The 144,179-nt window shown below is 40.9% G+C and overlaps 4 protein-coding genes and 1 long non-coding RNA gene across 6 annotated transcripts; 3 read left to right on the top strand and 2 right to left on the bottom strand.

The window, feature by feature from the left end:
* The first annotated feature begins 39,575 nt into the window (after positions 1-39,575).
* Positions 39,576-67,900, top strand: Prp4k (pre-mRNA processing factor kinase PRP4K). The gene is given in 16 exon segments (XM_034511151.2): positions 39,576-39,761; positions 47,242-47,743; positions 47,745-48,439; positions 50,240-50,413; positions 52,533-52,688; positions 53,918-53,999; positions 54,918-55,128; positions 56,581-56,654; positions 58,292-58,382; positions 58,908-59,055; positions 59,851-59,988; positions 60,524-60,677; positions 64,037-64,151; positions 64,778-64,929; positions 65,337-65,423; positions 66,409-67,900. Coding segments are annotated over 16 exon segments (3,024 nt in total). The 5' UTR covers positions 39,576-39,720; the 3' UTR covers positions 66,613-67,900.
* Positions 67,901-68,161: 261 nt separating this feature from the next.
* Positions 68,162-71,138, top strand: LOC143443316 (uncharacterized). Its single transcript, XR_013112171.1, has 4 exons — positions 68,162-68,297; positions 68,548-68,620; positions 69,066-69,111; positions 70,963-71,138. It is a non-coding gene; the product is annotated as an uncharacterized LOC143443316 (long non-coding RNA).
* A 4,266-nt stretch (positions 71,139-75,404) lies between these two features.
* Fam217a (family with sequence similarity 217 member A) lies at positions 75,405-90,932 on the bottom strand. Of its 2 annotated transcripts, none has more exons than XM_076939191.1 (9): positions 90,805-90,932; positions 86,443-86,678; positions 83,190-83,345; positions 82,120-82,216; positions 80,960-81,044; positions 80,828-80,841; positions 79,995-80,069; positions 79,843-79,913; positions 75,405-76,940 (listed from the first exon to the last, which is right to left on the bottom strand). In XM_076939191.1, the coding sequence occupies exons 1-9, from the start codon at positions 90,820-90,822 to the stop codon at positions 75,722-75,724; spliced, it is 1,971 nt and encodes a 656-aa protein (XP_076795306.1). In that variant the 5' UTR covers positions 90,823-90,932; the 3' UTR covers positions 75,405-75,721. The 2 variants fall into 2 exon arrangements, with proteins under 2 accessions (XP_076795306.1, XP_034365930.2); XM_034510039.2 differs by having other exon boundaries at positions 79,843-79,910; positions 90,805-90,931.
* A 234-nt stretch (positions 90,933-91,166) lies between these two features.
* On the top strand, positions 91,167-128,951 carry LOC143443315 (testis expressed protein 56). The gene is made up of 5 exons (XM_076939193.1): positions 91,167-91,487; positions 98,030-98,228; positions 115,181-115,403; positions 123,769-123,846; positions 127,336-128,951. The coding sequence occupies exons 1-4, from the start codon at positions 91,313-91,315 to the stop codon at positions 123,826-123,828; spliced, it is 657 nt and encodes a 218-aa protein (XP_076795308.1). The 5' UTR covers positions 91,167-91,312; the 3' UTR covers positions 123,829-123,846; positions 127,336-128,951.
* Positions 116,984-134,419, bottom strand: LOC117713653 (enoyl-CoA delta isomerase 3, peroxisomal-like). Its single transcript, XM_034510038.2, has 9 exons — positions 134,239-134,419; positions 130,719-130,796; positions 130,213-130,401; positions 128,307-128,376; positions 126,277-126,373; positions 125,192-125,312; positions 120,772-120,861; positions 119,834-119,977; positions 116,984-118,821 (listed from the first exon to the last, which is right to left on the bottom strand). Exons 2-9 carry the CDS (start codon positions 130,773-130,775, stop codon positions 118,666-118,668), a joined length of 924 nt encoding a protein of 307 aa, XP_034365929.1. The 5' UTR covers positions 130,776-130,796; positions 134,239-134,419; the 3' UTR covers positions 116,984-118,665.
* Positions 134,420-144,179: the final 9,760 nt, after the last annotated feature.

Here is a 144,179-nt window from a genome sequence, read left to right as displayed (position 1 = left end):
GACCTTTGCCAATGTCCATTTTCCTAGAGTATCCTCTATGTTCCAGAAAGACTAAAAGCTCCTGAAACTAATGGAACATCCCCAGCCTATACCATCGCAGGGCTAAGGAGTTGCAGGGACTGCGAAAAGTTCTTGATGCTTTCATCTGATCGAGTGGTAAGACATTGGCCAATCCAGACTTCTCAGCCAAATTTCTTTGCAGCCCCCTGGGAAGTCTTCCATGGAGCAGGCCTTAAGAAAGCACCAATGAGCTAAGCTCCATGAGGCCTGAAGTGTGATGGAGTGTCAAAGAGTTAGGTCTGACAGATTACCTGCTGTGTTGCATGCTGGCTCTGGTTGAATGTTGCTCGCGTGCCCACCTAGGTGTATTTTTATTTTATTTGTGTAAATGTTTGCGCCCATGTATGTGCTATGTCACATGTATGCCTAGTGTCTAAAGCATCCAGAAGAATTCATTGGATCCCCTGGAACTGGAGTTCCAGATGTTGTAAGCTGCCATATGGATATTCAGAACCAAACTTGGGTCTATCCCAAGAGCAGAAACTGCTGCTCTTAACCACAGAGCCGTCTCTCCAGCCCACATTTGGAATGTATCATCCTGAAAAGTTGTTAAGTTTTGCTAAGTGACTTTTCTACATCTATTGATATGATTGTGCGGGACTTTCTCCTTCCCTTGATTGATGTGGCACAACTACATTTATTTATTGATTTGTGTACTTGAGCCCCCCTTGCCCTGTGGAATAAAGCATTTGATCATGGCCATAACCCTTTTTACTGTGCTGTCGAATTCAGTGTTCTGGCATTTCACTGAAGACTTTTACATCTATATCCACCAGAAATACCCATCCATAATGATCCCCCCCCCTTTTTTTTTGTAAAGTCCTTGTATATATTTGGTACCAGAGTAGAGTAGTGCTGGCCTTATTGTATGACTTTGGAACTATCCCTTCCTCTTTGATATTTTAGAACAGTGTGAGAAGGATTGCCTCAGCTGTGAGATCATCAGGTCTCTTTACTCATTTTTAGTGTATTTAGATTTTGTATTTCTTCATATGTCAGTCTTGGTAATTGCATATTTCCAAACATTTATCCATTTCTTCTGGATTACGTTGTTTGTTGGAGCCTCACTATTCAGAGTTTTTCAAGTTCCCTTGCTTTTGTTTTACTTATTTATCTTCTCATTTTTATTCTTGGGCTCAGAGTTTGTTAATGTTTTCATCTTTTAAAACCACTCAAGCTTTAAAAAAACAAAATCGGTTCTATTATTTTCTAGTCTCTATTTCATTTACTTCTAAGATGGTATTTTTCATTCCCTTCACATTTGGACTTTACCCATTCTTCTCTTTCTTACTCTTTGGAGTTTTTGACTTGCTTGTTTGTCTTGACCTTGGCAATACTGGGGATCAGACCCACAGACTCAAATGTTCCTGCACTGAGCTAAACCCATGGCCCCTTGGAGTCTAACACCATTGTTTGCGATCTTTCTGCTTCCTGACTTTAATTACTTGTTAGGACAAACATCCTTCTTAGGACTGCTTCCCCTCAGCCTGGAGTGTTCCATGCATGTCCTTCTTCTTTACCCCATGATACTAATGTCCCATTTGATTTTAAATCCATGTGTCATTCATTTGGTGTTGCTTAATTTTCATCTGTGTGTGTGTGTGTGTGTTTGTGTGTGTGAATTTTCTAAGTTTCCTGCTGATGTAAACAGTTATGGTCTCATGCCATCATGGTAAGAAAAACAAAAGCAAGAGCTGGAGAGATAGCTCAGCAGTTAAGAGCACCAACTGCTCTTCCAAAGGTCCTAAGTTTAATTCCCAGAAACCACATGGAAGCTCACAACCATCTGTAATGCGGTCTGATGTCCTCTCCTGGTGTGTCTGAAGAGAGCAATGGTGTAAATAAAAATAAATAAATAAATCTTAAAAAAAAAAAAAAAAAAAAACAAAAAACAAACAAACAAAAAACCAAAAACCACTTGAGTTTTCTGATTGGCCCAGTCTCTAACCTGCAAAGGTTAGGGTGTTCTTTGAAGCCCAGCCAACAGACTTCTGTGGCTTTGTGAGCTTGGGGAAGTTCTGTCTCCTCTGGCACAAGAGTCCTTTGTAGGATTCTGGTGACCCTCTCACTATCTCCAGTTAGTTAAGCTCCTCCCCAGCCCCAACACACACACAAACACACACACACACACACACACACACACACTAAAATTTTCACTAGTTTCAAAATCATGTCACCAGCTGGGGATCAAGTGTTCAAGGAAGGAACCTCATAATAAGTTAAAGAACACAAACAAACAAACAAACAAACAATCGTAGCCCTGTGAGGGTCACTTCATACCCAAACAACCGCAGTTTTGCTCTGATTCCTTTCTCTTGACCTCTTATGTATCTTGATATGTGTTTGCTCTGTGGCTACTACAAGGCTATGTAGAACACATTATTTTACAGATTTTTTTTTAAAGTGACAGCAACTTTAATTGCATACCAAAACTCTGCACTGTACATCAGCTCCCTCCACGATAGGTTCTTGATGTTACAACTTAGTCATTGTTAGTTAATTGTTTCGCCTACAGTTATTTTATGATAATAATACTAATAAAATGAGAAATGAAATATAATAATTTAAAGATTGAAATGCATTATTAAGGAAAAGTAAGATAAAAGAAAAATAGGAAAAGTCAAAGTAAAAGTTTAAAAAAAAACAATAAAAATCAGAAAATGAGTAAGCAATAGGTTGTTTTCCTTTTTTGTTTTTGTTTACAAAATACGAAGAAGGAAGAATAGAGGAGAGAAAAGCAAAATAGATGAGAGAGGGGAACTAAAGAAAAATGGGTGAAAGATCTCAGGACTTTGGTCACCAAAAATCAGCTTTCTAGGTTCAAGGAACCAAAACTCTAGCCCAGCTAGGGACTTCTATAACTGTCTGGAGTTCCCTAACAATAGATCTGTAAGAGGCCAAAGCCAGAAGAGAGGCCCGAGCCTGGCAGATGATTTAGGGAGTAAAGGCACTAGCTGCCAAGTCTGTTGACCTCAAATTGAGTCCCTACATGATCTGAGTTGTTCCCTGACCTCCACACATATGCTGTAACTTGTACACGTGTACACACACACACACACACACACACACACACACCACAGACAAACACACACAAATAAATGTCATGTTTAAAAGGAAAAAAAGAAGTATCAGTCATGGCTAGAGATAATTCAGAGTGGTTTTCTCACTTCTTAGTCTCAAGAATCCTCTACTTCATTACAGAGAAGGAAAATGGGAAACCGAAGGGCATTTATCTATGAAAACTGTAGCATGTAGTAAACAACTCATTGTGTTGGAATTAGAGTTGACACAATGCCTCAGTTCTTTTTCATTTCTATCGTGAATTTTTCTCTCTTACCTTTAAGTAACTCAGCTTACATACAAACCCAAAGAAATTCAGTTCCTTTCCCTATTCCGCAATTGGTCCCAAAATGATGCTGGAATGTAACTGGCATGCTGTTATTACAGTGAGCTGCACATCCTGCCCTGACATGCTGTTGAAAGGTCCAGGACTCCCCAGAAGGGGGGTCCACTCAAGTCACAGGATAGTACGTACCTAAAGGACACACGAGAGACCATCTTGATGTAAGCACATGAGGTGGTTTATTAAATCAGAGCTCTGGGCCAGTCCATATCTCCATATCTCTCACATAGGGGATAGAGGGACTGACCTCCTCCCCCTCCCCTCGGCTCAGGGGTCTAGCGCTTATATATGGGCAGGGTGGGAAAAAGCGAGCTTTCGAATGGGTGCACACGATTGGTTGTTTTACTTTTTGGAACACTAGCAGGCTGTACCATGGGGGCAGGGTGTAGTTCCTCCCTTGGCCAGTCAGTTTGGGATGTTCTTAACAGGCCTTTGTCTTGTAACTCCACCTCCTCTGTAACTAATTAACTGGGCCCAAACCTGCTGGCAGGCACTTTTAACTATTTAGGTTAGGGAAAAGGAATGGAATCAAGGCCCTGTTATTTTTATTAGTTTGGGCCTATTTCAAAATTCTCTTTCATTTCCCCCTTTTGTCTAGTGAATAATTTTAATCTTAAAATATCTGTTTCAGGTTCTAGAGTCTTCTTATTGTAGGCCAAAAGAGTCGTTTAACTTTGTATATATCTTAGTCTCACACCCTAAGGCTGTGAGCTAGTCTAGAAAGGCTGTGGGCAGTTTAGACAGAATATTAACAGTTTCCCATAAAATTAGAAAGAGGTGACGTCGAAGTAGGAATAGGGTCGTCATGATAACTGGCTACTTCCTGCTGATATTGGGGGCGACATGTCTCTAGGGGGAACCTAGAAGAATGGGTATGGGGGATGTTTGTCCAGCCTTAGGAGAGTTGGCTGTTTCCTGTTGTCCAGGGTCTGTGGAGCCACCTGAGGATAGGTCAGAAGGAACAGGTCCAGTAGAAGCAGCTGTGTATGTGACAGGAGATGGAACATCTGGAGGTTGCTTCTCTGGAGCTGTTCTGGATGTGCCTGGACTTGACAAGATGTAGAGAATAAGATTAAGTACATTTGGGGGAAAGAAAATTTTTCTAAGATGTACATTTGAAACCCAGAGGGATCCCACCCACTAGAATAGGTATTAAGTGAGAACTTTAAGCAGATGTACTTATCTGGATGGCATCTAATTTGTCCGTGAAAGGTAGATCTGAGTGGGTTTCCTGTAGCTTATAAGTTTATAAAAGAGATAACAGCATAAGTTAATAACACAAGCAGTCTTTAAAATGAACCTTTGTTATACAGAAAAACCCTGTCTGTCTTGGAACTCACTCTGTAGACCAGGCTGGCCTCGAACTCAGAAATCCGCCTGCCTCTGCCTCCCAAGTGCTGGGATTAAAGGCGTGCGTCACCACTGTCCTTTGCTGGATCGTATAGTGAAATTTTATTAGAGGTAGGCAAGTTTATAGGAACTCAGATAATATTAGGACAGTGGCATAGCAAGAAGAGAAAATATGAAGCATTTAATTGATGGCAACTGAGTTTAGGTAATGAAGTAACAGATAATATCTGTAAAAGCTTAGCTGTCACTGTAGTCAGAAGTCTAAGAGTAAACAATAATCTCACCACAGACTGGAGAGCAATAGGTCCAGTGAGCCACAGATGGGACCTCCACAGCTGAGCCAAAGTTTACCTCTTCTCTGTTGTTGTTGTTTTGTTGGTTGATGTTTGCTTGTTTGTTTGTTTGTTGTGACAGGGTTTCTCTGTGTAGCACTGGCTGTCCTGGAACTCACTCTGTAGACCAGGCTGGTCTTGAACTGATAAAGATCCACTTGCCTTTGCCTCCCAAGTGCTAGAATTAAAGGCATGTGCCACTACTGCCCAGCAGCATCCTCTTCTTTTTGCAAATTCACAACCATCGGCATTTATTTTAGTAATTGAAAGACAGCTAACACAATAGGGTTTCTCTTTCCTTGCATGTTTCTGAAGAGAATTCTGATGTAGCGTTCATCCTTGGCCCCTATAGATAACATGTCTTATTTTCTCTGGCTCCTTGGGGTTTTCCTTCTCTCTGCTTTTCTTCAGCTTCTCCAGGACAAGCCTAAATATATTTGCTTTTTATCTTTTACTGCTCTCTGTTTTCTAGGCTTTGTGGTCTGATGCTCATTGTTCACTTTAAGAAGTCCTCAGCTGTTATAATTTCAAAACATATTCATCTTCTCGCAGGTCATCACTTCTATAGCTCTCTTGGTCTTTGCTAGTTCCGTGATGTGAATGTTACATGTTCTTCTCATTGCCCTCTTGCTTTAAAATATTAGCACTTTGCTCTCTATTCCTTTCCCACTTGTTCTCCTATTTGAGATGTTGGCACATGTCTTTGCGTTTACCACCCTTTCGTCAGCCATCTCCAAGCTATTGATGAGCTCATTGTTAAAGATAAATTTGAGATGGGTTAAATTTAACAAAATTTATTTGAGCAAGAAAGTTTCTGGGGCAGCGTTCTGGAGCATAACTTGTTCAGAATTCCTCCCATATGTGGTGGTTTTATTTATACCCTGAGAAAAGGGAGTGGCTCCATTCAGCCCTTGCCCTATATGGGTATGGTGTGATCAGGTGGCAGCTTGTGATTGGCTGAAGCTATTCTATTGTGATTGGCGAGAATGAGCTATCTGTTACAAGAACACACTTCTAAGTTAGCTTACAGGTTTTTTACACACCAAGTTTACAGTTTGTTACACACAGAGGCAGCTTTCGGCCAAGTTTTAATCTAGATACAGACCCACATCAAACTCACCACTTTAACACTGTCAGAAAACAAACAAGTAGTTGAGAGAAAGAACTTAGATTAGTAAATACTTTTTTGGCTCACTATCTCAGAAGTCCAAGTCCATGTTCACTTGACTCTGATGCTTCTTGACCCATCATGGTGGTAAGAACATGAAGAGAAGGATCGGGGCAAGGAGGAGGAGGAGGCTGATCATCTCACAGAGGCAGGAATCAGAAAAAGAAAAGGGAGGCAGCCAAGGACAATTGTATAGTCTTTCCAGGTCATGCTTCCAGTAACTTCCACCAGTCAGACTCTGCTTTCTACAGTTCCACCAACTTCCCACAGTCTGTTCACAATTTTCAACCCATTAATGATTAACCCGTCACTAACGGTGGAGCTGTCATGATCTAGTCAGTTCCTGAAAGCTCCACTCTGTTAGGAGAGTAGAGACTAGAGAAATCCACAAGATCAATGTAAGAAAGAAGATAATTGGCAGAGAAAGACTAGAAGCCCTTCCCTATGTAGAACAGACCGAGCTGATTAAAAGCACCTCCCAGCATCATCCCCACCCAACCCCAATATACAAATGTGGGAGAGGCCTGTGTTGTATAAATGTCCTATAAAGGGTCCTGTAGTTCATGGCCCCATACCTTTGAATGTGGGTTTTTTCCCCAGCTCATTAGCCTACTCCATTCTCAGGAGTACTTTTCCTTTCTTAATAAACATTCTCTATTTATATTTCTCTATTTGGTTAGACTTAACCATGTGCCCCTGGTACAATTCTTTACCCAAGGACATTAGAGCTTGTAGTACATTAGTGGGTACTTCTGGACCTGTACCTCTGGACCTCTGCACACTGTTGAATTAGGGACCAGGACATGGAATTTCAGAGAGACACTTCACCTCTAAAAACTAATACCAACAACCATGTTAGTATTATGAGTATGTTGGATTGGGGCTGTTTTTTTCAGATCTTCTGCAGTGTCTTCATCTCTTTAACCTTCCCCTTCCCCCACCAGATTTTGCGTGTTGTGAACTTTTCCCAATACTATCCCCAGGATACTATTCTGGGCTATTTCTAAATCATAGATCTGATAATACCAAACTTTTTGTCCTATTTGAACCTGGTTCTGGCACTTGCTGTCTTTCCCAGCTGTGTTTTTGCCTTGCCATATGCCCTGTGATTTACTTTGTTAAGGCTAAATGTGATGAACTGGGTAATAGAAACAGGTAAACACCTAAGTGATGTTGTATTCATCTGTCTAGAAGTTAAACCAGTTTTACTCCTTGTGTCACATGTCAGTGTCAGAGGCTGAAATGTCTTGTTCTCTCTTGCTCACTTTGGGGTTTCAGAGATTTTTATTAAGCATGTTTTTATAATTTTATTTTCCAGATGTGCTCTGCAAAGTCCTGACACAGAGGTAAGGTGAGGAGTGAAGAATAGTGTTCTACAGCTCTGTGATCACATCTCAGTCTTTTGAGAGAGCTTGTGCCCCTGCACCATGACTTTCAGGAGCTCCTCAATTACCCCTACTCCACTACCACCTAAACAGACAGATTAGGTTGAAACAGGACTGCAGCTATCTGGCTCTTAAAGCAATAGACCCTAAGAAACCAATATTCCCCAAGCATCTCATGCTGGGAGAAGAAAAGACTAAAGTCTGATATCAGCTGGGGTGGGAGGTGGGGAGCAGAAAGCAGGCACAACTTGTCTTCCAAAGAGCGATTTCACATTTCTGACAACTTGTCAGGGCACCGCACCAGGAGAGACTGCATCTGAGACTATGACAATGATGGATGAGACCCTGCCTTGGCTGAGGTTGCTTAACTATGCATACCTCTTGCTCTGTAATACTAAATCTCCTGTGTCAAGAGAATGGTCTTGATAGGGAGGAATGGTTCTAGACCACTTTGTTCCTCTGTGTTCCGATGTGGCCACAGTGACAAAATCTCCTATGTTTATTCTTCACTATTACTTACCTGTTGAGGATAAAGATAGATGACCAAGTCTGGCTAACTAGGATCTTCCAGGTTTTTACTCTAACCAGCATGTATCACTACCTTTCTGTGTTCTTATCACTGACCTACAGCAGTTTCTTTGTCATAGATTAGGTTGAAATTCATATATTCATATATTCATGAACTGGAAGCTTGTGGGATTGTGACTTATTGTCTCTTCTTGTTTCATGATACTATAAATCCTGTGGCTTTATATTAAGTGTATATATCTATAACATAGGCTCAGCTCTTTGATCCAGCTCTTCATTGCTAAGAATTATTTGGCCCTTTGCATCTCACATAAAGCCTGGAACTGGATTGTCAGTTTGATGAGAGTAATAATACAAACAAGTGCCCCATTTGTGAACCTGGACTTTCAGAGTTTTAATGGGTCACAAGGGACTCCGTGAGTAGTGAACCCACCACAGCAAATGTAAATCAGAGCTAGAAAGACTGTTTTTCCTGCTAGCCTGAGGCTGGGGAAAGAGGAGAAACTGTCTGAGGCAACAAACAAACTTTAGTGGTGGAAACGGATAACCTCGAGTTATAGGATCTGAGGTTCCTCATACAGTACTGGCTTATGAAAGCATAAACATACTCTATAATTAACATGTCAGAAACTAGTTATTTGATGAGAGTTTTTTATTTCTTTTAAGGTAAGAGTCAGGAAAGAAGATAACAACTCTAGTAGGCAATAGGGTCACTAATGATTGAAAATGTCACTGGAGCTGCCATGCCAGAAACATAGAGAATAAATTCATGTCTTTCCACAGTGTCAGAATGTGCTGAATAATGGTAAATTCACACACGATGTCAGCTCAGTTTCCTTGGTGGCAATTTGACAAGTACTCCCAACTTCCCTAGACAGCTGAAGGCCATTGGCAAATGTAGCCTCTTTTATCCCTATCTTAATTACTATATGAACTCTCAGATCATACATTAGACACCACATAGTAATTACAGTTTTGTGTATGCAGGCTATAGAATGGCTTCAAAGAGGTGAAAGATGCACAGTAGAGTTCAAGAAGCTCAAAGAGGCCTTACTGGAGGCAGAGGCTGACAGCTGATAGAGCTGTGGAGTTGTTAGATAGTTAGATATTAAAGAACACAGGTGAAGAGCTACTGGAAGCCCATGAAGCTAAGTTGAGGGATATGTGTGGTTCCAGGGTTGAGCTGGGTACACTGGAGTTGAGCTGCAGTAGTGCAGGGCCATGGAGGCTGTAGAGGCAAAGCAGGGGGTTTCCACCCAACTAGATCAAAGGAATTAAATCCAGAAGATAAGCCTCTCAATCCTGGGGGTGAAGGGTGGGGATGTATTGCTTCAGAGGCCATCGTAGGAAGGACCTATCTGACCCTCAGCAACTGCCTTCTAGAAGATTGCTCAATGTGTAACATGAATACATCTCATAGCCATAGGGCTTACAAGAAGGGGACACTTTCTTCTTACCATGGTTCTCAAGGATGAGGCTTTGGTCACAAGAGAATTCATGTATGACATGAGCCTCATCCATGAAGAGGATTAATGTGAGGTCCCTGCCTAGCAGGAAGAAGAGTAGCTGTTTGAACAACGGGATTCTTTCTAATGGGGATTTGAATTTGAGTTAACAGGATAAAAGTATAGCACCAAAAATATTTTTGCTTTGACACAAGGGTAGTTTTATTGAAGAGAACTGAGGAACAGCAGCCATCATGAAACTTTCTACCCTGCTACTTTCTGCCTAAACTTGGAGTATTCATTTCCCTCTGAGGAAGACACTTGGCTGGGAAAATAGCTCAGTCATCAAAGAGCTTGCAATGTCAAGTACTCAAGTATGAGTACTTGAGTTCAAATCCCCCAAAACTTTCATAAATGCTTGATGGGAATCTTGACCTGCCCCAGAAGAAGGAGACAGAGATCCTCAAAGCAAGGTGGTTAACAAGAATAGTTGTGTTGTAGTCATATTGCTGAGCTTTGGTTTGACTGAGAGCCTGCCTCAATGAATCATGTGGAAAAGCCATTAGGAATTGTTCCTGACACTGATCTCTGGTTTCCACATGTGCATGGACACACATACATGTGCATCCATACACACACACACACACACACACACACATGCTCATGTACATGGAAAAATAAACAAATGAACATATAAGTAAGTAAACAAACAAACAACGGATCAATTTTTCCTTGTTCATGACCCAAAGAGGCGATAACTCTTATCAGTGGGACAAATCTGAACTCCTGTGACTGAGCCTTAGCAAGTTGCCTTTGACTATAGTTGGTTTTCACCACATATTTACCACTCGCAGGCCTCCACAGTGTTGTCCGTTTCCCACACACATATCACCCTTTGTTAGTGTGGTATAAAAATCCCAGTATCTAACCACATCTTATGGTCTCTGCTTCCTTCGCTGGGAACCTTATGTGTATGTAAAAATTTAAATATTAATATCATGCAAAATACAAATGCTTTTTCTCCTGTTCATCTGTCTTTAGTCAGTCATGTTTGCAGGATCATGGACACTGAACCTAAGAAGTTAGAAGGAAAAGTTGTTCTCCCTTACAAAGATCTGTCACAGTCTCTGTATACTGTCCCTGGTATAAACAGGCAGTGTATGTCACAGGAAAGAATGAGCCAGGACAGATCACCTGCAAGATAGGCTGAAGTAGCCATGCCTTCTTAACAGCAACCTTGAATCTGGGAGTTGAAATTATCAGTTTGAGGCAGGTGGATTGGGGGAGCAGGGTGGGGGTTAGGTCGGGGGGTGGATGTGGTTATTAAGCCAAGTCTCCTGTCAGAAAGTTGAACTTAAATTAGGGTCTGTAATCCCAGTACTCTAGAAGGTGAGACAGGAAGATTGTGAGTTTGAATCCTGGCTGACCCTAACAATCTAATTAATAAATGTGATAGTTTAAGTCTCTCTGGCTCTAATATTCTAAAGTTAGACTGTGTAGGTAACAACTCACTTATTCCAAATTCGTCATTGTTTCTGTTGGACTTACTCCAACTTTATTTTGTTCAGCAAAATTTCATTACAAACAGCTTAAATTTGGAAAGGGGAACAGAGTAGGATTATTTAAAATAGTTAATGGAAGAGTATATGCATGCCAATATTGAACTTTTTATCTATTAAACACTTATGACTCAAAACTTCAATTATGTAGATACAATAACTATTGTTAATCTTCACATACCCCACAAACAAGTATTTACTGGTCCTTTCTGTAGGCCAGGCTCTGTGCCAAGGTAAAGAACATGGAAACACAAGTCATCACATTGGTGTGATATACCATGTTGACTTGAAAATGAACATAGGAAATACCTTGTGTGACATAGTAAGTTTCTTGACATGTTGATTTTTGTCACCTGCTAAAAATATACATACAGGTGTATATATATATATATATATATATATATATATATATATATGATCGTCAATTTACATTTGTTTAGCTTAGAAATTACTTTATGGTAATAGGAAAGATGTATGTCTGTAATCAACAGAAACAGTGCCACAAATATTAAGATGGATGTTCTCCCATGCTACAGATATGTGGTCCAAACTTCTCAGATGATGCTTGGCAGTTCATCGAGCTTCCAGTCATCCCATAAACATCAGAAGAAACAATAACTCTACTGTTCTGTATTGCTAAGCCATGATGCTCACTACAATAGGGTATGACTTAAATTTCCCATTTAAGATCAGTTGCCTTAGGCCTCGGGCCAAGAGATGACAGAGTACAACTGTCTGAGGTTTAAGGGATAAATCTAGGTGAGTAGACAGAGAAGGGGGCAGGGGCAGCCCAGGAAAAGCATCCAAGGACTGGTACAGAGAAATTGTGACAGTGGAGCCCAGAAGAGAGCAGTTTGAAGTACTCTTCATTCTCTTTAGTTACAGAAGAGAGGTTTTCACTTTCTTTGAGTGCTAACTGGTGAATACAAAACTATTCCTTCTAGGGAAAATATAAGATTAGGTTCCTTTAAGCCTCTGATCATGATATCTAAGCCACCCAAATACCACTATGCAATGCCACTTAGGGTCATTTGTCTATGTCCTAGTACAACAAGGTGGTCTCCTCAGCATTGAAAACCTGCTCTTCCACACGAACATCCTTTATAGCACTCAGTAAATGTGACTTCCCTGGCTCCTATTACGAGACCGTGCCTTGCCTGAAATTTAAATATCTTCCCACCACCTTTTGAAATGTGGGAGTCAGCCAGGACTATCTAGGCCATAAACTTCTTTTTTTGTTGTTGTTTTGTTTTGTTTTGTTTTGTTTTGTTTTGTTTTGTTTTGTTTTTCAAGACAGGGTTTCTCTGTGTAGTCCTGGCTGTCCTGGAACTCACTCTGTAGACCAGGCTGGCCTCAAACTCAGAAATCCACCTGTCTCTGCCTCCCAAGTGCTGGGATTAAAGGCGTGCGCCACCACCACCTGGCCATAAACTTCTTTTGCTTTCTGTTGTCCCCTTCCCCAACCACAACACACACACACACACACACATACACACACACACCAGTGCACAGTTGAAACATGGAATCGTTATGCCTGGGAAGTCATGATCACAGAGCATGAGGCAGCTGGCCACATGTGTGCATCATCAGGAAGCAGAGAAAGTGATCAACTTTTCCCTTTTTATTCAGTCCAGGATCCCACCCCATCCCATCCCACCCCATCCCATCCCACCCCATCCCATCCCACCCCATCCCATCCCATTTCCCAGTACTATTCACCATTAAGCTGGATCTTCCATAGTCAACTAATCTAATCTACACAACCCCTCACAGGCATGCCATGAGCTTTGTCTCCTAAATGATTCTAGATCCTGCCAAGATGACAACAATATTAACCGTCATGCACATACATACATACACAGACACACACATACACACATACACATACATACACACACACATACACACATACACATACATACACACACATACATATACATACACACATTAATATATGTACCTGCAGACATGTATATGTTATACATTTAAAGCAAGCATTTAAAGCAAGCCCACTGAGCTACATCCCCAGCCTCCTTTTGAAAAGAATCAGAAATCATTTAATGTACGTACAAAGTTAGCTGCTTTTTTGTCCTTTCCTTAGTGTGAGAAAATTCTGTTAATTAAGGTAGAAGTCCACCATGACCAGGTAATCTCTGTGCTCGGTGCAATATGGGAGATTCCCCTCATTAGCAGAGGTTCTCCTTCTCTGACCCTGTCTGGGGAATTAAAAAACCCATGCACATGCCTCTTCCTGAGGATGCCACACAGCCTCAACTAGATTACAGGATCAATTTCCTTTCCCTTGATTCCCTTGACCTGGTCAGCAAGCACCTGAGATTCCTGAAGCGCCTTCCCATGCCAATGAAACATTTAAGTGCCATGAACCCTCATCCAAAGACCTTTGCCCATCCTGGATGCTCCTACCCTCAGTCCCTCAAAACGTTAGAAGCCTTGAATCACCCTAAATAAAGCTAATGTGCCTCCTGATAGCTGGTGCCAATGTGGTCATTCACCACAAGTACTCACAGCACTTCAGAACTACCCCCTCCCATTGTCTCTGTTTCCATGGCCCTCATGGACCAAATCAGCTGAGATCAGGGAGAACCACACCCTAGTTTTATCATACTATAGTGATGTCATGTTAGCACCTGCTGAAGAGCTTCAGACAAAGCTCCTCTTCCTGTCTCATGGGTTTCCATGCTGTTGATTCATTGACATTGAACTTGCTGCCATAGCTCTTAACTTTTGCCTAAAGAGGCTTATCAAGAGTATCTGTCAGGCCTTCCTGTATGGGGCAGGGGGTGAAGACACTAGCCAGCACCTCAGCGAGAGGATGGAGGCCCATTAAAAAAAACAGTGAAATCACCACAAAGCAATAAAAAATGAAAAACATGCAGATTAGAATGCAGCATGGACAGATGTTCACGGTGAGAGCTGGAAGGAGTGGCCATGTCACCTTAATTCAGCTCTGCTAGAACTTTCCACTGAGCAGCTCAAAGATTCAATCCCAGCTAAGAAGATTCCCCCTTGATCACTTTTCCCCTTTGGTCTGATTCTCATTAACAGTCTGGCACTCCAGCAGTTTGTCCTGGTAGTATATATACACTGAGGATGGCAGCTGCACCAGGCAAGATCCAGAACAAGCAGGCACAGATGCCTACCTGACAAGAGTTTCTCTGAACTTAGAGAATCCTTCCTCCTTTTTCATATCAGTATGTGGGGAAAGGGGACCATGCCACCAGACAGAATGGGTAAGGTCAAAGCAGGTTTTAAAACCCTGGGAATCTCATAACTGAAAATGGCAGATGTCGAACCAGCTCCCTGCCAGGGTCTACCTGTCTTGGAACACATAACCGTGACACTCCACTAAGAAGACCATGACAACCTGTCAAGTAGCAGTAAAACAAAACAAAACAAACAAACAAACAAACAACAACAAAAAAGCCAGAATTCTCCATGCTAAGGAGGTATCTAGACAGGCCCGAGTGCTCAGCTTCCCTGCCTGGGCATCCCTTCCTGCAAAAGGTATTTAATCCCTGGTTCACCCCGAGTAAGATGCATGCATTCACATCCTCCATAAAAAATAAAGCAGTTTGGTCAAGCAAGGACTGTCTCCTTTGTCAAGGATTACTGGGGGTGGGGAGAATTTATTGTCTTCACAAAGAGCCACACTCACTCAGAACCAAATCAGATTCTGTCCTGTCCCAGGCTCAACCATCCTCTTCCTATATGGCGAATAGGGAAGGGTGGACTGTGAACCACCTGTATCACTCCTCAGCAGCATCTGGGTACACAAGAGATTGAGAACCACAGCATTCATCCCAGACCTCACTGTTTCTCATCCAAAAACATGTGGGCTGGGACCCATATCATGGGCTGTGTTCTGCTGACTCTGAGCAGGTTGTCAGCGGTGCTCTGGCACCCCAGTGGTGCTCTTCCAGCCTGGGAGACAGCACAATTCTGCTGTTCCTAGAAACGGAGGTGCAGAGGGCGAGAGAGACTGAATTCTGGAAGCGAAGATAATATGTTCAATCTTAGACATTGTGAGTTAATTGAGGGGAAAACGAGGCCTGGTGGTGAACAAGGTGCTCTTCAAACAGTTTGTACGCAAAATTGCCTCATGAAGTAGTCTCACAGGATGGCTGATTACCTCTAAGAGGACAGTCTTGAACTATTTCCTAATGTATAAAAATTACCGCAGAGTAAATGCAAAGCATTATTACCAGACCTATCAAAGAGATAAAAGAGAGACAGTTAACATATGAGGTACCAGACCTGGTAGCACACGTTTGTGATCTGTGTAACTGAGAAGCCAGAGCAAGAAGATCAAGGCCAACTTGGACTGTACAGTAAGACCAGTCAGCTGATCAGTCAGACAAACAGAAAGGACAAAACTAGATCTGGAGCCTTGTGTGCATAAGAAGGGGAGGCTAACCTGCAGATGGCTTTTGAGCCTAGGTTGTCTACTAAGAAAGTTTTGTGGCTGCAGGGTTCCGGAAGGAAGTGTGACTATTCCAAAGTCAGGAAAGTAGTGCAACCTAGCAGCCTGGGTGTCAGTCAATGAACCCAGAAAGTGAGGTTTATTTCTCTGCATCAGTTTAGATGATCCTACTCAGGGATAAAAGGAACCAGAATTTTGAACATGAAACTTTGGATTTTAGTTTCAGTGTGGCCCTGCAGTTTTCAGAGGTATCTTCTTGTTTGTGTATGTTCCCTCCCCCTCGTCCCCCCCCACTAATCCTTACCCCATAGGTAATTGTGTTAACAGGACAAGCAAATGCTTTGGAGACACTATTAGATCATGATGGTTATATAAGTTATATTAGTTACTTCTCTCATCTATACACTGAGATACTTGACTTAAAATAAAACATAAGGAAAAGGAGTTATTTTAGCTTATGGTTTCAGAGAGATCAATCAGTCTAGCTGGGTGGGGAGGGTGTGGTAGAGCAGAGCAGTCAGTGCTCATCATAGTAAAACAGAGAAAGGGGACAATAGAAGGTATCAAGGTGGTGTACAGTCTCTAGGGTATGGCTCAGTGACTTACTTCCTCCAGTGAGGTCCCACCTTCTCATCACCTCTCACACCACCATCCTACTGTGAATCTATCAACAGACTGATTGTGTCAGAGCCCTCTGGAAATAACCTTCACAGACACTTAGAAATGTGTCTTACTAATTTCTAGGTGTGTATTACTCCAAGCAAACTGACAATCAAGATTAGCTGTTGTCTTAGTTAGGGTTTTACTGCTGTGAACAGACACCATGACCAAGGCAAGTCTTTTAAGTACAACATTTAATTGGGGCTGACTTACAGGTTCAGAGGGTCAGTCCATTATGATCAAGGCAGGAGCATGACAACAGCCAAGCAGGCTTGGAACAGGAGGAGCTTAGAGTTCTATATCTTCATCTCAAGGCTGCTAGCAGAATGCTCACTTAGAGGCGGCTAGGACTAGAATATCTAAACCCACACCCACTGTGACACACCTACTCCAACAAGGCTACACTTCCTAATAGTGACAGTCCCTGGTCCAAGCATATAACAACCGTCATGGCTGTCAAAATGGCAAAAGCTTTGCTAATGAAATTAGCACCCAAATATACTTGTTCATACTTCCAGCACTTGAGGACACAGCAAGAAGGTGTCGTCTAAAAGCTGAAAAGAGACCTAGCACCAAGTCTGCTAACACCTTTCTTCAAAATCTTAGCCTCCAGAATCATATGAATCATATGAATGTCTTGTCATTCACACACTATATGTGCTCTTTTGTTATTGCAGCCTTCGAGTACTAGGGCAATCTTAATCCCGTTTTCATTTGGTTCTGTAACCTTCCAAGAACAGATGGAGAGAAAGCAAATGGCTCAATTCACAAACAAAGCTTTAACAGGTGGTAAAGTGCTTGGAGCTAAGGCTCTAAGTGAGCAGAGCAGAAGGGCTGTGGTAATGTATGCCATACACTGTTGGCAAATACGTATGCTAATTACAAGAACATGCTGACTAAGCACGGCTTAGAGCGGTCACCAGAAATTTAAATGCCTTACATTTTTTTTTTAAAATCACAAAACAAATAAATCTGAACACAGCACAGCAAACAGGAGAATGGGCAATTTCGAGATTATTCCAGGAACTGCTTCAAAATAAGCACCTACAATTGATTGGTGCCATTTGAACAACAGGTGTGGGCAAGTAAGTTGTTTGTGAGCATCATGCAGCTGTCGCTACAATAATCATGAATAGTTGAGTGTAGTATGATATTTCAATACACATATGTATTACGTAGTGATCATATTTAGATAAGTGGTCTATCACCTGACTGTTTGGTTTTGGACCAGGAGACAAAGGACTGGAGGACATATTTTACATACTAAAGCCAACCTGGCCTCTAGGTTCTCCCAGCATCCCTCAGTCCCTACCTGGCCTATCCTGTCCCCATCCTTAAACTTCCCAGGGGTTGAGCTACCCTTCCCCCAGCGGCTAGCCTAGACTACAACAATGTTGAAAATAATTATTTTTGTTGTGGTTGCACACTTTCAATGCCAGCATTCAGGAGTCAGAGGCAGGAGGATCTCTTGTGAGTTTAAGGCCAACCTGGTCTACACTCTGAGTTCCAGACCAGCTGGAGTAACAGAGTGAGACCCTATCTCAAAACAAACAAAAAAGTAATTGTTTAGGAGTCCCATCTTATACACACATGTACAGAAATTTTCCTTTGGAAAAACCGGAATTATTTTGCTAGTGAGGTCCCATATTTAGTGACGGTACATGCGAACACGCTCAGCACAAGAAGGCTTGGCCTGAATCCAACTGAGCTCCTTAGACTGCAGGAAGAGGATGAGCACCTTTGTCAAATTTGCCCAACAGCTCTGCTGGGCCAGTTGCACCTGTTGGATTCAGAACAGAAAAAAAAATTATTTAGTCATTTAATTTCTAATTTTTAAATTCCGAGTATGTGGGTATGTGCACACAAATTGGGTGTCTGTGGAGGCACAGCTACTGATAAGAAAAGCCCACTCCAATGAGTACTGGCCCGTACAAGACTTAAGGGAGGTGAACAAGAGAGTAGAATATATTCACCCTGCAGTCCTCAACCCTTACACCCTGCTGAGTAGCCTGCCTCCTGAAGGGGATGTCTACACTGTGTTGGATCTTAAGGATTCTTTCTTTAGTCTGCTACTAGCACTAGCTAGCTCCCCTTTGTTTGCTTTTCAATGAAGCAATCCAGAACATGGATTTAACAGACAGCTAACATGGACTAGGCTGCAACAAGGATTCAAGAACTTAGCCATCATCTTCGACAAGGTACGGCATGAAGACCTGGGTGAGTACAGGCAGGCCGACCCCCAAATATCTCTTTTGCAGTTGCTATTGGCCTCCTTATAGCTGCTCCAGATGAAGACATTTGTAGTTCGACAACTGAGGCCTTGCTCAGAGAACTAGACCAGATGGGATATTGGGTGTTTGCAAAGAAGGCGCAGCTCTGCCAAAAGGAGGTAACATTCCTTAAGTACATACTCAAGGGAGGCCAACACCTGCTATCACAGGCCAGAAAAGAGACAATTCTCAACATCCCTGTCCCCAAGACCCCGCATCAAACTTGTGAGTTCATAGGCTTAGCAGGATTTTATAGACTCTGGGTACCAGGATTCAGGGAAATTTCAAACCCCCTCTATGAGGCCACCAGAGAGCAGGAGAATACTTTGAACTGGACTTCTGAGATGGACAAAGTCTTTCACAAACTTGCTGTGCCAGACATTCATAAACCCCTCCACCTCTGTGTAAATGAGAACAAAGGCATAGCCAAAGGGGTATTGACTCAGACCCTGGGCCCTTGGAAAAGACAAGTGGATGTGGGGAGAGGAAGGCATGGAGGCAAGCATTTCCACAGCTGTGAGAGGGTGTGGCAAAATTCTCCACCCCTTCATGTCTTTGTAGACTAGGAAGTAGAGACCAGATAGAAAGCAAGACCAAGCTGCAAACCTCCAGGGCCATCACCAGTGGCCTATTTTCTGCAGCAAGGCTCCATTTTCTACATGTCCCAAACCTCCCAAAATGTCTCCACCAACTGGGGACCAAGTATTCAACCATAGGAACCTTTGGGGGACATTTCACACCCACACTGTGAAGACTGAAGTGTAAAGACTGTCAACAATTTTAATGCTGTATCTTTAAGGTCCCCAGTGAAATCTAAAATTGTGTCTCTGTGATAGAATGATCTCTTGTCTTTGCATGGCAGTTAAAGCTTGATCATTATCACAGTGGTCATAAGAAAAAAATCCATGTGGATTTTTCTCATCTGTATATGCTCTACTATGAAAATGTGATATTGTGTTTTTAGACTAGTAAAAAGGACAGGTATTTAGAAGGAAAGTTAGGTGTAGATATTTGGACTTCAAAAATATTTGTCCTAGCATTCCACTGGCTGCATTTATGATTCTACAATGTTGACAGCAGCAGCTTGCTAGTCATTTGTCACATTGATCCTTTTGGGAGCATAAAATCCTTAATTAAGATCTTTTGAAAGGTATAATAGTATCATTTTAATTAGGGATGAATTTCACTTCAACAAACTCAGTAAGGAAAAACAGTTTTGTTTTGTTTTTTTTAATGAAAAGACAAGTGAGAATTTTATGGGTTAATAAATAGGATCTTTCCGTTTCATAGATGCAGACAGGTCCAGTCTTAAACTCTTGATACATTAGGAAAAACTAGTGCTATGCAACATGACCTAATTCTTTTTTTTTGTTTTTTTTTAGTTAATTTATTTACTTTATACCAACCAACAGTTTGCCTTCCCTCCTCTCCTCCCACTCCATTGGGGGATGAACCATATTCCCTCCAAACATAAGCCAAGGCTGGGCATAAAACTGCACGCCTTTAATCCCAGTTACTCAGGAGGCTGAGGCAGGTAGGTCTGTGCATTCCAGGCAGCCAGGGGTACACGGATGCCATTCTCCCCCCCCCTTATTATTGCTTTAGAGAATGTATATCTAGATAGAGAGACAGGCAGAGAGATACAGAGATGGATGGATAAATATCTCTAAAGCTATTTTTAAAAATTATTTCTTTGGCCACTTCTTTCTATGCAAATATTTATTATTTCTTACTTGTAATATACCTTGACATTAATTATGAGTATAACTCAAGAATACATATGCAAATGCTCTGCAGTGCTCATGAAAGAAATGTATGGATTTTATTGTGCACATAATTCAACCAGACTTGGAGGAGCAGCAATAAGTAACATGGGGATATAAGAAACAACGAGTTTTACTGGTCCATCCAAGTAAAAGTATGCATGCTTACTCTAACAGTCTAACATGAAACTGTACATTTAAAGCACTGAACACTGTTTTTAAATACAATATAGTTCTTCTGAATACACAATTAATTCTCCACACGTTTGTGTTTGCTGCCTGGAGCTATAATTTATTTCTGCTCCCCAAACAATCTCTCCCTTCATATACCATACCTCTAAATCCATCCTACATGAGTTCAGGCTATTTATATAACAGACCATTCCCTGTTTAATTTGCCAATCTAAGCCTTGCTTCATTTCAAAGAAGCATTGGAGGGAATAAACTCGTGGAAATAGAACTTGGCCCAAAATTTCATGTGTGGGCAGATAGAAAGACATCTGTGTAGTGGTGATCTGGGAACTGGGGCATTCCACTAGCTCTTGCTTTTTCAAGGGTGAAAGAAGGGAAAAGTGTAACCATGGAAATATTCCCTCCAAAAACACAGATCTTAAACAAATCTCCAAAGCCTAGAAAACACAGGAAACCAGAGCTCCCACCTTCTGACAGAGAACGCAAAGTCTCCATGACAGAGAGTTGCTGGCAGGGATTCCTTTCCATAACAGAAACATTCCACTAAGACACAGCTTTTTTCTCTAGCGCAGGCAAGATGCTTTAATTCTATTAAATTAAATGTTTGTTAACAACTGTGGAAACAAATCAAATGTCTGAAGTTTTCTTTTAAAATTGTCACTATTACCATTATTATCGGGGGTGGAGGAACATTCATGCTATGGCACATGCGTAGAAGTCAGAGTTAACTTTCAGGAGTTGATTATCCACCTCTACTGTGAGATCTGGCAATAAAACTCAAGCCATCAGGCTTATGAGGCAAGCCTCTTTACCTGCTGAGACATCTTGTTGGCCCTAAAATTTTCATAAGGTGACTGATTCAGTGTGTAGATTCAATCCCTGTCTGTTGGATACATTTAAATACTAAATTAAGGATTTAATGTAGATATGTCTTAAGGTTCAAACAAGGTTAGTACTACAGTGGACATAGATATTTTTTGGTCTAAATATAACTGATAACAATTAAGATTTGGATAAATCCACTTTAAAAAACTAAAGCTTCTTTTGACAAAGAAGCTAAATTATGGCCTCACAATGCTGAAATTAATAAAACAAACATGTATTATATTCCTATCATGCTAAGAACTGTCAGATGTTAGGGAAACAGCTGCCAACAAAACCCCCTGATGTTTTTACCACTCATATCTAATTTGGTGGCCAATGATTAGAATAAAAGAGAAAATTTCACAGGTGTTAGAATTTCTTCTAGGCCCTGCCCCACAGTTACCTGGCAACAGCCAAGTAGCCCTGGCTGGCTTACTATAGAAGGGGCTTGTTTAACCCCTCCTTGCTTTCTTACATTCTCTCTTCTCTCCCCCTCCCCCTCTCTCCATGTGGTCCTGATCAGCCTCCACCTCCCTTCCCTCCCCCTCCCCCCACCTCCCATGCCCTAAATAAACTCTATTCCATACTATATCCATCCTATGGCTGGTACCTCAGGGGGAAGGGATGGTAAAACACAACAACAGGGTAGGTGGAGTCATGATGGAAGGATAGAAGTATGAAAATGGAATCATAAAACTCATTTAAACTTAACTAAAAAGGAAGATGTTATATACTATAGAGGCTTTCATTGAAAGGGAAATGAAACAGAGCAAGGGATGCTTGTAACTCAGGAATCAGTCAGAGGCCACTTCAGACTAGATGATTGCTAAAAATGGGTTCTCGAGCTAAAGCTGAGTGCCAGAGGGGTGAACCACGGTGAAAAAGAGGGCTCTGGGCAGAGGATCAGAAAACACATTGAATTCTGGAATAGGAAGAAGCCCAGTGAATTTCTGGGATAGGTGGTCCACAAAACCGTCACAAATGAAGTAAACAGCTCTACAAGCTATAAGGATCACAAAAGGAAAAAAAATAAACATCTTCATTAGCATTTTATGATTTCCATATAAGACAGAGATGGTTGAACCAACTAATATTCTTACACTATAACTTACACTAATAAAACAGATGTGTTAGGATAGAAAGGAATAGGGCTGTAGAGATTGCTCAGGGGTTAAGCCTGCTTACTCTTTGCAGAGGACCTGAGTTCAGATCTCAGCACCCACACCAGGCAGGTCACAAAAGCCTGTAATTCTAGTTCCAGGGGACCTGGTGCCTCATCAGACCTGCATGGGCTCCTGCACACACAAGGTGCACATAAACTCAGGCAGGCACACACATACACATAAAAATAATATTTAAAAAAATATGAAGAAATAACCATCATAGCTGGGCGTGATGATACACACCTATATTCCCAGTACTCTAAAAGCTAAGGCAAAGGGATCATAAGTTTCAGACTGACTTGAACTATATGCTGATATCCTTTCTCCAAAACAGAAAAAAAATCACCGCAACTGAAGTGTTAGTGTAATACCTAATGAATTTTCCACACATTAAAAAAAAAACAAGAACAAAGTCCCCTTCTTCCCCCTTCCCCTTCTCATGGATCGCTGTATTGAAAGTAATCTAATGAAAAATTATCTCTGTATCATACATTGACAACAGGTTAAAATGGGTTTTTAAAATGACCATTTTTGGTATGCTCAGTTATGCTCCCTGCACTATGGAATACTCTGTTAGAGACGTTTGAGTCACATGTGAGCACCAGTCTACATAAAGATTTGAAGCATTTTTACACAGGTAAACAAAAATCTGGAAATTAAAAAATATTTACTTGTCAAATATTCTTAAACAAATGTTAGAACAGTGTCTTAGTCAGGGTTTTACTGCTGTGAACAGACACCATGACCAAGGCAACCCTTATAAAAACACATTTAACTGGGGCTGGCTTACAGGTTCAGAGGTTCAGTCTAGTATCATCAAGGTGAAAACATAGCAGCATCCAGGCAGGCATGGTGCAGGAAGAGCTGAGAGTTCTACATCTTCATCCTAAGGCTGCTAGCAGAATACTGACTTCTAAGCAGCTAGGATGAGGGTCTTAAGCCCACGCCCACACTGACACACCTACTCCAACAAGCCCACACCTCCTCACAGTGCCACTTCCTGGGCCAAGCAAATACAAACCATCACATTCCATTCCCTGGCCCCCATAGGCTTGTTCAAACACACGAGTCTATGGGGGCCATATCTACCCATAACATAATATAACATAATATACCCCATATAACATAATAAAAAATACATTTAGTCCAACTTCCAAAGTTCCCATAGTCTATAGTAGCCTCAATTATGTTAAAAGTCTAAAGTTCAAAGTCTCTTCTGAGATTCATCCAATCACTTAGCTGTAATCCCCAAAGCAAGACAGGAAACCAGCTGGGCAAACTCCAAATTCTGCATCTCCATGTCTGACCTCATAGCAGTCTTCAGATCTTTAACTCTTTTTTCATCTTTGTTGACTGCGACACACTTCTTTCTCCCGGGCTGGTTCTATTCCCTATTAGCAGCTTTCCTCAGCAGATAGCCCATGGCTCTGGCATCTTGAAAATCTTGGGGTTTCCAAGGCAACTTCAATGTTACAGCTTTTTGTTTCAATGGCTGTGATCCACACATGATCTTCTGGGCTCCTCCAAAGGGCTGGCATTATTTCTCCAGCTCTGCCCTCTGTATCACTCTAAGCTCAGGTTGATCCACTCCACTGCCGCTGCTGTTCTTGGTAATCTACTGGCATCCATCCATGCTACTGGCATCTCCAATACACTGGGGTTTTCAGCTGCAACTATGCTTCACCAACTGCATCTCATAGGTTCTCTTCATGGTACCAAGCCTCAAATCCTTTGCATGACCCCTTCAGTCCTGGGAAGAAAGAACAAAAGGAAGGAAGGAAGGGAGGGAGGGAGGAAGGAAGGAAGGAAGGAAGGAAGAGAAAGGGGGAGGGAAAGAGGGAGGGAGAGATGGAGGAAGAAAAGGAGGAAGAGAGGGAGGGAAGAGGCAAGGAAGGAACAAATGAAGGAAGGAAGGGAAGGAGGAAGAAGGAAAAGAGTTATGGTGGTTTTTAGAACTACTTTGGTAATTGTAGACACGACTCAGAGGCTAAAGACAAAAAATAAATAAAACGAGAAGTCTTAAAACACAAAGTGAATCACAGCAGAAACAGAAGCTGCTGTGATGGTTTGAATGTGCCCTTCCCCAAAGCATTTGATGAAAACTCAGTCCCTAAGAAACCATGTTGGGAATTGGGACTAGAAAGGAAATACTTCTGTCATCATGTCGCCACCCTTGTGAGTGGATAAATGGTGGTTGAAACAGTGCTTCTGGTTCCCAGTTCAGTCTCCTGTTTCCTTCCACCTTTATGTTTTCTTTTTGTATTCATGGGTGAAACACAGCAAGAAGGCTGCCATAGGATGCAGTCCCTCATCCTTGGACTCCCCAGTCTAAAAGTACAAAAACTACTCTGGTGCTCATCAGAAATTATCCACTCTTTGATATTCAGTCATCACAGCACAAAATAGACATGCCAGAAACACTGGTCTCAACCTAACTTGCTCAGGCCAGTCCACATCTGTAACTCTGCAAGGGGTGGACACAAAGATAGGACCATTTGAGCATGATGTAGAATAACAGTACCAAACAGTATGAACCCTAGAGAGACACTATTGGGCCATCATTAAAGCTCCTCTTCTTGCAACTTACTTCTTCACCCTTTCTTTTGAAAGTGTTGATCCTAAAGTCAATATTATACACCAAACTTAGTCTCTGCTTTGGAAGCCTTAACCTGTATCAGTGATTAATCTCATATAGTGCTAAGTGAGAAATACTCATCCTAGCTGGTAGTGGGTGTGTGTGTGCACCTTTAATCCCACAACTTGGGGCAGAACCGGATGAGTTTCTATGAGTTGGATTGAGGCTGGTCTGGTAGACATAGTAAGTTCTAGGACAGCCAGAGCTGTATAATGAGATAAAGAAATATAAGTTGTGATGGGTTATCTTCATAAAACCAAAGAACAGCAGCAAGAAAATGGCAAAAAGTGCTGGGTACTCTTCACTAAATCTTAACTGTAGTTATCACTGCAATAGTGGAGTCAGGAAGGGGCTTCTGTTTTCACTTTAAGCCTTTTGAGCAGGTTGCCTCATATAGCATGTGAGATGCAGGCACAGCCAACCCAAGTCTTGATTTCCAAGGTACACCTGCTAGCTAGCTCTATGAACTTACAGCACTAACCAGCAAAACAATGGCATAAAACGTTGGTCCTTGTGTTAGTCAAACTTTGTTTACTGGAACAAAAATCTGATGGGAAGAATGTAAAAGAGAAAGAATTTATTGTGGTTCCCAGGTTTCAGAGTGTTTGGTCTGTGGCTATTTGGCTTCCTTGCAGAATATCATGGGAATGCCACTGTGTGGGACAGGATAGATATATACACACACACACACATATACACACACACATATGTGTGTAAGTTCATAGAGCTAGCTAGCAGGTGTACCTTGGAAATCACACATATGTGTGTGTGTATGTGTGTGTATGTGTGTGTGTGTGTGTGTGTGTGTATGCAGCTGGAAACAGTAGACTACCCTGACTTTGAACCTATTAGACAGCTTAGATCAGAGCCCTCATGATCTAGTGACCTTTAGAGATACTCTCTCAGACACAACCAGAAGATGTACTTCAATACTCTCTTGGGTATGTCTCAATCCAGTCAAGTTGACAATCACAATCAAGATTAACCATTTTTATTGTTATTATTACTGCTTTCTTTTTCTTTTGAGAGAGTGTCTCACACTGTAGCCCACTTGGCCTGGAATTCACAGTGTAGCTCAAACTGGCTTTGAGTTCAGGGAAATATTCCTGTTTAGGTCTTCAAAGTGCTGGGATTACAAGTTTGAGCTACAACACTCAGTTATAACCATCATGATTATTAAAATTGAAAATTTTGCTTTTCATTAAAGTATATTTGTATAATATTTTTTAACAAATGAAAACACATTTAGAATTCATATAACTGATCATCAATATCAATATTCAAAGGATTCCAAACTAATAAAGAACAGACAAAAAAGAACAATAAATAGGCAAAACCCATGAATGGTCATTGCAAGATGAGAAAGAGCATATGGAGAAAATCTAAGCCTTGCTAGTGTCAAAAAAGTGTCAGTGAAGACAAAATTAGGATACTTTTTTTGACCCTCTTTGAAATGAAAATATCTCTCCTGATCATTGGTAATTTGTGTTTGCTCCTTTGTCTGTATAGTTTTATTGACCATATTGACTAGATAGTACAGAGACGTTGATCCCAGAATCTCTTATCCTTTCCAAGAGTGTTTAAATTGGTACCAATGCTTCTGGAAAATATTTAGAACTATTTATGCATACTTAGGGAACTTAACAAACATGGAAATTCTCTCCCTAATTCAAGCCCAAAAGAAATTATCACTGAAGCACAACAGAAAGCCAGAAAAACCTAGAGATGATTTAAATGTTTATTAGAGGAAGAATGAAAACAAATTTCTGGCATATTCACAGAATGGCATGGTATCCAAAGATTCACACAGTCTTGAAAGATTGTATTTAGAATGATTCTTCTAAAAAAAAAAAAAAAAACCTAAACCAAAAAAAAGATTGAAAGTAAAAATATTTTTGGGAAACAGAGATGAAAATAAGTTCTTTCAAAGAAATAATGGCAGGAAAGAAAAGAAAATGAAAGAAAAAGGGCATGAAGGGTGTGTTAGATCCCAAAGACATAAGAGAGGTTGGCACTGTTGAATGGGACAGAAGTTTTACAGATCCTCAACCAGCATCATTAAATATGTGAAAGATAAGCACAGGCCTGCATGGATTGCTAATATGAGTGTGCCAACAATGGCCCACGTGGATTGTCAATAAGAATCTGGCCCAGCCCTGAGGTTATAGATATCTACCTCTGTGTATATAACTTTAAAGTATGTCTTTAAAAGGCTCAAATCACAACTAATAACAATCTCAGATTAAATTTTTTTAAAATACAGGTTAATTATAAGGAAAAGATTAAAAAAAAGAAATCTGGCTATATTAAGCATCTTCTGTTCAAGTTGGGGAAGATGAGATACTGATGAATTACCACTATTTATAAGAAGATGCACAGCTAATAAAAATATAAGCATAACAGATTCGAAAAGAGAATCTGGTCAATAGAGCTATACAGGCAAAGGTAACCATAAGAAAACTCAACAAAGGCAAATTAGCAACCATCAGGAAAGATGCCAATTACCACAATCAATTTGTGAGAATAAAAGAAAGGTAAAACAAATTCAGACATAGTGGTGGATGTTTTTTGTTGTTGTTTTCTAGACAGGGTTTCTCTATGTAGCCCTGGCTGTCCTGGAACTCACTCTGTAGATCTGCCTGCCTCTGCCTCCCAAGTGCTGGGATTAAAGGCCTGAGCCACCACTGCCTGGCCTGTGGATGCTTTTAATCCCAGCAGTTGGGAGATAAAGGCAGGATGATATCTGTGAATTCGAGGCCAGCTGAAGCTACATAGTGAGACTCTGTTTTGAAAAAAAAAAAAATCAAAACAAAAACAACTAACCAAACAAAAAACAACAAAAAAGAGGTGAAGCAAACCTTCAATATTATTATTTTAATTATTCATTTAAAAAGTTTTAAAACTTGCCCAAATTAAGAGATGCCATTTGAGAAAGTAACATTAATAAAGCATTCACATGTATTTATCAAATTAGCTTTAGGATGTACATAAACAAATTGGTAAGTATATAAATGTACATGACTTAGTTAAATAATATTAGTTGCCACAGAATAATGACTTATGTTTTTCTTTATCAGCTTCCAAGTAGAGACTTCCTAAAGTAAAAAAGTCTCTATCCAAGATTGACAAGCTCAGAAAACTCACGTCATTCTTCCATACTGCAAAGCCTTTAAAGTAAGCTTCCAGAATTCAAACACTTATTACTGACTCAAGACCAAACATTTAATCAACAGGTACTCTCTGATATTTCAGTCCTCGGGGGATAATAAAATCCACATTACACCATACAAGACAACCTAGGAATGAAGGAAACTGTAATTGTGTACCATCTTTCCCCCTTCTTTTTGAATATCCATTTCCAATGGGTGCTGAAATTACTCAATAAGAACATTGCACTGATCCTTTACTGCCCTCTGATGGAAGATGTACATAGATACACCAAAGCTTCCACCAGTAATTGCAGGCTCAGTTGCCATAGACACAGTGTAGCTGTTCTTAGCTTTACATGTAGATGATGTTTTATAACAATGCACTTAAGACATATGAGGGTTACAATGAGCGTTTGTAAAACTGAGCTGCAAACTTTACTGATATTTGGCATTTGCTTAAATGAGTAATCGCTCTACAAAATAATCTTTTCAGAGGCTGGTGAAATGGGTTAGCAGTTAAGAATATTTGCTGCTTCTGTGTAGGACCCAGGTTGGGTTCCTAGTATACACATAGCAGTTCACAGCCAACTATAGCTCCATTTCTGGGGAATCCAACACCTCCTTTCGGTCTCCATCAGTATTCCATGAACATAACACACAGACATACATGCAAGTAAACACTCATATGCATAAAGTAGAAAGAAAGAAATATTTTAAAAAATCTGCCGGGCAGTGGTGGCGCACACCTTCAATCCCAGCACTTGGGAGGCAGAGGCAGGTGGATTTCTGAGTTCGAGACAAGCCTGGTCTACAGAGTGAGTTCCAGGACAGCCAGGACTATACAGAGAAACCCTGTCTCGAAAAACAAAAAACCAAAAAAACAAAACAAAACAAAAAAACTTTGTAGCATATAGATTCATTCCTAGATTCATACCTACCACATTTACATGATATTATATTCAATTACATCATCTAGCCAATTTATACACAGAAAGGTAAAAATTGATAATATTGTCTAAAACTTCAGTTTAATCATTTGTTTTGAGCACTGTTACTTTTTTAAAGCTGAAATGAAACAGATAGTAAAAGTGAGTGTTAGAAGGTTTTTATATGCCTTTTCTTTAGTTGGTCTGTGGGCTATGCTCATAATCTCTCTTAGGGAAGACCAAGTAACCTGACCTTTGGAATGAGCAGGTGTAGTCAGTTCTCAACAAAATCTGTGAAGAATGTACATTGCAGGTACTTACTACAAATTAAAAAACAAAACCTTGTTGGGATAAACATAAAAAATATTTCTTGGATGCTGAGTCTGTTGCCTCAACCGATGCTGGCGTATCTGTGCCAGCTTCCTCAAGGGCTTTGCTTGCTACCCATCTCCTTCCTACTTCCTTCTCTTTTAATTGATTTTTTTTTTCATTCTCTTGAGATTTCGGTATGTGTTTAGTGAATTTTGGTCCTCCATGTTTTTAATGACACTACAATAATCAAGTCTCTTATCTTCTCACATGATTTCACCAAATGTATTTTATGATTATCTAGTGCTGTATTTGGTATTGGCAGAACCTAGGCACAGAATGATAAAAGAAGTGTGATCTAATCACAACATCTTTTGTAGTGTAGTAAAACAGAAACAAACATACAAATGAATATACTGGCTACTAAAATGCCTCCCCCATAAGCCATGTGAAAAAGACATGATTGCTACCTGGGAATTTTGGGGTATTGATGGGATCCTGAGGGCCCTCACTTCATCAAATGATTAATCTACTGATGGGTTCACAGTTAGACGGGCTCCTTAGAGGCAATAGAAATTAAAAGACATGGCTTAAACAACAGAAGTTGATCCTTGGAGATGACATCTTGTTCTTGCTTGACCCTTGTTGTTGGGAGCTGACTTTAAGCAGAAAGCGGCTAGAAAGCAGCTATCAACTTTGCAGCCACCTGGAACCATATACCCTGATAGAGAATTGTTTTTCAACAGCCTACAACAGCTGAGCACACTCTGACAAGCATCTTGTTTATCCCACATAGCTTGTTTTGCTGTTTAGTGACCCCAGTTGCATGGTGCACGTGGTAAAATGTCTTCACCTGTGTTCTCCTGCTTGTGCTTATAAATACCCAGGATTTCCTTGCAATAGAGTCAATAGGAGAAGTCAATGAGTTGTCAATAGGAGGCGAATATAGTCTATGGGAGATAGTAAGCGAGACTTGACCACACACTCTGTCTTGTCTCCATTCTTCGTGTCTCTTGCCCCTCCATCCCCACTCTCTCTCTTGACCAGAGCACTTAGCCCCAAAGCATGGGGCAATGTGGACAGCAACATAGTAGCCCCAAAGAGTGGGGCAGTGCGATCCTCAACACCTTGTCTGTCTCTCCCGATCCCCTCTCTCCTCTACTTCTGGCTATAGTGGGATAAACTTTAATTCTAGTATACTCTCTCTACCCTAAAATTCTGCCTCACCACATACCCACATACCCAGAAACAAGGAGCCAAGATGGCATTCAAAATCCATGAGACTGACCCAAAATAAATCTTTCCTACCATGGTGGTTTGAATAGGTATGGTACCTCATGGGTTTGAATGCTTGGCTACAGGGAGTGGCACTATTAGGAGATGTGGCCTTGTTGGAGTAGGTGTGGCCTTGTTAGAAGAAGTGTGTCACTGTGAAGGTGGGCTTTGAGGTTATATATCTGCCCAAGATCTGCTTCCTTCAGATCAAGATGAAGAAATTTTGACTCTTCTAGCACCATGCCTGCCTACAAATTGTTATGCTTCCTGCCATGATGATAATAGACTAAACTTTTGAAACAGTAAGCCAGCCCCAACTAAATGTCTTCCTTTATAAGAGCTGCTGTGGTCAAGGTGTCTCTTCACAGCAATAAAGCATACTAAGACACAGAATCAATTTCTTCTGTGACAAAATAGTTTACAAAAGCAACTTAAGGAAGGAAGGGAATTGTGGGAGGTCAAGGGAGCCAGAGTCTAGGCAGCTGGTCACATTGCATTATGCAGACAGGGATTAGAGGGAGAGAAATGTTTGTCCTCAGCTTATTTTCTCCTTTTTATCCAGCCCAGGGCCCCAGCTTATGGAATGGTAATACCCATATTTAGGCAGTCTTTTCCCCCATCAATTAACCTAATATGTACAGTTTCTTATAAACACATCTTAAGACATGTTTCCATAGTGACTCTGAATATTGTCTAGTTGCCAAAGGTAACTATCACATACACACTACTTTTAACTGATCATCCTGGCTACAGACCAGTGTCTTATTAGGAAAATAGCAGATTCCTTTAAGGAAAATATAGGAAAGACAGTCCCATTTGTGTATCGGGACCAGAAGGAAGGCTATCATTTGGATAAGAGTTCTCATGGAACTGATGTTTAAGACAATGTCTGAAGAATAAGTTGTAGTAGTTATGATGAAGGAAAATTTGTGTAAGAGAAATAAGAAAAACCATGGGTCTTCAAGGAAGAAAACATATAGCTTATTTTAGAATTACCGCAGGCACACACTTGATTTTGCGTCACTGAACTCTATGGCTGAAAGCTGTGACTGGAACATCAGTCTGGCTTAAACCATCAAGGCCCTGACAAGACATGTTAAAATGTTAGACTTTACTTGAAGTGTTGCTGTTGTTGTCACATGGTTTGAAGCTGGAGGATGACATGATCTCACTGTGCTTTGAAAGTGTAGTCCGGTTTCTGGGTGGAGAATAGGAGCAAAGCAAAGACATTAGAAGGGTCACAGACAAGAGAGATCTGTAGGAATGTGTTTGAATACTGTATTAGTCTGGGTTTCCTAGAGGAACAGAACAGATTATATGAAAAAAATATATACATGTGATTTAGTAGAGTGGCTGACAGGCTATGATCCAGCTAGTCCAATAATGGCTGTCTATCAAAAGGAAAGGCCATCCAGAGACCGATGCACCTTGGGATCCATCCCATCTGCAGACACCAAACCCCAACACTATTGCTGATGCCAAGAATTGCTTGCACACAGGAACCTAGTATGGTTGTCCTCTAAGAGATTCCTCCAGCATCTAAGACAGATACAGATACTCACAGCCAACCATCGGACTGACCCAGGACCCTAATGGAAGAGTTAAGGGAAGAACTGAAGGAGTGGAAGGGGATTGCAACCCCATAGGAAGAACAACAGTATCAACTAACCAGACTCCCCAGAGCTCTCAGGGACTAAACCACCAACTAAAGAGTACACATGGAGGGACCCATGGCTCCAACTGCATATGTAGCAGAGAATAGCCTTATCTGGCATCAATGGGAGGAGAAGCTCTTGGTCCTGTGGGGGATTGATGACCCAGTGCAGGGGAATGCTAGAGAGGTGAAGTGAGAGTGGGTGGGTGGGTGGGGAGCACCCTCTTAGAGGCAAAGGGGGAATGGGATGGGAGGTTTGTGGAGAGGAGACTGGAAAGGGGACAACATTTGAAATGTAAATAAATAAAATAACAAATTAGTAAAAAAGAAAGAATGGAAGGAAGGAAGGAAGGAAGGAGAAAGTAAGCAAGTAAGAAAGAAAGTGGGGGCTGGAGAGATGGCTCAGTGATTAAGAGCACTGACTGCTCTTCCAGGGGTCCTGAGTTCAATTCCCAGCAACCACATGGTAGCTCACAACCATCTGTAAAGGGATCTGATTCCCTCTTCTAGTGTGTCTGAAAATAGCTATAGTGTACTCATATACATAAGGTAAATAAATAAGTCTTTTTAAAAAAGGAAGGAAGGAAGGAAGGAAGGAAGGAAGGAAGGAAGGAAGGAAGGAAGGAAGGATGAGTCTTAGTCAGGGTTTCTATTCCTGCACAAACATCATGACTAAGAAGCAAGTTGGGGAGGAAAGGGTTTATTCAGCTTACATTTCCATATTACTGTTCATCACCAAAGGAAGTCAGGACAGGAAGTCAAGCAGGTCAGGAAGCAGGAGCTGATGCAAAGGCCATGGAGGGATGTTACTTGCTGGCTTTCTTCCCCCTGGCTTGCTCAGCTTGCTTTCTTATAGAACCCAAGATTATCAGTCCAGGGATGGCTCCACCCACAATGGGCCCTCCCCCCTTGATCACTAATTGAGAAAATGCCTTACAGCTGGATCTCATGGAGGTATTTCCTCAAGGGAGGCTCCTTTCTATATGATAACTCCAGCTTGTGTTAGGTTGACACACAAAACCAGCCAGTAGAGAATAAGAGAGAGAGAGAGAGAGAGAGAGAGAGAGAGAGAGAGAGAGAGAGAGAGAGATCCCAAGAATCTAGTAGTTGTTCAGTCCATGAGGCTGGATATCTCAGCTAGTCTTCTGTCCTCAGTCTATGCCAGAATACTAAAGTAGGGTCTAATGCCAGTGAAGGAATGATCTTGCCACCTAGAGCAAGCAGACAAAGCGCAAGTGCCTCCTTCCTTCTTTTATATCTATTATATAGGCTGTCACCAGAAGGGGTAGTCCAGATTTAAGGTGGATCTTCCCATCTCAAAAGATCTGGGATCTAGGATGAGTCTTTCTACTTCAAATTATTTAATTAAAAAAAATTCTTCACAGGTGTAACCAGCCACTTGGGATTTAGTTAATTCCAATTGTGGTCAAGTTGATAACCACTAATAGCCTAACAAATTGTGTCCACCAGGTACAGCATTGTCGGGGTGGAAGGGTATCCTGGTTCTTGGGGTTGTGGGTTTGGCCACGCCCCCAGAACCCAGGCTCCTGACATGAGATCTAATCTCCATTCAACCTGCACCCTTCAGTCAGGTAGGACTCAGGTGGAGGGCTGATAAACAGGCCTCAGGCCCTAGAGAGATTTACATACTAATGAGGTACCTGAAGGCCAGAGGGTAGAGTCAATTAAGTATTCGTCCCTAGCCCCTCCCCCCTTTTTCCCTCCCTATTTAACTCAGGACTGCCCTGGGATTTTGGGGAGGGAGTGTATCCAGATCCATCCACCATCCATCATGCCAATAAACCTGTTTTGGAAACCCATGGACTTTCTTGTGTTTGGGACCGCTCTGTGAGGAACTGTGGAGCCACAGCAGCTGGGCCTAACTTCCAACTGGAGGAACCCTGAGTGTTCCCAGCCAACTACCCAGAGCCTGGCGTGAGGAACCCTGCGTTCCCCAGCCATTTTACCTACATAGCATAATCAGTCATATCTTAGAAGAGTTGTGACTACCTGTATGAGGTTCTCAACAAACTTGGGCCTGTTGACCTTCTCTGGGGGTGGGGATCATTGGACCTTGAATTGATATCCCAGTCCTTTTCTAATTTCCCTCAGTCCTGCACAAAATTCTCCCCCAGAATTCCATGTCCGTGGAGGTGTTAGAGGAAGTAGAGGTGTAAAGGAAAAGACTCCAACTCTGCAGCTTTCAGGAGGTTTTCACCCATGCCAGGTAGAATTTTTCGGTGGGGCAGCATTTTCGCAGTCATTCACACACCCCTTTACATGCTCCAGTAAGGAAACCCAATACACTCATCGGCTTTACCAGCTAGCCTTCAGTGGAATCATTTCTTTGGTTAGTTGTTGGTGCCCTATGTGGGAGTAAACAGACATTTACATCACCTTGGGAAAACTAACACAGCAAAGAGTTATAAGACCAAGGCTGAGACCGAGACTGTGGTGCTGGAATTTGGAGAGCAGGATGAATTCATTATGTCTTAGTGGTGAAACTAATGGTGCTTACTGATGAACTTGATGACGAGGTATTTAAACAGCTTCCTTACTGAAAGAATAAGGTAGACAGCCGACAGTTCAGTGGGGAGAAGGGATATGAATGTAGCTTCAGCCAGGTTTAAGTTCTGCTGTTTTGTAATTACCTGCTCACTTGCTACAAAGAGGCTCCCATGCCTTTGGTCTTTGCTGATTCTCTCTCCTACTCCATAGGGGACTGCAAGTTTGGCTTGGCTGTAAAGTAAATTTTTACCTCAAAACACTTTGGTGTTAGCTCCTGGTTTTTGACACCATAACAATCTATTTGGGGTTTGAGGGTTTTTTTTTTTTGTTGTTGTTGTTGTTTTTGTTTTTTTTGAGATGTGGTATATGTAGCCCAGCTAGACTCCTAATTTACTTTGTAACCAGAGGTTATCTTGAACTTCTGGTTTTCCTGCTTTCTTCTACCAAGTGCTGGGAATAGTGGTATGCACCACCATGCCAAGTTTCGGTATAAGATCTCTATACAATAGTCAATAAATATATCAAGAACTCAGAATGTAACTGACAAGATCATGGGAAGGGGTGAAACTGTTTTTAAAAAAATGTGCAGAATGAGACACATGTGACTTAAGTGGGGTACACAGGAGGAAGAGTTATTGAGACCCAGGCCAGAGGAAAGCCAAGAGCACATTAGGGTATGTGTGTATCCCTTCCCTTTGTAATCATCCCTTAAACATTCAAGTTATCTCTGGGTAGTGATTTCAGCATCAATTTCATATTGCACACAACAGCCGCAATTTAGCCAATATGGCTTACTGGCAACTTATATACCTCTCTCAGAGACTACAATGCATTCTTCTATCCTTTATTCATTTCCAAGGTATTTTCATATTCACATGGTTGATCCCATTCATCAAGCAGGTGCATCATTCAATGCAATTAACTGAGTCTCTTCAGTTTAGTCTCAAGCAGACTGCGCAGACCAAGCAAAAGGTTGTCACATTTTTCCAAACAAAGGCATGGTCAGGCCTATCTCGGCAATACCTCACCCCTGGGTACCAATTTCTGTCTTAGGGTTTTCATTTCATATAAGCGTTCTTAGTAGCGATAAAGTAAAAGCTAGTGTGAGGTCAAGAAAGGCAGATGTCATGTTGGTAATTATGAGTCTGATCATAATGAGTTGAAATCATTAATTTTAGTTAAACTAATTACCAATTATTCTGTTCATTCTAACCCTTTTTGTACTTATTCATAAGCTAGTCCAAGAGATGGAATTGTGACTAAAATAAAGGCTGTAGATATTATTGTAATGGTGCTGGTTGTTTGGATTGCTCATGGTAGGGGTAGTAATAGAGTAATCTCTACATCAAACAATAAAAATGTAATGGTTACTAGGAAGAATTTTATTGAGAATGGTAATCATGCAAAACTTGTGGGATCAAAGCCACATTCATATGGGTTTACTTTTTCTCAGTATAGGTTTACTTGGGGTAATCAAGATGCTACTAAAATTAAGATTAAGGATAGTAAGGCATTTGTTAAGATGATAATAAATAAGTTTATTACTGTCTTCTGAAGCTTTATCAGAGTCTACTAACTGAAAGTCAGTTATATTTATTATACTAAGAGAGCAGGCTCTTCATCAACAGAAACATATAGGAAAAGTCAGACCACATCTCCAAAGTGTCAGCATCATGCTGCTGCTTCAAATCCAAAATGATGTTTAGATGTAAAGTGAAATTTTAGTTGTAGAAGACACACAATCAGGAATGTAGACCCGATGGTTACATGGAGACCATGGAATCCTGTTGCTATAAAAAATGTGGATCTGCAGATACCATCTGAGATGGAGACTGAGGTCTTAAAGTATTGTGAGGCTTGTAGAGCAGTAGAGACCTAATATGATAGTGATGAATAAAGCTTGATCTGTTATTTCGTTTTCCTTCTATTAAGCTATGATGAGCTCATGTAATCGAAACACCCGATGCTAGAAGAACTGATGTATTGAGAAGTGGAACTTCTAGTGGGTTTAGTGGTGCAATTCCTGTTGGTGGAAAGAATGCTCAGAAGAATCCAGTGAAGAAGAACACTTCAGAGACAATAAATAAGGTTATTTCATATCAAAGTCCTTTTTGTACGACAGGGGTAAGACACCATGACCAAGAACTCTTCTCATAAAGACAACATTTAATTGGGGCTAGCTTACAGGTTCAGAGGTTTAGTCCATTATCAAGGTGGAAACATGGCAGCATCCAGGCAGGTATGGTGCAGGAGAAGCTGAGAGTGCTACATCTTCATCTGAAGGCTGCTAGCACAACACTGGCTTCCAGGTAGCTAGGATCGGAGTCTTAGAGCCCACACCCACGATGACACACCTACTCCTACACCTTCTAATCACGACACTCCTTTGGCAGAGGATATACAAACCATCACAAGTAACTACCATTTATTAATATAGGCTTTTTTGCTCATTGTTTAACTTATTGTGTTTATACAATGAGAACTATTATGCCCAACTTAATGGTTGGTAAAATTAGGGGAAAAATGGGTTGTTCTTGGTTGCACAGCAAACAGTGAAACCCCTTGCTGACATAAATCCTATATTCAGAGCACTTTTATTACATCTATTTTGTGTGTTCATGAATAGAGGTCAGAAGACAATCCGTGACAGGGTCTGGGTATTGAACCTAACTCCTCAGGCCTCTTGACAGGCATCTTTTCCCATTTGAGCCACCTCTCCAGCCAGCCCTTACTTTGTCTTAAACATTGTTCTAGTTGTTTCTCTTCATAGTTAATACTGCTGCAAAGCTGATACAGTCTAGACATTTAGTAACAAGGACAACAATCTAGTTAGATGTTTGCCAAACCAGAATGAAGCAAAAATGGAGAACTGTTATGTGAAAGAAGCAAACGATAACAAGTGTGAAAATTTAATATTTCATATAGGAAAAGGCTAAAAATAAACCAACATGTTCGGGTTGGTTCAATGTGATAATGGAGGGTGATTTTTCTTTACTTTGACTTTGCCCAATTTCACAATTGCACAGAACTGTTTTTAAAACAATAAAAAAATTACAGTAGACAGGCACGATGCCTGAAGCGTGTTAACACCAGTTTGGCGTCTTCCCATAAAGCTCCAAATCCCAACTTTAAACCTAAGTGCTGCCCAACTGGCTTCTACATTCTTCAAAGAAACCTGAAAATTACAAGAGTCAAAAGGTTTTACAATGCTCGTAACTTGTTTGTAGTCTGTTACAACTAGCCTATTAAGAGCTCACTGGGATCCATGGTAACCGTGTACGGAGATTAATAGCTTTCCACAGAAATACACATATTTCAAAGAATGCTTATGTCTTTTGGAATAATACTTGAAGCAACCACAGATGGTAGGAAAAGATGAAGCGTTGACAAAGACACGCTTGCCTCCAAAGCCTCAACTTTTTAAGCATTGTCCGCCGGCGGCGTGGCAAGCGCTGTGGTCTCCACAGTGTCACCGAACAGGGCGGACATCTACTAGAGGGATCCTGGGGTACGCACGGACGCAATCTCCGCAAGCCGCTCCGCTGACGTTGCAGCAGAGGAGAGGTCGAGGCTGAGTGGAGGCGGAGACAAGCAGAGCAGGAGCAGGGAACTGGCAAGGCCTCTCTATATAGCTGCCGGTCGCAGTACTAAAGCAACAACCACCGCGGGTCGCTTTGAACACGCCCACGCTTTCTTCTGGACGTCAGTACGCAAGCGTCTCTCTAGCCGGCCAAAGACTTCCGGGAAGCTGGTTCCGCCGTGGAGCGCTCACTTCCGCCCTAATCCGCGGAAACTGCGGCTTTGGGTACGAGCGTTCCGATACCAGGGCTCAGTAGCGGAGGGGAAAAAAAAAAAAAAAAAAAAAAAAGGAATTGTTTGCCCTGTCACTTTGTAAACGTTTCCTGCATGATTAAGCTAATGTTTCAACCTTTACTAACAGTAACACTAACAGCTTGGGATGCATTTAAAAGTCTGTTTCGCTCTCAAGTTGATAATAGCGTGGAAATAAACTTGGTGAAAAATAAAATCTTTAATGGAAAAGTTTTCCTGCATCAGCTCCTTCGGAAGTGCTTTATTTTGCTCTTTTAAGAATGGTGTATGTAAATCTGAAATTGGTCTCAGTTCGGTATCAGATGAGGTCCATGATCTCCAACTTATTCCTCCCAGAGACAGAAAACGTAATTCCCATATAAAGCATACCATAAAGAACAGAAGGTCAAAAGGGGACCTGGGAGATAGTCTGGCTGTTTAAATTAGGCCAGGTCTACGAGCTCTCCGCTAATCAATCAGCGACAATAAGAGCAACAACAATTTTCACTCACTACTGGACCACATAGAGACTCAGCTCTCAGCAATGGCCCCGGCCCCTTTCTTCGCTCCTTTCTCCAGGAGGTTCCTACACTCAACAGTCAAACTTGCACACAGCCTAACCCTCTAAGTGAATAAGGCCTCATCGCCCATGGTCCGCCCCCTAGCTCCGGAAATTACATCACGGCACTCCGCGCCCCGCCCCCGGACGCAGAGGTTTTTCTATCCGGATTCTTAGCGCGGACTCCGAGTGCTGCTTTTCTCTACGTGCTTTGCACATGCGCGACTGCTTTTCCCTTCTTCCTCCGCTTCCACTGGCGTCCACGGTTCGCGGAGCCGCCGCCAGCGACGCGGAGAAGTCGGGAAGTTCAAGATGGCCGCCACGGAGCCCCCGTCGCTGCGGGAGCAATCGGAGTAAGTGCACCGTGCGGGTGGTCGGAACTGGGCCGCCAGGCCGCCGTGCGGGGGACCGCAGCGACCTGCGCGACGGGCGGGAAAGTTCAGGCCTAACGGCGACAGCCAAACTTTGCCTTTCCGCGCGCCGTGGGTGGTGCGGCGGGAGGCGTGGGAGCGGCCCCGGCTGTGCTGCCGGTGGGGCCGCGGCTGTTGGGGTGCCGGCAGCGCGGCCTGCTGCGCGTCGTTGCCCCGGGAGGCGGCGGCACGAGCGGCCTCTACAGGTCCAGTTAGCGTGGTGGCTGCTGCTGCTGCCCTGAGGTCGCGCCTTTCTGCTCCTCCCGGGGGACCGTGCAGCTCTCTGGTCTCAACCCTCGGTGATCTCCCCATGAGGGACCCGAGGGGCAGTGGCGGCCGGCAGGCTAAGCCTCACTTTCCTAACGTATATACTATCCCTGCGATCCTGCTGATGGTAAAAGCGGAGACGGGGATCCTAGGGTCACACTTTTGACTCTCCCGGAAATTGTGCTAGCGAAGTCCTTCGCCCATTACTCTTCATTCCAACCACAACCCGGTAGTTCTCTATTCATTGGTAGCTTATTTCTAACTTTCAAACTTAAGGCAAAGTAAGGTAGACTACCTGGGTTTGGAGGCCTGGCAGTATTTTGCCCTAGTTTATAACCCTTCAGGGAGGGACATGGGAAAAGTATTAGGAATCATTGCTACTTCTAAACCATTCTAGTCTATGTTTATAATTAAGCGAATATAGAAGTTTTTGAAGCCAAGAGAGCAGATTCTTGAATAGGCAAAAGGACTTAGCTGTTGCCTAAATACGAGCAGTGTTTTGTTTCCCACATTTATGGTAGGAAAGCTTAACTTTAAAAGCTCTGAAGACTGCGTGGCTACAGCAACCCCCCTCCAGCCCCCACCCCTTACATCTGCATTATCTATGTTTCCAACCTGTTTAGGAAAGCCTTTGATACGCTTTGTCTCCAGCAACTTCTGACAGAGGACAACTTTGCCTGCCACAAGATAGCTTGGCTTTGCTCAGAGTCTAGTTTGGGGTTCCCCTGTCATTCGCTTTACTCAGCTCGATAGAGAATTCCTTTTTTATTAAGTATGTTTGAAAGTTGCATTGTTGTCGTGGGTGGCAGTTGGGCTTAGCAGACAACAGGGTTTTAACTAGACATAGCTTGTTGTTTTTCCAAGTTCGTGGTGTGGCAGTTACAGGATGTTAGTTTAGCTTGATGGGTATCTTTGGCTGTACAGCTGAGTGTGTGTTCTGGTAATCTGAAAAGTTATTGGTTTTATGTCCATTTACTTAATTTGAGGGGAGAGTTCATTCACATTTATTTTGAGTATGAGTCGGCCCTATTATTTGCGTATTTAAATAATCTATCTTTATAAACATGGATTTGTTTAGGTTCTGGCAACTGTACATAACACTGACAGTAGTTTTTAATTTAACCTTCCTTCCCCCACAGAAGTTGTGTAAATGGATTTTTCTGTGTCCTATTTTTGCTAATTTGAAAGTAATTAATGAAGTAAATAACAATTTGATATGAAAGCAAGCATTATGTGTGTTGCTGACCATAGTGCTCAGGCAATATCTAAATGCCTTGGAGTTACACTGAACAGCTAGTAGTTATAAGGAAGCTATTCAAAATAGAAAATTAAGGACACACATATTACATAGTCTAAATTTCCTCAAAGGCCCAAAGGGCTTTTGTTTTAATGGCCTGTACATTTGTCAGCCTCTTTACTTCAGCTTTAAAAAAAAATCTATTGGAAATCACTAGGGACCAGATACTGTTCAAATCATTCACATAGTAGCTCATTAATTCTTGTAACAATACTGTGGAGCTAGATACTGGTTTTGATGGTATTTTATGGATGATGAAACTAACACAGAGAAATTAAGTAGTTTACTCAAGGTCACACTGATAGACACATTTAACTTTGCTCAATATGGTTTTAAAGGCCAGCTTCTGACTGTTGTACTGTGACTCCTTTTTCAGTTGCTCCTAAGATTTTAAAATAATGTTTTTTACTAGTATCCCAGAAAGATCTTTGTAGGGGTTGAAGAAGAATTAAGGATCGAATTAAGAACCCTTTTGCATATGTTAATAAGCAAGTACTTTACCCCTGAGCCACATTCTCAGCCTGAGATCCTTGAACAGGGCCTGGCACTAGGAGTAAACCCAGAACCTCACAACCACTAGCCTAAGTGTGTTCTACCACGGAGATGCACCTCACTCCCCTGAGCTGGCTCTGTCTTTCAGGCTGACCTCCCTCCCAAACTTTCCATTTACAAGCATGCCCTACCATGCCCAACCAAAGATGTGTTTTTGATGTGATGTTTCTAATACATTAAAATGTAATTCCTGAAACATGATTTGGAAAAGGAAAAACAGAAAATAGATTTAAGACCAGTTGGTCTTTGGGATCCATTCTAACTCCTGTCTCTATCAATTCTGTTTTAAAAGCAGTTCAGTTTGGAAGAGAAAGTCATTTAGTTACTTCCTTTACATTGGACTTTGCTCAATATTAACGTATTTTTAAAGAATTGCCTTTTTTAAATTGTCTAGCTTGCTTATCTAGAAAGCATAAATTGAATGCTTCCCAAATAAATTTATAAAGACTATCCTAGCTGGACAATGGTGGTGCAAACCTTTAATCCCAGCATTCCAGAGGCCCAGGTAGAGGCAGGCTAGTTTGAGGGCAGCCAGGGCTACACAGAAATCCTGTCTTGAAAGGCAGGGAAAAAAAGGGAGGGGGGGAAGACTTATCTGTTGATAACCAGGCATGATGTTGTATACTTTTAATTCCAGCTCTTAGGAGGTAGACTTCTCTGAGTTTCAAGCCAGCTAGAGCTATATAGTGAGGCCAAACACATCTTTGAGCTGCTTAACGATGGTGAAAGTTGTAAGCCACATAGGGTTTCCTCACTTTACCCTGCCCCTCCCTGTTCTGTAGTCGACATTTGTGGAAAAGAAAGTTAAAATAGCACTAGTGCATGGTAATTGATGACTTTATTTTGATGATATGTTTTGAAAGTGTTCTGTGTCGTGTATTGTGCCAGATCCTCCCAAGACCTCAGTAGCTTACAGGGTAAAACTTAACAGATGAGCCAGCTGCTGAAGCCTGAAGCCTCCTGTGTTTTATGTACTTTAGATTCATCATTAATCCTGGATGTGAATGAATGTTAACTAATATAGGCTAGTAGGTTGCTAATAAATACTACCTTTGTGACATTTGTTGCATGCGCATCTCTTTGTTGCATTGTAAAATGCAAACATAAAGAATAGATTTATATGTATAGGATTTATATAGTTTTTGTTGTCCATGTAAACTATCAAAAAAGCCATTATTTGTCTTGACCAGCAGCTTTTTATTATGCTTTAAGAAAATGATGTTGATAATGAACTTTTTTTGTCACTTAATTTATATACCTATTTTCTTGTCGTACTGGTAGTAAAACCAAGGCTTGACACATGCTAGATCCTATGCCACTGAGGTGCCTTTGGAACCATAATATAATTCAAGATCAACTGAAGAAGCTAGAAGTTTGCTGCAGGAGTAAATAGGATTATTTTGGAAACCCTATATTGGTTGTCCTAAAGTCACATTTTTCATCAAAAAAAATATTTGTAAAATTGTAGATTTTTTTTAAAAGCTAGGTTATATCACAGTTCTTAATGAAACTTATTTCATGCCTAAAGTTAATTCCTTTACTGAGCTATACTTAGCATTCTATATCCACCATCTTTAAAACAGCAGGAATTTTAGGGGGGAGGGTGAGTGAACAGATTTTAATTAGTTAGGGTATTGCATATTAAGTACCAAGAAGTACAGTGTGTGCACATAGAAATCCGGGAGGCACTAGGTGCTAAAGAAGCAAAAAACATATTTTATGTGAATTTAGCCTAATTGTCATAACAAACCTATGATTTGTCTGTGTTACTGATTATCCAGTTTTTATGGCTGAAGAAAATGCCATTAGAGGAGCACCTTGCCCAAGGTTATAATAGCTGTGTTGTGTTGGGGCAGCATTTTGAGTCAAGTAGTTTGATTCTAGAATCATCTGCTGCTTTTGATAGTATTCCTTACAATAACTTAATAACTGCTTTGCATTTCCACAGGGTATGTGAACAACTATATTTGTCTAATATGTATATAATAATAACATCTTACTTGGGGGACAGTTAGTTCATGCTAACCACTGTTTAAAGAGAAGCATTTAATATTTTATCTTTTTAGGTAGGTACAATTGTTCTTTCCATCTGAGAGAAGAGATACCTTAGGTTACAGACTCCTTAAACTTGCCAAACCCTAATCCCAGCACTCAGGAGGCATATCTCTGGGTTTAAGGTCAGACTGGTCTACAAAGCAAGTTCCAGAGGGACAGGACTTGACACCTTGCCAAATTCTCACAACTTGTACAGTAGTGGAACCAAGTTTTTAACTCCAGTGTCTGGTCTGGGGACTGTGTACTTTCATTTTAAGGACAGTTTTATGTAGTGTGACTTATAGTTACTTTTGTGACTAAAATTCTATACTGTGGATACTTAGATTTTATATACCATTTTAAATGAATGTTTTATCTTTAAGATTAGTATAATATTTCTTGAACTTTCCCTATAATCAGTCAAGATTCAAAGGGGGAAAAACCCTATCTTCTGGATGAGAGATTTCTGAAAGGGAAAGAAATTAACCTGTAATTTGCTCTATCAAGAGCAAAGTTGAAATACCGTTGGCAGTCTGTTTAAGTACATATGCATCTTCCTGCTCTGTAGTATAAAACTGTGTTTGTTAATGTACAAAGATGATGTTCTTTTTCTTTGAAGTCTTTGATTTAAAAAAAGATGTGATCCAGGAAAGCATACTACAGTTGTCCTGTATCGTCTCATACTCTATTAGCAAGAAATTGCCCCACACTAAAACCTGAGTCATCATAGGACAGTTACTCTGCACATCTCTTCAATGCATTTCCTTTCCTATACTTGATTGTAGCTGAAATTGAAGGTGCTAAATTTGAGGGTTCTGTTTGTTTGATGCCATTTAATGGCTATGTGTGTTTCTCTCCTTCATTGATGTCCTGATAACTTTTCACTCAGAAATACTCTGTATCCTTCTCCCCTACGAAGTTATTGAAAACTGAGACCTAGAGAACAAGACTGTAGACCCATCCCCTGCTACAGTCCCAGAAATGGCAGTGTTTTTGTAGATAATCCAGCCACCACTCTAACCTTACAGTTCCTGTGCCCTTGGGTTCCCAGTGGCCTTTTAGTTCTGTCTCACTCACTCCTGGAACCACATATATTTTGTCATCTCTCATTGTTTCACTTGAGAGATTAACCTCCTTAGACCAGAGTCTTTACAGGTTTCATGCCCTGACCATCGTGATTGGAGTGTGGTTTTCTCTACATGCCTGACGTTTGCTGTCTGCTTTCTCTATTTGAAGTGCTATTTCTCTTCAAATTTTTTGCTCATTCTTACATACTGTTAATCCACCTTACTTTTTAGCACACGTTCCTTCTCAGTTAACATCTTTTCTTCAATGTATCCAGTTAACAAATGGGTCGGACACCCCCGCCCCCCACACCTCTACCCCTGGGATCTACAAAACACCCTTATTGACTGTTTTCAAATACGAGTTTAGAGGACCCTTCTGTGTTCCAGTACCTCCTTCTTTGGGTCTTTTGTCATTGGTACTTCTCCATGTTATATGTTTGTTCTGTGTGATGTTCTTTCCCACTGTACTATACTTGCTCTTAGGGAAGCGAATATACCCTTGGGCAGTTTTATTTCTGGTCACATTGATGAATACCTTAATGTAGTAATAAGTCATTTAAAAATGTTCAGAGACTGATGAATAGATTCATGATTCCTTCTTTTGCAAGAAACAAAACAACTTCACAAACATGCCAGGACTATATCCTTTGAGGTCAAATGAACTGTATCCTCTTCTAGAATAGTGTGCTGGTATAAACTGAAGACTATCTTGATTTTGCTTTTGGTCTTATCTTGTAGAAAGTCGTGAAGTGCCTTCAGGGGGAGAAGTTAATTCCTACAGATTGTCAGCTATGATGTTTGGTAGGATTGGTACATTAAGTATGTTATTTTACTTAAAATATTTTGAATCTATTTACAGTGGTTCTGCTGGACATCGTGTAAGTCAAGGAGCATCTGCAATGCTGTTGAGCTTGTATTGAATCTGGAATTATTGAACACTTCACCTTGACAAGTTGGGAGTCATAAATTCATAGCGAAAGCATTTAAAACACAGACCCTACCTTAGTTCATTGTTTTTTACATAGCATCTGTGCATATGAACATAATTTGGGATAACAATTTTTATTTGAAATTCAGAGAGAATAAATAATTTGCTGAACAATTGCTGGCTTAAATCCTGCAAAGTTTCCATTATTAGATACTTTTGGCCTCCAGAAAGCTTTTTCTGGTGGTTGTTGTAGCTTGGTAGCTGAAGACCAAGAGTCCTTGTCTTAGTTTGGGTTTTATTGCTGTGAAGAGACACCATGACCAAGGCAATTCTTATAAAGGCAAACATTTAATTGGAGCTGGCTTTCAGTTTCAGAGGTTCAGTCAGTTAGTATGGCAGCATGCAGGCAGATACGGTGCTGGAGAAGGAGCTGAGAATTCGGCATCTTGATTCAAAGACAAGCAAAAGGAGACTCTGCTGTCAGCCAGGAGGAGGTTCTCTTCTGCCCTAGGCAGAGCTTGAGCAACTAGTAGACCTCAGAGTTCTCCTGCACAGCAGAATACTTCCTCCAACAAGGCCACACCTATTCCAACAAGGCCACACCTCCTAATAGTGGGCCTCTTACTATGGGCCAGGCATGTTCAAACCACCACAGTCCTCATTCCAGCTAGTTCTCTGAAGTCTTAGACCATGGAATTTTTTTGTTTGTATTGTTACTACTGTGCTCTTCTGAAGCTTCTGGGGGCACACTAACCATTTTGGATTTAGCCAATATTAGCTTTTGAGTTTTTTCAAGAAGGGGTGTTTAGGTGAGATATGTTCATAGCAAGTAAACAGGTAGATTATTGTTCGCAACCAAGTTTTCTGAGCATCAAGTAGAAAAGATTAGCTTCTCAGTATACTAGTCTCTCTGCCTTATGAAAAGAGAAAGTGGGCCTTTCGTATTTGTGAGAAATGCTGGTTTAAAATCGAATTACTGGAGTTTCTGTTTAACTAAAATTAATTGGATTTTATTGTTACTGGTTTGGATTTCTTTCAGTTAAATGATTGTCAAAGCCATACTCCATAATATATTTCATCTAATACTTTTAGATTTTAATTCAGTTATTAAAACAGGTCGTTGTGTCTCCACCACCTCAGCTCTGGTCATTTGCACCCTTTAAATAATACACAACATTTTAGTGACTATCACGATACATTGAGATTCATTTTATTATTACTGTTATAACTGAATACTGGGTTTATTGTGATTGTAAAATGTGCTTTGTGCACTTACAGGATGGATGATGCTGATAATTCTGAAAAGAGTGTAAATGAAGAAAATGGAGAAGTATCTGAAGACCAATCTCAAAATAAACACAGTCGTCACAAAAAAAAGAAGCATAAACACAGAAGTAAACATAAGAAACATAAACATTCCTCAGAAGAAGATAGGGATAAAAAACACAAACATAAGCATAAGCATAAGAAACACAAACGGAAAGAAGTTATCGATGCTTCTGACAAAGAAGGCCTGTCCCCTGCAAAAAGAACTAAGCTTGATGATTTAGCTTTGCTGGAAGACTTGGAAAAACAGAGAGCCTTGATTAAAGCTGAGCTTGATAATGAGTTGATGGAGGGCAAGGTCCAGTCTGGAATGGGGCTCATTTTGCAAGGCTATGAGTCTGGCTCTGAAGAAGAAGGAGAGATTCATGAAAAGGCAAGGAATGGAAATAGGTCCAGTACCAGGTCTTCCAGTACTCGGGGAAAACTTGAAATTACGGACAACAAAAATAGTGCAAAAAAAACGAAGTAAGAGCAGATCCAAAGAACGGACTCGGCATAGGTCAGACAAGAGGAAAGGCAAGGGAGCTGTGGAAATGGTGAGAGAGAAGGCAAACAGGAGCAAGTCCAAGGAGAGGAGAAAATCCAAAAGTCCATCCAAAAGAAGCAAGTCTCAAGACCAAGCAAGAAAATCGAAGTCCCCTACCCTTAGACGGCGGTCCCAAGAGAAAGTGGGGAAGGCCAGATCTCCTGCTGATGAGAAGATTAAGAGTGAAGAGAAAGGTAAAATAAAGGATAGGAAAAAATCACCAATTGTAAATGAAAGAAGTCGAGATAGATCTAAAAAATCCAAGTCCCCAGTCGACTTAAGAGATAAATCCAAAGACAGAAGGTCAAGGTCCAAAGAGCGGAAGTCAAAACGATCTGAAATTGACAAAGAGAAGAAGCCAGTTAAGTCACCTTCAAAAGATGCTTCTTCTGGGAAGGAAAATAGGTCACCCAGTAGAAGACCTGGCCGTAGTCCTAAAAGAAGAAGTTTGTCTCCAAAACAACGAGACAAGTCAAGAAGAAGTAGGTCTCCGCTTCTCAATGACAGAAGATCTAAGCAGAGCAAATCACCTTCTCGAACTCTGTCTCCAGGCAGAAGGGCCAAGAGCCGGTCCTTAGAAAGGAAGCGGAGAGAACCAGAGAGGAGACGACTTTCTTCTCCGAGGTAACCTGTTCATGAGACAGTCTAAAATCTACGCTTTTACTAGCAATTTCTATTTTAAAGGAAAAAAATGACTACAAAGATAAGTTTTAAGTGAGATAGTGATGGGTTTCATAACTCTTAATAGAATTTAGTGCATTAATTATATTAACACTAAAGGTTTTTTTTATCATAATTAATGTATGCTTTAAGAATAGTTGAATGACTGTCTTTTTTTTTTTTTCAAGTTCCCGACTTAATTTAGCCTCTAACTTACTCAGTCCCCCTTTTAAATCTAAGCAGTTTTTAAAAATCGATATGGGATATTTTAGCCCAGTGAGAGGGAGTCCTTCATAACTTGTTTTTTTCCTTTTTGGTGGGGAAGGTTTTAAGACATGGTCTAATGATAGGGCTGTGACTGGCCTCAAACTTACTACTCTCATGTCAGCCTCCTAACTGCCGGGATTGCAGGTGTGTCCCACCATGCTGGCCCTAAGTTTTATATAGTGTACAATCAAATGATTGACCAGGATCATAGAACTAAATTTAAAATAGGAGAGGTGTTTTAGAAATGTTTATTATATATAGGAATTGTATATTTTGGAATTAATCTGTCAAGTTTTACAAAGATGTGGGCGTATAAAGATGGTATGAATTCTGTTCACTCATTCCTGTTAATACGTTCAGTGTAACTCTAAGTTGATCTTGAAGTTTCTATCATCATATTGTGAGAACTTTGAAGACAGTTTTCAAGTGTCATTTCAGGAGGCTGTTTACTCTTCACTTGTGAATAACATTACACTAAGACTGCCCCTTTCCTTTAGCATCCTGCTTTGAGGCTGTTAGGTTAACTGATTGTTTGTATCTGAAGTGTTTCTTAGTCATCCTGGGTATTCCAGTTTGAAAGTTTTATTAAAGGCCAACCTTAAGTACTTACTCAAAACACCCCTGCCTTTTTTTTTTTTTTTTTAAATTGTAAAAGAAGTTCAGACTAAAGAAAAAGTCAAATGATGTAGAAACCTATAAGTTCTTGGACTCCCCAGCCCTCTACAGACTCTCACAATAAGTTTATATCCTGCTAGCCTATTGTATGGACACATTTTCTTATAAACGGAATCTTCCAATTTATCTCAAAGTAGAGATGGCATACTTTTTTTTTTGAAAACATGCTTTGGTAACAGTATATATAAGATATATATGTGTGTGTGTGTATATAAACATATGTTTATACATATATATATGTAACATATATGTATATGTTACAGTGTAGAAGTTCCATATTTGCTGATGAACATTACATGGGTTTATTTTTCACTATTGTGTACAGAGATATCTGTTGGTCATATTTGAGGCTTCTTCATAGAATAATCACAGAAGTGGATTTGCCCAGTCTACTTATATGTACAGTAGTATCTTAGAAAGTTAACTCTGACTTCCATGTGTGCCAAGACACACGTATGTCCACATACATAAACAAACAAAATTTAAGCATAGAAATGTCAATATGTAGACAATCCAAAATGAGGAAGTAGACTATTAGACCTATTTAGAGAAGTTTCTTTTGAGTTGTACATAAGATTAAGAGTTTCTTTTTAACATATAAATAGTCTTTAAATTCTTAAATTTTGAGGTCATGGGAAATAAATTAATTGTATGCCTTCTCTAGCACCATAATGCCAATGGGGTCATCTGACTTTAAATGGTGATTTAAAGTATTTTAGTCAGTTACTCTCATTAAGTTTGTGAGTCTTACGCCTTTTAAATATCAAACAGATTCTTTTAGTTTGGTCTGTTTTTCTCTGAACTTGCATTTGTTTCCTTAAGAACACGACCTCGTGATGATATCCTTGGTAGATGTGAACGATCAAAAGATGCCAGCCCCATCAATAGGTGGTCTCCAACCCGAAGAAGAAGTAGGTCTCCCATTAGAAGGAGGTCCCGTTCCCCATTGAGACGCAGCAGGTCTCCTAGAAGAAGAAGCCGATCTCCTCGGAGAAGGTAACTATGGAGGACCAGTGCTATCTTCTCCGTTCCGTAACCTTGGGCTCTTTTTGAGAATTAAGGTAGCTGCATTGGCAGGTTTGCCCACAGACCATTTTCTCTGAAACATTTCAGTTTTGATCCCATAGCTTTCTTCTGCCAGCATGGGATATTGCACACAGTTTTCTTTTTTTTTTTTTAATTTTTATTTTTATGTGCATTGGTGTTTTGCTTGCATGTCTATTTGCATAGTGTCAAGTCCCCTGGAACTGGAGCTACAGATGGGTATGAGCTGCCATGTGGGTGCTGGGAAGTGAACCTGGGTCCTCTGGAAAAGCAGCCAGTGCTCTTAACTGCTGATCCATCTCCAGCCCAACACAGTTTTCTTTAGCATAGTTTCCTTTGAAGTTTATACAAACCATTGGTCTTTAAGAATTCAGTTAAAGGTCTAGGGAGATGGCTCACCTGCTCTTCAGTAAACCTAAATTTTGGTCTCAACATTGTCATGTGACCACAACCACCTGTAACTCCAGCTCCAAGAGATCTAGAGCCCTCTTCTGGCCTTCCTGGACATGACACCTGTATATACATGGCATTCATGCATACAGACACACATAATAAAAACAGTCTTTAAAACTGATAATACTTAACAATTTTTTTTAACTAGGCCTTGCTAAAAGATTGTATAAGTAACTTGATTTCTGGTTAGGATTTTCTGACTAAAAGTAAACATCTCAACTCATTTCTAGAAAACATCTTATATAAAGTATGTGTTATTTGCAGGTTACTAAAAAAAGACTTTAAAATCATGCGTATATTAACCTTAATTTAATGCAAATTCTTTTCTCAGCCTTGTTACATCTTTTTGAATATAGTTTAGGAAGGCGACACACCAAGGGCTCACATTAGAACCACCTTACATGTTTCTGATAATTTACTCTTTAAAGCTATCTTCTAGAAATGGAAATGGCATTATTGAGGAGTAAGATGGAGGACGATAGAGAAAGCCATCCTGCTCTGGGGTCTGCATTCTTGTACAGGGTTGTGTGTACTCACCCTCACAAACATGTTTACATATAAGATAACGTACGCAGGAGCACAGTGCAGAGCAGTAGCCCGTGAGTCACAGCTTTGGTACTCTGAGAGGATAGAGGTGCTGGTAGTGTAGCTAGCTTGGTGGTAGAGTGCTTGACCAGCACACACAGTGTCTAGAACAACCAAAGAAACATAAGTATTTGTTTCTGTTGTGCTTATTAACTCCATACTCATGAGAAATTAATGTAATTTAATAAGAATTATTAACTGTGTTTAGTTGTTTAAATTCCTAAGTGAGAAGCCAGAGAGAGTTCTTAAGACCACTTGCTGCTCTAGCAGAGGTCCTGGGTTTGGTTCCCACATGGTGGCTCACTGTTGTTGACTGCTAGTTCCAGGGCCTTGAATGCCCTGTTCAGGCCTCTGCATACCAGTTGTACACATACATATATTCATTTAGGACCTCACAAACAAAATCTTTAAAAACAAATTTTTAAAGAATTTGCGTCTTGCTATTCCCAGTCCTCATAGCCTCCTCCTGAGTGTTGGGATTATATGGTGTATTGTCATGTCTGGGCACCTTTCTTTAATAGAATAGATTTTGAAGGTGTCATGGTTTGAGTTTCTTTTACTGCAGTGAAACATGGTAACCCAAAAAGCAAGTTGGGGAGGAAAGGGTTTATTCAGCTTATACTTCTGAATCTATAGTTCATCATTGGAGGAAGTCAGGACAGAAACCCTAAGCAAGACAGGAACCTGGGTGCAGGAGCTGATACGGAGACCATGGAGGAGTGCTGCTTACTGGCTTGCTGCCCAGGGATGATGGCACCATCCTCCCCTATTGATTACTAATTGAGAAAATGCCTTATAACTGGATCTCAGCTAAGCATTTCCTCAAGTGAGGAGCCTTCGTCTCTGATGAATTTAGCTTGTGTCAAGTAGACACACAAAACTAGCCAGTACAGAAGATGGAAGGGTCACAGAAAAATTGAGCATAGAGTTCAAAGTCCCCCTTTATTCTTCCCCACACACGGTGTTGTTTGCTCACTTTATTTGATACTTTAACAAATATTTATATGTCCCCTTTTTTTTTCCTTTCAAATAGAGATAGGAGTCGAAGGAGCAGGTCACGGTTGAGAAGAAGGTCTCGATCAAGGGGTGGTCATAGGAGAAGGAGCAGAAGCAAAGTAAAGGAAGATAAATTTAAAGGAAGTCTCTCGGAAGGAATGAAGGTTGAGCAAGAGTCTTCATCTGATGATAAGTAAGAATGGACTGTCAGTATTTCATGTTTCTAGTGTAGGAAAATCGGGATACTGGGTGGGGTCTTCAGTTTCTGCCTAACTGTCATAAGTGAATCCCTGATTTCATCCTGAATTTAAAGGCTAACCCTCTGCTTATTAGTATGTTTTTCGGAATTTAAGGGCTCTGCCTTTTCTAGATTGAGTTGAATATCAGGCCATCATTTTACTGTCTTTTGTTTTTATTAGAGCAGACCATTTTAGGGGAAGAAGTTTCTATATGAAGTTTAGACTTTGCAGTTCATGTCAGATGTTGCATGCTTTTCTGTTGGACTAGTTGGTGGGCAGTATATCTGTTACAGTGAGATAGAGAAATAGTTCAATGACTAAGTTTTCTAAGGTATGAGAAAATGTTTTAAAATACAAGCTTCTAAAAGCACTATCTCAGAAGCAAACAAAGCTAAGAGTGTTTCTCAGTAGCACTTCTTGCCTCCCTGGAGACATTTTGTTCATGACTGAAGACCTATTGTCACCTGGTGGCAGAAGGCCAAGGATACGAGATCCTGTAGTGCACAGGCCAATTCCCCTCACAAAACAGTCCATCCCTAAAGTGCTTGAACTAAGGAGCCACTGTTGGTTCTATGACTGAGGAAGCTGGAAGGAGAAGGGTTCTGCGTAGAGCTTGACATAGTCACAATACACTTGTTAATGTTATACTACTCAGCAGTGCACTTAGTAGGTCATAAAGATTGCAGAGGTCTTTGAAGAACATGTGGGCAGATGGTTCAGGTAGAATTGAACATTGAGCCACATTGTCCATCTGAAAAGAGCCAAGTGTGTGCATCCTTTCTTAAATCCTTTTTTTTAATTTTTAATTTTTATTTTTTATCATGTTGGTTTTTGCTGGGTTTGTAGGTGGCACCGCAGCCTGCTTGCATAGTTGATAGGAAATAGACCGGAAGCTTCCATGAGCTTTCTGTGACCAAGGGGAAAAAATGTCAGCTTACCTGTTCTGCCTTTGCTTTAGAGACGAGAAAACTTAAAGCAGTAAAAACTCTTTTCTAAGGTCACAAAAGAGCCACTGGTAGGGTAGGTATCTTGAATGCAGAGATCTTTCTTGTTTCTTGTTTTGGTGCGGTGCACAAGGTGAGGGTAAAGTTTGCTGGGCTCCCATTAGACAACTTTGAGCCTTGGATCAGTGACTGTGACTTCAACTTTAATTTTACAAAAATGTTTGGAAACTTTTTTTAAGCCTTGAAGATTTTGATGTGGAGGAAGAAGATGAAGAGGCTCTGATAGAACAGAGACGGATACAGAGGCAAGCTATTGTGCAGGTATGTGATGCTTCTTCTAGTGCTTGGTAATCAGTATGAGAAAGGCTTTTAAGTTGAGCAAAGAAGTAGTGACAGTAACCAGGTCACAAGAAGAGTTTACACATATTCATGAGACTTTCAAATAGGGCCATTTCTTTAGTTATTAAAACTGACCTATAGCTCTTTGTTTTGTTTTATATCAAGCTGTACTATAAACTTCTTATGTAAAACATGAGAATTTTTTAACAAACATGAAAATTCTTACAGTGTAGGACAAATTGAAAGTACTTTTAGCAAAATCACTTATTTGGTACTATACAAAAAACCTACTTTATCTAAAAGGATACTGGCGAATTTTACAATTTCAGTTTTGCTTCAGGCTTTTGCGTTTGTGTCTTTGTATTGTGAATGAGTGAGTGTGTGTGTGTGTGTGTGTTTATGTGTAGTATATCATGGCCTGAGCATGGAAATGAGGATCATGTGGTAGGAGTTGTTTTTTCCCCCACCATGTGGGTTCTGAAGATTGAACTTGGGTTGCCAGCTTAATGGCAGTCACATTAAGTCACTGAGCCATATTGCCAGCCCACAATTGGGGTTTAAATGAAAGCTGAGTCAGAAAGGTAGTTATATACATCTCAATAGTCATGAAGCAATATGATTTGCTGCTTTGAAAAACCACATCTCCTTGGCTGTCTGAGACAAAAGTCATGCCAGAGGATAGAATTTCATATGGTCAGGTACATCAAACACAACTACTTTTCAGAGTTAGCAAAATTGAGAATTTTGTAAGTATTGTGTACCTGAAGGAAGCCAGATGTGGCTGCCTTTGTTGTTTTACATTTGCAGTGCTCCCAGTGTCCAAATGCTGCACCTCTTTGCAAGTAATATATTTAGATAATATCTGATTTTATGAAGCTGATGTATCTATTGTTATTATAGAAATATAAATATCTTGCCGAAGATAGCAATATATCTGTGCCATCTGAGCCAAGCAGCCCCCAGAGCAGCACAAGATCACGATCCCCTTCACCAGATGACATCTTGGAGCGGGTGGCTGCTGACGTAAAAGAATATGAGCGGGAGAATGTTGACACCTTTGAGGCCTCAGTAAAAGCCAAACATAATCTAATGACAGTTGAACAGAATAATGGTGAGTTGAGTACCTTAACGAAGCTTTTCTCTGCAGGTTTAACTGTAGAACCTTAGAACAATTAGATTTGAGGAAAGTTAAAAAGAAGTAGGAGTATCATGCTTAAATAATAATGTTCTGGATTAATGTGCTTTTTAACTTACTTTGTGTATATATGTGTCTGTATGGTAGGAGTGCACGTACAGGCCAAGGGAAAAGCTCAGATTTTACTTCTCAGTTCCCACCTATCTTTTCTTGAGACGGGTCCCTCACTCACTGGTGTGCAGCTTGCTGAGTAGGCCCAGCTGGCCCAGGGGCCAGTGTCTGTGTCTCCCCAGTGCTGGGATCACAAGTGCGTGCTGGTTTGATACCTTACTTTTTTAATACAGGTTTTGGCAAGACAGGGACTCTACTGATTATCTCATTTCTTGTTGTCAGGGATATTTTATTTCGGCATCTGACTGAATTGTGGCCACCTATTATATTCTTATTTAATAAGAATGCACATCAGGTCATTTTCAGTACAGAGCCACAGTTTTGGAAGTTGCCTTGAAAGCCAATGTGCAAGAAGGGAAACAAGTTTAACACGACTGACTTTTTTGTTGACTTAGGTTGTAGTTTCTGTTTTCATTTCTCTAATATTAATGTAAGAAATGGGATTCCTAGATTAGTAGTAGACTATTTGTGTGTGATCTTGCTATAAGTTGTCAAATTCTCCTCTTGCAAGTTAATGTAATTTTGCTATCCCATAAACCACACCTGAGTACTTATTTATCCAGTCTTAATAATATAGTATTGTTGTCTTTTAGAATTTTAGTCACTGTCCTTGATAAGTACTTGTAACCTAATGGTAGCTTGAGTTTGTATTTCTCTTACTGTGATTTGGGTATTCACTTGTTGAAAACCATTGCATTTCTTTTTTATTGTTCAGTTTTCTATATGAGTATTAGTTATTTTCGTAGCAAATTTTAAACTGGTGGAGGCTGGTCTATATCTGACTAAAGGGGGAATTTACACTTTGAGGTATTTAATATAAGACTTTTTTGTTTGTTTTCAAGTCAGACTTTCTCTGTGTAGCCCTGGCTGTCCTGGATATCTTTCTATAGAACAGGCTGGCCTTGAATTCAGAGAAATCTGCCTGTCTCTGCCTCCTGTGTGCTGGGATTAAATGAATATACCACCACACTGGTTTAAGTTAAGAAGGTTTTAAGGATAGCTTTTCATTTTAATCCAAGATTACCATAGAGCTATTTATCTAAACCAGCCATGGCAGAAATTGACATTAGTTTTTCTTCTTTGTACTTACAGTCGATATTTCACATCAAGTATAAAAGCCTATTTCTCAATTGAATTATTAGTTGAAAACCAGTTCTTAAGAAGAAGTTTGATTAATGCTACTGATTCTTCTATTGACTTGGATTTTAATTTCTGCTTTTATGTCTCAAGGTCTAATAAATACTGATTTCATTTAAGGTTCATCTCAAAAGAAGCTTTTGGCACCTGATATGTTTACAGAATCTGATGATATGTTTGCTGCTTATTTTGATGTGAGTAATTTTAAATTGGTGACCTAGGAAAAAGTCTGTGTATCTAATGTTTGTGAGTAGTTACAGAGCAATGAGGTTCACATTAACAACATTGGATGTAATAACATCTGGACAGGCTGTGTAAGCAGCATCTCAGAACTGAAGTGGACTAACTTTGTTCTTCTCTGAGGCTAAAATTATGTCAGAGGTTTTAAAAGATATACAAGAGAAGAATTGGAATTCATATCAAGTGTAAAAGCCTGTTTCTCAATTGAATTATTAGTGGAAATTATTAGTTTCTTACCAAAGTTGCACCCAAAGGCCTAAATGTACTTGTGTGCATGTGTATACAAATGGCATTTCAGCGCAGGAACAGGAGTATATGTGTAGTAGTTAGATACCATGATAGGGTTGGTTAGGTGATCTTTGTCAGTAATATTTTTCTGTTCTTATTTTATTTTTGTTCTTTTTGCTGTAATATTTTGTCGGTGCCTTTTTATTGAAAGACTTTACTACAGATAAACCTTAAAGTCTGAAGCCATTTCAGTTTATATTGAAAGGGTCATAAATATAAAGCCTTAATAAGAAGAAAGAGAGGATAGATGTTACAGGAAAAATCAAAATGAGGTAGAATACTCACTGTGTGAGACATTGCGTTTGGCCTGAGAAGTCTGTAATGCATCACATGGGGCACAACGGGAGCACTAGAAGAGAATGAGTTAAGAGAAGATGAAGTAAATACTGCCTCCATTGAAGAATTAGCACTCACCATTTGCCTAGGTGATACTTGGTTCTCTTTCTGTTACTCTAATGAAATACTTGAACAACTAATTTATAAAGAGGAAAGATTTGTTTGGGTTCTAGTTCATAATCAGTTGGCCTTGCTGGTTTGAGTTTGTGAGTAGACAGTATATCATGGCAGGAGCAGGTGGCAGCAAAATTGCTCATTTAATAGTCAAGAAGGGGGAGAAAAAGAGGATTTGGGGTCTCATAAGCTCCTTTGATCTTACAGGTATCAGCTCTTTACAAGATTCTACTGCCTCCCAGCAGTGCCAGCCTGGGAACCAAAGCCTTTATCACAGAGACTTGGGAGTGTGGGTTGGGGGCATTTAATAAACTATAGCATTATTACAGGACTTCTGGGTATCATGGAGAATAATACGGAACAGGGTTATTCACAAATACTAGATAGATGTTATTTTTAATTTTCCACACAGGCTCAACCTAGTACAGCCAGTGAATGTTACTACATTTCATGCCTGTGTGGTAAGGGTACAAATGTCTCCATGGACAGGGAGGCAGAGAAGGAAATGATGCAAATCGGTAGGTAATGTTGGACACTGTGGTTGGTTAACTGAGTTCCAGGCTGTAGGAGTTTCTCCAGTCTGGCTCATCAGCTAAAGCAAACAAGATCTGATTTTGAACTTTTATTTTATTTTAATTTTTAGTGCCTAATCATGCCCAAAAGCTTTTTGGAAATCTTAAATATTTTTCCTGTTATTTAAGATGTAAGACATTTTTATAATTTTACATTGGCAACTTGAATTTGTATATAAGCAATAGTAACAATCAACTAATATAATAAAGTAGTAGTATTGCCATTTTTATTATTAAGGAGTTACAAGTGTGCAATCACCTGGTCTCCTCCCTCATTTCAGAGTGCTCGTCTCCGCGCTGCTGGCATTGGGAAAGATTTCAAAGAGAATCCCAACCTCAGAGATAATTGGACAGATGCAGAAGGCTATTACCGTAAGTTTGCATTTCTCATCAACTTTAAAATCATTGTGTAATTCCATAAAAGTACACTGCTCAAATTATCACACATTGTTGAACTCTTTATAGAAGGTATGGCACAATCAGTCATGGCATGTGAATTTTTGTTATATTTCAGTCAGCAGCCCAGAAGCATTACATATTAATTAAAGCAAGCCTAAATTTGTATGTAGATATTTTCAGGCATGAGTGAGTTCTCTAGAGAAGAGGGTCTACCACTTGAACATCTTTGTAAGTCAAGAGCAGCTAGTCCTGGAAGTCTTTGTCATGCAGTACTACAGCTTAAGACACCTCAGCAAGCCTTTTATAAAGCTGTCAGCAGTTGATAGGACCACAGGACCTCTGAGAGTTTCTCAAATAGGAATGTGACTTCTGTTACATTCTGAAAAGATGACCAGTGGAGGCAGTGACTGGTTTTCTATTGCATATTGGAAACAGTGGAAATTTCATCCAATTTTAAATAACTAATGTGTAAATGACTTCTTGATTTTGTTTTTTTAGGTGTAAACATTGGAGAAGTCCTAGATAAGCGTTATAATGTGTATGGCTACACTGGGCAGGGTGTGTTCAGCAATGTTGTACGTGCCAGGGATAATGCAAGAGCCAATCAGGAAGTGGCTGTAAAGATCATCAGGAACAATGAACTCATGTAAGTTCAGAACTGAAGTAAAATCAACAACAAGACACCCAACAAGAATCTTAGTTAACTAAAATTTTTAGAAAAGATTTTTGAATATAGAATTTAAATTTAGAGCCATGTGTTACATGGGAAGTTCTATTGTGTCAAAGTCATTTCAATAGCTACTGGGTACCAGTATGTCCTTATACCCCCTCCCCCTTCTTCTGTGTCCCCCTAGTGTCATCTTCTGCTCTGTCAGCCTTAATCTAGAAAGGAGAAATGAAAGAATATAGATTGTTACTGAGCACATAGCAGCCAGCAAATCAAAATGATTTATTACCTACTGACAGGAATTATTTGTGTCTGTCATTCTTGACTTTTTTCTTTCATAAGCATAGATAATTTTCATTCCCATATATTTAAATCTACTACACACAGAACTGGTGGTACAGCCAGCTTTTCACTGTTTTTCAGATGTTAGAAGTATTACAGATTTTTCTTGAAGTCTTTGACTGTCCTAGGTTTAGAAAGATATATTTGGTTGGGAAGTCTAACCTTCTTCTGTACTGTAGACACTCACTTTTTAGATGCAGTTCATGACAGTTTATAGTCAGATTTTTATTAGTACAGTTATATTTAGGGAGATATGCCCAATAATTACATTCTTAGAAGAACCAGGATAATAATTGTATTAAGATATTTTGAGATTTAAAAATTTTAATTAAATAACACTTGGGTAGTTAGTGTGTTACCCATAGTGTATGAGGCTGTGTCTAACAGGTGTTACTCCTAAATTCTTGTGTCCTAATCTTTTTTTCATTGCAGGCAAAAGACTGGTTTAAAAGAACTAGAGTTCTTGAAAAAACTTAATGATGCTGATCCTGATGACAAGTTCCATTGCTTGCGCCTCTTCAGACACTTTTACCATAAACAGCATCTCTGTCTCGTATTTGAGCCTCTCAGGTAAAGTGTCAAGACCTGAACAGTCAGTTGCTCCTTGTGGTTTACCCAGCAGCCTCATGCTGGGTAATTGTGAGGAACTGCTTAGTTTTCCTGTGGATTCTTCTTATTAACTGTATTATCTTGAAAGTCATCATCGTGTCGGACATAGAGTTCTGTATTGGGTGGCAGGCAGTAGGAAACCTCAGGCACCTGGCAGGTTAGCAGTCTCTGATGCACAGACTTAGGAGTGGTGGGGACAGATACAGTTTGACCTTCAGCAAGATGGCTTCTGAGTTGTATTTTCAGGTGAAGACCCTTCTCAAGTAATGTAGTTCTTCCTTTGTTTATTTTGAAAATTGAGCTTTATTGGGAAGCTGTATTATGGACATATTGTTATTCTCTTATCTCAGTGCTAAATAATTTATCAGCCATTCGGAATAATGGTTCTCAAACAGTTATATAAATTGTATTTTGCACTTGATTTTACTTTGTGCCTGAAAGTATTTTTGCCTTTTGTATTTGATTTTTGACCCCATTTTCTTTTCTTTCCTTAAAGTATGAATTTGCGAGAGGTATTAAAAAAATACGGTAAGGATGTTGGCCTCCATATTAAGGCTGTACGATCGTACAGTCAGCAGTTGTTCCTGGCATTGAAACTCCTTAAAAGATGTAATATCCTACATGCAGATATCAAACCCGATAATATTCTGGTAAGTCAAGCCACCATGCCACCTTGTGTGTATATTCATCTCTCTTCCTACTAACTAATAATAGGATTCTTGTTATACTGTAAAATAACATTTAATGTAATTCTGTGTTTAATAACTCCTTATGACTTACTTGCCAAATTTTATCTTTGTTTGAAATTGAGCAGTGAGTTTCATAGGAAACTATGAGGAGAGGAGATAAATTGTCCCTTTTTAAAATTTTGATGGAGGGATTTCTAGCGTGCAGTGACCCCAGGAATGGTGGTAATGACCTCCTTGAGCAGCTAGAGAAGGGTGTTCAGTGTTGCCGTTCTGGTGTTGTGGACACGAGAAACTGCTTTCTGCTTAGCAGCTATTTGGAGTTTAAAAGGTGCTTGTTTGGCTCGCTTGGGATTTTGAGATCCAGTCTTGCTCTTTAGCGGCCTCCAACTCAGTGTTTTCTTGTCCTAGTTGCTCAAGTCTCATGCTGAGATTACAGATACTTTTTAATATTTTTGCCTTTGAAGCTGGCTTCTGGGGACCCAAGCAGTAAGGTTCAGCTCCAGCTAGGTATTGTTGAATGGTCTTCTTTTAATGGTCTTCTTTTGAAGTTGTGACATCTCTTGTTAGTGATTTCTCATGTAGTGCAGTCAGATTTCACAATGTGTGATGTTTTGAAATTTGGAGATGGTCATCATGGTGATAGCATTAATGCAGAAGCATTAATAATCTCCCTTCTTTGGCCCCTTCACCTTTCTGTGGTCGTCACATTCTGAAGCATAGATTCCTTGGGATTGGCATTATAGAGAGTTGTGAGCTGCCCTGTGAGTTCCAGGAACTAAATGACACCCCCACCACACCCTGTTTCCTCTGGGATCGTGAGCCTCTTAATAACTGAACTGTTCCTCTAGCCCTCCCAGCTCTGGGTTTGGTTGGTTTTGTTTTGTTTGTTTAATGCATACTTTTTTTTTACTTTTTAATCAGTTCTATAATAATGTCCCAGAGGAAGAGCCACATATGTAAGGTTTCTTTACTGAGAACTCATGTTTGAGCTGTGACAAACTAAATTCTTAAAGAGATTGATTGTGATTGGGCAGGAGATACTAAAGCTTAGTGACAGTGCTTCATGCTTGCATGAGACACTTTGTTCAGTCTCCAATACTGTATCCCTAAATTTGTGATCTCAAAAAGTTTAATGAGTCGTAAAGCTCTTTAGTTCACACTTATTTTGTGTGGTTTTATGTATTTGGTACATGAGTGCATGCACATGTGCACAGCGTGTCCCTGTGTGTGAGCACATAGAGGCCAAAGATCAGCATAGAAATGTCTTTCCTCTACTGTTTCTCCATCTTTTTTTTTTTTTTTTTTTTTTTTTTTGAGACAGTCTCTCACTGGATGTAGAGTTTAGCCACTAGCTAAATTAGCCAGCCAGTAAACCCCTGTGAGTATGCTGTATCTACTGTTTTAGTGCTGACAATAGAGGCACTTAACCCCACTCCCATTATCTTATGTGTGTGGGGGGGTGTGAACTCTGGTCCTCTTACTTATAAAGCCAGCATTTTACCCATTGAGGCACACACATACCATCTATCTTAGAATAATTCCTTCCAGGCTGTTAAATTAGTGATGCACATTGGCTTGTGTTTGTATTGTGTCATGTTGCCTGCCTCATACAACTTAGGGGTGGGATTGCTGAGCTATTAGTGAAGTGGTAGGTATATTGTAAGTGGATTATAAAATTGAGTAGCCAACCTTACACATTTTAAACTTGATTTGTTTTTTTAAAAATTGTGAAAAACAATATACACATACAATAAGCAGTTTAGACAGTTACACAGCAAACACTTGTGTCATGCCGTGGGAGTTTGATGTTTGACAGTGCCCTAGAAGCTTTTGTTCTTTCTTCTTTAATCAGTGTTAGTTTACGTTTTCATATGAAGTTTCGAAACTAAATATTCCTCTTGGGAAAAAAAAAATCTCAGAGAATACCTGGAACTGATTTCATTTCTGACAATCCAATGCCTTTAGCCTGGTTTTAGCCACATGCTGTGCAGCATTCCTCATGGGGGAGAGACATTGCATAGCAAACTGCATGCATGCACACGAGTGTGCCTTTATGTGTGCGCGCATGCACGCTTGAGTGTGGTGTGGTGGGGGTGGTTATTGGCTGGTTGTAGTGCAGCAGGTGTTACAACTTTTTCAGTAGCTGCATGGGTTATTTGTTTGCTTGTTTGTTTTTATAAAAAATGTATTTATCATTTTAAGACAACTTTCTAGTGGTCTTCAAAGTAAGAAAATTGGTCTTGATGTTGTGTTGTAGTTTAAAATAATTTGTGTTTGACTGGGCTTAGTGGCGCTTGCTTTTAATCTTAGTACTTGGAGGCAGAGACAGGTGGACTTTGAGTTTAAGGCCAGCTTGGTTACATATATGAGTTCCAGGCCTGCCAAAGCTATATAGAGACTTTTTGGGCTGGGGGCAGGAACTTAGTTCTGTGGGTCCCACTGAGAGTTTGTTAACACTGGTTATACTTTGTGAAGATAACTCCTCCTCCCCCAGAGAGTACTAGAGCTGGTTAACTATTCGTTGTCATGGGGATGGGAACAGTAGGCCAAGTTCAAGTCCCAACTCAGAATTTGTATGTGTCTCTTTTGAAGGGGGGAAGGGACTCTGGAATATGAATTCTCTTCACTTGTTAATCCTGAACATGCTTCTGGTCATGAGTGGCAGCAGTCATAGGAGCAGCTCCAGCCTTTCTCAGCAGATGTCACTGTTACTGTGTATGTGGAAGTATTTACCAAGGAAAGGAGAACAAATGACTAATCCAGAGTTCATGTTTATCAGTTTTGTTAGTTACATTTAACATTTTCTTGTTAATACTTTCTACTGAAGGGATTTAATATTTTTCAGACTTAAGTGGTGACAGTTTCAGATGACCTACTCCAGGTAACTGATGAGGAATCACTAGTGGTCAGTCACATGCCACCCTCCTTTCATTGCCATTGTAATTTCCTGGCAGCTGGTATTTGATTTAGTCAGAGGTTTTCTATTAATAAATGTTCTCATGTTCTTGTAGAAAGTAACTTGACTTTAAGCATTAAAGGGAAGCTTAGAAGTGCTTCGCCTCACGAAATGAGATTTTAAATATAGTTAGGTAAAATTAAGTGTACCTCGTCTTCCCTGTGTTTACTCACTGGAAAAGTCTTACTATAGTTGTAATAAAATATTGAATGAACACTTTATAGTTAGGAACTCATATAATAGAAAAGGAATTTTGAAATGAGTGGGTTTTGTTCTTAGTATAGGGAGTAAATTTGTAAAGACAATTTTAATTTGTCTGTTTATTCCTGACATAAATTGAATTTCCTTAAAAATTGTTTTGCAGGTTAATGAATCCAAAACAATTTTAAAGCTTTGTGATTTTGGATCAGCTTCACATGTTGCAGATAATGACATAACGCCTTATCTTGTCAGTAGATTTTATCGTGCTCCGGAGATCAGTAAGTGTCTTAGACTGTTGTTGTGCGTGGCCATCCTCTGGTGGAAGCAGCGTGTGTAATGTCTAAGCACTGTTTTCCATCACACTTCAGCAGCTGCACGAGTTCATTCATGAGGAAGGGAACCATAGCAAGTTCATCCTCCTCAGGTGGAATGAAGGTAGTTGTGACAGGAGTCTTGATCATGTCGAGCAAGAGTAGCAAAACAGTTGTGGAAAACCCTCGACTTTAGAAGACTGCTCTTGATTGTTCAAGGTCTGATTATAATGTTTATGGATTGTGTGGGACCTTTGGTTTTTCTCTTCCTGTTGCCTGGGTTGAGATTGACTAGCACCTTCAGCAAAGGTCAAAGGACAAAGAGAAGCATCTGTACTTGTCCCTCCAGTTTCTCTCCTTCCCCTATTTTTAAACCTGTTGGCATTTTTTTGTTGTTTTGCTTTTTTTGTTTTTGTTTTTTATTTTTAAAAGTATCTCTGTTAAGAATTAGTGGGAAAAAAACATGAAACTAAACTACAATATTAGAGATTTGGCTATAGTTTAAGCTAAGGTAGTTCCCCATTACTGGTAATAAAAATTAAGGTGTCGCTCATTCTTATCCTTATGTATTAAAACCTCCATTTTGTTTTTAGTTATAGGTAAAAGCTATGATTATGGTATCGATATGTGGTCTGTAGGTTGTACCTTATATGAACTCTATACTGGAAAAATCTTATTTCCTGGCAAAACTAATAACCATATGTTGAAGCTCGCCATGGACCTTAAAGGAAAAATGCCAAATAAGGTAGGCTGACTTACTTCCTGTAAATAGACTCAGAAACTCCTAACACTTTGTTTCCTAGACTGTAGCTATGGAGTAAAGCTCTCAGAGGTGTGGATGGCGGCTGTACTGACGCTGTAGCTCCTCTCTTGTTTCAGTTAGTGGTTCTCAGCAGCCAAGGGTATCAAAGGGAACTCCCTTTTCAATGAGGTAGAATGCAGCCATATAGAGACAGAATAGGAAGAGCTGAACATTAGAGTTCGAGCGTCAGGGACTGCGCTTGTCAGAAGAGAAGGTAGCTAAGCACTGCAGACTTCCGAGTACAGCAAGAAAGTCTTGATAATGCGTTTGTGAATTATTATTACATAGAGTTGGTAGTGTGCCAGGCAAAATTTGTAGTTGTTTTTAAAGCCATTTGTTTCTGTTTTTAGATGATCCGGAAAGGTGTATTCAAAGATCAACATTTTGACCAAAATCTGAATTTCATGTACATAGAGGTTGATAAAGTAACAGAGAGGGTAAGTTTGGCTTATGTGTGCTGTGTCTTTTCAATGTGGGGACTGAGATGGGGATTCACACTTCATAGTTAGGTCAGTGCTCTACTACCATGATGCTCTATGCTTTATTACCACGAATGAGTTCTGTGCGGTGTGCGGAGCTATGATCACTTCTGAAGTAACAACAGAATAGGCACTTCCCTTTGCTACCAATTGTGAATAAAACCCACCAGGCTATGGGATTTAAGTAAGACATTTCTCTAAGGTGGTATAGTAGGTTCGTAGTTAGTCCTTGCCACCCTTCCCATAGATTGCCTTGGTCTGGCTTCCCGAGGATCTTTTAGATTGCTGTTGGAGGAAGTTTTCTATTTGAGTTTTGCAGTTAGAAGCCAAGCTCTCTGTCATATGAACTCTGCCTTCCTCAGCACCTTGTTCTCCCTGTGGGTCCACCCTGGTTCAGGCCTCGGTACCTCTGCTCACCCTGGTTCAGGCAGGCCTCCATACCTTTGCTCACAGACTCCCATGAGCTGAGTCGTGTCCTGAGTGAGTGCCTCTCCTGAACACCTTTATTCAGCATTGCTGACATATACACTATCATACATGTACCAGTCTTTCTAAAACCTACAAGATGAAGCAATAACTGCTAATTTTGTATCTATAATACCGAGCCCTTGTTTTATCAAAGTTTTATCACAGAGTAACATGTCTTGGGATTAACCTGGCTCACTTGCCACTGAAGAGTAAAGCCAGAGAAAGCACAGCACAGTTCAGGCAGCAGGTGTTCACTGTATGTTCATGGTTAATTTGTTGTGGATCTTTTCCATTTAAGTTCTTAATTCTCTTTAAAAAGATATGGAGGTTAAAACCACATAACAGTTTCAAAACTGTGATTGATCATCATTTGTATTCTTGCTTCTGTATTAATATTTTGGTAGACAAAAAAACAAAGTCTGATTTACATACATGTAACTTATTTAGAGCTATGCATTGTAAAAATTATTTTTAGGAGAAAGTTACTGTCATGAGCACCATTAATCCAACTAAGGACCTGTTGGCTGACTTGATTGGGTGCCAGCGACTTCCTGAAGATCAACGTAAAAAAGTACACCAGCTAAAGGACTTGTTGGACCAGATCCTAATGTTGGACCCAGCTAAGCGAATTAGCATCAACCAGGCCCTGCAGCATGCATTCATCCAGGAAAAAATTTAAATGAGATGAAGAAACTCCAAGGGTTTGAGTAATTAAATACAAAGACTGAAGAAATTTCACAGCAGTTTATTATTAATGTATATAAACTTATAAATATTTCTGCAGCAAATTTGAGGAAGCATGATATATTTGAATTAACACCAAGGGTGATATTTCTTTTAGAAATGTTAGTTAATCTGTTTTGTGTCTTATGTGAAATTTCACTGTAGAAATGTTTTAATTGCCAAGACTGCACAGAATTACAGTGCTAATGTATATGGTTGCAGTTCACATAAAAGACAAAAAGCATCTGTTATGAGTAGCAGTGCTGGGTGGTTGATTTGTTTTTAGCAGACTTGGCTTCAGTTTGCTCTTCAGATACAATGGCCAGCATAAATGCTGTTTATATTCACGTTTTCCTAGGTGTGTGTGTGCAGGCCACAGCAGCATGCCCTTGGTGTAGTCAGTGCCGAAGGGAGTCTGTTCCTTCTTGAGCCTGCCTGCAGGGATGTCTCCTCTTTTAAAGCAGGTTGTGTACAACATTCAGTACACTGAAGGTAAGCTAAACCATCAACATCACCAGTGTTTTAAGATGTTATTTTATTGGAATAATTGAAAATGAGGGATAGCTTTGTGGCAGAATTCCCTGCATGTGTGATAACTGATCTTGTTTTATTTTTTCGCATCGCGACTGTGGCATAGTTACAGTTTCTGTTGTGTTCATCACATTTACAATTTGAAGCGTATGCGCTTGATGGATAGAGCGCCTTCAGTGTACTGTTTCTTATTAACTTTACTTTTTTTAAAATCAACTTGCTATAGACTTTATACATTTTGTTAAATACAGTTCTTAGTGACATAGAAACTGCATAGTTTTCATTTACTAATTAAAATGTTGAGGCCTACTTCTGAAAGTCCTCATATTTAAAAGATAGACAACATAATGAGATTTTTAACTATTTGTATGTCATTTTGAAAGTGTACTGCTTTATGGTAAAAGTGTTTTTCATTTGTTCATTGTTTGCATTATTTGTGATCATGTTGTCTTTCAATACAGGCATAAACCTTCCACTCTTGAACAAAGCAGCTGCTTTTTAAAAGCGGTAATTGCTTCTTTACCTTTTATTTCTTTTGTAAATGAAGCTTTTCTTTTAAAATGTGACTTTAAAGTGTTGTCTATTGCATATAAACAGTTGACACTCACTTACTGTAATGAGAAGATTGTTCTACTGCATGGGAAGTGGACCATGCAGATTTCTGTATGTTCTCAGTATGCATCACTAGATAATAAAGTCTTTTGTGAACAAGGCATTTGTAGCCATTTTTAAAAGATTTTGTCTTCAGTGCTGGTAAGTCAGGTAAACTGTAAATAGTTAAAGCAGTCTTTGTTTTTCTCCTGAAAGTATTACCTGCTAAAAATGTAACTTAGTATAGCCTTATTTTTAAATTCTTTTTAATAATTAGGGTCTTAATTATTTCATCCAGAAAAAGTCCTTCAAGTTTTGTCAGCTTTCAGTGTAGTGAGGTTATTCCTCAGTGTAGTAGGTTATGGGGTATAACTCAGGATTTAACTAATGTTTCTGCTATTTTCTCACTTTTCCTTTTGATGGTGCGGAAAGAGAAAAAGGAAAACGGGGCACAGGCCATTCGACGCCTTCTCCAAGGGGTCTGATTTGCTGAGACACCAGCTTCACCTTCTTAACAAGGTTATTTCTGACAGCATGTGTAGATAAACATTTAGCAACAATTTAAAACAAACTCATGTAAATCAGCTTGGTTTTTCGACACAAAGAAATTTGTATTTTTAAGATGGCAGAGAGGATTTTTTAAATCCTATGTAATCTTTTCTGTTTGGGTAAACTTACTGTTTGTCTCCCTGAGGGTTATGGAGAACAATAACATTGGGGGTTTAAATAGTATTTTTACATTGTAAATGGGATTTTTTTATTCACCCAGGCACCTAATTACAACAAGCATGCACATTTTGGTGCATTCAAGAATGGAATATCAGAATAGCAGCATTCTCCTGGTGGGTTATGCTCCATTTAAAGACATGAAATGAACTACACAGCCAGGAAGGTGATAGATAATACACCACCTATGAACCTACACCCGTCTCCTCATGGTTAGACTTACTAAAGTAAACACACGGTGATTTCCAGCTCCAGGTAGAGTGAAGCCTTTTAAATAAGGCATCACGGGCGCAGCGTCCATCTTAAATGATATGGGCAGGGATTTTCCCACCGTGCTTACTTTAGTTCGGTGCTAGTATGCTGCATATTCAGGTCTTTTGTAGTTGTTTTCACTCAAAATAGTTAATACTTTCCTTCTGGTGATTTTCATGGCTTCGTTTTATAGTTATTTAATAAGTTAATTTCCACTAGAAACAGTTCATCTTATGCCTTCAAAGCTTTTGCCTGCTCTTTAAAAAAAAAAAAAACAAAGTTGCTTGTTACTTGTTCTTTGTGTTTTAGGTGCAGCTCGATGGAAGATGACGTCAGCCAGAAGACATGAGCCAAGGTTTCTGTCCCGAAAGATCCTTTCAGTTCTCATTTAGTGTGTGTCTGAATTGTAGTTGAGCAGTATAGTTTGGGTTCCATTGCTGTGGTATTAGAGAGTACTGTTGTGCCCATCTGTAAAGTGCTCCTTGTGTACCATAGTTTCTGCAGCTACACCCTTCCTCGAAAATAAAAGAGCAAGTTTAGTCACAAAAAGCTCACATTTCATAGTTAGAATTAGGTCCTAAAGATCACTAGAAAAACATAGCTGCCAGGTTAGTGTACATTTGAAAGTAATTTGCAAGTTGGGTGTGGTGGCCACACCTGTGACCTCAGCACGCCTAACGCAGGTGGGGTTTAGGTTTAAGGTCTGCCCAGCCTATAGGTGCTCCTCCTTGTTTTTTCCTAAATGCTTGGGCTTTAAGCAAGTGCCTAAATCATAAGAGTAGCCTAGGATTTTAACAAGCTAGTCAGCTCCTTTAGTAGCTTGTTCTTTGTCTTAGTCCTTCATGACCAGCTTTTTAATGTCAGAGACATAAAATAGTAATAGCGGGCATTGGGGAGGTGAGGAAGGTGGTACCACACCACCGTCTTCCCCAACCTTAGAGGAACCCAGTGAACTGCATTAGATAGCCTTCCCTCTGTCTGGTGTGGTGACCTCGCTGAGGTAGAAGTTTGTAGTTATAGAGGACCTCTCTTAGGTTGAGGGCAATTGTGAGTGATCCTGTTTGACAGACCTGCGTTCATTTTTCTGATTAGCTGGAAAGTTTTCAGGTGGAGCTGACAGGAAGGTTAAGCTTTCATACTTTATGGCAGAAATGACAAGTGATCACCAAACCTGAGGTTCAGAAATTGTTGTTTAGAAAAATTTTAAAGCCAAATTTGTGTTCTTTTTAGGAAATAAAGAATACCAAGATACATGGATATTCATGTAATTCTTATATACATAGGCAATTAGTCCGAAGACCTTCTAACACTATTCTGGGCAGTCCATGCACACACCTTGAAGAGGGCTCAGAAAACTCTTAAGGATTTTTTTCCTGAGGTTAAAGGAGGGACAGCCAGCCAGGAAGCATCCGTCATAGATGTTAGGTCTCTTGGCAGACTTTGTTCTCCAGGACCTTCAGATATGAGGGAGTTGGGCAGTTCTGAACAGGAGCAGCATTCTGTTATAAACAGCGACCTTCCGGTGTTTGTATTTATGCTGACGTCCTGATTAACAGTGTTCTGTTTCTTCATTCCCAGTGGCTACTTCCTCAGCTATTTTATTTTTAAAATACAATGTGATTTTTATTTTGCCATTGCAGTTACCATCTTTTTTTTTTCCTAACAAGACTAAATACTCAGGACATTTTTGGAATACAAAATGCATATTTTATGGTATGTAGCAGAGATAGTGAAATGTAATGTTCTCATTTTGAACTCAGATTGGCATTTCTCCTTTTCTACTCTAGCAACCTAGGTAGAAATAGACTTGGACACGAAACAAAGGAATTATATGTATTAAAATTTAAATTATCTAGGGAATGAGTGTTTATTTTTTGGATAAGATTGCATAGTGAGATGTGACAATATATATATGTATATATATGTGTGTGTGTGTGTGTGTGTGTGTGTGTGTGTGATTTCCCTCCTTATGATAGGATTTGGGCCCTATAAGTAATGTTCTGTGGCCACTATATATTCGACATGACTTTATTCTCCTACATTTGATATTCTAATATAAATGTTCACTGCAAATCATTTGTAGTTTTTCCACGTCAATGCTATATGCAAAGTTGACTGAGGTTTGGGTTTTTTTGTTTTTTGTTTTGTTTGCTTGGGTTTCCTTGACATCTCATTGTAGCATCCTTACTGTGTCTTCTGTATATAGGGTAAGGGACTGTTCTTCTGAGGAACCATTCATTTAGTGATGAAGATTCGGAAGCTGCTCTGAGGAAATGTTGTGTATTCTGATTGTTCCCGTTACCATTTGAGTTGTAACTTACATTGTAGCAGCAAATGATCCCAAACAATAGGAAGCTTAATAAAGTGTGCCTCTTGCTACCATACTGTCTACTTGCATTTTCTTTACAAACGTCATTTCTTACCTGGTATATTTCTGAGCTCTTGTTTTACTGATGGCAGATGTGCTTTGTAAAGAACCTCTGCTTAAGTGTGACTGGGGACTTGTGCATTAAAGCTAAATGGGAATCTTTACCTAACAAATTCTCAGAAGAGGGGCCTAGGGAAATGTCTGAGTCAGTAAAGTGCTTGTCTTGCAAGCATGAGGACCTGAGTTCACATTCCCAGCACCCACATAAAAGCTGGACGCTGCCGTGTTTCCTGTAACCAGCACTGCTGGAAGGGCAGACACAGGATACCCTGGACTTACTGCCGTATAGAATTAGACCCTGTTTCAGAAATCAAAGTGGAGTGGCATGGAAAAACACCCAACATCCACCTTTGGTCTTCATGTGTGTGCCCACACAGAAACCATACACACAAAGATCTTGGTAGACTTCAATGTGTACTTTGAGTCACAACGATGGAAAACTGGGGTGAGTGTCCTGCTTAAAACCTGTTCCCAGAGCGTTGGGTACCAGAACACCAGTGTTGTATTCATGTTTTCTCTCTCTTCCGTGTAGTGGGTTTAGTCTCTTCTTGGTTCTGCTGTGTCAAGGCTACTTACCCTTAAATTCTGCTCACTCATTTTCTTTTACGGAAATGTTTACAGCTTTTAAAAACAAGGAACAAATAACTAAGAATCTGCAGCACATGCAAAACAGGATTAGGTGTGGAAAGGTTAATTATAATTAGATGACTGGCAGATAGAGTTGGAGCTAGCTTGACTGGGTCTCATTAAGGAACAGGTCCAGTGGCTGAAGTTCTGAGTGTTTTTGTAAAGATCCCTGTTGCAGTTTTCTGCTTGGACTGGCAGGGGATTAAAACTGAATAGTCATCTCAGGTAGCCATGAAGGTGTTTGTTTGTTTGTTTGTTTGTTTTGTCTTTTTAAAATCAGCTCTGAAAAGAGCTGTGTAGCTTGTTAGGGTGCATATCCCAAGGGCCCAAAGAACTTTAACATGCATCTGATGAAATACAACCTCAGACATGCTGAGGAAGTTCTATAAAGAGTGGAAAACTAAGCATCAGGACTTAAGAGAAAACTTTGTTAATCTAAATTTTTTTGGATGCATTACTTTGTATTGAGTTGTATTTTAAACCCATCACAGAAATGGCAAGAGTTGGCTTCTGGCAAACCTAAAGGTAACCAGATGTATTTGTTTTGCCAGTTCCTCCAGCAGTGAACTTTACACTAGATTAGTGTATATTGCTTTTCTGAATAAGTCACATCCTGTCATTACCACCAACCCCATTCCACATGGTCTCCTACACCACCCTCCTCAATCTGGTTTCATCTTAAGGACTCAAGCACAGAAAATTTCACCATCTATCTCACCAGGTAGCTCCTCTCCTCTAATTGAAAATGGCAGTGTTTTGATACTTTTTTTTTTTTTTTTTTTTTAATATAAAGCATTTAAAACATCATCTGGTGGGTTTGTGGTCAGTTCTGGTTAAGTTGGGTTGCCTGTTTTGTTGAAACAAGATTTCATATATCCCAGCCTGGCCTTGAACTTGCCATACATTGGAGGATGACCTTGAATTTCTTATCCTCTTACCTCCACTTCCCAAGTGCTAGAATTGTAAGTGTGGGCTCAAACAAACACTTATAATTTATGCAGTGCTAGGATCAAACCCAGGGCTGCTTCTATGTGAAATTGGTACATTGTACCAAGCCACATCCCTGTCCTGCAGTGGCATCTTAACGTATCCTTATTAAGAAACTGGCCATAGGGCTATTGTTTCCTTATATTTCCATATGATGATCTAGCAGCCAAATTCATCTTCAAATTTTGAGGCCGGGAAAGGTCCCCCCCCCCTTTTTTTTTCTATGTCCAAAGGGATTTGAAGTGAGCCTAGTGTAAGAGCTTTGGGTTGGTGCCAGTCTAATTCCTTTTTGACACTTACAGAACTCTGAGGTGTTTTTCTTGTCTGCCACCTACATTCCCTGTGTTCTCCCACTCCTGCCTTTGCAAGAAGTGTTGGTTTCTTGAGAATTGTCCTCCACTGCCAGAAAATGCTGGTTGGCCCTCCTGTGCCATTCTCCACCTGATAAGCTCCAGGATGTATACCATCTCCTTTTCTGGTAGTCCCCAGGTGAAACATGAAAGAACTGTCTGTTAGAGCTGTAACTCCTATCATAGGATTGGGGCTTACATTCTCAAAATGTGCTTGCTGCTGCCATGCACAATTACTCCACGGTTGGAGAAAAGTTCGTTTGTCAATTTGATAATACTAAGTGGGGTAGTGAGTAAAGCAGGCTTGCTGATTCCTACAGATCTCATACAGGTCACATTGTGAAGCTAAAAGTGAGGGGATGAAGGCCAGATAACTAAAGGTAAAGGTGGACACAAGTGCTAGTCATTAAAGGTTCCGGACTAATGATAATACAAGTTGAGACGATGGATGGGAACCATAGGAAGTGTGAACATCTGTATCTATTGTTGCATCCTTTGGAGGACTGTCACTAAGCATCTTTGAATTATGAAGATGACTCTGTGATAAACAGGTAAATTTATTATTCCCTTTAGTGTTTTCATTGTTTCAGAAAATTGTCATTAACTTAAACACTAGACAATGCTTTCTGTGGCCTGTGTTTTAAGAAAACCATTTGAACCTTATTAGTAATGCAAATAAGAGGACACAAGTGACAGTTAACTTTCTTCAACATAAACTTGAATCCTCTCAGTTCACATCACTTGTCCGAGTTCCCGTATTCTCCTCCCCACCCCCGCCCCTCTCGCACACGTATGCACTAGCTCTAATTATATAAGCAGTGGTAGGGAGCAAGGTCACCTTTTACTTCCTTTGGTGTCTTTGGTGGTATCTGAAGAACTAAACATGTTGCTTTTGAATGTTTAAGAAAAACTAATCAGAATTCATCAAGCACCTTAAGGCCAAAGCACACGAAGCCCCTCCTCACAGACATCCTGACCCTGAATGCCGAATCATTCCATCAAAGTGATTACATTTCTTACGTTGCTTGAATGTTTGAACATCTCCATGGATTCTACTCCCCAAAATTCTTCAGGAAGTTTGCCGCTGAAGCTAAGACTCAACCTGTTTTCCTGATTCTTAGGTGTAATAAATACCATCAGTCTCAGGAACTGCCTTTTGCCAGCTCATGGGTTAAGTTTTAGCTGTTTAGTTTCTAATACATAACCAGAGCTAATAAAAACATCTAGAGCCTCTAAGAATTCTAGCAGTGTCAAAATTTGGCTACTCTGGGGACTATGTTACTACTTTCATGTCTATGCTGGAGAGAAAATGGAAAGTTTGTAGCCAGCAAGTCCAATATATGGCCTACAGGCTGCCCTGCAATCAAGGATAGGTGTCAATGTCAAAATGCTGGACTACCATGCCTGTGGGGATCTGGCACATCGACTAACCTAAGAGACTTCTATCATTACTAGATGTGTAATCACATTGAAATGCACACATAGAGCCAAGGGACTTCCAAGTCGTCTCTTTCAAATGTGGGTTCCAAGGATCAAACACAAGTCATCAGGACATCAGCCCCAAATAACAGCTCTGCAAAGCCAAGCAAATGCCCAAAGGATAGAATGATAGGTTTGTGGTGTTGAGAAAGGAAAGGGGAAAGATTCTGAGGTGGAAAGTATAAGCCCCTCCAGGAGTGTGAGTGGCCAGGTCCTTCCATCCCTAAGGACCTCCAACCGCCAGGCTCCACCCCTTTTGGTTTTTGTTTATTTGTTTTTGGAGACAGGAGACAGGGTTTCTCTGTGTAACCCTGGCTGTCCTGGAGCTCACTCTGTAGAACAGCTGGCCTCGAACTCAGAAATCCGCCTGCCTCTGCCTCCCAAGTGCTGAGATTAAAGGCGTGCACCACCACTTCCTAGCCAGAATATTTGAATCTTAAAGGCTGGATCCAGCCCCTTTTGAGGTTGCTCTAAGATCAGGCCCCAAATCCCATCAATCCCAGGCCACCCTGAAAAGATCCCCTCCCCTAAAGAAAACATATATAAAGCCTGTCTCCCGCTAGCTCTCTGCTGCTTTTCTCCGCAGCAGAGGCAGCCCCCCTTGTTCCCTCCCCCCCTTAAATCTCTTGTGTTGAGATTTCTACTTTGTGGTATTCCTTGGTTCCCAACTGCCAGGATACCAGAGCTGTAACATGGGAAGGATTTAAGAAAAATCACAAAAAGGAACTGCAACTCTTACTGATTGTATATTAGAATAAGACAAGTTTAACAACAGAATAAGTCAATTATACTATTTATTAATGATGGAATCATTGGAAAACAATCACAACAAAAGAACAGTCTTCTGAATAGTTTACTTTACTAAATGAGACGTTTCTTCGAAGTATAACATACAAAAGATTGTCAATGTCAGTGAAGAAGCCCTTGGCTGTATATAGAGTCAGCAGTGACATTCATGAGCTCTACCCATGTCATATCAAGGAATTACTTTGTAAGGGTGAGGTTTTTTGTTTCTAATACCTGTGTCTCAATGATGAACCATATTTTAGCTGGGTTTCATGGAATAGATTCACTCACATTGAGATGTATGAAAGCTATTTTTGGTCAGTGGGTGAGCACTTGCCCCTGGCTATAAGTGAAGGTGATAAGCAGTTTCGCTTCTGAATATAGAAAGATCGATTCAGTAGTATGCTTTTTCGGTGACATTTCTTTTTGGTCCTTGGCACTTTACCTTCTTCCCTTGGATTTTCAGGGAAGGACAGGGGTATAGGGGAAACTGGCATCGGGGACCTCGGTGGGAGGCATCTTGTTGAGACCACTTTAGCCATCGGTTGAGTTGCTTGGGTAGTATTAGTAGGCTTGGGTGGGGGTTCCTGGCAAGAGTTTAAAATGGAGTTTTTGGAATTCTTTAGGTCATCGTGGGCCACAGCACACTGTTTTGAAGTGGATGGACATTTTAGCAACTGTCTAGAGTTCGACTTACTTTTGCTCAAGCTCCCTTTGGAAACATTTTGTTCTGGTTTGCCAGAGCCAGAGTTGTTTTTTCTCTTGTCTCGATTTTTATCTATGCCAGAGGTCTGGAGAGTCGATGTTTCAGGATTCTTCGGAGGCTTGGCTTTCAGTGCAATGGCTTTAGAGGAAGAGGGTCGTTCTGCCACTGAGAACATGGAGCTGCAGAAAGTGCTTTGGAGTCTTGGCCTCTCTCTCTGTATGGTCATATGTTGTAATCTTTCCAGTTCCAATAAACGAATTATCAAGCGCTCAATGGAACTTTCTGGAGGGTCCACGGCTGCCCTCCAGCTTTCACATTTTGAGAAGGCAAATCTGTGCAGGTCCAGAGTGTTGAAAGGGGCAGGGAGAAAGTCGGCATATACAGACACTTCGTCTGCTTCCTCTGTGAAAGCTCTCTCCACATGTTCTATCCTTTCTGGCTTTAACTTCAGGTCCATCTTTTTAAAGTAGCTGAGCAGAGAGTCATTCATTTTCTCGTTTTCGGACAAGTCACTCTCATCTGTGATACTTTCTTCCACACTGCAGTTTCTGTATTTGAAATTCCAATTTGAAGCAGATAAAGAGTCACCATTGTTTTCCATACTTGAAAACGAGTTAATATGAAACTCATTTCTATCCTTAAGAAAGTCTCCATCGGCATAAGGCCAGCACAGACCTGCTGGCATTGACTGACCAGGATAAGGAATGACTTGCTTGCTATCTGTCAAACCCGGAATACTTGCTAATAAGTGGTTTACAGTGAAGAGCCTGGGACTGTTGGCTGCATTGAAGCCAGTTTCCACTGACGACTTTTTGAATTCTCTTTAAAAAAGAAAGATTTAATTAACTAATGACTTGTGGCTTGTTACAAGAATTTTAATGCTATTATGAGGCTGGAAAAAATGAATCAGCAATTAAGAGCACGTGCTCTTGTAAAAGACCTGGGTTCTTGGTTTCCAGCACCCACACGATAGCTCACAAGCATCCATAATTCTAGTTTCTGTAGCTCCAGTGTCCTTGCCTTATCTTCATGGGTACCAGGTACTCATATGACACACATATATACATACATGCAGGCAAAATACTCATAGATGTTTAAAAAAAAACCCTCTAAAAATAGTATTAGTAACTTTTTATCAAAGAAAGACTGATGCTTAGTTCCCAGTAGCATTTATGTATATGGTAATATGGTAATTTATGTATATGGTAGCTATCTCTCCAAGAAATGTTGTTTATCAAGTGTGCTTAAATTAGATGCAATTATACAAATGTCTTAAAATACACATTTAAAAAACTGATGGGCAACTCTTTGTGCAAGCACAATTAAGCCCATGACAATATCTTAAGATGACTAACTGCTGTTATGAGTAAGCACTTAAAATGGCTAAATATCTATGGATAGCATAGTGGCAACCTGTAGCCTTGAATAGCACTGAAGCTAGAGTAAATACTATTGACCTTGAAGTAGATGAGACTTTTAAAGAGACAATATATACATTACTTATAAACACTTCTATGTTAAGCACTGTGGATTTTAAAAATTATTTTTATCAAACAATGAACTCAACAGTGTCTGTCAAGCAAACGTCATTCCCAATGTGGTCCCTGGTAGGTTTTTTTCTTCTGAAGCCCTCTTAGGAGTAATAGCTCTAGACATTAAATTAAAGTCATACTGAAAAAGTAATATAGAAAAGGGGGTTAGGGGAACCACACCATAGAACTCTGGGTTTCTAGTTTGTTTTTTTCTTCATTGTTTGTATGTTTGTTTATTTTAAAGACAGTGAGAGAGCAGGTAGCAGTGGCGCCCGCCTGTGGAGCTCAAGGCATTCAGACAGCTTGAGCCTAAGAATTTAAGTCTAGACTGGATAGCAGACACACACACACACACAAGCGCACAAGCGCACACACGCACAGAGAGAAGGGATAGAGAGGGGGAAGGGAGGAAAGGAGAGAAATGGGAGGGAGGGAGGAGAGGAGGGAGGGAGCAAAGAAAAGAGGGAGGAGAGAGGGAGAGAGAATAAGTAGAAACACTAACATTGAAGGATTTGATGCACCACTTGGCATGTAGTCTCAAAGGCTTCTTAGTTCATGTCCAATGTTAAATAAAAGTAACAATTTAAGTCTTTAAAAAATACTTTCATTCCTAGCAAAAAGTGACTAAACTATTCACTTAGCTAAATACTGAGAATGCCACCTTGCCTTTGAAACGCCACAGGCAAAACCATTTGAAATCTATGGCTGTCAACAGACAGGAGCCAATGTAGTGCAGTGAGGAGAGACGAAAGTCAGGATGGGAGGAAGCCTTCAGCACCAGTGAGAGAGCCACAGTACATCTCAGAGCTGCTCTGAGAAGTTGGGAGTTTCTTAAGGCAGAACTCTGAACATTTGTACACACTAAAGGGTAAGTGATGACTACTTCGTTACTTTCTTTACTTGCTGATAATATACTGAAGAGAAAACTTCTAGTAAAATACTTTATTGATACCACACTCCTATCTCTACAACAAAAGTCTACACAGTGTCTAAAGCATGGCTACTAAACACATTCTTCTGGTTACTTCTCAGAACACTTGAAAGTGTCACACTGTGAGCTGTAAGAGTTCTTGCACGTCCTAACCATTGCACCAAATTGCCACACTCCGTCCATAAATGCAGTGCCCTTCATTTGACCTTAAACCTGAAACCCTGGCTCCCAGCAGACTTCTTTCTGGTAAAAGCAGAGTGCTTCCCTGTCTCCCTCAGCACTGCCATTCCATTAGGACTTACTCGCTGCAATTCCCTGTCGTCTGTCTTGGTTGTCCTGAGCCTTAACATAAGGTAAGCTCTACTCTGGGGTTCATACAGGAAGCTTTCTGACCAGGGGATAGTGCTCACCCCCAGTGAGCCACTGTATTGTTGCACTATTATTTAAGAGGAGTAGAACTCAAGATGGCCATTAACTAGGAATACTCTGCGTATAAAGTGACATAAAGCCATGCCCAGTGAGAGCTCTCAACCACACGCCGCTCTTCTGAATTGTTAAGAAGCATTCAGTCTGGCTGCTAATACAATATAATAAACCAGAAAGTCAAACCCCTTCGAGGTCTGATAGGATACGTAAGATGTCTGAGCTTGCGTTAAGCTCTGTCCATTACTGTTCTATCACAGTACTGTGTGACTGGCAGATTTCTTAATTCTCACCATACCCCCAATGTCCTGTCTGTAAAAGAGGAATGCTGACTGCAGTTTACTCTGTTAGACTGACGGGGTCGGGGGGTGGGGGGTGGGGGTGGGGGGAGTTCAATGAGTTTAAATGTATGGAATTAAGTAGCTCCTAGCATAAAGAACTGCACCTTTGTCCCACATTTCCTTTCTCTCCAATATAGGAAGGCCAGTGCAATCCATCTAAGCCTCATAGGGCTCTCAGTGCATCTCCGCTGTCTTGTGCTATCTGCAGTCACTTGCTATTTTAGAGCGAATCTCTGTAATTTCCTATTATTTGCATAGGATATCTTCTTTTCTGGTTGTGTTTGATCTTCATATCTTAAGTATTTGACAGGTATATTTAATTCAGTGGATTATTAAAAATCTATTTCCTGCTCGGTGTGGTTGCACACACCTTTAAATCCCAAGCACTTGGAAATAGATGTCCAAGTTCCAGGCCAGTTAGGCCTATACAGTAATATACAGTAAGACCCTATCTCTCGCTCCACCCCCACTCATATTATATATATAGTTTTCTTACCTTTTATCTATGGTACTTCCTTTATTAACAGGAGAACTCCATAGCTGAAATACCCCTTGATTACTGTTCTGCTAATACAAAAAGCCAACACTGTGTTTAAAAGCTTCGAACTTTGAGAGCAGTAACTGAAGAGTGTGAGGAAGAAGTCATACCTGTGATCTGCTGTGAGGATGCTCTGATACGGTCAGCTGCAATACCAGCTGTTCGGCTGGATTTTCCAGATGGTTCTACAAGGCAGCAGGAGACTTGAATACAACACAGCCGTGCTTGCTAACCATGTTCTAAGTAAAATCCACTGCACCCCCAACTCTGTTGTTTTCAACACTGTCAATTAATGAGACTTGGATACCACTAATATTACATTACAGTTAAATAGTTCACATGTTTGTCATAAAGGATACATGGAAAGATTAGGTTCACCCCAAAAGAGGATACTGACTATTTCAAATGCCTCAGGACATTTTAAAGGCACATGTTACTTTTCTTTTTGATAAGGACTAGAAAACTTCATTTACTCCTGGGTAAGTTATATTTACAGCATTGTACTGAGAAAAGGCACATGTAAAAATCTTGCTTTTCTTTCTTTTAAGATCCTGGGGATTGAAACTAGGGCTTTGCACTCACTCAGTAATGCTTTCCCACTACTCTGTATCTCCAGCCACATTTTTGTTTCTTACTCTGAGATAGGATCTCACTAATTTGCCCAAGCAGATACTGAACTCACTTTGTACCACAGACATCCCTCTGCCCCAGCCTCCCAAATACCTGGGATTACAGGCCTGGATTACCAGACCCATCCAAAATAGTAATTTAATGACCAGTTTATAACTCTGTAAAATGGCAAAGGTTTTGACTGGTATAAAGAACTCTTGGGAAATAAGCTTTCAAGTTTAAGCCTTGAGAAAGAGAAAAATTTTAAAGAAGATCACGCAAAACATTTTCAAGCAGTATGTTTTATGAATTACTTTAAGCCAAGCATCCTTACCTTGTTAGTCTTGCCTGAAAGAATGCATATGGAAAAAATGTCAGTTAATAGTTATACAAAATAGGTTAAGACATTAAATCCTTTCATCCATGCAATTCTTGTGGTATCATACACTCAGCCCAGGCTTCTTACCACCTGCCGCACCATCGTTTTCAGATGAGAAGCTCTCCTTTTCATCAAAGAGTTCTTCTGCATCCAGGTTCCATTGAGAGAGATTCTAAAACGATATTTATTTTTAAGGATTAAGTTAGTATTGGTGTGAAAAGCTCGAGGATACACTTTTGCATGTCCACTGGGGAAAGCCTGACAGAGGGCACCCTCTGCCTCCTCTGAGAGGCAGCCAGCACATCTCCAAGGAATGCACGGCTTCCTCTTACCAAACCACCATCAGCTTGTTAGGTGGGAGACAGAAAGGCTTTCACAGTATGTAGTTTTGTCGAAAAGAGTGCTACGTGGGTTTTCAGTGCTGATGCTGATTTTAAAAGTATAATGGAACACTCTATTCAGTATGTCACTGGCACACAATGGCATTCACACATGTGTACTGAGTGCCAGTCTGACAGGCCACAGAATCATGCAGGAAGTCTCCAAGCCTTGGATTATAGTCAGTATTAAGCAGCTGCTTGAGTATCATGCTTAAGGTTTGTATTTAGCTTTAAGAAAAAAAAAAAAAAAAAAACCAACAACAACAAACAAACAAACCCACCAAAACACTAAACCAACCAACCAATAAAGAAAAAAAAAAAAAAACCTACAAATTCTAATTCAGCAAGATGGGGGTAAAGGATTGAAGAGGTGGCTCAGGGTGAAAAGTACCAACTCCTCTTCTTTAGAATGTGGGTTTTAATTCCTAGCTCCCAACTATCTGCTACCCCAGTTCTGGTGACCTGACGCCCTCTTCTGGCTTCCCATGGGCACTGCATGCATGTGCACAGACAGGCGGGTAAAATACACATCCCATAAAAATAAAGAACACATCACCTTTATAAAAAGATGAAGGTGGGAACCAGCTACTGGCATTTTGGACAGAGCCCAGTGGATGCTCAGGCTTCCTTGGCCTATGTATTCCTGGGAGAGTGTCTGAAATGTTACATGTGAGGAAAACATATCCTTATATTGAAATGGGAAGGAGACACTGAGACAACTGAGCTGTTTATACACTAGACCAAGGTGCCAAACGGGAACGCTCAGCAGAAACTGCTCACAAAGCAAAAGCAGGGGGTTATGGCCACAGTCAGACTCTGGGGCTCTGTCCCTGCCTCCAAAGTCTGGAATTCCAAAGCTCCATGTACCTCCTGAGAGGTGCTCGCCACTGGCAGGTTGGTGCTACAGCTCTCGGTGTCTTTTCTTCCCATTTTGTTGGAGCTGTTCTTCTGTTCCCTTAAGGCCCTATACAGGTGGTGGAACAGGTACAGTTAGTGCAAGGTTGACATTTATATACAAAAAAGCTTGAGTTTTGTTAAGGAAAATTCTTGAAGGGATAGACGTGTAGTCCAATGTCAAAGACGTTGGGTTTTAATCCGAGCATCACCACAACAATAAAGCTTAGAAAACAGAGTGGTGAACCATATAGCATTAGAAATTAGCAGCAAGCCACACCAATACCAGGCAGACACAAAAGTAAATTGCAAGATCTAATTGACCAAATATTAGGAAGTGAACCCCAGAGACTAGACGGCAGACAAGATGTAAGACAAACTGGAAAAAAACAAAAACAAAAAAAAAACAAAATACAGTGAGTTATCTCAAATTAAAAATATAGACACCAAGCCTATTTTCGTTATTCAAAACAAAATATGCCCCACCCAAAAGCAAAACTAACCTTTCACATAAACTGGGCAAAAATCCCATGTATGTATGGTTCACTAAAAGGCTCAGAGGGCCAAACGTTTTCTAATATCAAATTATTTGGTGTCTAAAATGCCTGGTAGTGTTTAAGATGCACATATTGGATAGAGAGCTATATGATGATGCAATCGCTGGATTAAGTCCTAGATAATTAGAAAAATTACAAACCACTGTAGTGGCCTCTAGATCTGTTTGTAGTTACAGAATATTGTCTCCAGGAAATATTTATAGTTCAGGTAAGTCTGTAAACCAACAGGCAGTGATCATGTGGGATTCTGGGGCTAAAGAAAAAAAAAAAAAAACCGCAGAAGGCACTAAGCAGAGGGCACTGCTGGGGGTCACTCTTGTGTGTGCCCCACAGGAAGACAGGTCACCCGGAAGAACGACTAGGATCAAGGAGCCGGTTGGCTGCCAGCCAAGGGTCTGCATCAAGCACATCACCCTGTCCTCCCGGCTGTGGCTGCCTTCCTGGCCAAGGACGTCAGGGAGTCTCGAGGGTGGCCAGGGCTCTTACTCGTCCTGCTCGAAGGCCCACGTGTCCTGGCCGTCGTCGTTGTTTTCGTCGTCGTTGTCGTCGTCTTCGTTGTCTTCCTGGTCTCCAGCCCAGGGCACGGGCTCCTCCTCTTGCTGGGCGAACAGCTCGGCGGGCTCTGGCTGGGCCCCGGCCTTCCTGCGGTGGGAGGACAGGGAAGGAGAAGAGCGGCTGCGGGCCCCGGGCGCCCCCGGCGGGGTCGCACCCCGGACCAAGCCGGGCTGCACGTGGAAGCGTTGCCCAGCAACTAGGGCAGAGCGCAGCAGCCGCTGCTGCTCCATGTTCCATCCGGGCCGAGCCTCTTAGGATCTCTGGGCCGCCCAGCCTAACTCATCCTTCTTAGACCCCTGAGAAACTTCTGGACTCTCGGAGACCACCTTCTCGAACCTTCTTAAAATTTCTGGGACCCTTTAGGCCCTTTAAGGCCTCCCCCGGCCTTTCTCCATTGCTTTTCTTCTCAAGAGTCTCAGCTTCCTTGTGACTTGTGGGCCTTCTCTGCTCTGGTGAGGCACCACAGACCCTCTTGGGGTTGGCTTGAGGACTCATGTAGTGGACAGTAGGGCTGTCTGGTAGCCATGTTCTGGCCCACAGATAAAGCCAGGAGGTTTGCCTGACACATCCTAAACCAAATAAATGTCAGGCATCAAGGCTTATAGTACACAAAACCACACAACATTAAATACTTAAACAAATAATAAAATAACAGTAAATACTTAAAGAATAATACTTCTGCTGATATCAATACCTAACCTTAGCTTTTTTATGTCTAAAAAACATTTATATTGTAAGATGCCAGTTTTGTAACCCAAATGAATATTTCTTGACACCTCTACAAATTAAGAGAGAAATTCACACACACACACACACACACACACACACACACTAATTGAATTTGTATACATATAAGTGCCTTTCCCAGAAGTTTGGTATAGGGAAATATTTTTAGGAGCAATTCTATATATAAGTAAACAACTACCAAAAAGTCAGTAATGACATTTGAGGGGTTTTATTTGTTTTATTTTTTTGAGGCAGGGTTTCTCTTTGTACCCCTGAGTAGTCTGGAACCCAATGTGTAGACCAGGCTGGCCTCGAACTCAAGATCTTTGTCTCCTAAGCTGCCAAGTGCTGGGATTAAAGACTGTGTCACTATATCCAGCATTGAGAAGATATTTTTTTTAGTCATTTGTTGATAATATTTTTGTCAGATTGAACACCAGGCCATGGCCAGCATCTAGTTCTAAGGAGTAGTCTCAAGACAGCTTTCCTCTAAATCTGCGTTGTTTTAGCTCATACAGAGGGAGACCATTTCTTTCCTTTTCAGTATTGAAGTAGAATAAGTTTGAATGTTCTCTGACTGGTAGTATTCACCAATCTTTTCTTCAAACTGCAGTAGAGAAGGTTTGTTATTAATTTACTTATGTGTCTGAGGAGTTCGAAGGGGTGTCAGATCCCCTGGAGTCAATATTACAGGTCGTTATGAACTTCCTGATTTGGGTTGCTGAGAATTAAACTTAGGTTGTCTACAAGAACAATGCATACTCTTAATGGCTGAGCCATCTCTCTAGCCCTCAACAGGTCTGAATCACAGGAAAAGAGAACAAGCCTTGGGCCAGGCACTGGAGCATCCAGTAAGCCCACTTTAGCTTTGTCATCTCCTATGGCGGAGATGACAAAGACAATGATAATGAGGAAAGCACCTCAACTTATATGTCTCTCTGTTGAACTGTGTTATTCAAGGGAATGACAAGCACACCATTTCTTAGTTGTCCTTCAGGGGAAAGATTCCCATTTCTGCTGGTCTCTCTGTACCTTTCATATTTTGCTACTCACCATGCAGGCATGCACGACTTCAGAATCTCTGCTGGTAGGACTACATGAACATCTTCTCAAAGTTGATCAACATTGTCTAATGAATAGTGTGTATTTTTTTGTGGTGCTTAGATAAGATATTCAATCAGGGGCTAGAGAAGGGCTCAGCAGTTCAGAGCACTGGCAGCTTTCCTAGAGGAGCCAGTTTTGGTTCTCAGCACCCACATGGCAGCTCACACTGTAATGCCAGTCCCAAGGGATTTGATGTTCTCTCCTGGCCTCCTGCATCAGGCATGCATGTGGTATGCAGACATGTTTGATGCATGCGGTATGCAGACATACTTGATGCATGTGGTATGCAGACATGCTTGATGCATGTGGTATGCAGACATGTTTGATGCATGTGGTATGCAGACATGCTTGATGCATGTGTTATGTAGACATGTTTGATGCATGTGGTATGCAGACATGTTTGATGCATGTGGTATGCAGATATACTTGATGCATGTGGTGCAGACAGACATGCTTGCAGACAAAACACCTATCCACAAATAAGTAAATAATACATCCAACCAGTGGGAAACATTTCAAATCAGTGGTAGACAAAATTTAGTATATCCTTTAGATTAATAATTTGATTTTATTCAAACCCTTCCCTGCCCCCATCTGCAGTACCTTTCAACAGTAGCTGATTCTCTTCATCCCAACTTAGGCCTTTGTTTTTGTGATCATTAATCATAACCATCCTAGTTTGTGTGTGTGTGTGTGTGTGTTTGTATAATTCCTTTTAAAGAAATACTAGTAAAATGTCTTACTTTGAATGATTTCTTTTCTCTTTTTCTACTTGAAAGTTTTATTTTAAAACTTAGTGTTTGCCAGGAATAGTACCACATGCCTTTAATTCCAGCTCTTGGGAGACAGAGGTAAGCAGATCTCTGTGACTTCAAGGGCAGCCTGGTCTACAGAATGAGTTCTAGGACAGCCAGGGCTACATAGTGAGACCCTGTCTGGGGAAACAAACAAAAAAAAACCAAAACAAACACAATAACAAAAATAACTTTTAATGTTTGCCTCTTTAACAATACTGTCTTATTTGGGTAGCTACCATTTTATTTCAAAAATACAAGAAGTTTTGTTTTGCATCTACTTATTCCTACAGTGAATGATAGTGATATATCTGAAAACATTTCCCCAGACAAGAGACATATACATAATGGTGATCCTCACCTCCTATGCAGGTGTCATAGCTGGTACTTTGAACACATTCTCAGTCATATGTTTCCTATTTTATTGCTCTGACCACTGGACCTGGGTGTTCAGTTCCTCCTAGGCTTCTGCTTCTCTGGATGCCAGTACAGAGCTGTTTTCCTGGCCATCTGGGAAGAGCTTACCTTGAGTTTGGGTCTACTTTCCCATATGGACTTACTTTGTGGTGCTAGGACTGGTGGAGCCGGGATCTTCTCTCAGGGAGTTGGGGCCCTCCCACCTTAGCTGCTGCGCTCCAAACACCCTTTTCAGGACGCTTCCTTTGAGAAACTTGGAGATGATCTTCTCTCTCTGAACGTTGCTGAACACTCTGCCTTCTGGGAGCCAGCTGGCCCTGTCGAATGCACAGCTGTGGCTTGCTGGCAGCGGAAGGTGCTCCGGAGACACGGGAGCTCTCTTTAAAACAACAAGAACAACAAAAAGAAGAAAGACAGAAAGGGGGGGCGAGGAGAAAGAAAGAAAGGATAGATAGATAGATAGATAGATAGATAGATAGATAGATAGACAGACAGACAGACAGATAGAGAGAAAGAGAGAAGGAAGGAAGGAAGAGAATTACCTGTCACCTAAGAGCTATAAGTGAGGACAAACAACCCAGGTGCTGCCCTGCGCTGCTGTGGGATCAATTTAGTTAATGAGGCTTCAGGCAAGGCCTAGGCAGCTACTGGCCCACATGGCAACTCACCCTCTCCTGCAGGCTAACAGCAATAAGTGGCCAGTCTTCCTGCCTTACTGAGCTCTCATGCCAAAGTGCTTTCCACCACATGTGCTTAGAAAAAAAAGCAAAGGACACTGACTCCCATAAGTCTTACAGATAGAAAAAAAAAAAACAAAAAAAAACAAAAAAACCAAATCAAACCAAAACTAAAGCACGCCAAAAAGAAAAATCCGTCTGATGGCTTATTTCATGATAAAGTAGATGGAACTGTATTCTCACTTGCATATGGACAGTTCTTTTTCTTTTTGGCACAGGGTCTCTCTGTGTAGACCAGACTGGCCTTGAATTTACAGAGATCTGCCTGACTCTGACTCTGCCTCTGTTTCCTGAGTGCTAGGCTTAAATAGGTGTGTCACCAGCCTGTGGCATTGCTTTATCCATTTATCTGTTGTTAGACAGCTAGCTAGGCTTATTCTCCATATGCTGGCTATTGTTAACAGTGCTTTGAAGATTACACAGGCATGCAGGTGTTCCTTCAATGTAAGAAACTTATTTCCTTTGGATTACCCAGTAGTTGGCTCTAAAGTAGTTCTCTTGTTAAAGTTTTAGGTGAACCTTGGTGCTGTTTTTTTTTTTTTTTTTTATGACTATTGTGTTAATTTCCATTTTCATTAATAATGAAAGGAGGTTTTAAAGTTCCCTCCTTTCTGCTTCCATCAGCATTTTATATTGTCTTCTGTTTTAAGAGATTTATTTTCATTTTTAAAATTTTATATGTATGAGTATTTTGCCCGCATGTATGTACTATGCTCAGCACATGTGTACCTGGAGCCTGTGGAAGCCAGAAGAAGGGGTTGGAACTCCTGGGTCTGGAATTACAAATGGTTGTGAGCTGCCACGAGTGTGCTGAGAACCAAACCCTCTGCAAAAGCAGCAAATAAAGTGCTCTTAACTATGGCGTCATCTTCCCAGCCCCTGTTTTGTCTCCTTGATAATAGCCATTTTTTTTTTTTTCGGTCAAGGATAACTTTTAATAACCACAATCTACTTCTGGTTTCAGGCAATGTCCATAGCTTCAGTTAACTCTGAACATTCCATCACGAGATATTTAGAGCAACAATTCAGAGCATATTGTCAGGCAGGCATAGTTGTGCACACTTTTAATCCTAGCACTCAGGAGGAAGAGGCAAGTAGATTTCTGCAAGTTTGAGGCCATCCTTCCTGGTTTACATATGGAATTCCAGGCCAGTAAGGGCTACTACACAATACCCTGTGCCCCCCCACCCCCAATCCATCCATCCATCCATCCATCCATCCATCCATACATACATACATACATATTCTTGGGTAGTAAAGACAGGCAACCTTTAGGAACAAATTCCTATATTAATACAACTTCAACATGTCCTTTCCTTTATTTTCAGCCCAAACTTTAGGAAAGCAAGGTGAGCATACCCAGACGTATGTCTGCTTGCTATTTTAACCTTTCAAACATGAGCTCTACAACCTTGAGCTGAGCCAATGTCCATGTCATCTTTTCTTCCTAGATTATAACCTTTAACAGAGCATGCTCAAGAATGTGCCCATTCTTAAAGTGCTTTCCTAATGAAATTCCTGTGGTTTTTTGTTTTCTTGGCATTTGTTTGTTTGTTTGTTTGTTTGTTTTCTCTAGAGGGAGACTGTTTTGGAAGTAACTCCTGTCCTATCCTTCCCTACTGAGAGGAGTGTGTAAGGAGCCTTTGCTCCTTTGGACCTGGTGCTGCCCAAGATACAGAGCCACTGTATTTTGTATTTTGTTATACTTAGGTCAGTTAACACAGCATCTAAAGAACATATTTAAAACATGGTTTCTTCCTGTTGTTTATGAAAGTAAAGGCTTAGAGTGATGCATTCAACTTTGCTTATAAGAAGCCAGAGTATGTGTGTTCCAGTTGCCAACATATTTTGTCCTTTCAACGACAATTCCTTTCTCTAGCCAAGCACATTGCACTCAAGTGGTTCTCATTAGTTCTATAAGCTATTTTAAATGGGGTTTGTTTGTTTGTTTAAAGCCTTCAAGTTTTTAGTTTGCAAGTTGAAGATAAAAAAGTAGAATTGCTTATTTACTGCTCTGGACACAAATGTTCCATAGGATACAGCTATGTTATTTTGAAATCTTGATGAGGGCTTTGCAGCATGATTAAAATTATGGCCAAGATGAGCAGAAAATACCAAGAGAGCATGCATGTGATTCTCCTAATCTCTTACCATTTTACAGTATGACTTGCAAGCCAGTCTAACAAGAGCTCGGTAATCATTGGGAACCCTGGTGTGCTGGCTAGCTGGTGGGGGTAAAATCAAGAGGCAACTCTAACCACACTTGACAGAAGCCATCTAGGAAAGGCTATGGCAAGCAAGCGAGTTTCCTGCAGATGACTACAATGGGTGTGCCCTGGAAAGGCACAGCCCCAGAGACTTCATTCTGGGATAGCTTCTAACTGCTGATTTTCTGTCACTATTACATAGCCTAATGACTCCCGGGTATCAGTCCACACTATTGGGCAAATGTCCCACAGAACAACATGAAGATGAGCTTCCATGAATTCATACTGTTTAGATGAATTGACGGCTTTATAGAATTCCTGGTTTGATTCAAATAATTTTAGGAGGAAAAATTTAAGGAGACGGTTTTAGTTCTTTTGCCAGAAAGATGTAATAAAGTTAGAATCAAGAATAGAATGTGCCCCCTCCTCACAGAGTAGTAGGGAAAAGCTGCACACTAAGAAAGACATTGAGCTTTCATGAATTGCACTAAGAAGAGAAATAGGCTTAGGACAAATTGGTGATCAAGGAAAAACATTCATTCTAGGTCAGGTCTGAGGACGAAGCCACAGGTGTGCGTTGTGATAAAGCAAGGCCATGTGAGACTGTTGCTTTGAACTTATAATGAAACACTGTTTTGAACTTACTATCTACATCCTTCTGTAATTCCCCTTGTTTGTAACGTTTTATCTACACTGTAATTTTAGAAAGAACTTTTGTCTAAGAATGTATAAATTGTCAAAGAGAAGAAAAAAGGGTGGCTGTTGGCACTCTGCTCCATCTGTCAAATGTATATGTACATGTATGTATGTCTGTCTATATGCATGTGCAAAATGTCTATGTCTCTATGTATGTACATACATATGTGTACATATATAAGTATGCATGTGCACATGTGAAATTGATGAGATGGGTGGTGGGGCCCAGCCACCACACCACAGTCTCTCTCTCTCTCTCTCTCTCTCTCTGTGTGTGTGTGTGTGTGTGTGTGCGCGTGTGTGCGTGTGTCTGTGTTTATCTGTGACTGACTTTCTTCCTTTTCTTCTCTCTCTGGCTCATGATGAGTTAAGGAACTTCAAGCCTCTCACCTGGCCAGTCAGAGAGAAGAGTCTCCAAGTAACTAAGCCTTTATTCTTAATCCCTTGCTGCAATCGGCAGAAGTTAAATTGACAGAAGCCAGAGGCTTTTGGCCACAGCATAGCAGAGAGTTAAAGACAGGGTTAAATTGCTGAAAGTAAATTTGATCACTCAATTGCTGTTTTGGCACTGCTTTCTTGGGGCACTAGATGCTGGGATACCCCCGGCCCACCCACCCACCTCCCGCCTGAAACACACTATATTTGCATTTTCACCTCAAATTGGGGAGTGGTTCTCAGTCACTTCTCAATTGTTCCAGCTGGGCTATGAAGTTTGGGGCATCACTGTTATCTAGTACTTGTGTTATCCTCTGCTCCTTGGTCTACAGTGAGGAAAAACTAGCACAAGGGAGTTTTGTTTGTTTGCTTGCTTTGTTTCCTTTGTAAATCTGGAAAAAAAAGAATAAATAGCAGATGGCCCTCTTACCTGTGTTACTCTGGACATTTCCTTAGTTTTGGACCATAAAGCTCTTCCTTGGATCTACAGGGGGCAGCACTGATGTAACCACTCTCTTGGGGGGTCTCCTAGGTCTGTGAAGTCTTAATTATGCACACACCAGGCACGAGACCTCTAGGAAGGGAGCGGGCTATGTGCACACCAATTGCCTTCCTTTCAGGAACACTCGCCCTTTCTCCTCAGAACTCATCCACATCCAGACAAGAAACTGGAGTTTCTGTAGAAAATCTCTGAATTATTTGGCAGGATACCTTCCATGGGCAGCTTTTCTGTGCTTTGAAGGTGCAGAACAGGTTCTCGGGGTTCCAGGCCAATACCTGGGCCATTGTGACACTCAGAATGCAAAGGAGTCAGAGACCAGAAAGCAGGTTCCATCCTTCTCCTCTTGGAGATGGCAGCCAGCTGAGACGAAGGAGACTTGCAAGGCAAGTCACTAGGTTTCACGTGATCTGCTGCCCGTGTAACTTAGAAGGCCGTCATGGATGTGGACATAGACACTGAACAACTCTTTACTGAAGAAAAGCCAAAAAACTATGCCCATCCTGATGTCCTGTGTCACACATTTGACCTTCTCTCTAGCCTTCACAAGTTGCTCCCAAATCACTTGGTGGAAGTGCTTCATTCCTACAGAACGGAAGAGGACAAAACCAAATGTATGTGGGTAGAGGGCGGGCGAGAGTGCTTATATTTACATGCTGGTGTGAGCCCTCTTCTTCTAGATGTGGGTACCAACTTCTTGACATTACAGGTGCCCTCAGTTCATGAGACCCTTGCCACATCATGGCTTGGTAAGCCCATGCTCTCAAATCGGCCTGTGGACTTTGCACAGGAGTAGAGGTCATTGTCTCTTCTCTCTGCCATCTTTCATGAGCCAAGATAAGTTGATCTTCATCTCTAGGCCAAGCACACCTATGGAAAGATGAAAATCCATACAGCCATGTACGGAGGGGCTCACGTTACACATCAAGATGGGGTTTTGATTCTGAGATTGGTAAGAGAGGTTTCGAGGTGAAGACCAGATTATACAACAACTTTAAACTGTTGGGGCAAAATTGGTTGCTTGTATTTAAGTTGAATCTCTACTTCTTAATCCAGAATATTGTGAAGGAATTGATATACCCAGTTTACATTACATATTGCATAAAGAACACATACACATTTTAAACAGTTTAAATAAAATAGCTTCGTGGACAGGCAGTTCGCAGGATGAGCTGCAGGTATCCAGAAAATGGATGAATAAATCAAGGAGTATCAGGCCACCACATAGGCTCACTTAAAAGCTATTAGAAATGATACAAAGTGAGTGAACTCACACCTGCTTGCTGTGAATAGCATGCTGGCTCAGTGGGAGAGTGACTTGGGGACTTTATTAAATTTCAAGTGTATGTCATTAGCTTAAGTAAGCTGAACTTGGCAGAGAGAAGCAGAAAATAATTTTCTTCTTTCTAGAAGCTCTCCTCCCCATTTTTATTAATTCTTTGAGAATTTCATATAATATATTTTGATCATATTAATAGCACCCCCTAGCTCCTTCCAGACCCATTCTGCCCCTGCCGTAGCTTTTCCTTTTAATCCATTTGATTTTGTTGCCTGCTTTAGGTGAAATTACAGGCAAATTGCTTAGCTTTGGGGGTGTGTGTGTGTCATATTGATAATGAAATACCAATTCTAATATAAGCACTGTAAATTTGTTCCCAGCATGTTTAAGTTCTTGCTGCTCTGGTGTATTGAGACTTAGAAGCCAAGGGAAGGCTTGATGGTATGCTGAGTTTCTGTCTTTTTCTGTCTCAGCTCTTCCTTCAGTGGCTTCTGTACCATTGACAAGAGTGTGGAAGTGAGGAAAGGAAGGGGAGGGACTGAAACTCCTCTTTCCTAGTAGTAAAATACCAGGTCATGTCCCGACACCTCTACTCTCTGGCAGAGGAACTTAGCAAGCCTTTCTCTCCAGGACCACATGGGATCCTTGCTGAAGGCCTCTCCCCTTCTCACTCTGCCCAATATTTCCCTTTCCTTGCCCATCTAGGCCAGGTTTTGTGCCAACATACCACATCTGGGGTAGTTCATAAACCACAGAAACTTGTTTCTTACACATTCTGGAGTTCTGGGAGGTTTTAAGATCAAAGAAGACCAGTGTCTTTTGAAGGTCTTCTGACTCATGGACAACAATCCCTTTCATTTCTTTCTTGCCCCATGAGGAGAGAGGCAAAGGCTCTCACAGCTGTTTCTGAGGGCACGTATCCTATGAGTGTTTTCCCCTCATGGTCGCCTCTAAATGCTCCAACTCCCACCTCCTTGGGTTGAGGTAGTAAATATTTTAAAATGAGTTTAGTATTTAGTTTTTAAAGACTTATTTATTTTTACTGTATGTGTATGAGCGTTTTGCCTTTGTGTATGTAAGTGCACGTGTATGTGCATGATGCCTGCAGAGATTGGAAGAGGGCACTTCGATCCCCAGGAACTGGAGTCAAAGACAGTTGTGAACTGCCTTGTGGGTGATAGGAATTCAACCAGGGTCAAGTGCAGGAGCAGCAAGTCCTTTTAACCACTGAGCCATCATTCTGGCACCAAGATAGGAATTTTGAAAATATACAAATAATAGTACCACCCTTCCCCAACTTTTGTACACCACTCTTCCATCCTGTTTCAAGTGAGATTTTCTTAACCTGTACCAAATACCTCGTGAGATTCTACTCGATGTGGCTCAAAACCATTACTTTCCAGAGGGGTTAATTAACATTGTGGAAAATCCAAACTCTTGTGCCCTATTCCTCCAGATGTATGTGTGCATATATATGTGTATACACACATATATATGTACACACACATATATATAGGTACAATATATAAATATATGTATTATATACAATATAAAATTATGTATACCTATATATGTATACTTACTACAAGTGGTTTACAACATTGCCCTGTTTGCTGTATGGCTGGAGGGCAGCTGGGTACCAACCAGTGACTATTGCATGCTTCCTGGGATTAACAGTTGAAATGTATCCCTCTCAAGAGATATACTGCAGCCTTAACTCTAGCACCTCATAGGGTGGTCACATTTGGGAATATGATCTCCAAGGGAATGAATATAACATATTATCTTCAGACGAGCATCTCTTGAGACGATACATACAGGAGGAAGTAGCCATGGAACAAGAGAGGCAGGGATGGAAAGTGATACAAAAGACTCCCAAGGCTTTCTGTGGCCATCTGGAAAATGTCAAGAACTAGAATAAGGCAAAGAAAGATTCCCCCACAAGGGGCTTCAGAGGGAGCATAGCCTGCTGTTCCCCTCCAACCATGAGATACATTTGTTGTTTAAATGCATCCATTGCATCTATTTGAGGTACTATTACAGCAATTGTAGGAAGTTAATAAAGCAGGTGTTAAAAAGACACATGGCCTCACTCAGCTGGTTAGTGATTTGTTTTGTTTTGATTTTGTTTGTTTGTTTTACAAGATCTCTTAAAATCAGTGTTCTGAGGAGAAAATTGTCATAATATGTGACATAATAAATGACTCTGTACCTAAGGAAACCCTCAGTGCCTTAAAGATTGTTTAAGTTAAACATACAAACTACATACACACACAGGGATTTTATATACAGAAAGGACTCTGGTGTCTACTAGACTTTCCTCAGATGTTTAGGCTGTAGCATAAAACTTCACAAATCAGCTGTCTGTCACTGTGACAGTATACCTGGCAGACATAACTAAAAGACACAACTAATCTAAACTGGTTTAGAGGGTCACTTGAGTATCAGAGTATCAGACTTTTCAGACTGGTTTAACTTTATTCCGATGGAAATCTATTCATGTATTATTTTTGCTATGCAAAATGTTTGCAAACACAACATTAAAACTGAAGATGCGGTACGTGATTGAGGTCAGAGAAGCAGGTTTTGATTTTGGAGAGATTCTGCTTATATGGTGTTTTATCTTCTCATCATAGATGTGGATTTACAATGACACTAGTACTTCTTGCCCATAGCTGTCATGGGTAGCAGTTAGGTGCCTTGTTTCAGAAGTGTCTGGCTGTAGTAACTCTCCTATGGTGGGAATCCCATTTAAAGAGACACGTGAAGGCTTGGGGGTGGGGTGGGGTGGTACAGTCTGTAAAGGGCTTGCTGTCCCTGAGTTTGGATTGTCATCACTCAGATAATTGTTGGTGAGTACCAGTAACCCAAGTGCTAAGTGACTGCCTCAGGCAGATCCCTGAAGCTCAACCTGTCCTAGCTGAATCAATGCAATGACTCCCGCATTGGCTCAGGTCTGATGAGGGTGGTTTGGCACACCACAGAAACTGTGCATAGGAACAAGTGAGTGAGTACACCTCAAACCACAGCAGAGAATGAGAGGAAAAGACCAGGGTTCTACGAATCCTTCAAGGGCACGCTTCAATGATGCAAGTATCTCCCCTAGACCCTATTTCTTAAAGATACAGCACCATCCAATATCATCCCCATAGGGACCAAGTCTTTATATACTGACACTTAGGGGGAATGCTCATTTAAACCATTGTGGTATGTAAGAAAAGAATTTTATAAACAATTCGCTTGAGACAAAACACCACCACCATCACCGCCAACAAAACAAGAGCAAGTCAGGACCTGAGCTAAATGAATTCAACTGAATATAAAGCTCGATTTTGACATTCTGGCAAGTGAAGCAAAGAGCTAGAAGAAGTCAGGTAGCTCCTGGGAAGGAAGATTGACAGGGAAGGGAAGATCAATGTCAGTTTCAGTTAACATCTAGGACATCTGACTTCCTGATTCTGCCCCCTACTTTTCCTGAGAAGACAGGGAAGCCCTTCTATGGCAGGAACCAGTTAGATCATACTAGCCCAAAGTGGCCAATTCTGAGGGAGAAAAGAAAATCACTCCACTCCCAAACATATAAATCCTGCCCCTCTGAGCAGATTCTGATATCCCTTCTCCACATAGAGGAGTCTAACCCTTTGTTTCTTTGTGTGCTCCCCCCTCTCTTTCTCCATTCATTTCTTTCCCCCTTTTCCCTCTCTCCCCCTCTCTCTCCACCCCCCTCTGTATATGTGTGTGGGGAGGTGTAAGGGCAGAGGAGGGCTGCTCCTGGTCACTGAGATAAGTAAATAACCACCGAGGGCAATAGAGGCAGTTTCATCATGGTTCATAGTTCTGTTTTTGAACCAATTTTGGGGATAGGTTTGAGACCCTTGGGGTGGACCTATTATTCATTGTCGTATGCCACTTAGTTAAATTACCAAGCAATGGTCCTTTTGAGGAAGTTCTTGGTGTTTTAGAGTCTTCCTTCATTTCCATGCTATAGGAAGAACCATCAGTTGTTCATTCTGAAATGATGGGCATCTGAGCCAATTTAGAACTATTGCATCTGTCCTGAACCTCTGTTAGGCCATGCCAGCATTAAGTGGCTGACTGATGTCCTGCCTTCTAATACATCCAAATGGGTTGTGTAGCTACTTGCTTTTTGTTCTTAAATTGTTATTGAAATAGGGTTGAAATTGAAAAAGAGTTAAGAAATCTGTATGAACATATAATTCAGGTAATCTATGTCACAAACACTGTGTAGTTCAACTAGCTAGCTTTTCATTTCATTCTCTCCTTTTTTCTTTCTTTCTTCCTTCCCTCTTTTTTTTTTTTTTTTTTTTTTTTTTTGGCTTTCTCATCACTTCCTGCAGCGAGAGTGTATTGTAGGAAAGGTATTGTTTCATTCTGATGCTAATTTCATGTCTTGTAGCAGAAAAGGAATTTTGTTAGGGGCCAGTTGGCTCAATGTGATGCAGTCAATGGATGTGACATGAATGTAGAATGCAATGAACAGGTCTGAATTAAAAGTTATTAAAAACAAGATTAAGGATGGCTTGGTAAGAGTGAGTTTGGGGATGGAGAGTCCTGCCTTTTCTGGGTGTCATCTGCCAAATGTCTTTCTTCTGTCTGGATTTCAGTATATCAATCCCACAGCCTGGAGAATGGGCGACTAGCCTGTAGTGTGCATAAGTTCTGCTTCTGGCTCCTTGCCTGTCTCTTCTTGGTGTTTGGAGTATCTTCCCAAATCTTAAAGTGACTTTGTAGATCCCCCTGTCTTATGGCGAGTAATAGCCTAAAAGGCAGCTTCCCAGTGAGCCTGGACATTGCTTTCTAACTTGTCTGAGCCTAGTATGACAGGACAACCCCTGCCCTGCATGAGCCATATAAAGCAAGTTTATTATTCACAGACAGGCAGGAAGGGACAACAGAAGCCATGATTGGGAGCTGGTTCCCCAGGCCAGAGAAGCTTCTCAGGATCACTGAGGTATTGACTGTGTGTGTGTCCTTTGGCTCCATGGCTGAGGGACTCTGGAAAGCAGCCCATCATGGTTTTTACACCTTGGCGTCATTTGAGTCATGGAGATAGGACATTGAACAACATCATGTTTTCAACTAAATAGAAGATTGGCAAAGAACTTGGGTTGTCCAGATAGCTCTCCTTTATCTCAAAATACATTTTGACCACTCCATAGTTTCCCTGAGAACAAGTGAGAAGAGGAGAGGATCTGAACTGGTCCAAGATCACCTGGAGAATACCTTTCGTGGAGTCACTGTTTGACCAGAAAGGGCCACCATTCCATTTCTGATGGCAGGGTATAAACCTCTGGAATCACCTCATCCTCTCAAGGTGGTTTCACCATTCTGGCATTTTAACTGCTAGTCATCACCCAGAGAATTCCAGCAGTAGGAAACACAGGTCCAAATCCCAAGTCTCAATTATTGAGTCTCCAAATGAAGAATAGTTCTTGGGCAAAATAGCAGGAAGATGATGTTCCAAATTAGGAGCAAGATGCATAATGATAATAATAATAATAATAATAATAATAATAATAATAATAATAATAATAATAATAAAACTTACTATTAATTTGCAAACTATACATAAGGAATCAACACTTACATGCTAGTCCTAGCATATGTATTGCTGGCATTTATAATCAACACATCTCTTAGACTAAGATTTAAGTAATATTGCTGGAATAAAGGGATGGCAGAGGTAAGAAGGAATTACTAAATTGGAAAAAAAAAAAAGCTGGAGGATGTACCTAACACACAGGAAGCCCTGAGTTCCATCCTCAGCACCATGTACACACACAAACACATTTCAGAAATGTGTTAATGCAGGGGTGGAAATAAACACTGAATTCTGTTAATGCATTCTACCACCAGGTGAGAAGCCTGAATTCTCTGGCCTAGAAAAGATCTTAGCAAGACATCAGTTGCCAAAAGAGATTAGTCTGTCCCCAAAGCCAGGCCATGTGCCCTCATGGAAAAGAAAAATAATCAACAATATTAGTGGCAACTGGAAGAAATGTCACCTGTGGCAGAAAAGCATCTATGAGCCACCCATGGGAACCATCGTTGCCAGGTAGGTTTTTGAATTTTGCTCCTATGCTTATGTTTACAGAATGGAATGATCACAAGCAGAAACTCTTCATCTTCTCCCTACCTCCAAAAAAGATTTAATGTGGTCTTTGTGAAACATGGAGGACAAGGAACAGGTTTTGCCTTACATAAGAGTACACTGCCTCTATTTCCACACATGCCAAGTTACTGAAGAAGCTCTCAGTACAAGGACACTTCTGGAAATGGGCAGAACAGTGTGTTACCCTACCTACTGCCTTAAGCTCTGATGAGTAGAGATCTGCAAGGCTGAAACAGGTTTGTTGGAGAGGAAGCCATCAACTAAACGCTACCATGACCATGACCAAAGACTAGACTCTTGGCTTTATCCACAGTCTGCCAGATTTTTACACTGGGAAAGGAAAAGCCATTGCAAGGATGGAACAGAATAGAGTTAGGTGCTCTCAGGCCTGCATGAAAGCAGGTGGAAGCTACAGATCTGCTGGAACCTCTTGTAGTTAACACAGGTGAGGAATAGGCCTCAGGCTGGGAGAGAAAGGAGATGGTGTGCTCCACGTCTTAAGCATTGGTTACTCAGCAAACTACCTTATTTAGTACACTTCTCTGTTCACGCCAGACAGATGTCATGTTCCTCCTTGCTGCTTTTCTATTACTGACTATAATATCCAAGATGATATCTGTGCTTTGCACATTATAGACATTCAAAGACTGTTAACAGGTTGACAGAAGAGAAGCAGACTCCTCTCTGATCTTAAGATGATAGCATACAGGGAGAGGGCTAGCTCATGAATTTGCTTATTCTACACACTTCCTTTGGGCTCATCATCTGTACTGGATGGTTTATGTATCAACTTGACCCGAGCTTTAGTTATCACAGAGAAAGAAGCCTCCCTTGAGGAAATGTCTTCATGAGATCCAGCTATCAGGCATTTTTTTTTTTTCAATTAGAGATCAAGGAAGGAGGGCCCATTGTGGGTGGTGCCATCCCTGGGCTGGTAGTCTTGGGTTCTATAAGAAAATAAGCTGAGCAAGCCAAGGGAAGCAAGCCAGTTAGTAACATCCCTCCATGGTCTGTGCATCAGTTTCGGCTTCCTGACCTGTTTGAGTTCCAGTCCTGACTTCCTTTGGTGATGAACAGCAATGTGAAAGTATAAGCTAAATAAACCCTTTCCTCCCCAACTTGCTCCTTGGTCATAATGTTTTGTGCAGGTAGAAATCCTGACAAATTAGTACCAGAAGTGGGGTATTCCTGTCACAACCTGCCCATGTTTTAGGGAGGACTGTGGAAGGACTTTGGAACTTTGGGTTGTTATGATCTCGGGACCTCCAAGAGATCTCAAAGAATTGCCATATCTGCTGTAAAAATACATAAAAGCCTTTATTTTAAACCTAGGTTTGGACAAAAAGTTGCACAAAGCAAAGTTCAAGTTGCGGCCTGTGTCAGGGAGTATAGAGAATATGTATACAAGCCAGTTACATAGAGGGAGGGAAGTGGCAGATAAGAAAAGCTTTAATGTTAATACAAACTTTAATACAAACTGGTCACAGCTGTCTGGGAACTCTTAATTGGCATGATTTCTCTCTAAGGATGCATAGTTTTAGCTCTTCCCAAGGCCGAAAGCCACCTGCTTTGGGGAGTGTTTGGCCATCTATCAGAGGGGGTGCCAGCTCCAGGTGGCATAAAGGCTGCTGCTCTGTTTTTTGGTTTATCTGTTCTCAAAACTAATATCATCGTTCCTGGGATGTGGGTGCTATTAGGATAAGGATTTGTGGCCTTTGGCACCGGCAGCTTCGTTTTGGGTGGGGTCAGGTGGTGGGAAAGGGGATTTCTCTGTGTGCAGGGCTGAGAGGAAGGGAGAGGTGCTGCCGTTTTGCTTGGCTCCTTCAGGGCTAGAAGAGCCATTGGGTGTAAAGCGCTCTGTGGGATGTTCTGTAGGCGTTTGAAAGATAATGTTGAGAACAGTGCAAATGAAGGAGGCCTGGCTTGTGAAATTTCAGAGGAAAGATTAAAGACTCTTATCAGGACCATTCTGTTTTGATTATGAAGATTGTGGTTTGGGTTAGCTAGGACTGAAGAATCAGCTGTGATTAACAAAACACCAGAACTACTAAAGTGAAACCTTTGCATTACTGAAACTATTAATGCTGGTTAGCTGGAACTAAGTAATTAGAGGTAATTAAGAAGAGACCAGCATCATTGAAGTGAAATCTTCTGGGAAGTGTTTTCTGAGAGCACAAAGAGGCTGTGTTCCAAAGAAAGCCAAAGTTGTGCCTTAGGCTGTGGCTGAACTTGGTAATGTGTAAGAGTCGCCCATGTGGTACTGGTTTTGAAGGCATGAAGGAGTCATGAAGAGCAGCTGAGGCTTGGCACTGTGAGAGGTCATGGAAGGCCCATTGGTGAAGGTGCAGCCTCAGTTGCAATTGATGACCCAGGACTGAAGGGGTCATGCAAAGGAGGTGAGGCTTGGAACCATGAAGAGAGCCTGTGAGAGGCTATTGGTAAAGCCTAGTTGCAGAAGACAGCAGTGTTTTGGAGATGCCAGTACCATGAGATGACCATCAAGAATAGCAGCAGCAGTGGCGTACAGGCAGCTGGAGCCTAGAAGACAAGGTGTGTGCTACAAAGGGCAGAGCTGGAGAAGTGACCCAAGCCCTTGGAGGAGTCCAGATGATCATACGTGGATTCAACAGTTGACGTTTAGAGTTCAATTTTGCTTTTTATTGTGACTGTGTGCTGGTATTTTTCCCTCTTGAAGGAAAAAAGTATTTTAATGATACCCACAGGTAACTGCAAAAAGACTTTAAATTTTAAAAAAAAATTGGATATTTTAAAAGGATTGAAATTTTAATATGTAAGAATTTGTAAATACTGTGGGATTTTTAAAGATATTTAGATCTTGGGGATGAATAAGAAAGTAAGGGTTGAGCTTAATAGTGATGTGTCTGTGTGTCAGGTTGACAAGGGGTCAGTTGTACTGAATGGTTTTGTGTGTCAACTTGACACAAGCTTTAGTTATCACAGAGAAAGGAGCCTCCCTTGAGGAAATGCCTTCATGAGATCCAGCATTTTCTCAATTAGTGATCAAGGAAGAAGGGTCCATTGTGGGCGGTACCATCCCTGGGCTGGTAGTCTTAGGTTCTATTAAAAAAAAACAAAAACAAAAACAAAAACAAAAACAAAACAAACAAAAACAAGCTGAGCAAGCCAGGGGAAGCAAGCCAATAACATCCCTCCATGGCCTCTGCATCAGCTCCTGCTTCCTGACCTGCTTGAGTTCCAGTCCTGACTTCCTTTGGTGATGAACAGCAATGTGGAAGTGTAAGCTGAATAAACCCTTTCCTCTCCAACTTGCTTCTTGGTCATGAGGTTTTCAGGTAGAAACTCTGACGAAGACATCATCCTAGTTAACAAATGTCTCTGTCTACCTGTCCTCTCATGTCTCCAGATGGATTTGAAAATCTATAGACAGTGAGATTGTGTCTCTTAGTAACATCAGAAGCTATATCCATAAAGTCTCATCAATATGACTGCCCAAATGTGAGCTGCACAAGGGTGACACCAATGGACATGCCAAAGTGGGCAGAGAAAAGCACACAAGGCTTCACCCCTATACAAAGAATTTTAGGCTAGTGAGGAAAGCTGGGCTGAGAGAAGTGGCCTTCTTCAGGGAAGATCACACCAATTGGTTGTCCAAAGTCAAACTGCTAGTCCTGAAAGCATACATACAAGTAGCATTAAACAGATGGACTAGGTTACATTTAGAAACATATATGTGCATACATATATGTGTGCAATAACAATTAGTGAAAAAAGAGGCCATAAATGTAAAGGATGTCCTTTATAAAGGACGGTTTGAGGGAGTGAAAGCAAGAGAGAAATGATGTAATTAATTATCATGTAATAAAATCTATAACTAAAGAAAGAAAGTTAATGTAAGGAAAAGTGGTCATTGGGACAACAGCATTTTCAGGACAGTGAACTGATGCTGACACTTTCAAGGATAAAAGTTACTTTAAGATATTCAAATTAATAGTAAGTAGCCATGTTTAGAGGCCTATTTTTTAAACAAATTTCAGCATCATAAAAGGTTGCTTTAGGCTACGATGCTTTCACATGGTGTGACATGTTTACTTAACAACATACAAGGGTGTTGGCTTATGGAAATACAGCTTGAATATCAGCATCCAAGAGTGGACACTTATTTTTACATATTTACTTCTACCAGCATGCATCTGCTCTCTGTGAAAGTGCAGATTGTTTTGATCATTTGTGGGTTTTTGTTTGTTTGTTTAGGGCTTCGGCCTCTGAGAAGCAAAAGCTCATACAGAAATAAGAACACAGAAGTTCAGCTGGTGATAGAGGGTATATCAAAGGCGGGGCATGAAAGGAGCATTGGGCGGGGGGGGGGGGAACTCAGATCTGCTGCAAAATAACTCTCAAAGGATCTAAGAGAAGTCTAACAAGGGTGTGGGCTACTTTACAGGATTCAATTGTGAATCCTCTTTCTGCCATGACTCTGGATGCCAGAGGCAATGTGCTGAACTGCCCTATCTTCCTGTAACTGGACCATCTAGACACTCAACAAGTCTATCATTCTCAATTTCTTGTGACTTAACTGGTGCCCTTGAGAGCACCTATGCTTTAAGGAAGCCTAGATGCCCCTGAAGAATATTGTCAAGAAGAACAGCATTCTTGTCTAAATGTTGATTGCAATACTGCGAGCTCCTGCCCTTGTCCATCTGTAAAATAAGGCCTCATTTTGTGGCTTTATGCTAGAAAAACTGGCTGGTACAATTGGATCTTGACAGCTATAAAGTACAGTGGGAATGTGTGTACTTTAATATGTGTAAATATTAGACTGAGCCAACCATAGAAACCTTGAACTTAACACTGGCAAAATTCTGTTTAGTATTTAGCATCTGTATCTTCACCTGCACAGAGAGGGTAAGGCCTTTAATAAGGACTTAATCCACTTTCTAATGCTGTTGCAGAGTACTTAAGACTGGGTAACTTATGAAGAAAATAACTCCATTTAGGCTCATGGTTCTAAATGATAGAAAGTCCGAGATAGCCAGTGTAATGTAGGGTCTAGATAGAAAGTCCTTCTCTCTGGTAAGGAAGTGGCACTGCTTTAAAGCATGGCATTAGTTGGCAGGGCAAGTAGAGACATGTGGAAGAGAGGGAGAAAGAAAATGGGGTATGCTTTCTTTGTAATACCCCCTATTTGTGTGTGTGTGTGAGTGAGTATGTATAGACCAGAGACCAATGTCATGTCTTCCTCAATCACTCTCCAGCTTAGTTTTGAGATAGAGTCTCTCATAAACCTGTATTCACTATATTAGCTAGACTGGCTGGCCAGTGAGCCCAGGGACCAGCTTGTCTCCATATCCCCAGCACTGTGATTATAAATGTTGGTCACAGACATCTTGTATGTGGGTGCTTGGAATTGAATCTGGGTCTCTTCATTTTTGCACAGCAAATGCTTTATTGATGGAGACATCTTCTCAATCTGTAATAAACTAATTTGTCCTATTAGGGTGAGAGTTAACATATTCCTGTCAGATGGGCATTAATCCCTCTTTTGAATGGCCTCACCCATATGGCATGAAGAATCAAGGTTCTAACTTATGACTTTGTATTGAACACAGTCAAGTCAAAGAACATAGTGACAGTAGTCATAGGGTCAGACCCTACATTGCACTGGCTTCTGACAAAAATTCTTCCATTTTGCTATGTAAATAAAACAGTGCTTCCCAAAGCCATACCATGCTGAAAAACAGATGGTGTATTATCTCTGTTGGAGAACTTGGCAGGATGCCAGACCCCACTTTGTTTTTTTATAATATTGTAAATCCTTTCTGGAAACTGCATGTAAATTATAATTACTTGTAAACTGCATTTATGGGCTCAATATGTCATACTCATGGGCTCTGGGCTCATTTTTCTTTTTCTTTTTAAAGTGCAACAAAGGAATTTTGAATAGATGATGCCTGAATGATCCATACTGGGACTTTAGAATTTTAGATTCTAAAGTATTTTTTATTAAAATGACACAGTAATAACCAGAGACAGGGGCCTGGTAGTAGGTAGTAGGATTGATTCTGCTCCCTCTCTGATGTAGACAGTTGGAGTTAAACTTTTCCATGGCACCAGCCCCAAAAAGCAATGGGCACTCCATCCATCTGAAGTAAAAACTTCTGGTTTCTTAGGAAAGTCAGTTATGTCAAATGATGTTTTGCTGGGGCACACAGGTGAAAAGGATGTCTTGCTAAGGCAGACACATGAAAGAATGTTTTTCTGAAGCAGACACTGATGAAAGGATGTTTTACTATAGCAAACATGTGAAAGGATGCATAATGTTTAGAATGAATATAAATATGATCCCACAGACAGTAGGAGCTCAAGCACTGGTTCATTTTGCTCCACCTTGCTGTACTTTGTTGATGGTGCACGCATGTATTGGTTTGCCTTATACTGCATTGTTAAGCTTTGCTTGTGGTGTTATAGAGAGAAAAATCACCAAAGAACTTCTCTGGAGGTTCCTGTGGCTTCGTGCCACTTTCAAGGACTCAGGGCAGTTGGTGAGCTTTGCAGTTTCTTCTGGATTGAGATGCCCTTGTTGGTTCATGTGTGGTGTCTTTTAAGTGGACTTGTCTGTAGCTGCTGATTATGAGTGGTAATTGCTGAATAGATTGGACTGCTGCTGTTGATTTGTATTGGTCTTTCGCTAGAGGACTGGTGTGATCGTTTGTATATGCTTGGCCCAGAGAGTAGCCCTATTAGAAGGTATGGCTCTGTTGCAGTATGTGTGGCCTTGTTGGAGTAGGTGTATCACTGTGGGTGTAGGCGTTAAGTCCCTCATCCTAGCTGCCTGGAAGTCAGTATTCTGCTAGCAGCCTTCAGACAAAGATGTAGAACTCTCAGCTCCTCCTGCACCATGCCTGTCTGGATGCTGCCATGTTCCTGCCTTGATTATAGTGGACTAAACCTCTGAACATGTAAGCTAGTCCCAATTAAATGTTGTCCTTATAAGAGTTGCCTTGGTCATGGTGTCTGCTCACAGCAGTAAAACTCTAACTAAGACAACTGGATGGTTGATATCCTGACAATGAAGATTGGACTTGCCCCCAGAGAACTATTTCTAAATAGGTCTACTTCAGGCTTTTCCTAAAACTTTTCTTTTCCACTACCTTTGGTGGGTGGTGGGCTAGAGGAGAAGTTTAACGCTTATAAAAGTAGGTTGAGAAAAATGTATGCCTACATCCATCTCTACCATATATGTATATACAACATTTACCATGGTGTATTGTAAGAACATGTTTGTTTTCTATCCCAACCTAAGCTCCCACCTGGTTGCTGAGTAGGCATTCAAGACAACATTTATGTTGTTTACTACAAATGGGTTCAAGGCAAATAGAAAATCTAAGTGATGACTTACAGCCAGGTTACATCATCTTTATGTACAGGTCAGCTTGGCACAGAATATGGTACCAATTGTTTGTTTCAACATGTGTCTGTCTGTCTAGGTATTGTTATGAAAGTATTACTCAGATGAGATTTGCATTCAAATCAGTAGTCATTGAGTAGAGGTGATTGTTTTTCTTAGTGTGGTAGGCCACACTCAGTTGGTTTAAAACATTAATAGAAAAGACTAAGATCCCATAAAGGGGTGGAATTCTAGCCTCAGGTTAAGCTTGGTTTCCAGACTGCAAGGTGAACTCCCACTGGATTTTCCAGCTTGCTTACTAACACCATAAATGTGCAACTTGTCAGCTTCAATAATCTTCCAAACTAGTTCCATATATATATGAATGAGCATTCTGTTCTCATTTATGGTCATTTGCTGCTAAACCCTAGAGATACATTCCAAAAAATGCACTGGGTCCCAAGCAGTCAATCTCATTACTGTGCAAACATTGCAGTTACACAAGCCTAGAATGTATGTCAACCCCTGGATGTGATCTCTTGATGCAATAAAAGAAGTCGTGACAAATGAATCAAAGTCAGCACACAAGTGCCTCCTACAAACTCATGTTTATCACAGAATGGTTCCCAATGTCCAGGTGCCCATCAGCAGATGGGTATGTGGAAAGTGTGTTGAATGTATAAAGTGAACATCTCCTTAATCATACAGAGTGAAATTGTGTTGTTTAAGGGAACGTGGATGAATCTGGAGATCATCATGTTAAGCAAAACAAGCCAGGTGCAGAAACACATGAATTTCATCTTGTTCTATTGCTGTGATAAAATATTCTAATAAACAATGTGGGAAGGGAAGGCTTTATTTGGCTTATACTTCCAGGACATTATCAATCATTGAGGAAGGTCAGGGCAGGAATTCGAGGCAGGAATCTGGAGACAAAATACTAGAGAAATGCTGCTTGCTGTCTTGCTCTCATGTTTGCTCCCTCTCAGGTTCATGTTTTGCTACCATTTGTATATAGAACAGGACTATCTGCCTAAGGGATGATGCTTCTCACAGTAGTCTGTCCCTTTCTACTTCAATTAATAAGATAACAACCCACAGACATGCCAATCTGATCTAGGCGATTGAGGTTCTCTTTCCAGATGTCTCTAGATTGTGTCAAGTTGACAATAACACTAGCCAGCATACATGTTTTCTTTTATATGGGAAATTGTCCAGGAGGAGACACACAAGTGAAAGGGGGACTATAATGGATATAAAAGAATCTAGGATGGGGGATAAAAGGGAGAAATAAAAAAGGTGAACATTACCAGAAGCGGTGCTGCACATCTTTAGGCAGTATTTGGGAGACAGAGACAGATGAGTGTGTGTGAGTTTAAGGTCAGCTTTGTCTACATAGAAAGTTCCAGGGCAGTCAGTGTTATGTAGTGAGAGCCTGTCACAAAAGACAGACAAAAAAAGGTGAACATGATGAAGGTGATCTTATGCTCATATGAAAATACTACAAAGTAGTTCATATGTAAGCATGTGTCCTAGTTAGGTTTCCACTACTATGAAGAGACACTGTCTCAGTCAGGGTTTCTATTCCTGCACAAAACATCATGGCAAAGAAACAAGTTGGGGAGGAAAGGGTTTATTCAGTTTACACATTCACACTGCTGTTCATCACCAAAGGAAGTCATGTCTGGAACTCACACAGGGCAGGAAGCAGGAGCTGATGCAGAGGCCATGGAGAGATGTTACTTACTGGCATGCTCCCCTGGCTTGCTCAGTCTGCTTTCTTATAGAACCCAAGACTACCAGCCCAGGGAAGGCACCACCCACAATGGGATGGGTCTTCACTCCTTGATCACTAGTTGAGAAAATACTTTACAGCTGGGTCTCATGGAGGCATTTCCTTAAGGAAATTTCCTTTCTCTGTGATAAGTCCAGCTTGTGTCAAGTTGACACACAAAACCAGCCAGTACAGACATCATGATAAGGTAACTCATATAAAGCCAAACATTTAATTGGGGCTGGCTTACAGTTCTAGAGGTTTAGGCCATTACCATCAGAGCAAGAATCATGGCAGTGTCCAGGCAGACATGCTGCTGGAGAAGCCAAGAGTTCTACATCTTGATCCAAAAGTAGCTTGGAGCAGCTTGCTCTTCCACCCTGGGCAGAGCTTTAAGTGTAGGACCTCAAGGCCCACCCACACAATGACACATTTCCTTCAGCAAGGTCACACCTATTCTAATGAGGACACACCTCCTAATAGTGTTGGTTCCTGTGGTTCAAGCATTTAAACATATGAGTCTTGAGGGCTAAATCTATTCAAACCACTACAGCACCCTACCCAGAAAGAGGCAGGAAACACAATATTATGAAGCAGCCACTGGTGTTACATATCAGCAGATCTACAGCAATGCTTTTGAACAAGTAGAAGTACATTCTAGCATAATGATAAAGCATAGTATTTTAAATATATCAGCTAAGAACATATTGTGAGGTATTATGTACTGCTCATAATTTTATGTGCTACGTATCATTGGCTGCATAGTAGGGTTTTTTTGACACCTACCTCAAAACAAACTCATGGTTCAATGCATTGTAACTTTAGAATAGCTACAATCTCACTAGGAAACTTTCAGTTCCCTTGTGATCTTACCATCATTGTACCTGTGGTCCATCACGGACTGTTATTAGGTGATGACTGTGTGTATCTATGTACAGGTACTTGGTACAAGCATAGATGGATGTCATTCTCTATTTCTGTAAGAAATCCTATCACATTCCATAAACTCAACATTTGTGTAATTACATCTGTGCTTAAGTGGAGTTGTTTTATAGTCTAAGAAGAAGGGTCTCACCACGGGAATTAACAGATTAAGCAGAATTACCCGAGGAAGGGGGAACTGAGCAATCCTTAAAGGAGGAAGTCAAGACTGTTACCACGATGTCCTTCTCTCACTGGAAACAGTTGTTGGGTAAGATGCTGGGAGGGGAAGTAACTAAAGCCCTGGTAAATTCTTATAGGTGCTCGATGTCTGCGTCAGGTGTTTCTAGGTTCTTGGCCTCTTATTCAAGAAATTGAAATAAAGGCTCACATGGATTTTATTTTTGAAAGCTATTCAATGGGTCCAAATACACTGAAAAAGAGCAACAGATAGTCAAAGGCCTCAACCTTTGGGACTTATGGTTGACATATTAGGTCATATAATTGTTTTTCTACTGTGCATGTCCCATCCTACAGTGCATCTGATTTTAATTACATACACACCCGATTATGTATAGGCATGGGATAATAGATTCTTTCTATAAACTCACTTGAGGAAGTAGTTTTGCCTTGCTACATATGCAAGTAAAACTAATTCAGGCTAGACCATTCTATGTAACTAAATACACTGAGAATACATTTGAAAAGAAACTAAGTCAGACTGATGTAAAGGAGGATAAACCTATTCCATTGTTTAGACTGAAGTGTATATATAACCTAAAGCAGGTAGGGTCCAAGGTTGCTGGATGCATTGTTCAGAAAGGGTGTGTGTGCACAGTATGTGTGGCAAAGGAGTGGGTCTTCCAAGTGCATTATTAGAAGAAGGGGGTTGGGCTGGAGAGCTGGCTCAGTGGCTAAGAGCTGAAAATGCTCTTACTGAGGACTCCGCTTCAGTTCCCAGTACACACACGTTACAATCATCTATAATTTTAGTTCCAGGGAATCCAATACTACACATCCCAATCCTACACATGGGAAAAACACTCATATGTATAAAATAAGTACATCTTCGAAAAGGAGGAGGAGGAGGAAGAAGAGGAAGAAGAAGAGGAAGAGGAGTTGTCCATAACCCAGTTCAGGCAGAGTCCCAGACTATTAAACTATCCCTTTTGCTTGCCTGTACAGTCACACTGTGCCTGCTGGAACCTCAAAAGATGACTTGAATTGTCACCTCAGGAGTGGGGCCCAGATCCTGCCATTTTTAGAATGTTCTCTTGGTGAAGAGAATTTGTAGCCAGGAATGATAGCCATTGAACCCTTTCTAAGTCAGGAGGAAAACCACTGAAACCATCTTGTTGTGATGTGTAGGGTTTGCCATTTTCAACATTTCAAGAACAATCGTATAGTAATAGGCAGATGCCAGCTGCTGGACTGCAGAGAAAGCAGGTCCTGAGGGGGGGAAAAAATGCTTGTCTGTTCTCAAAGTCTCTGATGAGAGTAAAAGGATCCGAAAGAGAGAGAAATAATCCAGGAAGGAAACCAAGACATGGAACCCTGACCCTAAGAAAATAAACTTGGAGCCAAAACCGGGGAAAGAAAATCAATGGAAGTCTCCAAGGACCAAACCTAAAGGAAATGCACCTGAAATCATGGAGTAGAAGCCATAGAACAATCCATGTCAGAAGACAGGAAAATGTATTTTCTTTTGTGAATAGTATCATAATGCACACAGGATTAGACTATAGAATGTAGATATACAGAGATAACTGATTTCATTTCTTTGAACAAATGCCCACAAGTGAGATTGCTGGGTAATAAAATTCACTGTGAATCATCCAGGGGCACTTTTATGTTTTAATTTTCTATTTTATTCCTTTTACCCCTTATTTTATTATAAAAGTTAAGATCTCCAGTACAAGGTGGCAAAAGTATGCAACCTTGATATTTTTTTTTCTCATTCTGAGGTGGAAAATCAACATAATGTTCACTATAAGTCTCTGTAAATTCCTTTTAGTAGTTCAGTAAATTCTCTGCTGTTGCTGTCTGTGTAATTGTTATCATGGCTCAGTGCTGAATTTTGTCCAATGCTTCCCCTCTGTCTATTGAATTAGTCATATCTCCCAATGTTCTTGTTACTGATTTTATAAAGCTATTTTAATTACAGTAAAATCTATACAGCTTTAAATTTGTTGTTGAAGCATGTCTTTGTGTACAGATCAGTGGCCCTGAGTACATTCACACCAATATTCTGTCATCAGCACTGACCATCCCTTCTTGAATCACCAACTGAAGCTCTAAACTCATACAATAACAATACCCTAGTTCCATATCTTTATGGCACTTGGCAACCATTTTTTTTCAATCTATGAATTTTCCCATCCAACATGTTTCAGGTAAGTAGAATTATGTGTCCCTTTAGGTTGGGCTATTTCACTTGGCATAGTGAATTTATCTTGTAACACGTGTCAGACTTTCCTCCCATTTTGATGTTAATAACATTCCATTCTATGCACAGATCACACTTTAGCCACCATTCATCTTGTGGTCTATACATATGGTACATCTCCGATGTTGAGGGTTACAGGCACATGTAGTCCTGCCCAGCTTTTATGTGGGTATTGAATAGGCTTGCACATCGAGTGCTCTTGCCCACTGAGAAATCTCTCCAACCCTTTGCAGCCATTTTCAATGTGACTTTTTGATTGATTTGACTTGTTACAAATGCTTGGTTTCCATGGCTCTTATGATGCTCAGTCTGTGGCTGGCTCTACATTGGATATTTATAGTAGAACAGGGGCCTGGAACATCCTCTTTATTTTGCTCTGTGTGTGTGTGTATGTGTGAGCGTGTGTACACACATTTTGCTACACACACACACAATATGCTTTTCCTAACATTTTCACACCTCTGTATCATTGCACATTACTTTACTCCTCATATTAATGTTTATGCCTCTATTTTCTGCATTCACTGACTCACTAGGCAGCCCAGACTGACCTGCAAACTTGGGATCCTCCTGCCTCCGCTTCCTGAGTGCTGGGATCACAGGTGTATGCCACTGTGCCCGGCTTCACTGATTTCTTCCTGTCATCTACAGTTGGCCAGTGAATCCCTTCATTGAATTTGTTTTTCAGATTTTTCCATTTGAAATTTTCTACTTGGCTTCATTTTTAATCAGCTGAAAGTCCATATGTAGTCAAGTGTGGTTTTCCTGGCCTTCTGCAACAGCTAGAAGATCAGCTTTGTCTATGTGTTCGGTAATCTCAGGATTGACATACCTCATCCTTTTCACTGAGACTAAGCAAACTTTCACATGCCCAATGAGTCCAGACCATGTCATGGACACTGTGACTATAGCATTGCACAGCCTTGTTGGGTCTTGTTACACTCATTTGGAGGGTTGCTTTAACAAGTAACCAACCTGGTTTGATTCAGACAACTAGCTCAGTCTTGATTTCCCTGAGTGATAGTGACAATCCCACTTTGATTTTCCAAGCCTTTGCTACATTTGATTGCCGTTGTCCTGTTTACGAACCCGAGACTTGACATTTCAAGCCCAGAATTATGGAGAGTTCTTTCTTTAAAAACAAACAAACAAACAAACAAACAAACAAACACCCCAAAGCAGTAGATTCCCCTCTGGCAATGGGCAAAGATGCACTTTATTGGTGATGCTGTTCTTGTAGCAGGCAGAGCAGAGCAGAGCAGATGAAAGTCCTATGTACATCTTAACTTGATGTCTGGCTTGATGGCTATGGTGGTTTGAATAGGTTTGGCCTCCATAGATTTATGTGTTTGAATGCTTGGCCCATGGGGGAGTGGGACTATTAGAAGGTATGTCTTTATTGGAGTAGGTATGGCCTTTTTGGAAGAAGTGTGTCATTGTTGGGGCAGGCTCTGAGGTCTCCTATGCTCAATCTTCACCTAGTGTAGAATCCAGTCTTCTCTTGGCTGCCTGCAGATCAAGATGTAGAACTCTCAACTTCTTCTCTAGCACCATGTCTGTCTGGATGCTGCCATGCTTTTTTGATATGATGATAATGGCAGAAACCTATGAAACTGTAAGCCAGTCCCAATTAAATGTTTTCTTTTATAAGAGTTGCCTTGGTCATGGTGTCTCTTCACAGCAAGGAAACCTTAAGATAGTAGTCAAAGCCATTTTTTGCCTAGGACACATAAAAATCAAATCAAATGCAAGCAGTACAGCATGGCAGGATGAAGACAGACATGTGATCTGCCGTGTCACAAGGTGCATGGGGAAAGACACCCACAGACTTGCACTCCACTGCCAGGTAGACAAGCCAGGCCATAGGCACATAAAGCCCCGCCTACCACCAGCCAGCACAGTATAAGAGGAGGAAGACAGAGACCTGCATGCCACCCACAGACATGCCCTCCAAAACACATCGCAGGCAGGCCACAGTTACCCACTTGCCACCATGCTTCCTGATGTGATGATATTTAAACTATTAAGCTGCCCTAATTAAATGTTGTCTTTATAAGAATTGTTTGGTCACAATGTCATTTCACAACAGTAAAACCCTAACTAAGACAGTTTGTTTGTGTGTTTTTAATTTTGGGGAAAAGGTTGCAAGGGCAAAGGGCAGATATGAGGGGACAGGGAGATGAGCAGGACTGGAGTGCACGGTGTGAAACTCAAAAAGACCCAATAAAAATGTTTAAAAAATAGATTCCTCCCCCCACACCCCTGTGTATGGATGGTTAGCCTACATGAATATCTGTGAATCACCTGTGTGACTGCTTGGATGCCCTGGACCTGACATCACAGAACTTGACAACACAGACAGGTGTGAGCTGCCACACAGCTGCTGGGAATTGAACCTGGGTCCTTGGGAAGAACAGCCAGCCAGTGCTCTTAATCACAGAATCATCCCTCCAACCCCTCCTGATCTACTCCCAACTGAGAGATGCTCACATCGTGTCTTTCCATATTTTCTACAGAGATTTTGCCTGTAGTGAACAGGAGGTTTGGACAGGAGTTGGCTTCTGGGGTGTGGCGGTACCAGATTCTGCCTGGCTTTTTAAGTGATTTTTTTTTTTTTTTTTTGGCACTTCAGAGTCATTTCACTCTAGATAAGCTCCACTCTCTCAGTGTCACAACCTCAACCTGTGAAAACAGCAGTAGCCATCTCATCATTAATATCTGGTATCATTTTCAAGGAATAAAATATAATGGGCACAGGTACTAGTAACTTGTCAATGCAACATTAATGGTTACTTCTGTTCACATCCATAATACTGAACACCATGTACTAGTAATGATGGGATAAAAATTAAGGCAGAAAAACTTACAGGTTTTAATATGTTAGCTACTGAGAAACTAGTGAATGAAAAAAATTAATGGCATTTAATTATTTTTACATCTTTTTGAGATAATATAAATTACATTATTTTTCCTTCTCTTTCTTCCTTTAAAACCCACCTTCTACCCTTCTACCCTTTTTCAAATTCAAACTTATGGCATATATATATATATATATATATATATATATATATATATATATATAATTTTAGGCATAATTTGGAAAAAAATTCCTGGTGATAAATAGCATAATCCTGTGTGCACAGTAAAGCTTAAATATGACTACACCAAGACTCTTTGTAAACTACAAGTCACATCTTTCATAAAGATAGATTCTCTAGATGGACTGAAACAGTCAAGCTCAAGGAAAGGGTCTGCGGAAGATCAAGTATAGCCTAGGCTGCACAGATAGTTCAAGGCTCACCAGGCATTAAAGATGTCAACTCTAAGCCTTCTGAGCAGATTATACGTCTTTCTTTGAAGAGACGACCCTGTGTGTTTAACATTCCTGGTTCCCCTAGTCCTTATTCCTGAGCACAAGAACCTGCAGGCCTCTTAAAGTGATATTTATATATTCCTAAATACATGTTTTATGTACATGCTTTCAGGGCTGACCATTTGGTAATAGGTAACTAACTAATTGTTGTGCTCGTTCTTGGGGAAGACTATCTCTCCCTTTCGGCTTTCCTTAGTTGCCTGTAGTTCTTTGTCTAGGATTGAGACCTCCTGGGCTTCCCCTTCCACCTCAGCATGTCTGTGGTCGTCCTCGTTCAGATTTTTAGGAAGCCACATTAATGAGACTTCATGGGTGTATGTAGCTTCTGACATTTCTAGGAGAGAGAATCTCACAGAAATTCCGCTCCTCTGGCTCTTACATGCTTTCTACCTGGCAACCCCAAGCCTTAGCAAGAGCTGGGTTGTAAATGAGTCAGTTGGACAGGGCTCCACAACACTGCATTAAAAAAAAATCATTTGTGGTTTTCTGTAATGGTCTTCACCAGAAATAGCATTTTAAAAAGTAAAATACTCTAGGCCTATTTGTAGGTTTCAAAAAGCTCATCAGAGGCCTTACCAAGTTAGAACACCACACTAAAGAATAAGGATTATAGCCAGGTAGTGGTGGCACACGCCTTTAATCCCAACACTTGGGAGACAGAGGCAGGCGGATTTCTGAGTTCGAGGCCAGCCTGGTCTACAGAGTGAATTCCACAACAGCCAGGGCTACACAGAGAAACCCTGTCTCGAAAAACCAAAACCAAAAAACAAAAACCACAAAAAGAAAGAAAGAAAGAAAGAAAGAAAGAAAGAAAGAAAGAAAGAAAGAAAGAAAGGAAGGAAGGAAGGAAGGAAGAAGAAAAAAAGAATGAGGCCTTAAAGCTAGGAACTTTGTTCTCCCATGAAATGATGCACTTTCCCTTCTTGCCTCTTGAGGAAGTTGGGTAGGTGTATGTTGGGGGAGGGGTGGCAATGACTATTCTTATTTGTTTTCCTCTCATTTTCTCCCTTGCCAGGTGGACCAAAAAGAATTTGAAACCCACGGAGGACCTCAAATCAGTCATTCAAAGACTGTCAGCACTTGGCCCAATTATCTCAGTTACTCCTTGTGGACGACAAAGTGCTGTCGTGGTGTTCAGAGATGTCACCTCTGCTTGTAAGGCTGTGAGTGCCTTTCAGTCCATGTCGGGAGGCTCAATGTTCCAGTGCTCATGGCAGCATCGATTCATGACAAAAAATGTAAGATTTCCTATTGGCAAAAACCTAAGATTTTTCAAATTATAATTATATAATTTCCCCCTCCCTTTCCTCTTTCTAATCCCTCCCTTACATTGCTTCCCATCTCTCTCAAATTCATGACCTCTTTTCGTTTTTGCGCACACATTTTATATATATATATATTATACATTATATAATATATATACATACATCATATATACACAATATATGCTATGTGTATATATATGCATATATATATATATATATATATATATATATATATATATATATAGTGTGTGTGTGTGTGTGTGTGTGTGTAAACACATAAATGCAACCTCCTCAGTCTGTATAATGTTATTCATATGTGTATGATATTAGGGCTGAGAACTTGATATTGGATAACCAATTGGGAAGGGAAGAGCATTCATCCCATTCTCAACAATTCCCAGCTGTCTTTAGTTCTGTCTAAGGCTGAGGTTCATAATTCTTTTCCCTTCCATCTTAGCTTGCCCATTAGTGTTCAGGGCTTATTTAGGCAGCCATGTTGATTAACTGACATGGATGTAGCCTTTTTGACACTTCTAGGAGACATATGTTCACAGCTAATTTCTTTTTCCTCTGCTTTTTACAATCTTTCCAACTACCCCACCCCCTGCTCTTCTGCAATTATCCATGAGCTTTAGATACAGAAATTGTTTTGTGGATGTGTCACTTCAGCAATAGGGACTTAGTATTGGTATCACATGGCCTCTTGCTATCTGCATTTTGAGTAGTTCTGGTTTTTAGTGATTGGTGTCTGTCTGTTGCAAAGAGAATGGTCTTTGATGATGTGTGTGAACTACAATTATTTGTGAGTACAAGGGTAAATATTTAGAATGTACTTAGGAGTTACACTGCTTAATAAGGTGGCAACTGTAGGTTCACCTCTAAGATCTATGGCTTCACTAATCTTGGGTAGTAGTAGTTTCCTAGTACCCATCCTGTTTTGTCTCTTGTTAACTGGGTCTTCAGTCTAATTAGAAAGCTGTTGATTACTGCCAAAGTGTGTGTACAACTATTGTACTCCTGGTGTTATCATGCAAGGCTAGTCCTTGTTAAGGTTCATAAGCACCCACAGTTAGGTAAAAATCATGTTTGCTCCTCTCCCTTGGAAGCTTTCATGGCACTTTTTGATACCATGAAAGTTAGTCTTCAAGGAGGCAACTTTTAGGTTATATGCAGCTTGGGTCTTCTGGGCCCTGTGTTTGATGTACATGGTGTCTTTAGCAGTAGGGACTGTGATGTCTGTATCTCTAGGTCTGGGTTTTGCCTGCAAAACCCAGATTTTATTTTTCCTTGTGGCTGAATAGCATTCCATAGTATGCATGTGCCATATTTTAATTATCCACTGCTAATTGAAGGACATATAGATTGTTTTGTGGTTTAAATAGGAATGGCCCTCAAGGGTTCATATATTTGAATGCTTGGTCCACATTTGTTGGAACTATTTTGAAAGGATTAAGAGGCTGTCCAGGCCAGCTGGACAATCAAGTGGGACCCTTAGACCCTGTGGAAAGGACTGAGATGCGGGAGAAAATAAGGAGGCACAGCAAGTCAAGAAGTCTGATCAAGCTGGCAAAATTTTTATTGTTCACACAGGTTATATACTCTGAAAACAGAATATGGGGAGGGGTAGGAAAGGAAAGAGAGCTTTGCAGGTGGAGGAAGCTAGCTGCAGCTGTGGGGTCTAACTAAGTTATTCTTACAAAGCCTTGCCATTACCAGGGGTTCTAAAAACATGTAACTAGCAGGATGTTGGCTAAATCTATCTAAATGATCAGGAGGAAGGGTTACTAAGGTGGGTTGCTATGAGGCCTTGTTTGAAGTTCTGAGAACTGAATCATGAAAGGTAAGCAAAAAGAACAACAGTAGATAGGAAAGCCAAGAGTGAGTGTTTGCCAAGAGTAAGGCCTTGCCATGGCTTCCCACAGAGGTGAGACTTTGTTGGAAGATTTGAAAAGCCCATGACAGGTTCAATACCACACTCCTCTCTCTAACTTGCAGACCAGGATATAAGCTCTTAGCTACTGCTACAGTGTAATGCCTGTCTATCTGCTGACACGCTCCCTATCATGGTGATTATGGACTCACCTTCTGAAACACTAAGCAAGCTCCCAATTAAATGCTTTCTTTTAGACACTGGCTCGGTTGTGGTGTCTCTTCACAGTTATAGAAAAGTAATTAGGACAGGTTGTTTCCATTTCCCAGCCATTGTGAATAGGGCAGCAATGAACATGGTTGAGTTTCTGTGGAATAGGATATGAAGACCTTAGAGTGGTAAAGCTGAGTCATATGGTAGCTTTATTCTTAGCCTTCCGAGGGCTCTCCACACTGATTTCCAGATGGTTTGAATTTTTTTTGAGGTCTCATTTGCCAATTGTTGGCTTCAATTCCTGGGCAAATGGGGTCTTATTCAGAAAGTCCTTCCCTACATCTGTGTCATCTATAGCACAACCTGTGTTCTCTTCCAGCATTCTCAGTGTTCCAGGATCCACTCTTTGGTCCATTTGGTGTTAGTTTTCATGGAAGGTGGTAGGTACAGGTCTAATTTCACTCTTCTCAAAGTGTCACCCAGGTTTTCCAGCTCCATTTGTTGAAGATGCTGTCTTTTCTCCAGTGTATGTATTTGGCACATTTGTCAAATATTAGCACGTTATAGTTACATGTACTCATGTTTGCTTTTGTTCTAGTGGTCAACATGTACTTTTTGTACTAGTCCCATATTGCTTTTATTACTTTGGCTCTGTGGTATATTTTGAGGTCTGAAATGGTAATTTCTATGGCACTGCTCTTTTTATACAGGCTCATTTTGGTTATACTGGGGTCTCTTGTGGATCCATATGAATTTAAAAAAATAGTTTCTATGATGAACTAAATGGGGATTTTTGGCTGGGACAGCACTGAATGAATAGATGGGTTTTGGTAGAATAATCATTGTTATAGTATTAATTCTACCAATTGATGACTATAGGTTGTCTTTCCGTTTTCTAGTGTTTTTCTCTATCTCTTTGAGCTTTCATTGTAGAGTTCTATCACCCTTGGGTTAGGTCAATCCTAACTACCCTGCATAGATGCTTAAGGCTTATTTTATGGAAGTTTTTATTGGTCATAACTGAGGCTCTCTTGTCATAACTGCTGTGCTGTGAATGAAAAGGGGCACAGAGGAATGTGCGTAGTTCAAGCACCTGAAACCAGAACTCACAGCATATTCTTCCTCTGAGAAGTCTAGCCACTCTGGCAGTCTTCACAGCTTTGCCTTTCTGGATATGAAGTTCATGACTGCCTCTGTGTACTCCTTTGAAGTCACCCTTTCCTGGCCTACAGAACACTCCTCAGCATTAACAGCATGGAGCTTTTGTTTCTCGTGTTTTCTGATTAACTCTTTGGAAACTCTGATCGCCTGGTGAAACAGAAGCAACAATAATGTTAAGAGTTATTCAAACAGGAATGATAGTACACTATTCCTTTTTAGTTTTGAAGCAGGGTCTCACTATGTGACCTTGGCCAGTCTGAAACACACTGTGTAGACCAGGCTGGCCCCAAACTCATAGAGATCCACCTTCCTCTCCTTGTCAAGTGTTGGGTTTGAAGGTACACATGTCTATTCCTGGTGAGTTCTACTTTTTTAAAGTGTTTGTGTGTATGGGTGTTTTGTCTGCTTCTGTGTCTGTACACTATGCACATGCTGTGCCTACAGTGGCCATAAAAGTAATGGATCTGGAGTTACAGATGGTGAGCTACTTTGTGCGTGCTGGAAATTAAATATGATTCTCTGGAATAGCAGCTGGTGCTCTTGCCTGCTCAGCCATCTGTCCAGCACTCGAGATATACATTACTATTGACTTCCTCTGCTTTAATAAACAGATCCCATTAAATCTTTGTGAGACATATGTAATAGCACAGCTTCCCAACCAGTAGCGATCACTACAGTGTGAGGCAGGCCTGTTATTGTACCTTCTAAACAGCCCCATATGAATACAAAAGCTCCTGGTTCCAGGATCACATATCCAACAGCAAGAATGTAAGAGCAACCAGCTGCTAGATGCCACATACACAAACGGAAGTGCTATAGAGAGGATCTCCTAAATACAGACAGCCTCCTCACCTCCCACCTGAGTTCCAAAGAAAAAGAGCTGGGTGTCTACTGGCATCCTCCTGGAATCATTCCCATGAAGGATCTCCCCTTTGCCTTTGTAGCACAGAATGAAATGTCTATCTGGTAAAATGTCTATCTAGTAAGTTCTTTCAAAAATCAAATTCCCAACATAATAGTAATTTTAAACTCCAAATCCAGATGTGCTTTAAGCCAACTAGAGATAGGTCATATCTTGTTAGGATGTGCCCTCCTGAGGCACATTTTCCCCTTTGGAAATGGTTTCCCTGGTCCCCAAAAGTAAAACCCAGATACTAACGTTTGGCGGGAGCTTTGCATATGTTTTCAGCCTGGTCCAGACTTCTGTCTCAAAAGTGCTTTCAGGGAAAACTTCAGTGACAAGGCCTTGAGCCCAAGCCTCTCTTGCTGTGAGCTTCTTCCCAAAGAGAAGCATCTCAGCTGCCTGCAATGCAAAGCAAGATGTCATAAAGATTTCATAAAGCAAAGCTTCGGTTGACTTTAGAACAGCCATTTTGGGGGAGACACAGATGTATTCATGGCTCCTGGGGTTGCTTGTCTTTTGCAGGAATGGGGAAGCTGATGGTCTTACTGGTCTTACTGGACGAGGGTCTGCAAACAGCTGAGGCCATAACTGGTTGTTTGTTTGTTTGTTTGTTTGTTTTCTTGAGTGGCCAGAAGGGAAATGGCAAGAATGAGAAGCCCAGGGCAGAAATGAACCGAACCCCTAGTAGCTATGGTTTTCTGTTTGTACTATAAATGATAACAAGATAGGGTGGGGTGGAGGTGTGAAGAAAAATTATGGCCACAGGGTTAATTTGGGAATATTCAAAAGTCCCTTGTCTGGCTCTTTGTCCTAGTGTTGAGCTCTAAGCATGTGAATGAAGAGATACAGGGGTGGCTTCTATTACAGTTTTAAAGAAATATAAAAACTGAGGCTGATGAGCAAATCTCTTTACAGCTACAGTTTCTCTTTTAGAAACATAAACACATTCCAAGGTCCTGTGCTGCCACCAGTGCTCCAGCTCTAGCCGACCTGCTGTCAGACACTGCCCCTGCATTAGGAATTACAGAGAATGTCTCAACCCTTCCCTTAGCTCAGATCAGCCCTTAGCCTGGTTCATTCATGTCATAGAACAAGGAGTCATCCTTAAAGCTTGGCCCAAGGAAAAAGACAGAGTACAGGACTGCCTTGACAACAAAGCCGAAGCACTACATTTGAAGTTTAATCTAAGTTACCTTTGCTGAGCCCATCATCTTTGGAAATGTGTAAGAGGAGCATGCTTCCGGGATCAGGCCGAGGTGGCTGAACGGAGTATGGAACGTTGCCTAGTTGAGGTGAGGGAAGAAAAGGAAATCATTTTTGAGTCATTATTTTAACTTTACAATTTGTGTACATGCGTGCGCATGCACACACCCATGCGCACATGCACACACCCACGCGCACATGTATAGGCTCTCACCATTCCTACCACAGCCTCTCAAGTGCTAGAATTAACAGGAATGGATTACTATGTTCATCTCACTGTTCTTCTCTTTATCTTTCCTTTTATTTTTATTTTACCTGCATGGCGGTTTTGCCTGCATGTACTTCAGTGCACCACATATATGCAGTGACCGTGGGGGCCATAAGAAGGCATCCGCCCCCCCATCCCCCCCCCCGTGACTGGAGTTACAGATAGATGGTTGTGAGACGTCATGTGAATGCTCAGAATTGAACCCAGATCCTCTAGAGGAGCAGCCAATGCTCTTATCTGTGGTGGTTCATAAGTGTGAATGGATGACGATATTGAAACTAATATTATGTTATTCTGTGTATACACAATTCACTTATTATGTTTTATTGATGTATTATAAAGAGAAAAACTATATAGTCATCACCAACTCCATTATCTTCTGACTGGAAAGTCCCCTTACAGCCTCTGGAGTCAATCTTTTCTTTCTATTGTCTACATGCATCTTTATCTTCTCTCTATGCCTGCTACTTCCCCCTGTTCTAGAACATTACATTCATGGAATCCGATATTCAACAGACTTTTGTCACTCAGGTTTGGGAGTCACCCATGCAGTGCTGGGTACTTGTAGCCTTTTTGTTGTTGCTGTTACTGTTGCTGTGTGGCTGTGACATCATTTTCTGATCTACATGCACTGTTTCCACTTTTGTGGCCATTATCAGTTAAGAGCCATAGACTTGCTTGCTATGATACATACATTTACCACTTGTCAATAATACCCCAATGAAACTGACAAACAAATCTTTTTCCTATCGAGTTAAGGAAGTAATTGTGAACACGTCTGTTCAGGTGTCCTGTAGGATGTACGCTTTCTTTCTTTTTTTTTTTTAAATAATTTTTTAAAGATATTTATTTTATGTATGTGAGTACCTTACAGATGGTTGTGAGCCACCATGTGGTTCCTGGGAACTGAACTTAGGACCTCTGGAAGAACAGCCAGTGCTCTTAACTGCTGAGCCATCTTTCCAGCCCGGAAAGCCATCTTTCCACACTTTCAGTTCTCATGGGTAACTACCTCCAAGTGGAATCACTTATTGTGAAAAAATGTGCTTTTCTTAAAGAAGTTTCTGACCTCTTCCACAGTGTGACTGCCATGGAGACCCCACACTGAGGAAGAAGAGCTCTTCTGGCTCCATGTCTTGGCTCAGCTTAGTAGTCTACTCAAATCACTATGTGCAGGGTGGTGCCTCATATTTCCAGTTTATATGACCTTTATGATATTGCTATGATATCATTATGACTAATGATGTTGAGAATATTTTTGTATACTTAATAGCCATGGGAATAGCATCTTTAGTGAAACATGCTAGTATGTTTCCCACTATTTTTAAAGTTAAATTATTTGCCATCTTTTTCTCGAATTCCTTACAGACACAGGTTACAAGTAAGTATCATGGAAAGAATTTTTGCTGTCTGTGGCTTATGTTACCCTTTAAATAAAAATAGTATTTGGATAAAGGGTCTTGCTGTCCAGCACAGGCTAGCCTCAGTCTTAGAACAGTTCTTTTGCCTCAGTCTCCCAGAAGAGTACTGGAATTACAGGTATAAGCTGCCACACCCCACTGGCTTCTTTTCTGCATGGGGAGGTGTAGAGGTAAGGAAGGGTGTAGAAGAGTGTCTCACGTAGAGTAGACTTGAACTTGCTATGTGGTCAAAGATGACCAACTCCTGAGCCTCTATCCTTTCTACTTCCTAAGTACTAGGATTGCTCCCATATACCATTATAGACAGCATCTACCTCCAGTTCAAATTTACTACATCTATCTATTATCTACCTATCTATCTATTTCTATCATCTATCTACCTACCTATCTATCTACCTACCTACCTACTATCTATCTCTCTGTCTATCTCTCTGTCTGTCTGTCTATCTATCTATCTATCTATCTATCTATCTATCTATCTATCATCTATCTATCTACTGTGTTCTCCCTCTTTCTGTGTGTGTGTGTATGTATGTGAAGGTCAGAAGACAGAGTTGGTTCTTTCCCAGGCTTTAAACCTGGGCCATCACACGAGGTAACACATTTGCCTTTGTTTGATGAGCTTGTCTTGCCTGCTCCTTGGAGAAGCAGGCAGTTTTTAATGCTCTCTTTCACGGTTTAAAGAACCACTGTGTTTCATTCCTTGTGTGCTATTTCTCCTCACTGCCTATTCCTTGTGTGCTATTTCTCCTCTGCCTATTTTTACACTGGATTCTTGATCTATCGCTTTATGGATACACTTTAAAAACATTTTGGAATGACCAGCTTTTGTTGGTGAATTGAACAATTGTTTTTTCAACCTTCCATTTGTCTCAGTTTTGCCCTAGAGGTCTTCTGCCTTTTTCAGATTCCACAGTCAGTTTCAATATTGGGATTGAGATGATAAGCACATTCATTTTTTTCTATACTTAAGAAAACTTTTTTTTTTTTGGTGAGACAGGGTCTTACTCTGTAGCCCAGATAGGCTGGCCTCAAACTCGTGACAATCTTCCTGCCTCATCTTTCAAAGTGCTGGGATTACAGGTATAAGACAACACACACTTCTTTCTTATATTTTCTGATGAATAAGAAATATTTTTGAAAGGGAATCACTGATATAAGTAGACAAATGCTTAAATTTAATTTTCAATAGTAAGAGATAGTATTTAATGCATATTTGTGAGAATATATAATATATGTAGTATATAAATAAAAAACATGAAATACTCTCATTAATGTCACTTTTCTTTTTACCCCAGAAAACTTGGTCAGGAAAATTTCTTTCAAAAGTATACTCAGAAAAAAAGGAGAAACAATAGCTAAGATGCCATAAACAGGTATGAACTTGATAACTTTCAGTTACTGCAATGCTTATTTGCAAAGATAGAATGGTAGATGCAGTTAAGGGCCGAGGCTCTAGCAACAGACTGGTTAAAGGCTTTGCGATATTTCCTTACCCTTCCTGTAACAGGTTTCTCTATCTGTAAACCTAGTACGACCTCATAGGGCTGCTGTGTGTATTGGATAAAATGTGTATGTGTGTAATGTGTATTAACAAAGTACTTATACACTGTGAGCATACAAACATTTATCTGAACAAATTTAAAACTCACATAGAAAAGGTGCATTTGGTGGCAGAGAAGCTACTAGCATCCATTACAGACAGATGGCAAGGTGAGGGGTACCTTAATAGGGCTGAACGTGAGCCCCTTGTTCACTACAGTGTTTGTTTATGAGGTCAGTAAAAACCCAGGGAATCTCTTTAGTGGTTAACCAGGAACTTTTAGCACCTCGTAAGGAGAAGGTGCCAGAAGAACCTAAGGGCTACTGGCCTATAATTCCTGGGTCAGTGTTCTAGGTTCAAGTGCTAAGACAACTGTCATCAAATCTGGTGTTTACAATAACACATCTCAGTAAGAGCCTCAGGCTTCAGCAGTCAGGGACCAGTGAGATTTAAGTTATGGAGACCAAATGCTAGCACTGGTTTATATCTGAGTGTTTTCTTCCCCAAATAATACATTTCACAATATGTATTTAAGGTTAAACAACATGCTACTATGGGATACATCTAAGTAAACAGCCACTTTAGTGGAACCAGATAACTCACATTGCCACACCTCAGTCATGGGCAGCTATAATATATTTATTAATTTGGCAAACTTCCTGGATATAGTCCACTAATATTGACTATAACCCTCACACTGTATAGTAGATCCTTTGGCCCCATGTATCTGCTATATCCCTCCCCAGTCAAGTCACTATCACCTAATAAAATGGTTCTTCTTTCCTCACCCCCTGCCTCCCTCTTTCTCCCCCTCCCTCCTTCCCTCCTTTCCTTTCTTTCTCTGATATTGCTAAGGATCCAATTCAGAGCCTAACTCACATTAGTTAAATGTTCTACTATTGATCAAACCCTACTCTCAAATTTTTAAACTTAAATCTTTTTCTTTGTATTTTGCCTATGTTCAAAATATTTTACTTTTGGTCATCACAGAGAAACACTATAGTAAGAACAAAAATTAAAATATTAATTAACATTAATTAATCTTTCTAGGTAACTCTGGTTTGTGTCAAGTTGACAAAAACTAACCAGCATAACCATTAACTCCCATAATATGTTTAGCTCTAGTCACTATAATGGAGACCCACAGGAGCGCACTAATTAGCTGGGAGTGGACTTACCTTGTCTGATGCATAGACAATATCAAATAGTCCCAGAAGGGTGACAGCGATTCCTATAGCTGGGCCATTTACTACTGCAACCAGAGGCTTCGGAAAGTCTATAAAACAGTTTACAAATTCCCTACAGAAATGGAAATAGGAAAACATTATATATTTCAAAGTAGCCCTACCTAACTATAGAAAGGATTATATAAATTAAAGCTGACACCACCCTAAAGGATCACCTTTCCAGACTAAACCAAGATCCTTGTATATGGGGCCTAATGAAAGGTCAGGCTATGACTCCTACAAGCTAAGCCTGACTCACACGCTGTTCTGGGCTGTGAGTTCGGGTCTGTGGTCCACCTATGACTGGAGAGATCATGGTGGGTGACTGAGTGCATGACCCCATATTCCAGCACAAGGAGACTGAGAGACTCAGAAGAACTGGGAAGTTGAAACCTCAGTCCTCCTTCAACAGCTCCCAAGACCACTTTCAGTGTATGGCCAGCATTCACAGGCACTGTCTGTTCACACCACACATGCACGAGAACTCACACTCCCTCTGCTCTTTCTCTCCTACACTTTCTAGTCAATCCCATGGAGAGGGCAGGATGAAGAGAGGGAATCTGATGGGGAATCGTAATAAAGTGTGTCAGCACAGATGAGGGGGCATTTTACTGATGTGTTAAGAATGAACCCTCTTGGGAGAGCTGAGGAGATGACTCATTTAAAACACCTGCCAATCAAGTAGGACTGGAGTGAAGTTTGGATCCCCAGAACCTGAATAAATTCTGAGTGGCTGTGGAGGCCTGCTTGACCTTCTGGCCTCAGAAGGTAGAGATAGGAACCCCGAGCAAGTCAGCTAGCAAGACCAGCCCTATGAGTGAGGTTGGCATTTAAGTGAACAGGTCTCAATAAATAAAGTAAAAAAGCAATAAAAGATGATGTCTACCTAAGACCTGAAGCACATATACATATCATATTCATACCTGGGTTTACACACATGTAAAATATGCATACATACAGGTACACCATAACACATATGGGAAAATGGAAAAAAAATCAGAATGAACCCCTTGGGATCAAACTAATGTCACTCTTACCTCAGTACTATAGAAGACATGGCTGCATTCTTTATCTCACCAGCATCATTAATCAAATTTCTTAGGTCATTCCCACTGCTGTAGTAGTCACCAGTTCCTGGGAATGGTACAATCAACACTTTAATGAACACACACACACACCTTCAGTGGAAGGCACGATTCCTTCACGTGGCTACTCATTCTATAGCCATTGTGTACCTGCTGGGTGCAGGGCTCTGGGTCATGCACTGGTGAGTCCCATTAAGACACCAGGGACTAGCAAGACATGGGTGTTAAAGAACACAAGTAAATGGAGATGGTGTGACTACATACAACATGGCAGATGGAACAGGGCTGGTCTATCGGGGTGTTCAGGGCTGAGCTCACTGAGGAAGGGACAGCAGAGACATCTGGACTGAGATCTGAAGGACAGGCAAGGCTGGCAGAGGAAACAGTGCAAACAAGGTTCTGTGTCTGAGGTCTCCAGGGTGTACACAACAGACTGAAAGAAGAGGCCCTCAGGGCTGAAGCAGAGAAAGAAATGGGTACAAGGGGAGCTGTTCTATTTAAGATGAGTACATAGACTGTATGGGGCTGTCTACAGTAACAGCTATTGTCTCTGTGTTAAGAGCCACTGAAGGTGTGTGTTTATTAAAGTATTGTTTGCCTACCATGAAATGGATACTTCTTAATGAGTTTTATTTTAAAAGGGGGTCTCAAGTAGCTCAAGTTGGCCTCAAATTCCCAATGTCATTGAGGATGACCCTTAGCTGCTAATTTCCTGTCCCCACTTACTGATCAACAGTATTTAAGTCCTATGCTACCATGCCCAAGCTGGGGATCAAATCTAGGGCTTTTTGCATGTACTCTAACTCAGGCTATTATCCTAGCACCATTAAATGCTTTTGACAATTGTAAAAACTAGAATGATCCCAGGCCAAAATAAGACCGAGTGGTTCCCCTTTATCCTCTGGGAAAACATTCCAGGACAGTCCACAAATCCCTGAGACATGGGGTGGTACCAGGCTTTTAAGTATGTACTGTGTTTCTTCTTTTCTAATTGATCCTCTTTGTTTTCAGGTTTTACATCTATGGACTCAAGCAATAGAAAACATTTGAAGACAAACAAACCAACAAATACATCTGCACTAAATATTCATAGACTTCTTTCCTTGTGACTGTTCACTTCTAAACCACGTGATGAATTCTGAAATAGCATCACTTGGTGTTAAGCATTGGAGGCATCCAGAATGAACTTAAAAGTAGATGGAGTGTGTGGACCTTCTATGCAAATCCCACATGCTTTTATACAGGGAACATGGGTGTATAAAGTCCTCTATTGATGAGAGTCATGGAACTAATTCCCAGAAGACACTGAGGGAGACTGTCCATATATACCTGTGACAAAGTTCAGTGTGTAGGTTGGGTAAGATATAACAACAGACTTTAAAAATAACAATATACTATATAAGATTTGTTGAAGACATAGACCAAAGGTGATAACACATAACTGAAATTCTGCAAGGCAAAACTATAAAAAGAAACATTCAGTTGACGGGCTACTGTACTGACACCTCAGAATGTCCCAGATGTTTTTTCTAGCCCTGCCATCCCATCTGCCCCAGTGAAGTTACTTTCAGACTCTTGTCAACAAAGTATAACTTTGGTTCAAAACCATAGAACTCACATGAGTTGAACCAAACAACATCTACTCTCATTTTGATAATTTTGCTGAACCTTGTTTTTAAAACTCCTTTATATGTTTCTGTTTATCAAGCTGTGATTTCTTTTGATTGTTTAGGAGAATCTATGGATAGACAAAAACTGTCTATTCATTCATTTTTGGATAGCTGAGTTGTTTTCTATCCTGACTCTTATGACAGTCATAATAAGGTTTACTGTGCCAGTCAAGTTGGGGCATATGGTTTATTATAAATAATTGTCAAAGTGTACTTGCCTTATATCCATGATATTGTGGTACATTTATAAATTAGACCATAGTAAGAGACTCCCTAAAGTAGAAATTGAATAAGTCTCAGTAAGTGTCTTACCTGTGAAAACAGTCATGACCGAGTTATCCGTGCTGGCATTTTTAAGTGCGAGCATAATATCGTGACACATCTATGTGAATGAAAAGGCAGATAAAAGAACGATGAAAATGAGATCCACCATCCAGTGGATGGAGCCACTGTATCAGTCTAAAAGCCTTCTCTTGACACAGCGATAAACAGTCTTAGAGATTGTATTGATGCCACAACAGAGGCTTCCTGAGAGGATTTCCCTTCCCCTGACAATTCTTGGGTGCACATGATGCACAGGTGCTGTGGCAGATGTACCAAATAACCACTGTGATGGTTTGTGTATCCTCCGCCCAGGGAGTGGCACTATTAAAAGGTGTGGCCTTGTTTGAGTAGGTGTAGCCTTTTTTGGAGTAGGAGTGGCACTGTGGTTGTAGACTTTAAGACCCTCATTCTAGCTGCCTGCAAGCCAGGATTCTGCTAGCAGCCTTCAGATGAAGATGTAGAACTCTCAGCTCCTCCTGCACCGTGCCTGCCTGGATGCTGCCGTATTCCCACTTTGGTGATACTGAACTCAACCTCTGAGCCTGTAAGCCAGCTCCAATTAAATGTTGTCCTTATAAGAGTTGCCTTGGTCATGGTGTCTGTTCACAGCAGTAAAACCCTAACTAAGACAACCACTTTGTTCAAAAAGTGAACAAGGGAGAAACCCAGTCCTTTAGCTTTGTGGCTAGACAGCAACTGTCCTCAACTGGGATGGGTAAGGCAAGGGCGTGGCCAGCACACAGCTTGCTAGAACTCCTGAGGTTGCCTCCAACAAGTAAGAGGGAAGGTGACTGAGAAAAGTGTCCCTGGAACAGCATCTCAGCTGTGGCTTCAAGAAAGGGTAAGTGTCCTGGGCAGTCTGGGAAGTCACAATTAAGGCCAGAGGCCAGATTCCTGAGACACTGAGCTGGGTACAAGGGCATTGTCCTCTGAACATGTCTGAAAGTCTTGCCATAGTTTTAGTATGCTTTCAAAATTGGTATAGGTTTTATGTTAATACAATTCAATGTGGGAAAGAATGATGAGAAGGGTGGGTATTTATTAAGACACTGGAAAAGTAAAAGTATGCAAACTGATGTGACTGTTTCCCTCAAGGCAGGGGATGGGAAATAATTTCTGAGAATCACAATAAAGGAGACACAGCAGCCAAGGTGACTGGCTAGAACGAGGGCCAGGAAAGAAATGAATCAGTTTAGATTCTCCTGCTTACCAGCTGTAAGAACTTACCAAGTTACTTCTTAAGCTGCTGGACTATTTTGCTAAATAATGGTGACAGGGTTCTCTCTGCAGGAAGGGCTGAAATTCTACAGTTGCATGAGTGAACGGCGTAATTACACAGAGTGACTCAGGGCACACACACAAACTTCTCAAGATTAAATGCTGTATCAATTGGAAGGTGCACGAGCAAGTTTACAAGATTCTTAACATTTCAAATTAGCACAGGGTCCCACACTGAAGGTAGCAAACTCTATTCTCCAGTTCAGCTCCAACCATCTGATAAGTGCCTATTATCAAGGTAGAGGGCTCAAGTGATTAACTTATTATCAATGCAGTTCAAGGGAAAATTTAAAATTGCCCAGTGAAACAGCACATTCAAACAGGGCTATTAATGCTTTGCTGAAGATGAACGCCCTCTCCTTTCTTCCCCTCCACCTTCTCTCTTTTCCCCTTCCCTTCCTTATCTTCATCTCTTCCTCCTGTCTCTCTCAGTTTTTCTCTCCTCCCCCAGCATCTTGAACAAAGTTAGGGTCCACAAGCCTAGGAAAGCTCAGAAGGCAGTGACTTGAATACACTCTGGGGAGGCTTATGTTCCCTTAGGCCTCAGTGCATCTTCTATTAATGCTTTTTTCACTGAAACTGAAAAACGTGTCCAGTCCCTGGACAGGAGCATCACCTGGTAGCTTATGGCATTCTTTTTGGCGGGCCGATTGAACGTGATCTTTGTAATGCCATCTTCAGAAGATACTAGGATATCCTTAGACTCCTGGACTCTCTCATCAGCTTCACGCTTTCCCTGGCTCGAGGCTTCAGATGAGAAACTCAAACTGGATACAAGATCCACATGGTTCTTCCTGGCAGTTTCCTGAGGAGTAGATGACAAAGTCCTTCAGCCTTCATAATAAGTAACTTGAGAAGCATACTATGCTAATAAAAACCACTATGCAACCAAGAGCAGGGGCTTTGATTCAATAAAGGAACAACACAACTTCAGTAGTAATGGGAGAGGTGACCCATATGTGTAATTCCAGTCACTGGGAGGCCGAGGCAAGGTTGTGAGCACAAGCCCAATCTTGGTGACAGTCATGAGAAAAAGAACTTCAAAGAACTGTAAAGGCTCCATTGGTAGCCATTTACTGAGAAACAAGCCTATTGTGTTCTAGTGAATAACAGTAAGTTTACCGTCTGTGCATCTTGCTTGGCATTATTGTCAAAGTCAAACACAGCTGGTTTAGGCATATTACAGGGTCCTTCTGCAGCCTGTAGAGAGCACAGGGGTGATTAGTATGCAATATGCAAGAGAAAGCCTTTGAGAGAGGGACTCTAAAATCCCTAAGGTTCAACAATTTTGAATTTGTGATCACAGCTTTCCTAGGAAGTAAAAGTACTGAGTCAGTTTTCAAAAGTCAAGGGACATTTGGAAGTCTGGGACTGTGTCTTGAACTCTAGGGGGACAGAACCAGAAATTTAGTGGTAAACTCCTGCTAACTGCTCAACAGGGCTGTAGCTGCTGCAGGTAGGGATGGGGGTCTTACAGTTTCTGGTCCTCAGGAAGTTCATCTGAGGATCATGTCAGGAAATAAAAAGAAAACTAATTTTATTTGAGGGTGGGTGGGGTGAGTATCCTGCAGTGAATAAAACAAGCCACTCAGCTACTTTTCAGAAATAATTTTTAAAACAATTTAACTTTTAAAAATTGTTTTTGTTGGGCTGGAGAGATGGCTCAGTGGTTAAGAGTACTGGCTGCTCTTCCAGAGGTCCTGAGTTCAATTCCAAGCAACCACATGGTGGCTCACACCATCTGTAATAAGATCTGATGCCCTCTTCTGGTGTGTCTGATGAGAGCAACAGTGTACTCACATACATACAATAAATAAAACTTTAAAAAAAAATTGTTTTTGTTTTTTTGGAGACAGGGTTTCTCTGTGTAGCCCTGGATATCCTGAAACTTGATGTAGACATGGCAGGCCTGGCACTCACAGAGATCCACCTCTCTCTGCCTCCTGATTTCTGGGATTAAAAGTGTGGGCCACCAAGGCCTGGCTTATATTTTGTAATAGAGTTAGTTAACAGAGGACAAAGGAGGCTTTGGACATCACACAGACAAAGTTGCCCTAGAGTGAATGACCTGGGATTTCACAATGAACCAAGGTCATGGTCTTGTTGGTCTTGGCTTTCCTGTCTAACTGCCTCCACTTCTGGCATGAACGGCAAGGCTGGAGAGTCCTGGGGGAGGGTATCTTCATGATCACCTCAGTTCAATAATCCACTAGAAAGGTTCATGGTGGCCCTGCAAGCTGTGGTATTCACGGCTACAGTTAAACTAAATAAGCCCAGGTCAAAAGCTCAGAGGATAGAGTTCAGAGGAAAAGTCAGTGTGTCTTCTATTGTCCTCTTCCCAGGAATTCTAGATTGATCACTACATGATAGCATGCACAGAAACTTTATGGGTTCAGTGTCCAGATTTTTTTTTTTTTTTTTTTTTGCCAGGACTCTAACACACAGGCAAACTTGCCTAACATAATACCGCCCTGGCCTGAAATCCACAGCTAGACTCTCCTTGCATACAAAGGTACATTGCAAGCATGCTGGATCACTAGTAAGATGATACCTTCCAGCAGCTGAGGGCAAAGTCTTTTTGCACAAGTAAAGTTCTTGATTGTACAGACTTGTGGTAGATACCCATGCCAGTCATCTAGTAGAAAATTAAACAATGATACAGGAGTTCAGGGTAGCAGATACACCAAGGACATCTCTAACATTACAACTTTCTCAGTATTTCTATAAGAGTTTCCAAACACTCACAAAAAAAGATGAGTTACAACAGGCAACTAATCCAATTAAAACTTATTAAAATTGATAATGTGTACTTTACTTATCTTCTTTCTTTTGTGTTTATAGCAAGAGATCTAAAACATTCCCACAAACCACTGTATTTCAGCTTTGAAAACTTACTATGCATTTCTTTTTTTTTTTTAAAGATTGATTTATTTTATGTATGTGAGTATAGTGTTGCTGTCTTTAGACACACCAGAAGGGGGCATCAGATCCCATTACAGATGGTTATGACCCACCATGTGGTTGCTGGGAATTGAACTCAGGACCTCTGGAAGAACAGATGGTGTTATTAACCACTGAGCCATCTCTACAGCCCTTACTAAGCATTTCTTAAAGCACAAACATTTTATGATGTAGCCAATGGTACCATTAACAATAACCTCGACACCGCTCTTATTTAGCAACTAAATGATAGTTGCTAAAACTCAGTCCATAGTCAACTTTCTCCAGTTGTCCCCAAATATCTTTTCTGTAGATTTTATTCTAGTCAGAGGGGAATCAAGCAAAGGACTAAGCATCTGACTGTTAAATCTTTTACATTTCTTTATTTAGGAGAGCTACTCAGGGCTACCCTGTGCTTTAACAGCACTTCAAAGCCTATTTCTAATATAAAGAGCAAAACAAACCAAAGCCTGCATACCCCGAAATGGGTCAGTCACGCAACTCAAACATTCAAGCTGCATGTTAGGAGCTCAAAAAAAAAAAAAAAAAAAAAAAAAAAAAAAAAAAAAAAAGATATTGTTAACAAGTAGAGTTAGAGACAGCTGTGAGTAGGAATGTTGGGGCCGAGAACCAACCCTGGATCCTCTGGATATCTTAGTAAGAGTAAGTGTTCTTACTGCTGAGCTGTCTCTCCAGCCCACACAAAATGCTGTGTGTGTGTGTTTTAAAACTATCAGATCTCAGGCTTACACGGCTTATACCGTGCAGAGAGTCTACTTGGTTGCCTGGGTCCTCCATCTCACTTGGTTCATTGTATTTTCAGAGTCCTGCTGACTGGCTCTCATCATTAGTCTGCCCAGGTTCACCTGAGCCACTGGTAACCTGAAGCCCTGCAGGAGACTACAAACAGTGGTTTCTATTTGGTCCTTGCCTTTCATTTCTGCAGTAACAGGATTACTGATTTGTCCCAAACCCTACAGAACAAAATGCCATGTTTATATTTTCTCTCTGCTGTCCCAACAATCTAGCTTCAAATGATTCCTGAATAAAATCTATCTACAATTTTTTTTTCCTCAAGAAGAGGAAGAGAAAGAGGAAGAAAGAGGAGAAAGAGGAGGAGGAGAAGGAGGAGGAGGAAAAACTTCATTTTATTTGAATTTGACAAGGACCATTCTAAGGAGAAAAGAAAGGATGTTTTAAAATGTCCTGGAAAGGCTCATTTAAAGCAACTTCCCACAGACTGGTACAAATTTATTCAAATGGTGTGTAGGTTTTAACTTTTGAGTCACCTCTCTCAACTTGGCGAACCAATTGCTTGAAACCCGCGCTGGTGATAACAGATTACGCATCTGCGGCGTTCTGCTAAATAGCAATTGGTGCTTGGACAAAGTGTCACCTTGGCCAAGGCACTGTGTCTCCTAGGAAGATTCCGGCTGCGCCTGCAAGCCTGAGTGCTTCCGGGAACCGAGCTCGCTGCTGGCCCAGGCTTGCCCGGAGGCCTGAGCACATCCATCCCTACCCTTTGGGACTTGGCGAAGGATGGACATGCGAGGTCACTCTTTAGAGCTCTCTCGCTGGGAAACCCCCAAAGGAATATCCTTCTGTCCTGCTAGCCAGATCAGATGACAGAGCGGCGGCTCCGAGGGCGGGCGACAAACCCTGCTGGCGACTTTGGGCCGGACAGTCGAGGCTGCAAACTTACCTCGGACACCAGCACCGCGCCACTCTTCCGGTCACGGAAGCTAAAGTCAGCCTTGGGGACAGACTGAGCATGGACGCTTAAGAATGCCTGGAATCGGTGGGAGGAACTGGGCAGGGGAGGATCCAGACGGGAATCCTGGGCGGAACCAAGGACTCCAAGAACAGAGAAAGGTACAGCCAGTAAGACAGAGGCAAAAGTGAGGCTGGGGGCGTGGCCTGAGTTGGGCCCGAGTGGGTTTCCGGATGAGTATTTGGCAGAGTAAAGATGCTGAGTCGAGGAAGCAGATGTAAGGGAACGTGACTCTGGCTGCAGAGGACAGGGTGCTTCGGGCCTATGAGTGCAGAGTGCAATGGCTGGGCTCCGGGAACTGGGTTCAAAGAACAAGGCTCACGGGACTGGATCCAGGGTGTAGGGTGCTGGGCTTTGAAGCAAAGATGCAAGGCCAATAAAGTGTTGCAAGGCTAGAATGCAAGCACCCTGTCACGTCTTTTTAGTTTCATACTCTCTCCAAACATTACATATCCTCCCATATAGGTCTTGCCTTAGCAAAACACCTGACATGACCAGAAACTTCCACTTCTCGGAACTCCCACCTTCTACTTCCTGCCTCAGCTCATTGGCCGTCAGATTTTTATTGACAGGTGATGCATCCACATAGTCACAAGTGATTTTCTCTGCACCCACCTCCCTTCAGGATTGTTCAGCCTTTCTGGGATTACAGCGGTATGCAGTATGTTTTGTTTTGTTTTTCACAGAAGCAGGGGTGCTCATGTACTTGAGAGACAGAGGGGCTCCTTCATGACTCAGGGACCTCTACTCAGGAGACAGAAGAGTCTCCCCAGACTCATTTGCAGGATGAGTGAGAGTGAAGCAGCTAGTGAGTTTACTGATGAAGCAGAATGACAAGAGGCACTTGAATGGAGTCAGGCGTCTGCATCAGGAGAGGGATGCCCATATGGGCCTCAGCTGTAGCTGTGTGTGGGCTAGGGGGCCATGAGGATAATAAGCTGTAACTGAGTTTAGGTGTCAGGGAAAGTGCGTACTACTGTAATCCCCGTCTTATCTACAGAACTCGAAGAGGAGACAATTTGAAGGCGTTCTGTGCATGCTTGATGCTGGAGCATAGTATGCTTATAGAGAGAAAACGTTCATCACTGGGTCCTTAACTAACACCTGGATCACAAGGAGGGTAGAATGAGGCTTATGTCATCAGCCCTGTCAGACACTTGTGTTCAGGATGCCCTCAGAAAGGCCTGCTCAGCTCCTTTTGCTCATTACACAGAAGCTCCAGGGTGAGCCAGAGAGATGGAAATCAGAAGGAAGAGGGGGGCTTCCCTTTCTCATGTTTCCTTTTCCTAACTAGCTTTCCTGACTTAAGCCACCAGGAATAAATTTATTTCCTTCCGATACTGTCTCCCTGGTTTTAAGAACAGCAGCCAGCAGCCAGCAACCCTGAACCTGGAATTCCAGTAACACAATCACTAAGCATTCTTTATAGAATCAACTTGCCTTCTCTTTGTCTCTACTCTTTTCTTTTTGTTTGGTTGGTTTTTTAGTTAATCTGTGCCTCCAGGTCTCATATCACAGCACACATTCGTGTGCAAGATGCTACAAATAACAGTCTGGATTGTACCCACCTCTGGGATCCTTCTTTATTTCAAATGTTTATAATTTAAAGAAGAAAGACATTTCAGAAACAAATATTTGCTTCATTTGCTCACTTCTGCCTAAATTCCTCACAGATTCATGGTTTGCTCACTGAAGGCTCCGTCACTCACTCTTGTGTGCACTGCAGGAGTATTAGCCCAATGTATGCTCAGTCATCACCCTCAGCTACTTCCCTGCAGCAGAAAAGTTCCCTGCAGGTATTGCTATCTGGAAAAATCACGTGATCAGTCACTACTGTGAAAGAATATAGCTGGTGGTGTTTGTTTGCTTGTTTGTTTTGTTTATCATCTAATTAATTTTTTTTGCATTTACCCAAAGTTTGACCTACAATCTTCCCCAAAACATAATTACAATGAGAACCATCACTACTCTAATCAGCCCAAGAACAGTCGTGTATGTTAAGCACAGTATTCAATCATTCACTCTCTTTCAAGGGGTAAGTAGTATGTTACGAAAGGCACCATGGGTGGCAGGAACAAGTGGGATCTCTGTAAGCAAGGGGGACCTCGCCCTTGACCCTTCTTCTATACTAGAAAAAAAACTAAATTAAAAATTCACCTGTAGGCAAGTATGGGGAGCATAATGGCAATATCAGCAGTCAGGAAGCTGGCGTAGGAGGATTTCAAGTTTGAGGCTAGCTATATTACATAGTGAGTTTCAGGCTAGCCTGGGCTACATGATAAGATCCTCACAGCCTCAAAATTTTTATTTATAGATTACCAGATGAAGTTTTAAGATTATGAAAGTCTCTCTCCTCTCTCTCTCCCTCCCTCTCTCTCTCTCTCTCTCTCTCTCTCTCCCTCCTTCCCTCCTCTCTCTCTCCTCTCTCTCTCCCTCTCCCTCTCTCTCTCTCCTCTCTCTCCCTCTCTCTCTCTCCTCTCTCTCTCTCTCTCCCTCTCCCTCTCTCTCTCTCTCTCTCTCTCTCTCTCTCTCTCTCTCTCTCCCTCCTTCCCTCCTCTCTCTCTCCTCTCTCTCTCCCCTCCCTCCTCTCTCTCTCTCCTCTCTCTCTCTCTTCTCTCTCTCTCTCTCTCCCTCTCCCTCTCCCTCTCCCTCTCCCTCTCCCTCTCTCTCTCTCTCTCTCTCTCTCTCTCTCTCTCTCTCTGTAATATGCTTAAGACATGGCAATTCCTTACTACTAATCAGTTCTGCGTTCATGAAGTTTTATGCTTTATAATATTTGTTCTAACTTAATCCCCCAAATTTATAGTCATAGGGCATTAACGGCCATTTCAAATGTCCAAGAAAATTTGAAGTGTATGTTTACCTGAAAGTCCTTCATAGTAAATGTAAGCAAAGGGTGGAAGAAACTGCCATGTATTTCCCCAAGGAAGAATGTTTCAACATAGGAGTAACTCAGGGGATTGGCTCCAGGACCCTTTGGGAAAATGGAAATTCACAGATACTCAAGCCCCTGATGTAGAGTGGCATAGTATTTCCCAAAATGTAGATATATCTTCCACCATACTTTAAAGCTGTAGAACCATTGTAATAACTAATACAATGTAAATGCTATATTAATAGTTCTCATAGCATTGATCATTGATTTTTATTTGTATACGTTCACTGTTATGTGGTAATTATTAATTTTTGAAATTTTTTTTTTGTTTCTTTCCTGTTTGTTTGTTTTGAAAACAATGTTTCACTTTGTAGCTCTGGCTATTCTGGAACTCACTCTGTAGAGCAGGCTGGCTTTGAGCTCACAGAAATCCATCTAACTCTGCATCCCAAGTGCTGAGACTAAAGGTGTGTGCAATTATGCCTGGCTATTGTTTGTTTGTTTGTTTATTTGTTTGTTTCTGATATTGTATTTAAGTACTACATTTCTCCAAACCCTCACTTATACCCCTTCCTGCTCTTCTTCAAATTCATGGCCTCTTTTTTTCATCAACTATTATTGTATGTATATATGTATTTATATACACATATATATTCCTAAACACAACCTGTTGAGTCCATACAATGTCACTTGTTGTTGTGAAATGCTGTTGTATAACTTGAGGTTACATAATGGACTAACAAAGCAATGTCCTGTATGCTTAGGATCACTTTGGCTATTCATGGTCCTGTGTGTTTCCATATGAATTCTTGTTCTTCGTTTGTTTGGGTTTCTAGTTCTTTGAAGACTGACATGGAAATTTTGATAGTAACTTCGTTGACTTTGTCAATTACTTTTTTTGTTTTTTGTTTTTGTTTTTGTTTTTTTTTTGAGACAGGGTTTCTCTGTGTAGCCCTGGCTGTCCTGGAACTCACTCTGTAGACCAGGCTAGCCTTGAACTCAGAAATCCACCTGCCTCTGCCTCCCAAGTGCTGGGATCAAAGGCGTGCACCACCACGGCCCGGCTTGTCAATTACTTTTAATAGCTGTTTTCACAATATTAATTCAGCAAATCCAAGAGCGTGGAAAGCCATGCCATCCTCTAGTATCTTCTTCAGTTTCTTCTCTCAGTGTCTTAAAGATTTTGTTGTAGAAGTCTCTTATCCCTTCGCTTGGCTTTATTCCTAGATACTTTTCTGATTTGTCCGATTGTTTTTGATTGTCAACCTGACACAACCTAGAGTCACCTGGGAAGAAGGAACCTCAATTGAAGAACTGCCTTGATCAGGATGGCCTGAGTCTATATAGTCTTTGACAGACTGCTTTGATTGATGGTTGATGTGGGAGGGCCTAGCCCACTGTGGCTGACACTATCCTTAGGAAGGGAGATCTTGTCTGTATAAGAAAGCTAGCTCTGAGGGTGAGCCAACCAGTGAGCTAGTAAACAGCATCCCTCCATGGTGTCTGCTTCAGTTTCTGCTTGAGTTCCTGACTTGAGTCCCCTCAATGATAGACTACGATTGGGAATGTAAGCTGAAATAAACCATTCTCACCTCTATAAATAGCTTTGGGTTAAGGTGTCCATCACAGCACCAGAAAAGGAAACTCAAACAGTACTTTAATTTTTTGAAGTATTACAAATAGAATGCTTTCCCTAATTTTATTCTCTGTCCGTTCATCACTGATACACATGAAAGGTCGTCAGTTTTTTGCATGTTGATTTTTTTTTTTTTTATCCTGCAACTTGACTAAAAGTGTTTATTAGGTAAAAGATCCATTTATTCCTGGTTTCCCAGGTTTTGGAATATAAGTTTTCAGCACATTTCCCAATGATAATCTGAATTTTACTGGACTTTGTTGTAACAATACTCATCATTTTTAATTTTGTCAATCTAGCTTTTCCTCTCTTTATAAAATTAGCCTGGCTAAGAATTTGCCAATATTGTTCATTGTTCTGAGTTTCTTTCTTAGAACATTTTCTAGCAGCCTCAACTTTCTTAACAGTTTCTCTTCCAGTGGGTTTGTTGCTGTCTGCAAGGGCCTGGAAAGATCTCAGGAAGAGGTATGAAGACCTCTGCCCAGTACGTCAACGATCTTATTATCAAAGAAGAAATTCAGAGAGGGGATAGTGCAAGGGATTTAGAGAGAGCTTTTATTACACAGCTAAAAGACTCAAGAGACTAGTGTGGTGTGCTCAGAGTGAGTCACATGACCAGTTTTAGGTAGCTCATATATGAGAAAAGTTTAATGAATACTGATGGATTAAGCTGGGCTAGGGGTACAGAGATTTGGAAACTTGGGAGAGTGTGTTCCATACGGTTGGGCTAGGGCTTACTCCCTGTTTTTGTCCACATGTAGGGTTTTCAGATATGTTATAGCATCAGTTGCATGATGGGAACAGCCAACACTATTGACATGTCATTATAATGAAGCAAAGCACAGCTAGCTGTCATGTCAAAGGCCATGTGAGTCTCATTTGGTTCTAGTGAGGCATCATCATCATCCTGGGCTGGAACCTGCTGGAACTGCTCAGCCATCTTGTCCACCTTTGGTTGTCTAGCCTGTGTCAGGCACAATGACAATGGTTTGTTTGTTTCCCTTCTTCTGGGGACTCCACACCACAGATACCACATGAGGTACTTCCACAATGAGCAGAATTTGGAGTTCCTCTTTCCTTTCTTTCAGCATTTAAAGACTTTCTTTGCATAACTGGCATGAGTTTGGGTGACTCCTCCGTGTACTTTTCTGTCTAATGGTGGAACTGTTACTTGATGAACACATCCATCGTCTTGCTTCAGTCTTTTCTAAGTTATTTTGCTTGTTCTAATATATTTCCATTCCATCCTTAATCTACATTGCCCAGGCTGGTTGGTTTCTTGCAATCCTCCTGCCTCAGCCTCCCAAGTGCTATGATTACAGTTGAGTCCTTACAAAGCATGAGTGTGTCTTCTTAGTCCCTGTCTTTAATAGGCTGGTTTTGATGTGTGTAAGCATTATTTCCTTTCAGTTTATCTTGCTTGGAGTTTGCTGAGTGTCTTAAATTTGTGAATTTACATATCTTTCATCAGTTTTGAGAAGTGTTTAGTAATGTCATCTTTAAATATTTTTGTCTGTTCCAGTGTTCCCCTCCTTTTGTCCTATGAATACAATGATGATGAGATGCCCCCCCCCCCAGTCCCCTATGCCTGTCCACCTAATTTTAAAAGCATCGGTTTAACAGATGAACTGATTTCTACTAATCTATTTTCAAGTTCATTGACATCTTCTTTTGCTTCTCCATTTGCTGTGGTGCCTGCATTTGTGCCAAAATTAAGTTTAAAATATTCTCATCTTTAATTCTCAGTTTTACTTTTAAGCTTTTTTTCTTTTTAAAGTCTTTCATCAGCTAACGTTATCTATATGTTTTCCCAGCTCAGTGTGCTCACTTACACGGGATACAGGAATATAACAATGCCTGCTTTTTTATTATTGATTCTATCATGATTTTTTGGGTTTGTTTTTTTCTTTTCAGTGCCTCATAGCTTTGGCCTTTTGTATTTTATTCTTCATGTTTTCCTGCCTGCATTGGGATTTCCTTTCCTGCACTGCCCAAGCCTGCACAGGGCAGTTCTGAACTCGACAGTGTCAGACCAGAGACATGACTTGGGTCCCCATCTGAATTATGGATCTCCCCCAACAGTGTCTTCTTCGGTTGTGCTGAATGACTTGACTCATGCTAAAATAGTAGATTCACAGATAGAAAGTTCACAGATGGTCCATCCAGTTGCTGCTGTACTTTGACACTGATTGTTCTCTTAAGTAATATGTTCATTTTTAATCCTAAGCATCTGTAGAGCCAGATGCTATGTGGGAGAACTTTAACACACATTTCTTACCTTTCAAGATTTTAAACCCGATTATTACTGAAGATAGCCTTCCTAATTCTAGTGACATGCCTTACCAAGACTTCATAGTTATACAGCCCAGATGGAAAATGTATTAAAGTGTTTTTTTTTAAATCAACCATAGGTCAATAGGACAAGTAATTCATTAACACAATTCCCCTCTTCATAGAAGTATTGACAGCACTTGAAAGGTTGACAACATTCCTTCTTTAACCACGCCTCCAAAAAGTGTTTATTGCTCATCTCTTATGTGCCAGGTAATATCAAAGGGCACTGGAATAAAGTTGAGGTTTTGATGAGTTGGGTGTGGACTTCAGGTCTCTGTTCCTTTTCCTATACAGAGTAGGGACAGTAAGTTTTCAACAGTATCAGTTCCAGGAAGTCACACAGTGAGGATCTCATGTTGTGGGTTCGTATGTCTGTTATACAACAACATTAGCAAGAGTTCCATGACAATGAAGCTCAATAAACCAAGCTCAGCAGCATCATCGAGCCACAGTTGTCCACAAGTATGGTCTATAATTGCCTTGAGGATACAGAACCTTGGTTTTTGTTATTTTACTGACATGAAATTGAAACATGGAATCTGAATAACTTTATCAAGGTCTCAGAGTTAGGAGTCACACTCACGACCACAGTGATTTATCTGCTGACTGTTATCATGAGCAAACAGAATCAACAATGAGAATTACTATGAAAACATGAGGTGTTTTGGGGAGGCAGTACTTTTTTTCTAAAATGTTAGAAAATAAATATTTTTTGAAAACTCAAATCACCTATCATTTTAATCCTAACAAGCTAATCTATATAAAGTTGGATATAGGTAAATGAATGCTGAGGGCACACAACTAGAAAACAATGTACTCTAGGGTGACCAACCCTGGGTTCAAGGAAGGTAGATGACAGCTGCAGAAGGCAGCCTTGTGGCAGGGTGGGTCAGGGCAGTCTCTGAACTCATCTAACACTGTGTGTGTTTGGGAGCTCTTTGGGCCAGTTTCTTACCTCAACTACTATGCATTCCCATCTCATTTCAATTAAATGAATAAAAATTTTGTCAGTGTTCTTGTTAAGGCAAGGAAAGTTGCCAGTGTTATGTCTTAAGATGCCCCATATGAGCTCATGTCGGACTATTGAAGGATTTCTGACAGACAAAAGTGAGCATCCCTTAGGAACCTGTAAACAGGCCTCCTGGCCTTTAAAGGAGTCATTTTCCTTGGCTTTCTGTTGAGATATACCTGTAGCAGCTATCAGCATATCAAAACTCATGCTGGCCTCCAGGCTCCCTCAGTATCATACCTGCTGTATGTTTCAGAGTTCATCCTGACTCTTCCTAATAATCCACATAATTTGCCCATCCTCTCTCTATCCCCTGCTATCTTCTTGCTCACTTGCTAGACTCTAGTCTCTATTTATTGTCTTGCTGTTTCCATTATTCTCTGCTGCTATCTCCTTCCCTAGCCCTGGCTATGTCCTGTCTGTTCCTCTTTCTCTTTAATCCCAGCAATTTGGGGGCAAAGGCAGGTAGATCTCTGTGAGTTCAAGGCCAGCCTGGTCTACAAAGTGAATTCCAGCCAGGGCTATGTAGAGAGGCTTTGTTCCAAGAAACAATAACCAAACGAAACGAAACGAAACGAAACCAAACGAAACCAAACGAAACCAAACGAAACCAAACCAAACCAAACCAAACCAAACCAAGCCCAGCAAAACAAAACCAACAAGTTTTCCTCCAATAGTGGAGTGGTCATGTCAGCAGTTTCTGTTTTACACCCCTTCGCATACACCATTCTTTCTCGATTTCTCTCTTCCCCAGACCTGGCCATGTCCAGTTTGTATCTCTTTCTCTTTGCTTTGTGCTCTTCTAGATAACTCTGGATATTTTCTCTCTCTTGTTCGCATTAAAATTCCTTCTACCTAACAATTGTGTCATCATGTTGGCAGTTTCTTACTGCATCCCCTCCCATAGGGCCAGATGTTTCACACATCTGTAATATTAACACTTGTGAGATAGAGGAAGAAGGATAGAGTTCAAGGCTAGCCTCAGTAACACAACAAATTTGAAGCCAGCCTGGGCTCCATGAGACTCCCTCTCAAAATACTCAAAATCAAACAAAAATACCAAACAAGCACAGATGAGATCACTTTCCTTCCCCCGCCCCGCCTCCTCCATTTACTCCTTACAAAGCTCTAAACCACATGGCACATTTTTGAAAGTGAATTACAGAGGGTGACCTAGCTGGGTTCATGCAGCCCACATGCATGGTATGCAAGTTTGAGCTGGCTAGCTTTTAGCCACTAGTCATTTGCCCCTAGGGGTTGTTCCCTTAGGGAATGGACAAACTTGGGTAACCATAATTGATTCTTATTATGCTATTGTCCCAAGTGCCTGGAACACTGAGAGGCTGAATAAAATTTATTAATTGCGGTGCTCTTCCTAGCTCAGGAGTTGACCTGACAAGGGAGACAATGAAGCAAAGGACAGACTCACAGACACATGTAGAGCAAAGCTGAGGTTGGGTGGGCCACCCTCATGTGGGGTGGGCTCACTCTGAGGGAAGGTATCACCAGCAACTCATGGTGTTAATTTTATACATCCAGATAGCAAAGACAGAATTATTGTTTACAGGTTTGTGGGTTCATAAGCTAAACAAGGAGGCAGATTTAGCTAATCTCAGGAGGTCTCTGTAGGGGATAAGCCTTAGGCTTCAGTCATCCAGGAAGAGGAAGCCCTGGTTATAGCTTCTACACTTACTGGTTGATCTTTTGTAAGCACTGGGTCCTGAAAAACTAGCCTGCTTCTATTTTAGGCTTAAAATCCATCTTAGAGTAAAGACAAACTGCAGGGGGCCAGCCCAGCTCTGAGAGGGTAGCAGCAGGGGCACAGAGTAGGACTCTGGTGATGGCTTTAAAGGCTGAGGGTCTCAGGGCTTTCGGGCTTTCTGGCTCTCTGGCCTGTACTGGAATGCTGGTGAGAACTTCTAAGAAGTCCTAAAAACTTCTTCTGAGGGTAAAAGACTGCAGGCTTAGGTGATAAACACCTGTAGCCTAACAGCAGAGGATTAGGCAATGTGACCTTT

Source organism: Arvicanthis niloticus, chromosome 8 (genome assembly GCF_011762505.2).
Source record: "Arvicanthis niloticus isolate mArvNil1 chromosome 8, mArvNil1.pat.X, whole genome shotgun sequence".
Taxonomy (NCBI): Eukaryota; Metazoa; Chordata; class Mammalia; order Rodentia; family Muridae; genus Arvicanthis; species Arvicanthis niloticus.
This window is presented reverse-complemented; position numbering and strand designations above follow the sequence as displayed.

What these genes read in the sequence shown, in the direction of transcription:
- Fam217a (XM_076939191.1), bottom strand. An exon ending in TGGGCCTTCGAGCAGGACGA is followed by an intron (nt 82,217 to 83,189) that starts GTAAGAGCCCTG and finishes CCACCTGTATAG; the next exon opens with GGCCTTAAGGGAACAGAAGA. An exon ending in ATCCTCACAGCAGATCACAG is followed by an intron (nt 79,914 to 79,994) that starts GTATGACTTCTT and finishes TTTTTGTATTAG; the next exon opens with CAGAACAGTAATCAAGGGGT.
- LOC143443315 (XM_076939193.1), top strand. Translation starts at nt 91,313, where the DNA reads ATGGATGTGGACATAGACACTGAACAACTCTTTACTGAAGAAAAGCCA. An exon ending in ATGGGAACCATCGTTGCCAG is followed by an intron (nt 98,229 to 115,180) that starts GTAGGTTTTTGA and finishes CTCCCTTGCCAG; the next exon opens with GTGGACCAAAAAGAATTTGA. An exon ending in ATCGATTCATGACAAAAAAT is followed by an intron (nt 115,404 to 123,768) that starts GTAAGATTTCCT and finishes TTTTTACCCCAG; the next exon opens with AAAACTTGGTCAGGAAAATT.
- LOC117713653 (XM_034510038.2), bottom strand. Translation starts at nt 130,775, where the DNA reads ATGCCTAAACCAGCTGTGTTTGACTTTGACAATAATGCCAAGCAAGAT. An exon ending in CCAAGCAAGATGCACAGACG is followed by an intron (nt 130,402 to 130,718) that starts GTAAACTTACTG and finishes TCTACTCCTCAG; the next exon opens with GAAACTGCCAGGAAGAACCA. An exon ending in ATGTCTTCTATAGTACTGAG is followed by an intron (nt 125,313 to 126,276) that starts GTAAGAGTGACA and finishes CCATTTCTGTAG; the next exon opens with GGAATTTGTAAACTGTTTTA.